The sequence below is a fragment of the Pristis pectinata genome, chromosome 8 (genome assembly GCF_009764475.1).
Source record: "Pristis pectinata isolate sPriPec2 chromosome 8, sPriPec2.1.pri, whole genome shotgun sequence".
NCBI classification, from domain to species: Eukaryota; Metazoa; Chordata; class Chondrichthyes; order Rhinopristiformes; family Pristidae; genus Pristis; species Pristis pectinata.
The window spans coordinates 91,117,898-91,239,848 of record NC_067412.1 but is presented as its reverse complement, the minus strand read 5'-3'; the positions used below and the strand labels follow the sequence as shown (position 1 = coordinate 91,239,848).

The window sequence follows — 121,951 nt, the reverse complement described above, 5'->3', positions numbered from 1 at the left end:
AACCTGTTAATCCCAATGCACACTGTGCAGTCCTTAAAATAAATTATAATTCCACCTCAGAATCCTGCATTTACACAGTAGAGGCCACAAACACATGATGTTCCATTCCCGGTCTGTGCCAAGTTAGTTGACCTCATTCAAGATTGCAATAAGGCACTAAAACTGAATGCAATATCCAAAGTCAAGGAGGGAACTTGGACCAAGGGAATAAAATTGCTGGAAATTGAGCTGATGCATACATTAGGTGAGAATAGTACCAAGTAAGCTGCAATATTCATTGCATTTAAAGAGAATACTCACACTCACCAACTGGGCTCCAATTATGAGCAATTTCTACAAGGTATTGAGGGCACCAATAATGGAAATGAAACAAACAAATCCAATTCCATTGGGCTGTAGTGGATGGGGAGGGGAGAAAGAACATTATTGAATACCAAATGGGGAAAAGGCTGTTAAATGACAGTTATAAAAATACAATTAAATGAGTTCAAATATTGGTCTGCAGAACTATCAAATCAGGAAAATAAAATTTCCTGTTCCAAATGCTTGCAAACAACTTTATCTTAGTCCAACAGCACAGCAATTAAGGACCAAGATGGACAAAAAAGCTTGGGTCTCTACAATTTCTTCCATTCAGTGGTGAGGTGCTCATGAGAACCAAAAGACAAACATATACATCACCAGACCCCATCAGAACACATAAAAGCATTTAAAAAATATACACTAACTTTCAAGATCAATATACACTAACTCTCAAATTTAATGGATTTCACCCACTCATTTTAATTAAGATGAACCACATCGAAACAGTTGTTAGTTCACTAGTAATTTCAACAGTGGCAGTTTATTACCATATTTTGTAAATAACAGACAGTTATTTTTATACATGGAGAAAGGTGATGCAGAAATACTGAGAGTTCATTTTGGATGCCTTGTTTTGAACATCTACCTCACTGATGACAATTTCAAAACTGTAAATAATAGATGTAAATAAATTTCTATTGCAATTGAGAAATCATTTACAATAACTGAATTCAGATTACTGAGCAAAAAGTCTTGCTTCTGAAGAAAACTGCGCATAAATAAAAATGAAAAATGGGGCAGAGTTCTGCATCAATTTGAAGAACCCGGCACTACCAATTCAAATCGTCCAACCTGTCCTTCCTGTGCAAGCTGATTCATAATATCATCTACACGTACTTTTCTGCTTACAACCAAATAGCGATCCTTTCCTTTCCCATAGGATTTACTCTTGAGACCATATTTGGCAGCCATTTGATGGATTTGCATCCGCTCTTCATTAGTCAGCTCTTTGGAAAAGGTCAGCTCCTCCTGTTTGTCCGAACGGGCATAATTTTTGATAAGATCCTCTATATCTCGTTTGTTTAATTTAGAACCACTCTTACTCATTTCTAAACCCAAGCCCTCCCTCTTAAACTGTTCTTTTACAGTGATTGGCTCTGCAATACCCTCACCCTCTTTTCCTAAACCACCCCCCTTCCAACCCATTTTTCGTAAAAGCTGATTGCCAATGTTGTCTTCTGTGATCTTTTGTTTAAGAGCTTCTTCTGCGGAACGTCCAAGAATTGCATTACGCGAGATGGCTGTACCAGAGTTTCCTGGCTTGCTTGATTTTACAATTGGCTGCGTTTGCCTCAATATGTTCAAAGCCTTCTCTGCCGCTGTATGCTTCACCAGCTTTTTGGTTCCGTAGGCCTCAGCGATAAAATGGTCTTCTATAAAAACACGGCACTGCCAAACCTGACTGGGTGTCAGTTGAAACTTGTAATCCACGGTCATTCTATTGAACTGAGCTGAATTGTTCAGGATGCACACGGCATTTTTTGCCGTCTCCAAAATGACAAATTCCATCCAGTTCTTCTTTTTGAGATCCTTTGAATGTCGAGTACTCTGTTTATTTGTTTCATTTCCTTTATTGGCTGTATCTTTGCTTGGTATTTTCTCATCTGGCTTTTTGAGAGCAGGAGGAATGTCATTTCGAGGTGTGTTCTTCTCACACAGTATTAGGTCATCGATGCAATTACTTTTACACTTGCGCTTCACCACCTCAACCACCACATCCTTCAGGAACAACTTTAAGGCTTGTTCAGAGGCCCTATCTCGAGCTCCAATTTTGCTGCCAGCATACCCAGTAGATAAGTAAACACCCTGACACCTCAATTCACAAGCATAGCCATCTGTCAAGACTTTCTTGTTTTTTGGTACATCAGCTGGAGGTATCTCCTTCAGCGAGACATAGAAATACTGAGGGTTTGTCTTACAGGTTTGAATACAGCTGCTTAGCACATCGCTGTGGTTCAACTGGTTACTGAAGCCTCCGATTGAACTAAGTTTCCTCGACACAGATATCTGGAGCATATTAAAAAAATTCTGTCGGCTCTTTACCGCAGATGGAGAAAACCCACCAGATGAAGACTTGCTTGACAAAGGTTGCAGAGGTTCAGGAAGTACTGATTTGCTAGCATTTTTCTTGGAAGATTTTCGACTCTTTGACCGTTTGGTCTGTGTGAAACCCAGGCCCTTGTAGCCCTGTTTGTTGCCAACTGGTGTCTTAGAAAAGTCCGGCCCTCTCATAGTTGGATAAAGATCTGACGAAGGAATGGAATGATAAGCCTCATATTTTGCTGAATAGTTCTGTTGTATTTTAGACATGTAAGTGCTTAAACAGGTTATCCCGTTAACGCAGTTTCCGGTTTTGGTTTCACTTTTGTTTTCATTTGCATCTGTGAAGATGCTCTTATACAAAGAGTCATAATCAAAAGTTGAGGAATTCTCAGAGGAGGCAGGAGGCAGTGGCCCATTTGAACTTTTGCTAGATTTATTTGACTTTTCATCTGTGGAAGAAGATTCTGTTTTCACAGAGTTCTCCTCAGTTTTAATCAGAGAGTTTAACGGGAGAACATCTTCATCTAAATCTGCCCACCTTCGAGGCTTGTCTGATTGATTTGGCTTTTTCTTTGTCTCATCTTCATCCTTACTGCTGCTACTAACAAATGCAACCGGCTCAAATCGAAATCTGGGACGGAATGAAGGAGGTTTCCGCTTTGCTGTTGGATTTTCACCTAAGGGAGTAGACACAGACAAAGTGAGTTAGGTAATATTTTCAAATATTGCTTATGTTGCACTTTGACGTATTGACTTCACTTTTAAATAATCAAGTCTGAAAACTTCATTCATGCATCCAAAAGATTTATTCTTTTGTTGGTTTGCTTATTTTTCACTTAATGATAGGTCAAATCCCCATAATTTAAAATGTGGTTGCTGCATCAGCTGTGGCACCTGCTAAGATTTCTTTCCAAACTCATTTCTCTATAGGCATATTGCAAGAGCCTGCTTCAAAACCACTTTTAAAACTAAATTACTGGTAGATTTTATATGTTAACTTGAACTACGATGCATCAAGATACTTCCACAAGCCACAGCATTTCTTGTTTAACTATGATAAGAGTATACCTTTGCAATTCTGCATGACATTTCAAGTTTTTTTCCCCTCACCAAGACCACAGTGCTAAAACTAAACACCAATAAATTTGTTGCATACAACATACTTCATTCAGTCAACTACTATTGCAATGATCTAGTCATATGTAGTTTTAGATTTGAGCTCCTACAGCACACAATAAGCCCTTCCAATATTCTTAAACTTGAATCTAAAGAAGTCTGAATTGCTATATACAGTAGATGTGGACCCAAAACCACTTCAATATTGAGTGATTCTACATCAATCAAAGCCTGCTCAATACATTAATCAAATATGAGTTAGTTCATTATTACACAACAGATACTGAACTGTTGATGTCATTATTTTGTGTTTGCTCATTGAGAACATCTAATTATAGTTAACTGTACCATCTTAGAACATTGAAAGCTATAGAAAATGATAGATTATTTAAACTTGAAAATTATGTTACAAAGTGTGTGCACCAAGAGAAAAACAAACAATATTGTGAAGTAAATTTCTTCTCATTTCCTGAACTGTAACAATGAGAATCAAAAAAGAAATAACTGTTAAAGACTAATCCTGTTAAATATATATAATTAGATACACAGAATACAAGTCACAGAAAGAGGTCATTGATCCATTTCCCATCCTAACTTCAACAGATCCTTTTATTCTTTCCTCCCACACATTTGATGGAACAATTACATTCAAGAGTTTACATTTTGGAATGTGATCTTCCCATAGATTTATTAGACTTTCAGTTCAGTTCTCAAAGGAACTGAGCCCAGGAAACACAACTGCCCATAATTTGGCACAAATTCATTCAAAACTACAATGGTTATTGTGATTTGGAAAATATACCACACAGGCTTAATGGAATTGCATTTCTGTGGTGGAGGTTGTTCTTGCAGATCAGATGCCAATTCATTTTGCGGCTCTGTTCTTCATGGAACCTGGGAGAATTTACGATGTTAAATAACCCCCAGATTGAACTAGCATCCAACAGATACAAAAAATGTAAAAATTTAGAACAGAAATCGGGTGAAACATTATTTAAATAATGAAGCAAAGGCTGCAAGATTATGGAATGCACTTTCAGAGTGGTTTAAATAAAGGCTGTGTCAACATTGTTGAATAGTTTAGAAGGATGATCAAAGTAAAATAGAGATATACTGGAAAAGGACAAGCACATAGTATTAGCCTACACTGCTCACAATGAGGATATAAACAGCCTGACTGTGTGGACTATCGGTTCCATATTGTAATACAACATAGCTGTACACACACAAAAAATTGACAAGAGTTCTTTACTTACCATTGTCAGAATTAGATCTTTTGTTGGTTGTACTCCCTGGAACCATCTCAGATGATCCTAAGTCACCAATGTCAATACCTTCTGCCATTTGAAAGACTCTTTCCAAAAGGTCTGGGCTATATCTATTAGTAAACATATATATAAACAATACTTGTTGAACATTGCATTCGTGACAATTATACATTGTAAAACTACTAAAATAATTAATAATAAACTGAAAATTATGCACAAGATAATGGTTAACTGCATTCCTTCATGAAAACAAATTTTATTTTACAAAATACCAATGAACTGATCAAGTGGGAAGAAAAGTGGGAAGAAAAGTGGAAAAGTGCAATGGTAATGCATTTAGTGAAGAGAAACGGGCATGGAAGTGCACAATAAATGGTAGGACAATCAAGAGCATAGAGGGACTGAGAGTGGATGTCCATCAATCCGTGAAAGCAGTAAGACAAATAAGATCAGGAGCTTAAAAAAGCACTTGCAATAATTTAACTCAGAAGATTGACTGGGTTGGAATCGTCTTCTTGTTCTAGAAGATGTTGAGGGGAGATTTAACTGGTACCATATGGTCATTTTGAAAATGTTTAGACATAAATGACACGAAATGCAGCACTATGCACATTCAGTTCTTCATTTCATTTACCACTAAGTCCATAATTTGCAAAATACATAAGACTGGAAATTTAAGTTGTAACACAGTTACACCTGTAATTTAATAGAAATAATAAGGAAAGATACTGCATTTAAGCAAAGCCTTTACATCTTCATGATATACCAAAGCTCTGAACAACCAATGGATTATTTTTGAATTTTACTCACACAGCCAATTTTTGAACAACAAAGTCTCACAAACTGCAAACTAACAAAAGAGTAGATAATCTGTTTCAGGTTGAGTAGAAAACTATTGTCATCTAAGAGAGCAGGGGAATTCAGTTTTCATATGCAAGATATGAAATCCATAAGAAAGCTCCAACAAGTTTTGGTATGTGTTGGTCTTGATTAGCTAAAGTCAATAGTACCCTTCAACCGAAGATATTCTTTAATAATTTTTAATCGTCAATGACTTCATTAATAAGATAAATTGAACAATTTACTTTAAAAATACAAATAGACTTGCAACCATATTTTTTTCTCATCTACAGGAGACCCCAATCCTAAATAGTTTCTATTTTACAGGCAATGTATGATGCTAATCAACAGGTCTTGTGAATTTTAATTTCCAAATGTGCAGAGCAAGATTTGATTGTTATGTACACCTATGATTCTAAAATAAAAGATTAAAACAAATTCACATCCCACTGATCTATCTTAATGCTGTTCCAAATCCAAACCACCTCATTAAAATACCACTCAATTGGCAAGAGACCCACACAAACTCGGAGAGAATTTCAAGGCAACCAACTCTGACTTCTAGTTCACCACTACAGTCCCTGTTCTATATCTGCAGGAACAGTACATGGATTAAACCAGATCCTACCACTCTGGGCACCAATGCTGCTCCATATCTAAAAAAAACATTCAGAAAATGTATGAAAGCTTGAAAATCAAAAAACATGGATTAGCCATTATGTCTTAGCTCCATATCAAGCTACATGATTCATAATTAGGGCTTCACTTTTTCAGTTGTAACTGTTAATAATCAAAAAACATGATCCCAATAAACTATTCAGAAAAATAAGCACATTTTTAACACCCAGAAAGTATTGCTACCGATATATTTTATAACATCAACCATGTATTTTATTTTATGGAAGTGTCTAACGATAAATCACATTTATGAATGCCCAGTAGAACTGCTAACCACTGACGTGACAAATTTACTTGGGAGGGGAACAGTGAAGACAATGTTGCTTATGATTGTGCATGTATTTTCATTCTCAATTTGATTGCAATTTGCCATAGACACTAAAAAAAATACATCTGGCTGAAGATGTTTCATATAACAGAAGATACATTTTGCAATGATAAATACCCCTAAACACCACAATAAAAAAAAATGAATTATTCAAGCCCCATTCATAATTGAACATAAAGCCTGTCCAATTCTCTTCAAAAATCAATCTATTACTCAGGCAGCATATTCCATATATGGACAAGCATAAAACTATCACCTCCTAATTTGCACTAAACATTACTTTGGTCCATAACTATATAGAAAATGAAATTCTTAATGGTTAAAGTGTGTTATCAATCACGTGCAAGGGTTTTCTGGACCAAGACTAACATCATTCAAAAGTAGTGCTATATAAAAAAAAACCCTGGGACTTACTGTGGTGACTGCGTTGCATTCAAAAGGCTTCGTCAAGAATCTTTCCGCAATAAGGACAGAAACAGATAGAAAATACACTGAACCTTTTTAGAAGGGGACTTCAAATACATCTAGTTCACAATTTAATTACAGGCACAGATGACATTTCTAAAAGCTGCTGTATGTCCAAAGGAAAGGAAAACAATAATTGCTTTGAAGAATAATGTCAAGACTTGCACTTTGGTGTTGCTCCCTTTAAGCCGGTGAATAAGTCGAGGCACAAGCCTGCCTGCTCTTTCGGAAACTGAAACTATGTTTTTTTTAAACAAGAAGAGGAAAGCCTGGCAAGTTGAAAATTACAGAGGAACCTCGCCAATGCTAATGATTCTTCAGGCTGCCTACAAATAGGGCCTTGAGTACTTAAAAGCGAGAAGTCTGAATTTCAACTCTGAGGAATTTTTGGATCAAATTACCTTCTGTGTTCATGAAAAATTAAAAGGTACCAGAAAAAACACTCAAAAGGTGGGCTCCTTTCTTAAAGCTCTGGAGTCCAACAATCCTATCTGACAGTGCTCCAGGATTTTGACCTCAAAGGAGGAATGGTGAGATGCATCCTAATCAAACCAGTACAGACCTCCCCTGGATTACAAGCGCCCGACTTAGGGACATCCGTACATACAAATGAGCACCCATAAAAAATATTAAATTCAAACGAGAACCAGTCTTGGAAAAAAAAACTTGTTTACATGTAACCTCCCCGCAGTAATCAGTCACCATCGTCTCACAGGCTGCCAGTTTCACCGCAAGAGGCCACTTAGAAGAGTGACTTTGGAAACTGACAAGCAATCACTTCTACTGATACTTGTGCAATCGTACTCTTATTAAATAATGTAACATCCACTGATTCTTCAAACCCATCAAAACTAGCCATTAGGTGTGGGACATCTTGATTCTGTACCATTGTAACTAGACAGGGGAAGACAATAAATAAATGTTCATGTTAATTGGCCCTGATAAACATCATTCATTACAATACATTGGAGGTATGGTTACTGTATCGAGCAATTTTGTGTATTTTCTGACTTATGGACAAAAATCGACTCATGGACAAAAACAAAACACATATGTGACATGAGGTCACCTTTGAGCTGCTGGTATTTCCATACACTATTCCCCTAGGTGGTGAAGGTGCCAGGTTTAAGTGTCAAAAAGCAAGGTACATTGCTGCAATGTATCTTGTATCAGCTGTGGATATTTAAGCTGAAGGATCAGGAGTCAGAACAAGCACAATGCTAAATATTGATAAGCAGTCTCTCTCAAGAATCATCAGCTGCTGGAAGGAGAATCACTTGACTTGACATTCACTCAAAAGCCAGTTTACTGCCTACCTTACTTAGCCAACAAAACACCAAGCATATCATGGTTTGACTATTTGAGGTGGAGAGTGAGATTCTGTGAAAAGAAGATAGTACTCATCCATGACGTGATCAGAACAGTGACAAAGCATGCACAAACTGTAACCAGTAATTCTGTTCACCACAGTGTTGAATGGTTGCTGTTACCTACTGAGGCCTCAAAAACTATAGCCTTTCATAAACTATCAACAATTTCTGAAGGATTAATCTAGGCAGAGTTTTGGGACTGTGATAGTTTCAAAATGTTAAAACTTAGATGTCAAAAGCTGAGTTCAATAGGTGTGAAGCATTTCAGGACATTGTTAGTAGTCAAAACTAATAATTTCCATTTTTCATGAGAAGAGTGAATGCACGTGATCTCCAAAATTCCACAATGTGCAAGGCAAGTTCTTAAATGACCCCACAGCAACAGACCAAATTACAAAGGTGGGAAACCCAGCCTACAGACCACTGAGATACTAAAATCCCATGCAATTAAGATTGAGTGAAAAAGACACTCTGCCATCAATCAACCTGGCTTGACTGATTAACAGTACCAGAACAATAGATCAAACCCTGGACACTGGAATAACAGGTGGTACTGGGGATTACGTTCCTAGAAAACAAGCCATATCGCAATTTTCCATAACATAAATCTGTGTCATATGTACATGCGTCAAGAAATGTGTTGAAAAAAATTGTGTTGATTTATTTACTTTTTGTTTTACACAAATTCCAAGAGAGAAAATTTTATTCTGTACCTCAAATTTTTGGGTAGTGATCTGTGAATTCTGCAAGGGCAAATTTCCATAACCCGAACAGCCATTACGCAGGGGTCGCCTGTATTCTTATTTGACTAGGAATAATCAACCCAACTAGTGACACTATGAGTACAAAATTGCAGCAAACTGATGCCATGGTAGGCTTTATAGTTTTAGTTAGAGAAGTTCAGCTGCACTTCTGCACAAATTTGACAACACCCAACCTGTGTTTTGCTGAATCAGTGAGTGGTGTACTTGCAACGCATCAGTCAACAGAAAGTACCTCCATAAATTTCTTTGTGGCTTGGTAGAGAACCTCAAACAGAGAAAGAATTTGTGGATCAAACAGTAAATTACAAAAAAAAGTTCTCACGATTAATTCTTATTCCGATTATGAAGCACCTCCATTGCTTGTGATCTTGAAGTACTATTCCTAATCAGAATTCATTATTCCTCTAACTTTATGGTATCTAATCTATAACTGTAGTGTCTATTCCCACAGACACTCCTGCAGAGCTTTCTCAACAAACCCCATCCTCTACTGCCACCTCAGACACATTTTCACAGTAGTCTGAATTTATAAAATGCTTTTTGCATAGAACATCATCACACTAAATTGAAATACAACTACACTATCAAGACACAGGACTAAGAGCTTGCTAAAGCTTTCTCCTAGAGGAGAAAACAGAATTATGAAGAGGATTGGGAAAGGAATTCCAGAGCTTAAAGCTATGGTACCTGAAGACATGACTGCCAAAGGTGGAACAACTGAATCTAGAAGCCAGAATGGGAGGATTGCAGGTAAATTACTGTAGGATTGAAGGAGAATAAAGACATAGGGGAGAGCAATGCCACATAAGGACTCAAAAGCAAGCAGGAGAATTTAAAATAAAAAGTATTGCTTATCTCAAAGCCAGGTGAATGGAGACTGGTGCAAGTTAGGGCACAGCTAGCAAAGCTTGAAATGACCTCAGTGAAAGAGGTCTCAGCCACAAATCTACCGAACAGCCCAGCGAAGGTTAAAAAAAGGCATAGCTGAGGGGTTTAGAAACACTCTACTTGAGGCAAGGATGTTATAGGGCTGTGTAATGATAAATGGAAGCATCATTGTGATCGTGCTAAACTTGATATCAATATAACACAGTCTGCAATAAAAACAGAAAATGCTGGAAACACTCAGCAAGTCAGACAGCATCTGTTGAAACAGTAAAAGAGTTAATGCTTTGATCAAAGACTCTTTTTGTCAGATCCAGAGTCTGGGTTCTGTTTCAGATGGTTGAGAGAGAGGGGGATAGTTCGTTGTAACCAAGGATCAAAACTTAGCTCCGCTGTTCCCAGTATCCGGTTGGAGGAAAATGTTTTCCTCCTGTGGTGGATCTTTGACAATTGTTGCCAAGGTGGAAGTCATTGTGGAAACTGAAGCTGTATTTTTTATAATGTTATCAAGAAGCAGTGGATAAGAAAATGGGAGAGACCAAGGACAGATGCTTAGGAGACATCAGGGGTAACTGTACATGAAGAGAAACCATTGCAAGTGATCCTTTGGTAACAAATGGATGGATGAGGATGGTTTGGTCAACCTTATCAAAATCTGCAGATTAAGAAAGACAAGGAATAAATTACCTCTGTCACAATCACATAGAAATTCAAATGAAGGGTGCAAGGGAAGAAAGGCACGAATTAAAGGTGTCAATGCTTTCAGGAATTTGGAAAAGTAAAGGAGATTGGAACTACGACAGTTTTTAAGGGTGCACGAGAAAAATTCTTTGCAAAGGAGCAGGGTATTGGTAGCAGATTCGAAGGAGGTGATTTGGAAACAACCTTTAAGGAGAGAAAATCTTAATTAACAGCAACAAGCATGGGAGCCATAAAGAAACTTGGATGATCAGTAGTGGGAATGGAGTAAAGGGAGCAGGTGTTGAGTCCAAAAGACAAGATGAGCTATGAGTCAGAGGGGGAAAATGAGAGGGGGAACAAGCACATTACTGTTCTCCCATTAGAGGGGGAAAATGAGTAAAACTACAAAAATTATTAGTCAGGGCTATCCTCAGAAATTCAGTCCAAGAAAAGCAGCCGAGGTAGTTGATCTGAAGCCTCAATCTTAGGGATGTCAGTTCATGAGCTCCTTACAACTTTTAAGTGAAAGGAACAGGATCTGGGGCTTAAGAAGCAAACTTGCAGTAGAAAAAAAGCTTTATTCACTATATATTAGGTATTCCAACAGCATCCTTAAGAAGCTTTGTCCAGAAATCAGCACCTAACCCTCCACAGAAGCAACACCAGTAATTCAATCGTCGAACTAGACTTACATTTCATTAAGCTGTGGCAAATCCGTTAACCTCTGGGAGCAAAATTACTGTACTACAGCACGTGTAAATCTCATCCTGCCCGCTGAGTATCTGGTGTCACTTCACCTTCGGGAGAACGTTTACTCCCCGATCGATCAATAATTATAAAGAGGGAACCACTCTTGTTGAAGGTACCGCCACAGAAAACCAAACTGTGGAGGACTTTGAAGAAGTATTGCAGTCCCTGGCGTGGAGAGGTTCCCAAAGGATAGGGCGAAGGCGCTGCCTGTCACTTGGAGGAAACGCTGCCCATCCAAAGCCCGGCAAACGTGCTGGGGATCCTTGCAGGAGCCCGAGGCTTGCTGCCCCGCGGCAGGTACACGGCGAGGGGTGGGTGGGTTATGTAACAAAAGCCGAGGCCCGGGGCCTAACACTCACCGACAACCCAGGAAGACGTGGTTGGTCCACACCATGGAGAGTGCGAGCAGCTGCTCGATCCTGCTGCCCGGGTAGTCCCGCATGTGGCGGACGATGAACTGGCGGCGGATGTGCCAGTGCCGGTCGCTCTCCGAGGGCCCGCGGTACTGCTCGGCCGCCTCGGCCAGCTGCCTCTTCGGCCTGGCCATCGAGTCCACGCCGGCCGCCATCTTAGAGCCGAGGCCCAGAAGAAGCCCGGGGGGTTCCGGTGGGGGGGGGGGGCAGAGGGAGAGAAGGGGGGGGAAGGGGGGGTCCGCGGGCCTCCTCGCACTCACCGACCGCCGCCGCCAGCCAGAGCCGCCGAGCGCCGCTTGCCAGGCGCCTCCTCCGCCGCCGCCGATCGCCGATGCCTTCCGCCCGGCGCCGCTCCGCTCCGACTGCCGGCAGCCCGGCCTGCAGCGCCCCCGCCGTTGGCTGTCCGCTGGTGCCGCTCCGACTGCCGGCCTGCAGCGCCCCCGCCGTTGGCTGTCCGCAGGCGCCGCTGAGCGGCTCCCAGCCCTCACCCACCCAACACGATGTCTCTGCCCCCGCTGTCACAAACACTCCGTCACCTGCCGCCCCGACCCAACGCTGAGGTTTTAAAACAAAACACCCAGCGCCCATGTAAAACAAAATATGCAAGGCTTGCACTCACCGATTTCAGGTGAATTCCACTTCTAAGAGAAACGTGTAATGATATATAACAAAACATCAGAAGGGTGTGTAACATGAACCCATGAACACATTATTCCTTTTTTTTGCATAATTATCTTTGTAAGATTGCCACAAAACAACAAATTCCACGTCATATGTCAGTGATAATAATTCTGATCCTGAAGGGTCCTAGTCAGCATTTACCCCACACAATCTCCCTCCTATTTATAGTAACAGTTATTTATAGTAACAGTTTTCTGGTACCCAGCGGTGAGACCTTCCATCCGACTGAAAATACCTCGACCACTGGGCCCTTACCGCAGTTGTAGGTATCAATTCTGGTAAAGTATTCCTATTCCCATTTCGACAGGCGGGCTCCTGCCCTGCATTAGCCAACATGCCACAGCGCTAACAGCAGACTATCTAGGCTCTGTCACAGTGCTCTTTGTGGGAATTTGCTGTGTGCCAATTGCCTACTGTGTTTTCTACCTTGTAACACTTCAGAAGTTATTTCATTGGCGGCAAAGCCCTTTTGGACATACGGAAAAGATACAACCTCAGGACGACTCTTTGTAGCCAATCAAAATCCTTTTGAATTGTTCTAATATAGGAAATCCCTGAAGTACTTTGATGTTCCTAGTGAAATTTAGAAAATATACAGATGCAAATTCACTACTGTTTTGTAATCAATTGTGATGTTGCTATATCAACTCTGACTCAACCGCCAGAGGAGGAAGCTCCCACAAACAGCGATGTAATAATGGGCAGATAGTTCTTTGCGCAATCGGCATGTTGTTGGCTGAGGGATAAATTTGGACCAAGAGGCAATCCTCAGCTCCTCTGGAGAAACAAGCAGTCTGCTGGAGGAACTCAGCGGATCCAGCATCATCTGTGAAGAGAAAGGAATTGTCGACGTTTCAGGTCGAAACACTGCATCAGGAGACGGTTGACAATTCCTTTCCTCTCACAGACGCTGCTCGACCCGCTGAGTTCCTCCAGCAGATTGTTTGTTGCTCCAGATTCCAGCTTCTGCAGTCTCTTGTGCTTCCCGCTGTTCTTTGATTAGATGGATGATTTGGACAGAGGGAATAAAGCTTTTAAACTTCCTAATAGCCCAAAAGTAGGTCATCTATTAAACAGGACTCAGGAGGATTATAACATAGTATAGCATTAGGCAATTGGCAACCATATCTCTTGCTTCCTTTATATTCCTCAAAGACCCTGTCTGGTTTCAGTTTTCTAAACCTTACATATGCTTCCTTTACCTTTTTGACTAAATTTGCAACATCTCTGGTCATCCAAGGTTCCTGAACCTTGCCATCCTCATCTTTCTTCCTCACAGAAACACATTGATCCCAAATTCTGACCAGTTCATCTTTAAATGAATCCTATATGTCAGATGTGGGCTTACCCCATGACAGCTGCTCCCAATCTACTCTCTCCAGCTCCTGCCTAATACTATTGTAATTAGCCTTCTCCCAATCTAACACTTACCTCCAAGGTCCAATCTTATCCTTATCCATAACTAACTGAAGACTTATAGAGTTATGATCACCATTCCCAAAATGGTCTCCCATTGAAACAGCAATCACCTGGCCAGGCTCATTTTCCAATACAGATCCTCCCCGGGTTTTGAACACCCGACTTATGGTCAGTTTGTACACGTGACTGAGCATTTGGAAGACCGGTAGGATGGATAGGGATGGATTTGCCGGCTGCTGCGGGACTGTGGGCATCTTCTGCTGGGTGGGAACGGAATGTGGCGTTTCTGCATGCCTTCACCCCCCCCCCCCAACCCCCCCGAGCCACATTAATTGGGGGCTGGTTGGAGGAGCGCAGGGCAGACTCACTCACTGGGTCAGTGAGGCCGGCTGGCGGCAGCTCTTCCCGTACCTGCTCACTGTCCTGTCACCACTGTTTCTGTGATCCTCTCCTACACACTTGTTGTTATTTGTTACTGACTTACAAATAGTTTGGGTTATGAACAGTCGTCAGGAATGGAAGCCTGTCATAACCTGCGGACTGTCTGTTCAAGGCCTAGTATGGATGGATTACTGTGTCAAGAAACCTTCTTGGATGCACCTAACAAATTCTGACCCATCTAGGCCTCTGACATTGAGGGAGTCCCAGTCAATATTGGGGAAATTATAGTCACCCACTACAACTGTTCTGTTGCTTTTCAATCTTTCCATAATCTATCTGTTCCTCCATCTCCCACTGAGTATTGGAAGGCCTGTGGTATAACCCCATCACAGTCGTTACACCTTTCTTATTCCTGAGCTCTACCCATATTGCCTCACTGGATGAATCCTCCAGGATGTTCTCTCTAAGTGCCGCTGTGACATCTTCCCCAATCAGCGGTGCAACTCCCCCACCTCTTCAACATCTTTCTCTGTTGCAGAATGTTCCAAATCTGAACCTTGGGACGTTAAACTGCCAGTCCTGCTCTTCTCTCAACTGAGTCCTGTGATGGCTACAACATCATAGTTCCAAGCACTAATCCAGGCCCTAAGTCAATCTATTTTACCTGTAATACTCCTTGCACTGAAATAAATACACTTCAACCCATCAGCCCCACCATTTCCATTAACCTGGCCCTGACTATCCTTCCTTTCAGCCTTACTTGACCTAACCTCTGTCTTCCCCTCAATCCCTCCACTTGCTAACCTACTGCCCTGGCTCCCAATCTCCGGCCATGCTAGTTTAAACCCTCCCCAGTCACACTGGCAAATCTCCCTCTGAGGATATTGTTGCCCAGTTTAGGCGCAACCCTTCCTTCTTGCACAGGTCCCACCTGCCCTGGAAGAGAGCCCAATGTTCCATATCCCTCCCCTCTGCACCAGCTCCTTAGCCGTGCATTTAATTGTACTACCTTCCTATTCCTTGCCTCACTAGCACATGGCAGATGGAATCACAGCAAAACAATGTATCAGAAATACAAGTAATCGAGTCCTTGAGTGAAAGTCGGCAGTTTCATGCTGTGAGCAGGCTGATAAAGCCATTGTGACAATAGAATTAGAATTGCCTGGAATTTGGATCAGTACCTAAGTGGTTCTCTTTTCTTGGACAATATAAAAATTGTCTTTTCTTTGTTTCCATTGAAAGCTTGCTACAATTACTGTAATGAGTTCTTGTTCCCCCCATCCTGCAGGTTTGACCATCCACCAACATTTTGTCGTTCTGAGGATTCGGCCTTCAATTGGTTGCTGGATGAATGTTGCCCAGGACACGTCCCTTGACCTTCTGAGACAGAGACAGGAAGGCTATCACTGAGGCAAGGCTTCCGTGAAAAGAAATAACAATGTTTGTGTGAAAATGGAAAACAAATGCTGGAAGATAATCTCATTGAATTTACCCTTTAATGATCCTCCCCAGGTTACGGACACCTGACTTATGGACACCCTGTACACATGAACCAGTTTTTGAGAGACGGGCAGGGATGGATGGTGATAGATTGTCGGCTGCTGTCTGGCTACAGGCATCTCCTGCTGGGCGGGAACAGAGCATTTCCACATGCCTTCTCTCCCCACCCTCCCCACACCACCCCATCCCCTCCCCACTCAAACCACAACAATCAGGGGCTGGGTTGAGTCAGAGCTGGTTGCACTGAGCAGACCCACTCACTGAGTCAGTGAGGCCGGCTGGCGGCCGCTCTTCCTGCGCCTACTCCCTCCCCCGTCCCCACTGTTCCTGTGACCCTCTCCCACACACTGTCGTTGTTTGTTTCTGACTTACAAACTGTTTGGGTTATGAACAGTTCTCAGGAATAGAACCCTGTCTGTCGTTACCTGTGGACTGCCAGAAGAGAGGATCCTAAAACATTTCTTGTCCCAATTTCACCACATTTTAGTTTAGAATCACTGAAAATCACCTATTCTCTGAGAATCAATTTCTGTGCACATTTCTCACAGTGGTAAGGTGGGAATTGGCAGTTTTATGGTGGAGCCTTCCTTGTGATTGACACAATGGGCATTCTGACTGGAACTACCTTAGAGTTTCAACAGAAAATCTGGATGGGTTGCAATAGAACTCCTTTGTATAATGCTCGGGATTTCAGAAGATCTGCGTTTTTTTTTCCTCCTATCAACAAATATTACCATTTTTTATGAAGAATGGGAAATGTATGTAACAGGGGTGCATGGAGATTCTTGCCTCTTCTTTCACCAGCTTGCTGGTAAATTGGTTTACTGTCATCACATGTGAAAAACTTGTATACTGTTCATACAGATCAATTCATTACACTGGGCATTGAGGTAGTACAAGGTAAAACAATAACAGGATGCAGAATAAAGTGTTACAGTTACAGAGAAAGTGTAGTGCAGGTAGACAGTAAGGTCATCCAAATTTAGTATCCTGTTCCAGCTTTCTCCTCATATCCCTGATTCCTCTAGCCCCAATAACAATATCTAACTCATTCTTGATATGTTTAAAAATGATTTGTCTTCAACTGCTGTGGTAGAGAATTTCGCAGGTTACCGCCTCCCTGGGAAAAGAAATTTATCCTTAAATCATTCATAGATGGCTTACCTCTTATCCTTAGACTGTGACCCCTGGTCCTAGATTTCCCTGCCACTGGGAACAGCCTTCCTGCTCAATTTTATACCACACAATTCAGAGAAAATTAAACTCACCAACCGCAATCCTGCGTGCTATTCTTTCAGTGAAAGAAGCATTAGGAAATGGAACTAAAATGTGGCTGTTTCTCTCACATAAATATTACTCTCTCTTTTCCTGAGAATTTCTAATTAAGAATAAAGGAGGAGAGTGCTGTGATAATGGATATTACAGAGGCCAGCTGCACTTTGCTTCAGTACTTTAATGTCTACAATAAATTATATATAAATCTGCTGAAAATATCATTAACTTTAAATTTGGCCCAGTGATTATGCAGCTTGAATTTCTTTGCCTATCACAGCTTCCTGACATAATTGATATCACATTCCACAATATTTTTTAAGTCCTTTAAAAGTACAATTTCATGCCTTATTACTTACTTCCACCCCAGACCCAAATGAGATGTCACTTTCAATCTGGCGATTTCATTTTGCGTCAATCATTTCGACAACTGATATATAGCTGATGTCCAGGGCGCTCCTGATCACAAAGATCGTGCAAACAACTCAATGGAGAGTGCTGTTTATCATAATGTGTGGCATTAATTTACTGTCTTCTTCAATTAAAGTCACAAAACATAATTTTAAAACACTCTGCTACAACAAAATAGCAACAAAACTACTAGTTCAGGGACAATGATGGGAATTCCAATTTTTGGGGATTTTCCATCTTTTATGATTTGTATTTTATAAAATTAGTGTATTGTGAATGGGAGACAACTCTGGAAACCATATTGTTTGCAATGCAGCAAACTCCTTAATGGAGACACAAGAGACTGCAGATGCTGGAATCTGGAGCAAAAAACAAACTGCTGGAGGAACTCAGCAGGTCAGGCAGCATCTGTGGAGGGAAATGGACGTTCAACGTTTCAGGTCAAGACCCTTCATCTGGACTCCCCAATGATTTAGTTTATATTTAACTGAAGGTAAATATGTAACACTGTGGTCAATGTGTTGTTAACAATATCATTGAGCATTTCTGTGGCAAAATATTTTTATAAGGCTAATTTGTTATCCAGTGTTACTCTTGCAGAGATGGTCAATGCCTAGCTCTTGTGTTTTTACAGTATTTCAAGCAGTATTATGTTAGACCATGTATCCTGTGATTGGCTGGTGTGGCAGTGCATAGCATCACCTTTTGAACGTTTCAGGAACAGTTTCTTCCCCTCCACCATCAGATTTCTGAACAGTCCATGAACCCATAAACACTACCTCACTATTCCCCTTTTGCACTATTTATTTATTTTTGTAACTTATAGTAATTTTTATGTCTTTCTGTCTTGCGCTGTACTGCTGCCGTAAAACAACAAATTTCACGACATATGTCAGTGATAATAAACCGGATTCTGATTCGTGCACTCCAGGTATTATAAGCCAAATACATGAACCGAGGATCTGAGTCATTATCCACAACAGACTGAAATGAATAATATTCACTCTCTAATGCTCTGAAGGTTCAAAGTGATCTCCGTTTAAAACAAAAACATAGAATTTAGTGATGAAAGCAATGCTGCAGATGAAAATGATTTAAATGTAAAGCAGCTCCCAATAATATTCAGTATAATGCATCTCCATCCATTTGGCATCAGCTGCCTCCAGATTACTCAGAGCAGCAGTCTGTGACCATGTAGGTGTTAGGTGTGGCGCAGTTTGTAGCAAATTTGTCCCTGAGCCAGAACATTCACTCTAGAGACTTGAGCACATAAACAAAGGCATTCCACACCGTGGGAGCTGCTGTTTTATTGGATTATTAAACTGCTGTTTTACTGGATTAATAAATTGTTTTATTAAACTGCTTTCTTGTATTGATGTAAAGATCCCATGCACTATTTTGAAGAACTAGTTGTCTCAGTCCTGGTCAATATTAATCTCACAACCAACATGATAGATCCTTTGTTCTACAACATATTGCTATTTGTGGGAGCTTGCTATGTACAAATTGGTTGCTGCATTTGCTACATAACAGCAGCTACTGCACTTGTCAGTCAAGAACTTTTGGTGTAGCACTATGGGACACCCTGAAAGGGATGGGGAAGACCAGAATGAAATGCAAATCTTTTCACTTCACTTGTGTTTCAGTTACATGTACTCCCTTAGAAGCAAGCTGGGCTTTAGAAGGTTGGAGACCCCCCCAGTCACAGTTCTTTCAGCAGATGATACTCAAAATGGTAGTGTAAACCAAGCCGAACTTTAATTCTGATGAGACACAAGAGACTGCAGATGCTGGAATCTGGAGCAACAAACAATCTGCTGGAGGAACTCAGCGGGTCAGGCAGCATCTATGGTTGGAAATGAACAGTCGACATTTCGGGTCGAGATCCTTCATCTGGACTGGCCCCCCGGTCTTGACACGAAACGTCGACTCTCCATTTCCAACCATAGATGCTGCCTGTCTCGCTGAGTTCCTCCAACTTTAAATCTCTTTGGTTTTCTCAGTTTATTCTCTTCAGTATTTCTCTAACCTGATTTTCCAAGTTGCAGGGGCAGCATGTTATTAAATTGATGGATTACTATGGGGTACAACAAGGCACACATTTTCACTTCTGCCTGCAGAAACTGATGGAATATTAACTATTGATTTGAAGCTGATTGACAGATTTTATTTTTCCTTTTATTTATTTATTTATTTTGCTGATCTGAACATCACTGGCAATGCCAGCATTTATTATCCATCCCTAATTGCCCTTAAGAAGGTGTTGGTGAGCATCTTAGATTCATGGAGTTATACAGCACTGAAACAGGACAACTCGGCCAAGATGCCTATCTAAGCTAATCCCATTTGATCATTATCCTTCTAAACCATTTCTATCCATGCCCCAGTCCTGGTCACTGAGCCAAAAGAGCTGGTCATTGACCTCAGGAAGGGGGGCAGTGCACATGCTCCTGTCTACATCAACGGTGCTGAGGTCGAGAGGCTCGAGAACTTCAAGTCCCCAGGAGTGAAAATCACCAATAGCCTGTCCTGGTCCAAAATGCCACTGTCAAGAAAGGGCACCAGTGCCTCTACTTCCTCAGGAGGCTAAAAAAATTTGGTATGCCCCTTTTGACACTCACCAATTTTTATTGATGCACCATAGAAAGCATCCTATCTAGATGCATCACAGCTTGGTATGGCAACTGCTCTGCCTGCGATCGCTAGAAACTGCAGAGAATCGTGGACACAGCTCAGCACATCACGGAAACCAGTCTCCCCTCCATGGACTCTGTCTATACTTCTCACTGCCTTGGTAAAACAGCCAATATAATCAAAGACCCCACCCACCCAGACATTCTCTCTTCTCCCCCCTCCCATCGGGCAGAAGATACAAAAGCCTGAAAGCACGTACCACCAGGCTCAAGGACAGCTTCTATCCTGCTGTTATAAGACTATTGAGCAGTTCTCTAGTATGATAAGATGGACTCTTGACCTCACGATCTACTCGTTATGACCTTGCACCTTATTGTCTACCTGCACTGTAGCTGTGACACTTTATTCTGCACTCTGTTATTGTTTTACCTTGTACTACCTCGATGCACTATGTAATGAATTGATCTGTATGAACAGTATGCAAGACATGTTTTTCACTGTACTTCGGTACAGGTGACACTAATAAACCAATTCCAATTGCTTTTTTAAATGTTGTAATTGTACCTGCGTCTACCACCTCCTCTGGCAGCTCGTTCCAGATACCCACCACCCTCTGTGTAAAAAGCAAGCCCCTCTTCTTCAACTTCTGCAGAGTGAGAAGAAAAAGAGAAACTGATGGGAATTTGGGGCTGAGTCACCGATAAACCATAATCTCCTTAAATGGTAGAACAAGCTCAAAGAATGACTGACAAAGAAAGAAAGCATATTCCAACATCCCCAACTCCCAACTTTAGGACATGCAGAGCTGGTGGGTGAGGCTTCCCACATGCAACGCAAGGCAGGCACGGTAGTGTAGCGGCTAGAGTAACGCTATTACAGTGCCTGTGACCCGGGTTCAATTCTGGCCACTGCCTGTAAGGAGTTTGTAAGCTTTCCCCGTGTCTGCGTGGGTTTCCTCCGGGTGCTCCAGTTTCCTCCCACATTCCAAAGATGTACGCGTTAGGAAGTTATGGGCATGCTATGTTGGTGCCGGAAGTGTGGAGACACTTGCAGGCTGTCCCCAGAACACTCTACACAAAAAGATGCATTTCACTGTGTGTTTCGATGTACATGTGGCTAATAAAGATATCTTATCTTGGTTTGAAAAATTATTGTCCTTGTTTATATTTATTTAGCACCTACGGACGTAGAAAATTATTTGACCAGATTTCTTGTTCACTAGCAAATAAATGCCTCAGCAATCCATTTAGCAAGAACTTTTGCACCAGATCTAGTGGTAATGGGAAATCCATTTCAACACACCATAAGGTATCTGGGACCTGTGTGACCAACTAGGATGAGGGATTTTTAATGGGAAACTCAGGAAGTACAAATTAGAAATATTAATTTAATTGAAAATCATGGGCAGGAAGCAAATTAAAGAGGGGGAGGATTAAAGAGGGGAAGACCATGAAAATTTTTTTTAAAAAGACAAAATTCCAATAATAATTAATTTCAGAAGAGATAAACTTCCACGTTTAAGAGTTAATTTTCAGTGCCAGATAGGACATTCACTGTAATTAAGACTTACCTGGACATACAAAACGAACTTACTTCACAATGAACAAGCATTGTATTGTGGCTAGCTTAGTTGGTACCTGGTGGGTAAGAACAGCAACTTCATTCCCATCAATATATTTAACAGGGTGATCACTTCATTCAACAACATATCACTCGAGAAATCTGCAGCTTCTGGTGTTATTCGGTAACTTTGCAAGGCCATTCCTGACTGAAGCTCACTGCCAACAAATGCTATTAGGAAAATATTGTGGGCCATCTATTGCACTCACTAATAGAGAAATTCCACACCAGGTGTAATTTTTATGTCTTTATGTCTAGCACTGTACTGCTGCCACAAAACAACAAATTTCACGACATATGTCAGTGATAATAAACCGGATTCTGATTGTGAGTTTGTTCACCTTCAGTGAGATCACAGCTGATGTGTGACTTAACTTCATTTACTTGCATTCCTCCCCATTTCCCATTTTTACCCTTAATAGGTAGCAATTGAATAACATCAACGTCATTAGCAGAAGAATTCCAAATTTTCCTCACTATGTGGATAGATACTTCCTAACTTCAACCCTGGAGATCTAACTTTTAGGCTTTTATCCCCAGAATCATGGACTCTCCTGTCTACCCACCATTCCACTTAATATCCTGAAAACCAATCATCACATCCCTTTCAATTCCAGGGACAACCTGTAACCTCACCTCTCTCGAGGGTAGTGAGTGGCAATGAGATCCTCAGGGATCTGAACTAGGACCTCAGCTTTTCACCACACAAACCCATGACCTGGAGGAAGAAATATATTCACATTTTCATAAGACCGAGAAAGAGGCCATTCAGCCCATTGACTCCCATCCCCCACCTGTTTCCCTGTAATCTTATTCCCCCTCAAATGTCCCTTAACTTCCATCCCCCCCCCAAATTTTCCTACCACCTCCCTAAATTCGAGGTGATCTACAGTAGCTGACTAATCTGCCAACCAGAACTCCTTTGGGAAGTGGGTGTGGGAAGAAACCTGGAGCACCCAAGGAAAACCCATGCAGTCACAGGGAGAAGGTGCAAACTCCATCAGACAGCACCTGAAGTCTGGATCAAACCCAGGTTGTGGTTGTGAGACAGCAGGCACTACCTGTTGCTTCATTGTGTTACATATCTATGTTTATATCCAACAGTAAATTGGAAGGCAGAGTATGTTATGTACGGAAATACAAATTGTAATCCAGTCATTTCCTGATTAATTTGTATTTCCTTTTTATCCATTCACAGAATAAAGACTTTGTCCTCAGGCTTATTATCTGTTATAAATCTTTAACTCCGCTTGTCAAAGTGGTGGTGAGTCATCCACTTGAATTGTAGCTGTGTGTCCTATGGCTGCACTTTAGGTAAATAATGAAGCCCAATGGTCTGCCTGACTCTACTCTCACTGAACTTCTTTGTAGTTAACGGCTTACTAAGCAATTTCAGATATCAATTTACAGGAATCACATAAAACTTGGTAAGGATGGCAAATTTCCTTCCCTAATGGACATAAGTGGACTATCTGAGGTTTTATAACACTTGGATTACTTTGCATTTGTGAAGCGCGTTTAGTGCAGGTAAATGCCCCAAGGCACTTAGAGTCACAGAGTAATACAGCACAGAAACAGGCCCTTCAGCCCATCTCAACCAAGATGCCCATCTAAGCCTATCCCATTTGCCCACATTTGGTCCACATCCTTCTAAACCTTTCCTATCCATGTACTTGCCCAAGTACCTTTTAAATGTTGTTATTGTACCTGCCTCTACCACTTCCTCTGGCTGTTCGTTCCATATACTCATCGTTGTCTGTGTGAAGAAGCTGCCCCTCAGGTCCCTTTTAAATCTTTCCCCTCTCACCTTAAACCTATGCCCTCTAGTTTTTGATTCCCATTCCCTGGGAAAAACTGTGTGTGCATTAACCCTATCTATGCCCCTTATGATGTTATACACCTCTATAAGGTCACCACTCAGTCTCCTATGCTCCAAGGAATAAAGTCTTAGCCTGCCCAATCTCTCCCTATAACTCAGGCCCTCAAGTCCTGGCAACATTCTTGTAACTCTTCTCTGCAGTCTTTCCAGCTTAATATCTTTCCTATAACAGGGAGACCAAAACTGTGCACAATACTCCAGGCACGGCCTCACCAACATCTTGTACAACTGCAACATAATGTCCCAACTCCTTTACTCAATGCCCTGATTGATGAAGGTCAGCGTGCCAAATGCCTTCTTCACCATCTTGTCTACCCGTGATGACACTTCACTAATGTTTACACGAACAAAAACTCACATAGACCGAGCAGACAACAAAGGTCATCATTACTGATACTGGCATCTTATTGTAGATTTCTTTATTTTTAAAAACAGAATCATAATTCACAGACAGAAAAAGTAAAATAAACTTCAAACTTTTCAAAATCTCCAAGAATACTTACATTCTGAATGTACCAGCCTCCACAGGTCATAACTGTGGACCTTTACAGACCACAGAAGTTGTTCCTTCATAATCTGATTATTGTTGAAGATTTTGAAAAGTTTGAAGTTTATTTTACTTTTTCTGTCAGAATTTTATTATTCTTTAAAATAGAATTAAATTTGTAATGAAATACTACTGTCGGTAATGGTGACCACCAAGATATCAATTGCTGTAAGTTTTCAAAGGATTCACTGATGACCTTTGGGGAAGAAAATGTGTCCTCTCTTTCAATTAATTCTGCCATTGATAATATGTTAATAAAGTAAGTCAGGTTCCACATCTCTGACGATAACCCAACTGCACTACTCCACCCTCTTTCTTGAACCCTTCACCGCTTTTATGTTGAAAATGAAGTATTGGGAAGTGTCATGGAGTCTTAGAGAGACAGAGTGTGGAAGCAGGCCATCTAGTCCTTGGAGTCCATGCCAACCATCGAGCCTAGTGACATGGTGTCATCACAACTACCTTTCCCTCAATGTCAGCAAAACAAAAGAGCTGGTCACTGACTTCAGGAAGGGGAAGGGTGCATATACTCCTGTTTATATCAATGGCACTGAGGTCAAGAAGGTTGAGAGCTTCAAGTTCCCAGGAGTAACATCACCAGTCCTGGTCCAACCATTTAGATACCATGGCTAAGAAAGCTTACCAGCGCCTCTACTTCCTCAGGAGACTAAAGAAATTCAGCATGTCCATTTCGAGCCTCACCAATTTTTATAGATGCACCACAGAAAGCATCCTGTCCAGATGAATCACAACTGCTCTGCCAGAGACCGCAAGAAACTGCAGAATTGTGGACACAGCTCAGCACATCACGGAAACCAGCCTCCCCTCCATGGACTCTGTTTACACTTCTCGCTGCCTTAGTAAGGCAGCCAACATAATGAAAGACCCCACCCACCCCAGACATTCTCTCTTTTCCCCCTCCCATCGGGCAGAAGATACAAAAGCCTGAAAGCACGTACCACCAGGCTCAAGGAGAGTTTCTATCCTGGTGTTGTAAGACTATTGAATGGTTCCCCAGCACACTATAATCTTCCCGTTGCCAGTCACTTCAACTCCCCCTCCCACACTATCACTGATATGTCAGTCCTCGGCCTCCTCCACTGCCAGGAGAGGTCCAAGCGCAAACTGGAGGAACTGCACCTCATTTTCCATCTTGGAACCTTGCAGCCTAATGGCATGAATGTTGAATTCTCCCACTTTAGGTAAACCCCCCCCCCCCACTTCCTCACAACCCCCCCCCACCACGCTTCTTCTCTTCTTCCCTTTCCTACTCCCTTTTTTCCCTCTCTTTCTTACCTTTGACCCATCCCCCAGTGGATCTGCTCTCCCCTCCCCTGCACCCGCCGATCACTATCTCTTACCCGCATTTACCTCTCAACTCCCGGTGCCCACCCCTCCTCCCCTCTTTTGTCCACCCATCACTGCTCTACTTTTCCCTCCTACATAGTGGGCTTCCCCTTTTCCTATCTTCAGTCCTGAGGAAGGGTCCTGACCTGGAACGTTGACCGCCTGCTTTTCTCCACGGATGCTGCCTGGCCTGCTGAGTTCCTCCAGCATCTTCGTGTTTTTCATCTAGATTCCAGCATTTGCAGTCCTTTGTTTCTGTAAAGTTTTTCCCCTGTACCTCGGTACATGTGACAATAATAAACCAATTTATCAATTTACCAAAACACCTTCTCCCCACATTCCCATCAACTCTCCCCAGATTCTACCACTCATCTAGACACCAGGGACAATTAATCTACCAACCTGGACATCTTTGGGATGTACCTGAGAAGATACCAGTACAACCCCCAATACAAACTCCATCCCTGGTTATCAATTCCACTCCCTTCCCACCACTGCAATTCTCCATAGCCTGTATCAGACTGTTCACAACCTTAATGGGCTATCTGATCCTGAGCTGAGCTTCTGATTTCATGTTGTCTTGCTGCCACAAATACTGGCTATCCTCACTTCTGTAACATCATCACCTCTGCCTCTTCCTCCAGCAACTTTTGCTGAAGCCCTCATCCAGGCTGCAATTCAATAACTATCATCTTCTTTTGCTCAACCTCCCATTCCCCCTCTCTAAAACTTGGACACATTCAAAACTCTGCTGCCCATATCCCAACTAGACATAGTATTACTCACTTATTACCTATGAACTCAGTGACTTACACCTGCTTGTACAAGAGGCTGGTGAGGCTGCACTTGGAATATTGTGTTCAGTTTTGCTCACCCTGCTGTAGGAAAGATGCCATTAAGCTGGAAAGAGTGCAGAGGAGATTTACAAGGATGTTGCTGGGACTTGAGGGACTAAATTATGGAGAGAGGTTGAGCAGGTTGGGACTTTAATCATTCGAGTGTAGGAGAATGAGGAATGACCTTATAGAGGTGTATAAAATCATGAGGGGCATAGATAGGGTGAATGCGCACAGCCTGTTTCCCAGGGTTGGGAAATCAAGACATGGACCAATTGGGCCGAAGGGCCTGTTTTCATGCAGCATGACTCTATGTCTCGATGATCTGTTCTCATTCCACCTCAGTTTTAAGTCTGCTTCCATATAGTTCCCTCCTCCATGGCACTACCTATCTCAACACCTACCCTCATCTTAAAAGGACTCATATTTCTGCTTTCATCCAATTCTAACTGCTTATATTATTTTTACTTCTTTTGACCCACAAAGGGATGGCCTTGCCTTCAGTTGCCAGGTCCTAAGGCCCTAAGGCCCTAAAATTCCCTCCCTAAACCTCCCTACTTCAAAGTGCTCCTTTTGACCAATTTTCTCATTGGTCAAACTTTAAATTAGCTATCCTAAAATCTCCATTTTTGGAATTTTCAAGTTTTTATCTGAGTAAACCAATGAAGCAGCTTTGGGCATTTACCTACACTAAAGAAGCTACATAAATGCAAAGATGTCCCACGCACTGCAGTCACACCTTCAGTGTCACCAGTATCCTAATGGTGGCAGTCTCGACCAGAGAATCCCACAACAGTCTCAATATCCCCCACCTTCAGGAATGCAGCAGTACTGCATGTTTATTACTCTGGTTGTATGCACCTAGTTAAAAGAAATTATATAATAATTATGCACTAGGAGGCTGTTTGAACAACCTGTTAAAATATATACGGGAAAGGCAGCGCATTGTTACAGTGTTAAAACTCAATCCTGGACGCCAATTGAGATTTAGTGTAATTTTCATGTAAATTGCTGCGTGTTCGTGTAAATTGCGTAGTAACAGGGTGATATGTTATCTACGAAACACTAAGCATTTAGCTTTTGTGGGCCATTTAATTTCAGTCTGTGGACAATCCCAAATCCCATATAAAGAAGATCAATGTTTTAATCAGTCATCAACGGAAAATTAGCTCGCCGTGAATGATTCCGTTGTTATTTTCTCCAGCTCACACTGCCTCCCCGCATGGCTAACTCTTCACGCCCCTGACGCCCGAGTGTCCATCGTGCTGAGCGCTAAATGCCAGAACTCTGCTCCTTGAGCACATATTCCGGGCTAACGCTTCAGTGGGAGGCATTGCCATGAGAAATTTGTGCTGTTTATTCTCAGAGGGGGATGTGGAAGAACCGAGGGCGGTTCTTGAAGAGTCTTCTGTGTCTTGCCCCTCTTTTACCTCTCGTTTAATTCCAAAAACAGACCACGTGTCTTTTTGCTTTTATGACCCTGCTGTGCACAGAGCGTCCACTACTCACTTTACAACAGCCTGAGTGTCTCTATATTATTTTGCTGGCTGTCAAAAGATCTGGGATGTCCTTGAGCAATGAAAGGCAATATATCATTGCTACTTCAGGGTGATGGATATATGGAACGAGCTGCCAGAGGAACTGGTTGAGCAGGTACAATAACAACAACGAAAAGACATGTGGACGGGTACACGGACAGGAAAGGTTTAAGAGGGATGTGGGCACATGGGACTAGCTTAGATGGGCATCTTGGTCAGCATGGATGAGTTGGGCCGAAGGGCCTGTTTCCGTGCTCTATGACTCTATGACTTGATGACTCTACTTAGGAGAGAGGAATTTGTGGAAACTCGGTAGCAGTGAGATGGTGTAAGACAGAGAAAATAAAAATGGAATCATTCAGGGCAATCTAATTTTCTGACCTTTGCTCAAGAGTTGATTGAAGCATTGATGTTTCAGGGTGGTGGTGCATATATGGAATTTGGACGGGTACATGGATGGGAAGGGTTTAGAGGGATATGGGACAAACACGGGCAAATGGGACTAGCTCAGTGAGGCAACTTGGGTCAGCATAGATGAGTTGGGCCAAAGGGCTTGTTTTCTGTGCTGTACAATTCTGTGACTATGTTAACCTTAAATGGGATTGGGTGTTGTCCACAGACTGCAGCTGAATGGCCCATAGAGGCAAAATGCTTGGTGCTCAGTAGACACACCATTTGGTGAGTTACTAGGTATCTTAGATTGGCACACAGCAATCCACATGAACACTGCACCAATGCCCACTCTCCCTTGCCCCCACGTACTGCAGCACCAGCAGGCAGCGGCCACACAACAAGCTGCAAGAACTCAGCAAGCTCACAAACCCAAGATCTCTCCCAGCAAGGTGGCCAAGAGCAGCAGTGTTGTGGGGACATCAGTGTTGGCTAGGTAGCATTGGTGCTGGACTATGCTGTGGATTTGTATTCCAACAAAAGCCAGAATTTTAGCATAAGTGGCTGTTTCAATGGTGAAGCAAGAAAACATAGAACACAGAACAGTACAGCACAGGAACAGGCCCTTTGGTCCACAATGTCTGTGCTAACCATGATGCCAATCTAAACTAATCCCACCTGCATACACAGGGTCTCTATCCCTCCATTCCCTACCTGTCCAAATGCCTCTTAGACGTTGCTATCGTATCTGCTTCCACCACTTGTCCTGGCAAAACGTTCCAGGCACCCATCACCCTTTGTAAAAAAAAAATCTGCCTGGCAAACCTCCTTTAAACTCTCCCCCCTCACCTTAAACCTATGCCTTCTAGTGTTTGACATTTCTACCCCGGGGAAAAGACTCTGTCTACACTACCTATGCCTCTGGTGATGTTATACACTTCTGTCAGTTCGCCCCTCCGCCTCCTACACTCCAGAGAAAACAATCCACGTTTGTCCAACCCCTCCTGAAAGTATGGAACGATTACACTGAAGTGATGGAGCCCTTTAACGTCCAATCGTCATAATTTAATCACCAGCAATTGATGGCTTGGAGCCAAGCTTGTAACAAATGACAATTACAATCTTATAAAAGAAACGGAATTTGGAACCTCTCCAAATGCAATAACCATTGTGAAGATGGTTTTAGAGGTTAAGCAGATAAATTTGTGCATTACTGAAAAAATTACGTCAGCCGCAGGATATTCCATCAATCTCATTTGTAAAAAAAAAACTGCCTTTAGAAGTAAAATCGGCAATTACCTGCAAATAAAAATCAGGACAAACAATCAAAATCGGAGAGATATCCAATCCAACACGTTCAGCGCCGTGAAACATTTTACAAACACAGCCTTTGCTATTTACTCCTTGCAAATGAAAAAAATTATTTCCACGCATCAGCAAATTAAATGATTTTTTTTGTTAGGAATGTCCTGCATTTTGTATTATTCCCCGCAAGCCTAATACAGACCAACATGACTGTGGTGTGGGAATGATTCTGTACATCCAGGCTTTGATGTTCAGTCACTTACCTCCTCTCCATGACAACAGGCAGCCGTCCTCATTAGCCATTTACTGACGTTTTCCTTTATTTATGGGTTTCTGGTGAGAGGTCACATGTACCCGAAGTATTACCTACCTCTGGGGCAACAGTCAGTCTGCCGGAGGAACTCAGCGGGTCGAGCAGCAGTTGTGGAGGGGGAAGCAACCGTCGACGACCCTACATCAGGACCAGTCTCTTCCCGTCTGCTGTTCACCTGCTTCCACCTCGTCCGAGTGCTGTACCGTGCGGTGTCTGCGTTCCCCCTGCTTTGCATATATCCCGGTGCTGCGCATTTACTGCATTTTGATGCGTTTCAGATTTTCACGACGTGGTTGGAGGAAGCTTGGACGTGACGACGGTGCTGGGGAGGGACGGGGTGAAGGGGCCGCATCTTGCTGGAAATACCACGGTCATCTGGAGTGTTTCATCTTGCAACCGTCGGCACGTTCAGAACAGGGTAAGTCCCCAGAGAGCCGGCACATTCCTACCAGGACCTCAGCTTGCCGGAATGCCCCAGTACCCGGCTGGGGAATCTGTTCCCGGGTAGACCGGGTCATGGAACAGGCCCTTCGGCCCACAGGGTTGTGCTGACATAGCTAATCCCTCCATTTTCCTCTCATTCATGTGCCCATCCGAGGCCCTCTCAAAAGCCCCCAATGAATTTGCTGCCACCACCCTATCAGGGAACGCATTCCAGGCATCCACCATTCTCTCAGTGAAAACGTACCCCTCACATCTGTTCTGAACCTACCCCCTCTCACCTTAAATGCATGCCCTTTTGTATTGGATCGCTCAATTATGGAGACAAGATACTGGTTGTCCCCCCTATCTATGCCCCTCATAATTTTATACACTTCCAACAGATCACCCCTCGGCCTCCACCGCTCCAGAGAAAAGAGCCCAAGTTTGTCCAGCTTCTCCTGATAGTACATGCCCTCTAATCCAGGCAGCATCCTAGTAAACCTCCTCTGCACCCTCTCTAAAGCCTCGACATCCTTCCTGTAGTGAGGTGATCAGAATTGCATGCAATACTCTAAATGCAGCCTAACCAGAGTTCTCTAGAGATGTATCATAACTTCTTGACTCAAGTCCTAGAGTCATGGTGTTAGACAGCAGGGACACAGGCCCTTCAGACCAACACATCTATGCCTGCTAGTCCCACCCTTTCCTGTCCATGTACCTGTCCACATACCCACCTCTACCACTTACACTGGCACCTCATTCCACATATCCACCACACTCTGTGTGGAAAAACCTGACCCTCAGGCTCCATTTAAATCTTTCCCTTCTCCCCTATCCTGGAGAAAAGACTGTGAGCTATCACCTTATCTGTGGCCCTTATGATTTTATAAACCTCTATAAGGTCACCCCTCAGCCTCCTACATGCCAGGGGAAAAAAAAAGTCCCAGCTTATCCGGCCTCTCCTTACAACCCAATACCTGTACCAGGTTAGGAGCAGCACTGCAAGGCTGTTGGTCGAAATGGACCTTTTACTACTCCAAAGGAAAAGGCAAAAATAGGGTTAGATACTTTCTTTAAAAAAAACACCCCACCAAAGGGTCTTTGACCTAAAATGTTAATAGTTTCTCTTCCCACAGATGCTGCCTGACCTGCTGTGTATTTCCAGTGTGTGTTATAGGCGATTTTTTTTTAAGCTGTTCATTTTTAATTGTCTTTTAGTGCTTTGAATGGCAGGACCCTCCTCTCTCTCAGCACATTACCCCTCGAAGAGTTCTGTTACCATACAAAGACTCAACGATGGCTCCAGGAAGCTCTCGGCCAGCAAGTTCTGCTTTACGAGCAGGTGCAGGAAAATTGTGCAGCTCGGTGACAAGTTGCATGGAGCCAAATCTAGACCAACAATTTGGAACAGCGACCCTTCAGCAGAATTCACCTTGTCACGCTAATAGCTTACATCTGAATTAGTGTTAGCTGTGGAGAAGCATTATTAAAGGCAAACTCCATACCCAGTGTTTTGGTTTCACTTTTCTAAGTCTGAGTAGTGGGTTAATTAAGAGAACCAGAAAAGTGAGCAACTAACATTAAAAATAAAAACTTAAGAAAAATAATTAGCAGTTTAATCATTAAAAAAAAACAGATTTGGAGAAGTAAATGTTTCTAAAATAATGGCTTATTGTTTGCAACTCTGTACCCAGTGAAACACCCCATACTACATCTACCTCAGAGGTCATTTGGAAATAGCTCCAACTGTTTGAGCTCAAAGCTCGGTGTCTGATCGAGGTGCAGCTGAAGTCACTAAGTACAAGTGTGCTCAAGGGATCCTGGATGATAATACCTTGGAGTATTATCTGGAGTGTTGTAACATGGGGTAGAAGATGGGTAACAGTAGGAGGAGGTAAAATACAGCAGTCATAAGGCAAGTTTGTGGGATAGACAGGTATTCCTGTCAGTGTGCAGTACATCACCTACCTACTGGTGGGACACATCAGTGTAGAACAAATGAGAAGGTATTGAGAAAGTATATTGACATTACTGGAGTTAGTCCAAGATATCCAAGGAAATACATTTCTGGGCTACTCACAAATCAGTGAGAACAGAAATGAAATGGGGAAAAAAGGCCAAAGACATTGCGCAGGACGAAAGGCACCAGATTTACAAGCCACTGGGAGGAGATAGAAACAGAAGCTGCTGGGAACACAGAGGTTAGGCAGCATTTATGGAGAGAGGGAAGGGTTCACAGTTCAGGTTGAGGATAATTCTTCAGAACTGGGAAAGTAAAAGACAGTTGGAGAGGGATGGGCAAAGGACAGAGAACTCACAGGGGTGCCCAGGTGAACCCAATGTACCTCTACATTTAAACTCTTGATTGGGATGTTATTAAAGGGGCAGAGAGGGGGAAGGAACTTCTTCCATAAATTCCAAGATGCTCTTCCCACAGAGGAAGGAAACATCGTTGAATCTGGCTCTGAGGAATGAAGTGAACCCGAGGCCAGTGCAACAAAGTTGTCTGATCACGATTCCCTGACGTACCGATCACCCATGAGAAGAGGGCAACATCCAACATCAGTCGGATGAGTGGACACAACTAGTATCAATAGAATCAAGGGTGCACGGGTAAAACTGATAGAACAAGTGTGGCCGTGAACAGAGATGGTTGGGGTCCATTCCAGGCAGGGAAAAGAGCAGGAAAACAGCTCCCTGGATGATTAGATGAGGGTAGGATGAAGAGGCAGGCTCATATCATCAGGATGGCCTCATTCAGACATAACACAGGGTCCATGACAACCATCGAGCACCCATCTTTTTAAAAAAAAAATCAACACTTTAGCTAGGATAATCTTTTCCTAACCAATTTTACTCTCCCCATCTGTAGTAGGAAAGCACATGGCTGTCACATGACAGTTACAACACTGACCCCTTTGGTCAGAGGACAGCATTGCTTATTTAGTTGAAATAAGAGGTGCTGCTTCAGTCTGTCTTTGGCCTCACTGTGGCAGTGGAGAAGGTGGAGGACAGACAGGTTGGGTGGGAACTGGAAATGACATGCAACCAGCAGCTCAGGATGGCCATTGTGGACAGGTCCTCTTGTAAAATAGTTGCCTGGTCTCACCAATGTAGAGGAAGCCACATTGAATGCCTCTGATCTACCCTTTCCTGTCCCAAACCTGGATATCCAACTGCCCATCATCACACTCCCCCCCCCCCCCCCCGCACCAAATCTGGTTCCACCTATTATCTATTGCCTGCCAGCCTGTCTCACTCCTCCCTCCCGCTCAGTCCTGATGCAGGGTCTTGACCCGAAATGTCGACCTTCCCTTTGCCCCTGCCTGACCCGCTGAGTTCCTCCAGCAGTTTAGTTTTAACTGTACCACCCCAAATATGTTGAGAATCAACTGAATGTAGCATGGTGCAAAGAGCCAAAGAGAATTTGAGAAACAAGAAGAAGAAAAGGAACCCATTAGGTTAGGGACAAAATGTGATTGTGCAGAGGTAGGGGCATGCTTGAAATTCAAAATACTCCTGTATTGGTCTTTACAGTGGAAGAGGACATTTTTAAAATCTCAGTGGAAGGAGCAATAAAGGAGGTGGCTCTACAGGACATGGCTATACTAGCAGATGTTACAGCTTGAATGGAATGGAGTGCATCCTCAGGTGCTGAGGGATTGGAAGTTACAAAAGGGCTGCCCATAACCTTCCTAAATGAGGATACTCCAGGGTACGGAGGAATGGAAAGGTTTTATCCTGTTCGAGGGTGCAAGATCAAACCCAACAACACTAGGCTGTGCAGTTTAACCTTGGTTCAAGGGAAGGGTTTGAAAAATCCAAAGAATAATATTAAAGGTACTTAAAGGTCAGCCATCACACATTTGCTGAAAGCAAATCACATTTGACCAGCCCAAGTGTTCCTCCTCGCCCCCCCCCTCCCCCCGACAGTTCAGTTGTGGCTTTCGTAAAAGGAATGAATAAAATGAGGATAATGACAGAATAAAAGGAATGTGGGACCAAGTGGACTGCACTACAAAAAAAAAGCTAGCCTTGACTGGATAGGCCAAATGGTCTCCTGTGTATTATTTCCAACATTGCTTTCGGAACAAGGTTATGTTCTCCATAATTGAAGCAATGGTCAATTGTGTAGCAAGCTGTGTCCTTTATCACCTCTGGTTTAGACATTGCTTCAAGAGGGTGACAATAGTTAAAATGATTGGGACATGAGAACTGAGTGATTGAAGCTAATCAACTGACATCTCCACACCTGACTGACCAACTCCTGACCAGATTGAAATAAAACCAGAAAATGTTGGAGACTGTGCAGCATCTACAAAAGGGGTTGTAGTTCCTGGTTGCCTTTGGAAGGTCAGGGACCTAGAGACGAGTAGTGCATATCTGTAGCTCAGCCTTGGCACATTGAGATCCAAAGAAGTGCCCACAAAAGGTCAGGCTGCTGATGCAGACGCTACAGCAACTGTAATTCCAACATCAGCTGGCCCCAGTTTAAAAAGTGATTGGTACAGGAATAGAATTAATTACCTGACAGTTCTGCAGAACTTATTTCAATGGGTTGCATTTTGCTTGACCACAATTTTTCTACTCAACAAAAGTGACTTTACTTTAAAAGGGCCCCAGTGGCTGTGATGTACTTTGAGTCATCAAGGTTATGAAAAGTGAAATGGCATCTTGTATCCCAATCACAACCAAAAGTGTTTTCCTGATGTTGCTATAATCGAAAGCCACTTTTTTCTCCTCTTTTCCCCCCTACTCACACACTCCCCTAATTTGAACAAACATTAGTTTGGTTCAGCTTGTGAAACCTTGTGTGCTGTTGCTCCTAGTGCCGTGAGTGAGTGCCTATGTACCAAGCTACCATGCAAGTTACAAGTCAGACACACACTTCATCCAAGGATATTTAAGAGTGTTGAGAATTTGCAATCAGGAATTCATAGCAAGAAATACAAAAGGAATTTTTCTGACCTAGACTTTTATTGAAAAGTTACAGCAATGGGTAGCAAAGTCAAAAGCAAAATCATTTTCTAATGGGTCAAACAGAAAGACCTCTAAACAAAAGTAGAGAATACACCACTCCAGTCCACTGAAGTGAGACAAGCAGAAAAATAAACAGCACAAAGCAAGATGAAGTTCAAAGGTGCAGCACTTTCATGTGATGAGCAAGACAGACAAGGATTAAAAGACAAATGATTTCAGGAATGTTAACAAGGCAATGTTCAACACCGCTGCCTTCTCATCACTACCTTTAACTTTAGTGCAACCACAATTAGTGCCCAAAGCAATACCTAGCATCTTTATCAAAAGACATACTACAATGTATATTTAACATGCCAAAAATAATCCAAAGTATTCCAGTAAAATCTGTTCAACATCCTTACCTAGTTTTACTATTTTATGGGAATGTTAGAGGAATCTCAGGTTAAACCTGTGTTACAAATTCAAGGACCCCGTCATTCTAATGCTAGGAGTTCCTAAAAGGTGACTGAGACGCACACACACACTCCTGTAAACATAGAACATTGTCTAATCTTAGCTCCTCCTTCACATACACTGCAAAAGACCCCTACTTCCTTTTACCCATTCCTCAGCATTAAATTTGCTAGTCTTAAAATCAAAACAATGCATTCAGTTGGAACTGGGTGTGCTCTCCCACTTCCCTTGTGAAACCCATTCATCTACTCAACAGATAAAATTGGGTTGATTACTAGCACACATTCCCACCAACATCCCAACCAACTCACCACAAACCAGGAACTGAAAATGGAGCCTTCTGGGACAATATTGCTCTGTATGCCACACTTATTTACAGCACTGTTAGCATGGACTTTTCCCCTCCCTTGCATCTGTTTAGTACAAAATTTTAAGACTGTTCCAATTTATGATAGTTATACTTTTCTGCATTTTCACAAGACCACTGTGCATTTCCCATCCCTTTTACCCACGCTTCAGACAGCATCTACAAGCTACTGACCATACCCAATTGATTTAAATTTACCCTGAACAGTAGCACATCCTCACCCTCCCAAAAGTGGAAGATGTCTCAGAATAAAACTTTAAAAATAGTCCCTCACCAGATCCAACGTAAAACTCAGCTCCACAGTATTTCCAAGTAATTATATTCCTGGGTGGTAAATGGTATATGTATGGAGCACATTGGGGAATGGGGGCCCATTTAACACAGAAGCTTCAAAATATTGCAAAATTGCAGTCTTAATCCATGATCAAGCAAAATTCATAAACAGAACATTTCACAGCCATTAGCCCTACTGGTAAGACAGACTGCAGACACAAAGTGGGCTTGTGGGACAAGTCCAAACAACATCCCACACAAGCTGACCATTGCCCTTTTTAAAAGTACAGAGTTAGTTTCACAGTTAAAGAACGGTACAAGAGCCCCCTGACTCTTCTACAGATCGCAGCCTCCTCCTCCAGAGAGCAGCCCGTGCAGATATTAAAAGAAGCTACAGAGAGAAAAACACAAATGAGATAGATCATCAACACAGCAAGATATTTCAGATGTGTACAGAAAAAGGATACTGAACAGAAACCAAAAGGAGAAATAAAAAGGCAGGGGTGGGAAGACTGAGGGACTTTGGAAGATGAAAACATGCAGAGTGTCTGATTGCCACCAAGATACCCCAACAAGGGACTGCCGCTTGAGGGTTACACTTTCAAATAAATAAAAGACACCGTGACTGAGGAGCAACAGCTTTTAATTGCTTAACATATCGTAAACATCTAGAACAATCTGTGGAGTCGCGAACAAGAATAAGAACAAAAAACCCTAAGTGAAAATTACAAAAATCTGTGCAAATTTGGCACAAATTGTCAAACAAAATGTAAAAAATGTTATTCTGTAGACTCTAAATAGCAGGGTTCTATCTGACTAGGACAGCTGGAGAGAGATAATCCAAATGTCTTGCAGTTAAAATACTTCAGCAAGTCTTGTGCTCAAAACATTCAACCTCTCCACATTTGCAAAATAAATAGTGCAAATTATTCCTTTTCAAAAACACTCAAATACGATGCACTAAATGCTTGTCACACGGGCCTTGCAAAAAAAAGTATGCACTTTTTAAGGTGTACAATGCTACTGATCATTTACATTATTTTTTGCTTAATGAAGCCTCTTAGTTTGAGCTACACAATACAAGCTTTCATGCTCATGAAAAGACAAGCACTTCTGGCTTCGGATTTCGAACGCCTGGACCACAGGCAGTGTGCTGCTATCTGAAGCTGCCTCGTCTAATATTGATCACAGCTTAATAGATTAAAGCAAAATGAAAACATGTTCCATAATCACTCAGGACCTCTAATTATTCAGTGCAGAGCCAAGGATTACTGTAAGGAAAGAGTGCACAAAATATAGACAAATGAATTGCCAGCCTGAGAAATTCATACAATTCAATTCACATTTATTTGCATTTAAAGCCTATTTTGGCTCAAACTTACTTAGCACAACATTAGTATGTCTTCACAACAGAAGGGCAAAAGTGGTATAAAAGTCATTTTATAAAACAAGCACACACACAGACACACAAAAATGCCTACAAACTAACCCCTCTAGTCTATATTTAAAAAAATCTCTCAATATTTAAAATAGAATTGAACAAAACAAACTCAACACATCAGTGCTATGCACTGCCTCAGAAACAGCCAGGAACAGATACAAAACAGTTTCAGTGTAAGTTTAAAATACGTTATCAAATTGGAAACAAAAATAAAAATCTGGTTTGAAAAACAGGGAAAATTAACAAAAATATTCCTCTGTCCTGTTAGTAATAAACTGGAAATTCCTGTAGGCTTTGATTTATTGCACCGTTTCAATTGATCTAGTTTCCTTCTAGGATTTTAACCAAATCCTTTATTTTGCTCAGCACTGTACTTTATATCTCCCCACCCCAATATTAATATGCCTTCTGTAACATGCTGAAAATGTAACAAGTACCATGGATGTCAATTTAAAAGGAAAAAAATGCAAAGATTTGTTAAGTCCCATCATTACATGGTTCAGTAGCCTGAAACAAGAGCAGCAAGTAAGTAGCACAGGGGTGATGCATAATGATGACAATTCATGCAAATGCTTCCTGAGTTTTCTAATACACCTGAAACCCACAGGGTTATGTTGGGATTACTGAGTTGTAACAGTCTCTGATGCTCACTGGCGGCTTGCGTGGTACCATGCAAGTACTGAAGTGGTAAACTGGGAGTCCTTTTTGTCAGTTCCATACTATTTATTGCTGGATTCCTCCATTCAACATAGCCACAGTATCAAGCTTGAACATGTATGTTCACATGGAGGGAAGGGATGGGTTGAGAGGCGGTGGGGTCAGAGAGGGACAAGCACGGCAATGTAACTGGGAACAAAAGGGAGTTCATTCTCGACTTGCTGAGGAAAGGATTCTACAGGAAGCCTGAACTGAAAATGAAAGAAAAGTAGGATTAATTTTTCATGAGTTACTTTAAACTAGGTGAAATGTTTAGCCAAGTACTGTTCACAATGTAAATAATGAATGAGCACAATTCCAGGTTAAATATGAGAATGGTCCATATAACTTAAAACACACAAAAAGCAAACATTCCAATATACACAGCAGTGGAATAGCCCTTAGGTACACAGTTACTTTGTCTGATCAACTGGCCTGGATCCAGCAACAATAAATCAAACCTGGCACTTTGGGGATGCATTGGGTCTTCACCTTACCAGAGTCAGCAAGTTAAAGGACCAAATCAACTGCGTGGTCTTTAACACAAGCTAGAGCATCGTTTCAGCACAGTGCTGACTGAGGGTGTGCTGCCTGACTACAGGCAACCTCGTCCAAACAAAGATCTACCTACACTCTCAGGTGGATGGAAATAAAATACAAGGTTGGGCAACAAGTACCCTGTAGCTTTCCATTACACAGCAGGAACTTTATCCCTACATATCTGCTGGTGGGATCTTGTACAATGCTGCTGCCACTTCATCAATAACGTCTGGACTTCTAAAGTTGCTCACTGACTCCAAAGCATTTGAAGTGTCCCAAAAGGGATGTGAATGGTACTGTATAATCACCCACCTCTTTTTTGCACAAGGGTTATGGGGAAAAAAGGCAGGTGGGTGGAGCTGAGCCCACAGCCAAATCAGCCATGATCTTATTGAATGGCAGAGCAGGCTTGATGGGCCAAATGGCCTACTCCTGCTCCCATGTTCTTATGTTCTCTCTTTCTTTGTAGAGTCTTGCCCCAAGGAATTCATTTCTGGGCTGCAGGATGTAGAAGGATTTGAGGGGGTGTACATTAGTACTTGGGCTTGAGGGCCCAATTATGCAAGCTAGAGTAACAAACACATCTTTCCTTCTGTGCTGCTGCTGAAGGGGGAACATTAATCAATGTTTAACACATGAAGAGGAATGAATAAGCTGGACATGGAGGAAGTATTTCCTCTGAAAGGGGAAAAAAAATCAAAAGGGGACTTGATCTTAAAATTAGACTGTTCAGAAGGCAAAAATAGGCCATGACTTTTCAGAGGGGGAGAGAACTATGGGATCCTCCCACTTTCCTCCTCACTCAAAAGACACAAATGGCAAATGCTCGGGGAACGGAGCCCTCTGAGCAGAGGTAGTATTCTTGTTGGGAAACTGATCAAGGCAGATGGAGCAAAAGCAGGAAAATGGACACTGGGCATTGGAAGCGAGGACCAGACCATGAATACTTGAATTGGGAGAACCTGGCTCAAAAATAAATCAGAGAAAGTTTAAAACTTTAAAAGTTTTTATACAGCACAGTAACAGGCCTTTCTGGCCCAACGAGCCCACGCCGCCCAATTACACCCATGTTAACCTAACCAGTTGTTCAGATTTATTTTGATTTGTGTTCCAAAGCTGACCATGAAGCTGCCATTACCAAGAAACCAGATGCGCTGAAGAGCGCCCCAACATGAAGTTGCAGGATTGTTGGAATCAGCAATGCAAACATACCTGCATGGACACAAAGTCCATCCAAGCAGAAGGACAAGCACTTGGGGTGTTTAGCTCTTTCTACTGTCCTGCCAGATGACGCCTGGTATTTGGAAGTAAAGATGGCAATTCTCGAATGATTTGTAATTCTGCCAAATTCTCAGTACCTATCCTGACCTTGAAGTTAAAGATGCCACTTGCCTTTTCCTCCTGAATAGACCCTTGTCCCTTTCACATTAACCACTGAGAGTTAACATTATTAACGTGTCAGCCACACATCTGATGACCTGGAAGTTGGACTCGAGTAACTCAGCACTGATTTTCTGCACCACTATCAGAACTGCTACGCTTCAACTGAAGTGTTAAAGCAAGGACCCACCTGCCTTTTGCTGGATCCAAAGAGATTCTAAGAACAATTCTTCCTGGCATTAGCCCTCAATTCATACCACCAAGGGATTATTCAGTTGCCATTTGCAGGATCTCGCAAACGCCTGCTAAACTTCCCACTACGACAGGTATCCCACTTCAAAACTACTTCATTCTCCAATCAATGAGGCACCAGAGCCTGTGAAAGGTGCTGCAGAAATCCAAGTAATTTATTCCAGCAGACAACATTCAAATTAGAAAGCATCTGGGACCAAGTAGCCCATCAGAATATCAGCCCATTCCTCAAAGTCCTCACTCTCTCCACCAGCAAAGCTGCAACATGTACCATCTACACGATGCACTGCAGGTTCTTGCCGAGGCTTCTCCAGGAGCACCTCCCAAACCCATAACCTCTTCCCTCCAGGGTAAGAGAAGGGCACACGAGAAGGGCACCAGGTGAAAAATAAACCCTCACAGTTACCCAATTTGGAAATACAAAGCTGATCTTGCATCAAAGCCCAGGAGTATCCCATCCAATGGCAATGCAGGTGGACCATCAAAACACAATCCCTGGCTTCAGGAAGTAGCTCACCAATATTTATCAAGGGCAACTGTGCATGGACAATAATAAAATGCTAGCCTTGTAGGTGAAATCCACATCCCATAGTTTTTCGGGGGGGGGGGGGGGGTGGCGGCAGCATTGGGAATGGGGAGGAGAAAGTGTTAAACTTTTCTAAAAGGGTAGAAGATTTAGAACTACCCAATACACCACCAAGTACCTCGGCTACACCATCTAACAAGGCTTCAACACTCAACTTTGCTTTAAAACAATAAAGACGAACCTAGATATATTGCAAAAAGGTCAACAAGTGCTATAGAAATCTAGCAATAAAACTTACACAAACCATCACTACTAAATGTATCAGAGGACACAACTGAGATAATTGATTCCACTGCTGTGATGGAGGTTAGCAATCAATCAAGCTTACCAGAAGTTATGGGTCTCATGCAGCATGCAGTGAACAGCGTTAACTGTAAAATAGTATACATGCAAAAAGCTAATGTAGATGAACAGTGGTAAAAGTGTAAACAGAACACCTGCTTGTTTTCACAAAAACCTTCCCTGCTCCAAAATAAAAACCCTTATCTTTTATGGTGAGAGTGCACAGACTTCCTTAAGTCCTCATCACTACTTACCAATCACACACATCAGAAGGACAATAATTACTGGTAACTGAGGGTTCAATTCAATTACCCAACCTTGCGCATCATTAAAATGCTTTCGCACTTATACTGCTTCCCTACACATTTGCAAGTATTCCACAACAGGCTCTTGTAAGGAACGTGTGTGCATTTAAACTGAGAATGGGGCAATACCTTGGCCATTCCCTCCTGGAGCTTTGAAAGTGATGGCTATAAGTAACAGTGTGCGCACATACAGAGAACAGTATTGCTTTTGAATCTGAAATGGTGTGTGGCCAACTGTCTAAACTGCTGTACAACAGTGAATCCAGTTTCTGTTCGTTGATTTGAAAGACCAAGTCAGAGTATTTAGAAGTGGAAAGACTTCACAATCCAGTAAGTCAGCCACAGCAGTAAACAGGGAACACAGGATGCTGAGGCATCACAATTAGGTGAATGTTCCTACCTGTGGCACTGTGAATGTAGTTCCCCTTTAAAAGATCCAAACTGGATTCCATTAATCAAATATTCAGCCCATTCTCCCTACTGCCTCTAAACAGTCCCTCTACCAGATGAGACACAAGAGAACCCCTCAGCAACCTGTCAGTGGACCCCAAGTTGCACTGTCCTGATTTAAGATTGCAAGTAGTCAGTGCCAACTTTGGGCAGACAATACTCACTTTGGTGAAATGCTCCAATGAAACACCTTGCTGTGTACACAGACAGATGTTTGGCTGTGCATTTCACGTGCTTATATGGGAAGTTACATCCAAAGCCAGGTAGGGACCCTTTATGGATAACAGTACACTCCAAAACCATCCCAATACATGGCATAATTTGTGTGGGGTGCAGAATTGCAAGGAAGCTTCCCTGCTCTGGAATGACTGGGCAGGCATGGTAGTGTAGCGGTTAGTGTAATGCTATTACAGCACCAGCAACCCAGGTTCAATTCCCACCACTGTAAGGAGTTTGTACGTTCTCCCCGTGTCTGCATGGGCTTCCTCCTGGTGCTCCAGTTTCCTCCCACATTCCAAAGACGTATGGGTTAGGAAGTTGTGGGCGTGCTATTTTGGCGCCAGAAGCATGGCGACATTTGCGGCTGCCCCAGAACACACTGCACTAAAGATGCATTTCGCTGTGTTTTGATGTACATGTGACTAATAAAGATAGCTCGTCATCTCATCTCCCAAACACAAATTTAAAATAGGTGACGATCAGACTCTAGGGATTAATAATAGGGGAATAAAGGAAGGCAAAATAAAATTTTAGAAACACACTTACTTTTTCCGCTCTTTCTCCCGCTTGAGAGTCTGCTGGCTTCCTGACTGCTGGGCTTGTGATTGAAGCAATTCAGCTGCAGTCTTTCTCTGTTTAAAGGCATTAATCTCATCATCTAGACTCTTCTTCTTGTCCTCTAACTTTTTCTTTTCATCCTGGTGAAGTTTCTTTAAACGATCAAACTTATCGTGCAACTAGGAGAGGGGAGAGAGATGTCAGAACAGCGAATACCCTTTGAAAGCAACCAACTGGCTGCAAAACATAGGAGGACATCCTCAACTAGCAGTAAAGCGAAGTCAGTACGGTGGTGTAGCAGTTAGCGTGATGCTATTACAGGGCCAGTGACCCGGGTTCAATTCCGGCCACTGTCTGTAAGGAGTTTGTACATCCTCCGTGACTGCATGGGATTCCTCCAGGTGCTCCGGTTTCCTCCCACATTCCAAAGACGTACAGGTTAGGAAGTTGTGGGCACGCTATGTTGGCACTGGAAGCATGGTGACACTTGCAGTCTCCAGAACACTATGCAAAAGATGCACTTCACTGTATGTTTCAATGTACATGTGACTAATAAAGATATCTTAGAAACAGAACTTCTCATTCTCCTGTGTTGCCTCATTGCAGTTGCTTGGTTTTAATGAAGAGGCAAAATTTACCTCTTTCTCTGCTTCTTTCAGTTCAGACTCCTTCTCTTTCACCCTTGTAACAAACATTTGTCTCATCTCCTCCTCCTTCTTCTGCAGCTCTCCGAGAAACTCATTCCTCTTTGCTTCATACGTTTCCTGCAAACTGCAAGAGGGAGCTGTTACTTGCCAGATAGCAAAGTTTCCAGTAAACAATGAAAAATTTCTTTGGGACTACTGCAAGCAAAAGCACATGGAGAGAAATAAATTAAAACAGATCAAACACATTTGTTCAGCTTCCACATGCAGCTTAACAGTCTGAATTTTCCATCACATTTTGCCAAATCAGAATAAACCAATAATGAGCGCTTCGAGTGATGAATTTGATGTTAGAACACGTTTCCAACAAGAAAATTACTTTCCTCCACATTATCCAGGACTCTTTCCAAGCCCTGTAGCTACAATCTACACAACCTTTCAATCTCTAATAAATTCCTGTTCTAGTGGCAAGTCTGACATGCAACATTTGCTGTTTTCCTCAACTTGGTCATTGCCTGACCCATCGAAATTTCCAGTAAAATTTTGCTCATTTTAGATTAAATGCCTGCAGAATTTTGCTTTTGCACAAGAAACGAAATGCATTGCCTTAAAATTTCCTGCATGTTGCATTTCACCTCCAGTTTCCCCCTGGCAGAAATGCAATAGTTCTCAAACTTAAGGGAAAATCTTAAGCAAATCCATTCAATAAGACATAACATGGGGCAGTGACAATGCTGATAAACAGCAGCTCTGCACACCCCCTTTAAGGTGATCAAGTTGGCCAAGTTTATGGGTGCAAAGTTCTGTAGCATTCCAGAGTTATCAAGACATATTTCTAGGATATTGTGTATATTGCAGGGAAAGTAGTGCAGCGGTTAGTGTAATGCTATTACAGCGCCGGAGACCTGGGTTCAATTCTGGCCGCTGTCTGTAAGGAGTTTGTACATTCTCCCAGTGTCTGCATGGGTTTCTTCTGGGTGCTCCGGTCTCCTCTCACATTCCAAAGACATACGGGTTAGGAAGTCGTGGGGGTGCAATGTTGGCCCCAGAAGCGTGGCAACACTTGCGGGCTGCCCCCAGAATACTCAATGCAAAAGATGCATTTCACTGTGTTTCGATGTACATGTGACCAATAAGAGATATCATAAGGATTGGCCAAATATACTGTCCTGCTGGTGTGAACTGCATGAGGGCAACTCGTGAGCACTCTACCTGAAGGGCTTGTTATCAGGGTCCGTGTCCTTAAATCCCATCTCCTCCAGCTTGCAGCGCCGATACAGCTCATAGTGACGGGCATGTGTCTGCTCCCGAAGGTCCTCCATGTTGACTCGGATTAACATCTCCCGTAGTTTTACGAAGTCACAGTGATTTTCATTCTCCACTGTATGGAGATGTTTCAGGTTGTTTATAAAGAAGGAAACAGTAAACTTTTAAAAACATTACCCACATCTGCCAATGGAACATTACAATGTTGCCTGTGTTAGCTCCCTATAGTAATGCCCCATTTTCAGTGAAAGCTATGATTCCTATGCATTAGTGCTCAGATGACCCTCTGCGTTGCTGCCCAATTGTATCCACATATTAGGGGTGGGGGGGGGGACAGCCAATGGCTGAAAGGTAGAACAAGAGGAACAAGTAAGAAAACCAAAGTTAAATCAGCTACAGAAGTACTGATTGTTGCAGGATATTAAAAGGTTGGAATTTGCTCGGATGACAGATAGACCAATGGCAGGGCAAGTCTGATGCAGACTTTGCCCTACTTCTTGCCATAAACACACCTAAAGTAGAGATGCTTCCTGGTGCTGTTCCACCAGCATGCACCGAATCCCACGGGAAAACCGGACACAACTCCGATTCATTTATTTGGAACACTTTATGCGAAATCGGGATTCAGAGATCAGCCCACCACTTCCCAGCGGAAGCCCCCATCGCCACAGTTCCTCAGTAGTGTACTGCAACACAGACATCCCTTTGCCATATCCCACCCGCAATTTCAGAGCTAGTGCACTCCAGGACCTTATTTTCTCTGCGAGGGCCACAAGCAAGCAAACTATAGAAGAGAGTCCAGCCCTGCATTTGCCAGACCTCTCCCTCAGCTGCTTTAGAAGTCGGCCATGGGGCTAGACCACTAAGCTGTCCGTCTCTATAACACTCTCCAATCCAAACCAGCTAACTCAAAGGCACCGAGTAATTACCAATTAAAGTCATCAAATGACAATCATCAAGCCACTGAGAACAAAAGCCATGGTGATCATCCATGGCCCTCACAGCAGCTCACCACTTGCAAAAACAACCTGCAGAGCAGCTGCATGAATCACTCAGCAGCTGCACAAACAACGTAGTAAAGGCAACTTGGCTGGAGTTAGACACTAAAACAAGAGTCCTGTATTGTTTTCCCAGTTACACTGCAGGCAAGCCTTGTGTTATGGCCATTTGGGTAAAAGATATATGCCATTACAGAATTCACAAATCACTACCAAAGATTTAAAATACAGAATAAAATTTACTCTTATGGAATTGTATGAAAATAGTAAACAAATTTTTCCAACTTGTGTTTGACTTAAGTGGAGGTGACAGCATCATGTTACAGAAAATAGTGAGGCAGACCGTTTTCTAAGAATGCAACTCCCAGTAATGTGGGGGTCGCCTGTACTATATAAAGTATACCTGGAGATCACAAGGTTCAGTGTGGCAATGGTGCAGGAAAACAGATCTGTCAGAGTTTAGTTTTGAGTCACAGTGTTGGTTGCAACAAATTGCACCAAATGTTTGGAGAAAGTCAGATGCATTGCTGCACACCAGCAAACAGGAGAAAACCAACCAGTGGTCCAATAGCACTGCACCCAGTGAAGCCCGCTTACCCTGCACAGTGCCCCAGGGATACTGTCGTGCCTTCATCATCTTGTTCCCAATCTTAATTTCCTCTGTACTTCCAACGACAGCAAAAGGCAAGTGTGCCTGAAATACATCAATGCAAATTAATAAATGCACGGCACTGAGAATAATTCACAACAAAACCTGGTCTGAACCCTGATCAGTGGTCAGGAGCTCACTGACCCTTCAAAGATGCCTTGTTCTTTTCAGACAATTAGTCCCACCATTGTACTGCAACTCTTTTGGTCTATCGCCAAGTTACTCTTCAATCTGCTTCCACCAGCTTTTCAGATGATGTTTTGCTGAAAAAGAAATCCTCACTTCCCCTCTATTTCCCTTGCATCTATTTCCTTTGTTACAAATACTTACAGGGAGAATTAGTTTCTCCAAATCCACCATCAAAAGATAGCATCGTAACCCACCCCACAGCTGACTCCCCAAGGCTCCCAGAAACTTTAATCCCAGACTTCCCACCTGGGAAAACTTGTGTTACACCCTCCAATATTAAAAAAAGTAAACCGTTTCTTGTATAAGGATCACAAAATCACTGATCCCCAAGTTGGGCTGTAATTTATTACAAAAAGATTTTTCTAACAAGGCACACACTAATGGCTGGTGTACACTAGCTTGTATCTCCCTTGCCAGGTCTCAAATGGAAATCACCTTTACAATCTGCCCATATTCCTCTTGAAGCAATCTTATTATTATTCAGCAAGGTTATTTATTGTCCTTCCTCATTCCCCTTAAGGTGGGTGGGAAGCCTCCCCCTCGAACCACAGCTGTCTGTGCAGTGAAGGTACTCTCACAGTGCTGATGAGTACCTGGTATTTCCAATGGCTATTACTCCCGGAGAACAGGAATTGATTTGGCAAACAATAATTTCCAGTTCAGTGTCAAGTTGACAGAACATAAGGCAGTACAGCACAGGAACAAGCCCTTTGGCCAAACACGATACCAAATTAAACTATATCTCTTCTGCCTGGACATGACCCATATCCCTCCATTCCTCACGTATTCAGGTGTCTAAAATCCTCTTAAAGGCCACATTTATATCTGTTTCCACCACTACCCCGGAAGCCCATTCCTGGCACCCACCACTAACAAAAAAGTTGCCCCACACGTTTCCTTTAAACTTTCTCCCTCTCACATTACATGCATGTCCTCTAGTATTTAACATTTCTACCCTGGGAAAAGGATTCCAACCCTATCTATGCCTCTCATAATTTTATAAACTTCTATCAGGACTCCCCTCAGCCTCTGGCGCTCCAGAGAAAACAACCCAAGTTTGTCCAACCTCTCCTTATGGCTCATACCCTCTAATCCAGGCAGCATTCTGGTAAACCTCTTCTGTACCCTTTCCACAGTCTCCACACCCTTCTTGTAATGGGGCGACCAGAACTGCACACTGTACTCCAAGTGTGGCCTAAGGTTTACATAGCTGCAACATGACTTCCTTAATCTTCTACTCAATGGCTGACCAATGATGGCAAGCATGCCATTCACCTTCTATACCACCCAATCTACTTGCATTGCAACTTTCAGGGAGCTATGGACTTGGACCCCAAGATCCCTCTGTACGTCAATGCTGTTAAGGATCCCATCATTAACTATATACTTTCCCCTTACACTCGACCTCCCAAAGTGCAACACCTCACACTTGCCCCATTTAAATGCCATCTGCCACTCCTCTACCCATATCTGTAACTGAACCAAAAGAAAAGGTAAACTTACATTCATCGTTCCATTGATCTCTGCCACAGTCTCATCGTCTGTGGGGAACTGATAGATCTGAACCCCATTGCTGACCAATTCACTCATTATCTTGATCTTGAATTTCTGGAGCTCAGTTTTGGAGATTGAATCTGCTTTGGCAATGATCGGAATGATATTGACCTGAAGGATAAGAAAAGGAATTTGGCAATGGATTTATGCAGGAAAACGGCTCCAGGGAGCTTCTTTGTCGGACTTAAATCCATACATGAACAAAATCTCAAGGTACAAGTTTCTACAGGAGCACGAAACAATGGTAGGTTACAGAAGGTTAGAGGGGAGGGAGGAGAGGTGAAGCCCAATGCAAGCTCGAAGACAGCATTCGTCTTCTTACAAGGCATGTTATAACCCTCAAGACTGGGTTCAACAATTACAGGTGACCAGCCTTTTTAATTTATACAAATAGCCAGACTTTTCACAAACTTGTAAATCCATCTCCTTTTTTTCCCCCCCCTCTCTACATTATGCTGCTGAGTCTCCAAAATATCCTCCATTTCAGATCTCTAGCACTGGTGTTTGGATCTCAGTTCCAGAACTGTTCTTCCACTTTTATTGAGGCACCATAGAAAGCATCCTATCCGGATGCATCACAGCTTGGTATGGCAACTGCTCTGCCCAGGACCACAAGAAACTGCAGAGAGTTGTGGAAACAGCCCAGTGCGTCACAGAAACCAGCCTCACCTCCTTGGACTGTCTTTACCTCTCGCTGCCTTGGTGAAGCAGCCAGCATAATCAAAGACCCCACCCACCCAGGTCATTCTCTCCTCTTCCATCAGGTAGAAGATACAGGAACCTGAGGGCACCTACCACCAGGCTTAAGGACAGCTTCTATCCCACTGTGATAAGACTATTGAATGGTTCCCTTAGATAATGAGGTGGACTCATGACCTCACAATCTACCTTGTTGTGACCTTGCACCTTGTTGTCTACCTGCAATGCACTTCCCTGTAGCTGTGACACTTTACTTTGTACTGTTATTGTTTTTACCTGTACTAACTCAATGTACTCTGTACTAACCCAATGTAACTGCACTGTGTAATGAATTGACCTGTACAAACGGTATACAAGACAAGTTTTTCACTGGACCTCAGTACAAGTGACAATAATAAACCAATACACCCTCTCTCATTTTTCATTGTGGTTAACAAGCCTTCATCATCCTCTTTAGCAGGAACTAATACACGTCGTTCAGGTTTCTTCTCTATTACAGACATTCTCTGTTCTCTCTACTCCGCCCTCTTCTCTAAATATTCTTCCTTTCCCTCATTGTAGGGGAAGGTAAACAACCTGAAACATTGAAACACAAGACGCACATTGGAGGAGCAACACCTCATTCCGCCTTGGTAGTGTCCACTTGACAGCCTCAACATCGAATTCTCTGACTTCCGTAACCCTTCCCCTCTTCTCCCCCCTACCCCGCCTTTGTCCTGCCTCATTCCTGTGGCCCCCTCCCCCCGCCCATCTATTCCCCACCCCCTTCCCTTTAGTCCATGGTTCACTGCCCTCTCCTATCAACTCCCCCTCCTTCAGCCCTTTGCTTCTTCTATCATCCCCCTCCTCTATCTTCCCCATCCCACCCGAACTCACCCATCACCTGCGTGTACTCCTCCCCCGATCACCTCATTCTGGCTTCTGCCCTCTTCCTTCCCAGTACCGATGAAGGGTCTCGACCCAAAACGTCGACTGTTTATTTCCCTCCATAGATGCTGCCTGACCTGCTGAGTTCCTCCAGCACTGTGTGGGTTGCTCCAGATTCCAGCATCTGCAGAATGTCTCTGTGAACCTGAAACATTACTTCTGTTTCTCTCTCCACTGACCTGCTGAATATTTCCAGCATTTTGTGTTTTTATGTTGGGGATGTGGTCAGATTTGTATACAAGTTTCTGAGAGGCTGACAGGCCACACATTTGAGGAATGGTTTCATCTGGCTGTGGAGTCAAGAGGTAGGGATGAATTTTCAGGATGGGAATTTGGCTATTTAGGACCTTTTAGAAGAGAATTTAAAAAACTCAGAAGCCTGTAAATGTTTGGGATTCTCCATTCCAGAGGGCATAGCCCATCCAAAGCTGCGACTGATAGACTGTAGGACTTGAGGGGATTGGAAAAGTGGTGACCAAGCAAGAAAGTGGAATTGAGTATAGGATCTGCCATGATCCAAACAGCAGAGCAAGGTTGAGGGAGCAGTTGGACTATTCCAGGTTCCCATTTCTTTGAACAGACTGGGAGCTGAATGCTCCAGGTTCAAGGTACGCAGGAGAGACAAGAGAAGGAACAGGACAGCAAGTCTGCACAATTCCACACGAAGAGGAAAGCAACTACCTGGAGAAACCGCCAACACCGGCAGAGATCAAGGTTGTATCCACCAGCAAGACCTGGGCTTCACTGCCGAGGGGGTGACCTAATAGATGCTTGTAAAATTACAGGTAGTTTAGATATTGAGTGGTGATTTCCACTTGTGGGAAAGTCCAAAACTAGGGGCTGGAAGTGCAAGATATTCATCGATAAGTTACAAATTCAAGAGAGAAACTTTTATTCAATAGCAAGAACAAGACTTTCTCCCAACAGAATGAACCGAGGCAAATAGATGCCCAGGGGAGAAAGGAGGAAAGGAGGATACACCAAGACAGTGATGAAACAGCACCCTCCTGTGGGGCATGAATCAGTGGGACTGCCTCCATGTGTGCCATACACATTTATAAACAGTTAGACCTTGGAGCTAAAGAGGCAGCACATTAATAGCTCAGTTAATAATTACTGGCAGACAGATTAAAGTACACAAGAGGATTAGTGATGTTGCACCACCCTTAAAGTCGTGGGAAAATTCACTATTTGGTACAGTCGCAAAAGGCATCAAGAAGCAGATAGAGATCAGGCAGGGTTCAGGAATGCAACTCTTGGTGACATCTTACAGCCTCGCCCAGGCTAATGTGTCACGGTTGGGCTGGACTTGATTTTGGATTGGCCAACTTTTGATTTAATACCACAGCAGACCTCTCATTCCCAACATCCAATCCATCTGCTTCCAGTAGGTCATGGCTTCCTTTCCTCCACAGACACTGTCAGACCTGCTGAATGTTTTCAGCATTTTTTGGTTTTGTTTGACATTTGCTCTTGATGGCATCTCTCCTGCTTCTAAGCTGACCCCAGACTCCTTTGGTTTAGATGGCAAAGAGGCTATTCTGCTGCTCCCCACTCTTGGAATTTCTACAGATGTACAGTGGAGAGCATTCTGACTGGCTGCATCACTGCCTGGTATTGAGGCTCCAATACACAGGATCGCAAGAAGCTGCAAGAGGGTTATAGACTCAGCCAGCTCCATCATGGGCACAACCCTCCCCACCATCGAGGACATCTTAAAGAGGCAGCATCCATCACTAAGGACCCTTACCATCCGGGACATGTTCGCTTCTTATTACTACCATTGGGGAGGTACAGGAGCCTGAAGACCCACACTCAAATGTTTCAGGAACAGCTTCTTCCCTTCCATCAGATTTCTGAACGGTCCATGAACACTACCTCATTTGCACTATATTTATTTTTGTAACTTATAGTAATTTTTGTCTGTACTGCTGCCACAAAACAACAAATTTCACGTCATTCGTCATTGATAATAAACCTGATTCTGATTAAAATAGGGTAACATCTCAATTCCCCCTCTTCCAAATAAATTGTTAATAGCCACAAGGCTAAAGACATCACCTGGTATCATACAGAGATAAATCAGTTATCAACAAATTCTCAGGTCCACATCTTTAGTTGGAAATTTCAATAGAAGGATTGCAAACATTTAACCCAGTCAATCGATATTGCCTGATTTAGCACAGAAAAGCCCAGAACCCTGCGTAATCACGAAGAACCTCAAGGCAGCTAGCTACTGTGCAAAATCATAGATATATGCACAACACTAGCCAGTGCACTTCTAAAAATCAACACGAGGATGGGTGCTGAAGAAATCAAAATGCAAAGACAGGACGATTTGTAATGCTGCACTTGTGGAGAGCACAGTGCAGAGGGGAGGACTCCACAAGTGCACAACTTCCCACAGTTCCAGCAGGATGCCACATTCACTGAACACAAGATACCATCGCTAGTGGTGCTGGGGAAATCGGCATCCATCCCTAACAAAGGCAATAATAAAAAAATTCTCTTCACAACAGCTTTAATACAGAATAATGAGGTTGAAAGCTTAAGCAGGCAGCACATAAGCTTCAGCTAGATTTGTGGTCTGGAATCTAAACACTTTGATTAACTGGCTTATAATCTTCAACAACAGAATTCTTGGACAGAACCTGCTGAAAAACAAAATAACCCTGAAGGAAAATGTGAAAAATTAGGAGATAAAGCCGATTGTTATTGTTTGAATTTCTTTATCAAGTGTAGATTAGTGAACCACACCACACAAAGGAAGCACTGGATGGGATCTGATATATTTGTGCATCTTACAAATATTATCAGTCATGAGACCAAAATCCACTTTTCTCCACAACTGAGTTTTCTTTCCTCTTTTGTGACTGCGCTGAACAGTGAACTTTCTAAAGCTCTCAGGGGTGGTGACAACATCACATTGTATCTACCCATCACCAATCCACAGGGACATGAGCACAGGAACTGATGTGCATCAGCTCCAGTGACACAATCACACACAGCAGGTGAACCAGTTTAAATGAGAGTCAAGGGCCCGGATTGAAACACACTCTCTTTCACAATCCCAGGGCATCCCGAAGAGCTTCAGAGGCAATAATGCAAGTTTGAAGTGTAGCTGGTTAACATACATGCAGCATGTCCCAAAAATCATGCTGTGTTTTGGTGGTAATGGATGAGTATTAACAATAGAGGCTGGGGAGAACTTGTGTTTCTCCTCAAAACACCATCAAATCTCTACCTGATAGGGTTGATAACATTTTAGTTTAAAATCCAAATGATAGTTAATCAATACCAATTTATCAGCAAAGCATGTGTTTAAGTCCTGGGTTGGGCGTTGAATACTCAACCTTCTGTCTGAGAAGACAAGTATGGACAGGACAGGTGGAGCCACGAGTTCAACAGGTCCAACATCAGCAGTCTGCTGTGGCCACCAGTTCAAAGATTACTGAGATTGTGCAGTATTAAAAATGGCTTTCTTCAGAACCTTGGGTGCAACTTCACTGAAGTTTAAATTATGAAAGAGACTGATTAAAAATGATTCAGGTAAATTGTTGAAATACCAAGGGTGGGTGGGGGTCACTAGTTGGCAGGCACAGTAGTGTAGCAGTTAGCGTAACGCTATTACAGCACCAGCAACCCGGGTTCAATTCCAGCCACTGTCTGTAAGGAGTTTGTACGTTCTCCCCGTGTCTGCATGGTTTCCTCCGGGTGCTCCAGTTTCCTCCCACATTCCAAAGATGTACGGGTTAGGAAGTTGTGGGAATGCTATGTTGGCGCCAGATGCTTGGCGACACTTGTGGGCTGCCCCCAGAACACTACACAAAAAGATACATTTCACTGTGTTTTGACATACATGCGACTAATAAAGAAAATCTTATCTAGTTAAAGTAATCAGGAAGCTTGGGGGGGGGGGGGGTTGGTGAGGGGGAGTTAAAGATCATGCTCCCACCTCAAGTAACATTTGAAGTACAAGTTTTTTGGGAAGCCTGCTGAAGCTGATGTGAGGAATGGGAACAAGGAACAAATCAGATTAACCACAAAAAAAAACTGACCAATAAGTGAACAACTTGGATTTGAAGAGACATTAGGACAGGTGCCAAGGAGCTTGGTCAGAGGTAGGTTCTGAGAGGGGTTTAGGAAGGGATTTCCAGAGCTTAAAGACTTGCCAATAATAAACACAGCTGTCATTGGGCCGAGTACATTTAAAGTTGTGCAAGAGACCAGAATTGAAGCAAATGTCCTAAAAGTTTGTAGAGCAGGAGGCGATAACAGAAACCATGCCAAATGGGACTGACTCATGGAAAGGGGGTACAAGTTTTATCTTTAGCAGTGCCTGAACACTTGCAGTCTTACATTTACAATACATCTTACTACAAGCACAAAGGCTGCTCCTAAGATACACCTCACCTTGCTGTCCAGTTTCTTCATGGTCACCAAATCAAGAGACTTCAGGGAATGGCCAGTGGGGGCGATGAAGTACAAGCAGACGTGGACGCGGCTGTCATGGTAACTGTGCAGCGTACGTTTTATCTTCAGCTCCTCCTGAAGGTAGGCCTCAAACTGAGCATCAATAAACTCAACGATAGACTTGTAGCTGCAGGTACAGAGAGCACAACTTTAAAAGAAAAACTCCTGGCAAACAGGGAAATTATAAAGAAACTTCAGACCAAACATGGAAAAGAGAACTGAACCAACAGTTCAAATTGAATCAAAGGCAATGGTCTGCCAAGGCGGCAAAAATTTTACCCATCCCACTGCCAGGCTGGAGACGAGATGCAACATAGCAGAAGCTGGCAATGGATGGCACAGCCAAAGTGTGGGGCCTAATATAATCAGGGTGGTCCCAAGTCTCCTCTACTGTCAGTTGTGGCTAAATAACAGATGGTATTGTGGGAGGAAGAAATTAAAAGAACATTTTGAGCCACCTCAATATTCAATCTCAAAGCCCATCTCTTCAGCTTTCTGATCAGTACCCCAGCCACAATGTATATACTCATGACTGTGTGGCCAGATTCTGCTAACTCCATCTACAAGTTTGCAGATGATACCACCATAGTAGGCTGCATCTCAAACAGCGATGAGTCGGAGTACAGGAAGGAGGTAGAGAGCTTAGTGACATGGTGTTATGACAACAACCTTTCCCTTAATGTCAACAAAACAAAAGAGCTGGTCATTGACTTCAGGAAAGGGGGCAGTGTACATGCACCTGTCTACATCAACGGTGCTGAGGTCGAGAGGGTTGAGAGCTTCAAGTTCCTGGGAGTGATCACCACCAACAGACTGTCCTGGACAAATCATGTAGATGCTACAGCCAAGAAAGCTCACCAGAGCCTCTACTTCCTCAGGAAGCTGAAGAAATTCTGTATGTCCCCTTTGAAACTCACCAATTTTTAATCGATGCATCCAGATAGGATGCTTTCTACGATGCATCACAGCTTGGTACGGCAACTGCTCTGCCCAGGACCGCAAGCTGCAGAGAGTTGTGGACACAGCCCTGCGCATCACGGAAACCAGCCTCCCCTCCTTGGACTCTATACCTCTCACTGCCTTGGTGAAGCAGCCAGCATAATCAAAGACCCCACCCACCCGGGTCATTCTCTCTCCTCTTCCATTGGCTAGAAGATACAGGAGCTTGAGGGCACAAGCCACCAGGCTCAAGGACAGCTTCTATCCCACAGTGATAAGACTATTGAACAGTTCCCTTATACGATGAGATGGACTCTGACCTCACAATCTACCTTATGACCTTGCACCTTATTATCTACCTGCACCGCACTCTCTGTAGCTGTGACACTTTACTCAGTACTGTTATTTTTTTTTAACCTGTACTACCTCAATGGACTCTGTACTAACTCAATATAACTGCACTGTGTAATGAATTGATCGGTACAATCGGTATGCAAGACAAGTTTTTCCACTGTACCTCAGTACAAGTGACAATAATAAACCAATACCAATTTCTCTTACATTCTGCAACTCAAGCCCAGTAATCCTTCAGTTTTCTTTTAAAAAGGTGTCTTATCTACTAGAGGTGCTACCTGCAAATCTCTTTTGGCCCTCAGAATTATTGCCACGGTCCATTTTCAATATAATTTGGAATTTTGGTACCACTCTCCCTGGATCTGCAGGGATCACTCATTAGCTTTTGTACATTGCATTGAAGTGTACCACTGTTAATCCAGTTCTCCACAAAACTGAAAGTGTGGTACCAGCCAAAGTACACAGAGAAATCCTGAAGAGGCCTTGAGCTAAACTGGTTATCACCAGATTCAATGCAGCAGAACAAATAACATTACAAAATTACGTTTCTGACCTTTCTTCCTTGTTAATCTGGTCCCCAAATCCCACGCTGTTCACAATGGACAGCTTCAGGCGCACATTACTTTCCTGTAGTTCGTAGCTGTTGGATTTTATGTGGACTCCAGGCTGATTGTGTGGAGCTGGATCACTTTCGAACTTGGTGTTGAACAGGGTGTCCATTAAGGTGGACTTTCCAAGACCAGTTTCACCTAAATGCAAGGGTCAAAAGCACTGTTGGACAGAGCAGAACACTCAATAACCAGCCTACCAGATGAACAGTTGGATTAGCATCGTTACACAAGTTGAGCAATGCCATGGCATTTGCCTGTAGTTATCCCATTACACCAAGCAATGGCTTTTTAGAGAACTTTACAATCATGCAATTAAGATAATCCTCAAACAAGAGCTGCACAATTTTATTATTTGCTCCTCCCTACTTCCCCTTTGAAAGAGGAAGTGGATGTGGAGGATAACATTCTCTGGGCTCTTAAAGAGTGAACTCATCCTCATCCAAGAGGATTGAACAAAATGCCTACAAACCTCACTTTACAAATCCTATGCATTACCAAGGGGCACCTGTTGAACATTAAGGTCTAAACATGGATGTAAAATACTCAAAAGTGAAATGAGGTTTACTGGGACTGAGCTAGAATGAAGCAACACTCATGGAGTGCTGTACTGAAGAATTTAAGTTTGGTCTCTCTGAAAGGAATCCTTAAATGTTACAGGGTAAATGTACATACCTGTCCAGAACCTTATGGCACTCTTTTTTGGACACTTATTGGGAGGGTGGTGGGGACAAGGGTGGAGAAGGAACAAATAGGACTAAAATTTCAAAAATAAACTTTACTCAAAATATATAGAAGAAAAACTGCAAAATCCTTTTACATTCTTAGTGTCACTCGGTCAATGCATTCAATAGTATTGACACTTCTTTGTTTAAAAAAAAGCACAGCACCATTGCCACCCCTGGGGTGATACACCCTTTCAATGTCTGAGGGGCTTCCCCACCCAGCTCAGCCCCTCCACGTCCAATAGCCTAAAGGGAACTCAGCCTCAAAGATTATTGAACAAAATGCCTACAAACATAACCTTACAATTGCTGTGCATTACCAAGGGGCATCTGTTGATCATTAAAGTCCCAATAAGGATGTAAAATACTCAAAAGTAACAACCTTGTCACACAGCCCAATGGATTCCACTTGAGATGAGGTTTACTGGGACACTGAGACAGAATGGAGGGGCGTACTCAGGAATTTAAGCCCTTCCCCAGAAGGACTGTGTTGGCTACACCAAGCTTCAGTGCATCCCTCAGTACGTACTCCCGACAGCCTAGAATGTGCCAGCAGCAGCATTCCCTTACGGACCAGAAGACCAACAAGTTTCGGCAGAACAAAAACCACACTGCTTGGCACCTGCCGCACCCCCCCCCCACCCCCCCATTCCCCTCCAACATGAGTGGAACGACAAAATACATTGCTTCCAAGTCAAACTTCTCACATCGAAATGCACGTCTCAGACAGGTGCCCCAGGGACACAGCTTCTCAAATGAAATGGCAAAGCAAGGTATTCCTAGCCGTCTGTGGGAAAACTCCTTAAGGACTTACTGCTGTAAACATCTGACTATGAGAAACTGCACCCAGAACAATTTATAAATAATTATGTGGTTCTGAAAGAGGGATTCACTAAATAAACACAGCTTGTTGCGTGGTATGGAATCATCAGCAGAATCTCTGTTTTTAATGTAAGATGTGGTTAAGGATCCCCTACGGAATAGTGACCACAAAGTATATCCTGAAACTGTTCAAGGGCAAACATCTGGTGTCTACAATCAATGTCCTTAACTTAAAGAAGGGCAAATACATATCCTATCTGACAGTAGGATAGGAGTGAACTGGGAAAATAGGCTCGGGTCCATGAATGAGCAACAGAAGATATTTAAACAGCGAGTTCAAAACCAGGACTGGAGGGCTTCAGTTACAAGGAGAGATTGGATAGGATAGGGCTTTTCTCCCTAGAGTGTAGGAGACTGAGGGGCGACTTCATACAAAGTCATGAGGGAGAATAGATAGGGTGAATAGTCAGTCTTTTTCCAAGGGTAGATGAGTAAAACTAGAGAGCACAGGTTTAAAGTGAGGGTATAAATTTAAAATAAGAGACCTGAGGGGCAAGTCTCTTCTCTTGCTCTCTCTCTCTTCCGCCCCCGCAACCCACACACACAGTGGGTGGTGGGTGTATGGAACGACCTGCCAGAGGAAGTGGTACAGTGGATCTAATGACAACGTTTGAGACACATTTGGACAGGTACATGGACAGGAAAGACTTAGAGGGATATGGACCAAATGCAGGCAACTGGCACTAACTCAGGTAGGCAACTTGGTCAGCACGCACAAGTTGGGCTGACAAGGGTCGTCTCCATTCTGTATAACTAACCCTCAGCAAACATTTATCCAATCAGAAAGAGGGATTCCAGGAAAAAGATGAACCATCCACAAACAACAAAAGGTCAAGGAAAATATGAAAATCAAAGACTACAACATACATGGCAAGACCAAAGGACTGGGAACTTCACAAGAACCAATGAGAGACTAAAAATTAATTAGGAGAGAGAAAGTTGATGAGAAAACTAGAAAGTAATAACAAAACAAATAACAAACTTCTATGGACGTATAGAGGGTAGCTCAGGTAAATGTGGGATCCCTAGAGAGCAAGACTAAGGAATTAATAAATGGGAAATGGCAGACATGTTAAGTCGGTTCTTTGCATCAGTCTTCATAGCACAGAACATTCCAAACACAAAGATTTTCCGATGGCTAGTTTCAAACAATATGAAAACAAAACTTGTGACATTCACTGTCACAAGGGACAGGTTATTGGGGAAAAAATAATGGAACTAAAGATAGACAAGTCACCAGGACCTAATGGTCTGCACCAAAGGGTTTTAAAAGAAACTGCAGAGATAGTGGATGCATGGAAGTTCTGGAAGGGTACCAGCAGATTGGAAAACCACAAATGTTCAAGGGAGAAGGACAAAAAGCAGGTAACTACAGGTCTGTTAACTTGTGTTGTTAGCAAGATGCTAGAATCAATAACTGGGGAAGGAATAGATAGTCTTTTAGAGAAGTAATCAAACCAAGTCAACATTATGTAAAACGGCAAATCATATTTGATAAACTTGGAGTTCAAGAATGTGACAAGCAGAGTCAAGAGAGGAGTCTGTAGCATATTTGGATTTTCAGAAGGCATCTGACATAGTGCCACTTTAAGAGGCTACTGCAAGGAAGTGGGGGCAAGGATGGTTATCACATATAAGTCAGAATTAACCTCTTTTCAGGTTGGAAGAATGACACTAGTAGTGTGCCCCCAAGAATCAGTCTTTGGCCCTCAATGATTAACTATTTATTTTAATATGGAGGGGACAGAGTGCACAATATCAGAGTTTGCCGATGACACAACACTGGATGGCAGGGTGCTCGCGCTGTCCCGAGCACATTAGGACTGCTGCAGGATATAGATGGGTTGAGTAAGTGGGTGAAAATTTAGCAAATAGAGTTTAATTTAGGGAAGTGCAAGGACATCCATTTCAATAAGAGGAATCAAAAGACATCTTCCAAATGAAGATAGTAAATGAGTGAAGTTCAAAGGGATTGAGGTGTTCTTCTGCAGAAATCAAAGGCAACACACAGGTGCAGGAAGTGGTCATCAAATGGCATACTGGCCTTTATTGCAAGAGGGTCCCAGTTTGGAGATAGGGCAGTGGTGTTATAGTTGTACAGGGTGCCAATGAGTCCACACTAGAAGTAATATATGCAGTTTATACCAGCATTTGAAGTAGTCCAAAGAGATTCACTAGGCTAATTTCTGGGATGAGAGAGTGGTCCTATCCTAAGCAGCTAAAAAGAAAATTAGAAGCTGGAGTTGAGAAGAATGAAAGGTAACCTTACTGAAACATACCAGATCCTGAACAGGCGACAGAGTGGATGTCAAGATGTTTCTGCTGGTGGGAGAATTTTGAACAAGTGAATAAAGATATGGGATTAAGGAGCAGTCATTTAAAAGAGGCACATCAGAACTACTTCTGGCAGAGGGCAGTGAAGAGGTGGTGGATAAATTTGTGAAATATTGGGGAACTGGCACAGATGAGATGAGGCAGTTCAGCTACAGTTATATTCAATGGCAGAGTGGGCTCCAGGGGCTGAATGGCCTACTCCAAATGTTCTAACTTAATCCCAAAGCCAATACAGGAAGATACAGGAGCCTGAGGGAACATACCACCAGGCTTAAGGATAGCATCTACCCCACTGTGATAAGACTATTGAACGGTTCCCTTATACAACGAGATGGACTGACCTCTCGATCTACCTTGTTGTGACCTTGCACCTTATTGCACTACACTTTCTCTGTAGCTGTGACACTTTACTCTGTACTGTTATTGTTTTTACCTTATTACCTCAATGCTCTCTGTACTAACTCAATGTAACCGCACTGTGTAATGAATTGACCTGTATGATCAGTATGCAAGACAAGTTTTTCCACTGTACCTTGGTACAAGTAACAATAATAAACCAATACCTAACCTGCCAATGCAACTAAATATCTGGCCACCAATCTTAATGGCACAAGTTAGTGTCAAACCAGAAATAAAAAACAGAAAATGCTGAAAACACTCCGGTTAGGCAGTATCTGTGGAAAGAAAAAGTCTGTTTCAGGCCGATGGCCCTTCAGAATCAGGTCTTTGTGTCATTACGTTGGATCATTCCCCATATATTGGAAACACAAGTGCAGGGCACTGCATCATTTCCACACCGAATCTTGTATTTCCTTATGACACAAAAGCCAAAGCCCATCAGGGGTTTGAGAGCTCTCAGAGCAATCCCATCAGTCCCATTCCCTCAGCTATTTCCCTGCAACCTATTCTCTCACACATCCATTAATATTCACCCCCAATGAGTTTCTCATCACCCCCAGTAGTGGCAATTTTCAGTGACTTTGGGATGTGCTAGGAAACCTACTCAGTCACACAGAAAACAGTCTCCACATGGATAACACTGGAGGTCAACCAAGTACAGATCAAATAGATTCATTTAAAACCCAAGTTCAGACATCATAGCACAAAAAAATAATTTGTGGTTCTTCATTGGCTAGAATAATTTATTCCTCCTGGCATACAGACCAAAGTCTTCAGATGAAACACCAATACTGTCCTGCAAAATTCAAACCCAATTTGAATTTCTATGTGTCCCAAATATTCTACTAACTACAGAAATGGCTGAGACAGTTCCCAGAAACTCAGGCTATTTCACAAGGCAATTAATATGAATGAATATGGTTTGTGCCCTTTTGACCTCAACCTTTGAATCCTACTATCTTCCCATTATAGATTTTAGCCATTTCTTGACTAGGTCCAATGCCCTGGTCTCAAACATTTCCTGACAGCTGCCGGTGACTCTGTAAAGCTGATGCCTCCAATAGATGTTTGCCAAAATGTGAACACCTGTTATACCTCAGGGTATGATGTCCCTCTTCAATACATACACACACACACACACAACTGAACCAGTAACAGTCAGTCAACATGCTGTAGATTACAACAGGATATTGATAGAATGCAGAGCTGGACTGAGAAGTGGCAGATGGAGTTCAAACCTAGAAAAGTGTGAAGTGATACACCTCAGGAGATCGAATTTGAAGGCAGAATACAAGGCTAATTGCAAGACTCTTAGCAGTGTGAAGGAACAGTAGGATCTCAGGGTCCACGTCCATAGATCCTTCAAGGTTGCAGCACAAGTCGATAGGGTTGATAAGGCAGCATATGGTGTGTTAGCCTTCATTAGTTGGGGTATCGAGTTCAAGGGCCATGAGGTAATGTTGCAGCTCTATAGAACTCTGGTCAGACCACACTTGGAGTATTGTGTTCAGTTGAGGTCACCTCATTATGGGAAGGATGTGGAAGCTTTAGAGGGTGCAGAGGAGATTTACCAGGACGCTGCCTGGATTGGACAGCATGTCTTATGAGGATAGGTTGAGTGAGCTAGGGCTTTCTCTTTGGAGAGAAGGATGAGAGATGACTTGATAGAGGTGTACAAGATAAGAGGCATAAATCGAGTGGACAGTCAGAGACTTTTTCCCCCAGAGTGACAATGGCTAACACGAGAGGACATAATTTACAGATGATTGGAGGAAAATACAAGGGGGATGTCAGGGGTAAGTTTTTTTTTAAAAAGAAAAACAGAGCGGTGGGTGCATGGAATGCACTGCCAGCAAAAGGTTGTGGGGGCAGATACATTAGGGACATTTAAGAGACTCTTAGATAGACACAAATGATAGAGAAATGGAGGACAATGTGGGAAGGGTTAGATAGATCTTAGAGCAGGATAAAATGTCAGCACAACATTGTGGGCAGAAGAGCCTGTACTGTGCTGTAATGTTCTATGGTGAGAGCCAGACAGAAGCTAATTTACCCATTGTAATCTTCAATGAAAAATACTTCTACACTATGAAGTGGCAATCTCCAGCAGACAGAAGATAGCACAAATATTTGAGATGGAACAATTTCATTAGTTGCAAGATACAGGCGGCAACATCTTTGCAGTTAATCTTTGAAGTGGCTGAATTTGAGTTGCTCATCACAAACCCTCCTCCTACATTCACAACTGCTGCTGATGGTTTCTCTCGCCCCCAAATCAGTTGTTTGTTGGACAGAAAGTAGTCTCACTGCTTCTAATCTCCCTCCCATCACAAGTGATTCATTTACTGCACCCCCAATATTCACCTGCCCCAAACTTTCGTGCGTCAACGTAAATCTCCCAGTCAACCCCCTCTCCCCCAACACCACTTCCTCCCTCCTACAAACTTTCCATGTATGTCCATTAACAACCCACTAACCTCCACAAGTAAAATTCCCTTCCATCTCGCAGATTCGCTTTCTACGTACAGGTGACCACAGCATTACAGTGGTTCAGGTAATGGAAATTCACCACCGAAAGATTTGAGACACAGAATCTGTGGGGAACAATTCTTTCCCAACTCACATTTCTTGACATGTGGAGATGATGCCACTTTTGGAAATATTTTTTTTTAAGGAATGCAACATCATGACATGGCAGTCACCTGTATTGACAATGAATATTTCCTTCACTGGAACCTAAGTTTCCCCCTTTCTCAAAAGGTTTTAACAGAATCTTTTAACCACCATGCCATTTCCCAACACTACTTCCTGCCAACTTGCCCAAGGCCATGACTCAATTGAGAGCACCCCGGCCTCCCTGGCAGAAGGTTGCGGGTTCCAGTCCTGTTCCATGGGCTTGAACGTGAACCTTACACCAAACCTCCAGTGCAGCCCCACAGAGACTTGCACTGCTGGAGGTGTTGTCCACTGGATGAAACACTAACCCCAAGCCTCTACCCAGATGGGTGTAAAAGATCCCACAATACTTTCAAAGAGCAGCAGGGGAGTTATACCTGCACCTTGGTTAACATTTACTACATAACCAACATCACTTAAAAGAGATCATCCGATTACTTTTGCACCACTATTTGTGCACGTTTGCTGTTGTGAATTGGCTGTTATGTTAATTACAACATTCACTACACCACTGAAGAACATAACTGACCATAAAGCACCCCAGGATGTTCCAAAAGTGTTGTGAAAGGAGCCATGGAAATGCAAATCCTTCTTTTCAATGATCAGTTATTCAACAGTCCCATCCTCACCTGCCTTCCACCCCCCACCCTCTGCTTTCAGATCTGTAATCTACAACACAGCCATGCACACTGGCCCCTCCCCACTTTTCAAAACATCCGTGTAGTGATTTATTTAATTGCTCTCAATCCCTGGGCTTTCCAACGACAGTGCCCTCTTATCCCTGAAGAAAGGTTTGGGGGGAAAAAAAAGAGGAAAAAATATTGCAGGGATACAAGAGGCAGAAAGCAAGTCCTTCGAAGAGCAGGCACAGACTCAATGAGCTGACAGGCTGCCCCACTGTGGTAAACCATTAAATAACCCCATAAGAGCTTTGGAAGTAACGCAAGCAAGCGCAAATTCTAGACATTCATCTGACCACTACATCAGTGATACAGGGCTGTAACTTTTTCCTCCCAAATGTTTCATTGTTTTTTCTGAACTCATTAATAGTAAGTAAATCATTAAGTCTTCACAGGTGCTGGTGTGGAATTGTGGACTTTTCTGGTTTGCAATGTTCTGGTTATACACGCGGGATAAGCTCGGTTCCTGCACTTGCCAGCTCTCCCTTCAGAAAGTGATGAGTCTTGTGGCAAATTGAAGTCAATTGCAGCATGCCAAATTGTGAGCAGAGCAAAGGAGAGGTCCTGGGACCCAACTGATCAAATGACAATGACGAAGATCCCATGCCTGGCCAAGCCCCCAAATCCCAAGGCAAGAAACCCAGTGGAAAACAAGAGAGTATTACATGTATTAGTCCATTATAGTTTCCATTCCAGAAACATTGATTAAAAAAAATAAAATCCCACACAAGATTTTATTCCAATACACAACAGTAACTGCTGGTTCATTTATATTCACCCCAGTCCCTGCTTTTCCCACCTCTCTCCTTCCATGCTGGTTGGAACATGTTTATTTCAGTAGGACAGCTTCTGCACAAAACGTGCGAGAAATTTTTTCACAGAAAGCAGTGTCTTCGAAATAAAGTTTAGGAGCCCAAATTCTGCAGAACGTATACATTAGAGAACAAACTTCTGCAGTTAGGCTGCCCGAGTTATGTTACAGATGAATCCACTGTTTCCAAGGCCAAAGAAAAATAAAATCGCACTCTGTACCCAGCAAAAAGGTTCACTCCAAACCAGCAACTTACACTTGAAACCAAGTAAAAGCAAAGAAAATTCTAGAGAGAAGACACAGCTGAACTCAGAATACAGGCAAGATTACCCAAAACACGATGTCAGTTAAGAGAGACAGGGTGGTGTTTAAGGCCAGCTTTAACACAGCTGTTATGCATCAGGCCTGAACAACAAAAAAGTTAATTTTTTTTTAATGTATTTAAACAGCTGCCAAGCATTTCTGCCAGTCTGCAGAAGTTTAAGCCATGTTCTTTAATTGTATCATATATTAAGGAAGATTTGTATAACATTTTTCACATTTCAAATGTGACATTACAGAGCATTTTACAATCAAATGCTCACAGCACAAGTCATTTCGGTAAGAAACAATTCGCCCACAGGAAACCCTCCACAAAAAGCAAGTGGCTGAAGAAAATGTCAAGCCAGACTAAATACTGGCCAAAATCCTAAAGAGAACTCCATTTTTCTACTTTAAAACAGTTCCTTGGGATCATTCACATTTAGCCAAGAGGCTCAGTTTAATGTTTCTTCCAAAACACAACACCTCTGGCAACGTGGTGTTCTGTCTAGAGTGCCAGCCTACAATTTTGTACTCAAGACTCCTGAATGGGACTTGAACTCTGAACCTTCTGAATCAGAGGCTCGATTGCTGCCAACCAAGCCACAGCTGACACACAGCATTCTGCTGACTTGTGGGTTAAGAGTCTCTGGGACAAACAGGTAACAGCCTGAGGACTTGGCATCAAGGCATCTTCCTTTTATTTTCCCAGACTTCTATTCACAGCGGAGAGCATTCAAACATGCTGGACCAAATCCACGGTTCTCGTTTGTATTTTTTTTAAATTCAAGATTCTGTTCCTTCTGGGAAAAACTGATTTCCTTTTTTTTTGATATATATAAACAGATGCCCAACAAAGGCTCTTCAGAGCAAGAGGATGGGCAAAATGGTAGAGACGGCCAATGACTACGTGGATCGAATAGCAAAGGGGACAGTGGAGAAGGCTGTGTTATTGGGTGCCAGCTACACACACACAAGCCAGACTTTGTGTGTTCAACACCATGTTGCGAACAGGGCACAGAGCTGCACTTGTGTTCAAAGCCTGAAAACTTTCATAGACTGCACTCAGCACAGAATGAAACGGAGAAGTTAGCTGATGAAACCTGGTTGGGGCGGGGGACAAAAAAACGAGGTGGACAGAAAAAAACTGGGTCAATTGCTAGAAATCAGAGCCAAAAACAGTTACAGGCATTTGAGTCATGATCATGATAGCTGAGGTTTCAGCTGATGAATTTTTATTTAAAAAAAGTTAAAAACAGGGAAGAATGAATTGCATTCTTTAATTCAATCATTCAGAATCAGTTCTGCTCAACAGGGGTAGTCGCTCATCACTACCCACACAGAACCCGCTACAAACATCTCAGTTCTTGGAAACTGTTTAATGGCAAAAGGACAAGGAATGAGTACAGCAGAAACTGTGCGCTGACAGCCTGATCTACAATCCTGGTCCATTCAGCTAGAAGAGCAGAGATACAGCAGCCATTTCAAACCCACCAGGTAATACATCCTCTGGGGGACTTGTTCAACCAAGAGGGATTGCCAATGAATAGACTTGCAGTCCTTGCCAGCAATGTCTCCACACCAGTGAATACAATTTGGTCAGAGTGCTGCATTTTTGGCAGCCAGCTAGCTCTCAAAATATAAATAATAAATATGTACATGTTGCCCCGAGCTAAATAAATCCATTAGTCTCAAGAGTGAATCACTGCCCATAGCAGACATCAGAAGCAAGCACTCTCAGCTTCCAATCAACACAACTAGAGCAATAACTCACAAGCAGGTTTCATCGAGGTTGAACACAAGGACACCCATTGATCATAGGGTACAAGGAACGTTTATGAAAACATTCTAACACAACCCTTAACAGCTTCAAAATTAACCCTCAACCTTACAGAGGTAAAAGCTAGTGGAGCTGTTACCTCCCAGGGCCAGAGAGACTGGTTTGTTCCTGATCTCTGGTGCTGTCTGTGTGGAATTTGCATGTTCTCCCTGTGACTGTGTGGGTTTCCTCCCACATTCCAAAGACATGCAGGTTGGTAGGTTGATTGGCCACTGTATATTGCCCCTGGTGTGCAGGTGAGGTAGCACCTGGGGAGAGCTGATGAGAAGGTGGCAAGAATAAAAGTGGGATTAATGCAGGATTGGTGCGAGCAGGTAAGTATGGAGCCAGTGGGCTGAAGGACCCATGTGCTGTATCTCTATGACTTATCACTCGACAGTAATAGATACTGTCCCTTGTAGGAACTTAATATTATGCAGGCTTTTAATTTGTTAGATTGTGGATCACAGTTTCTTAGATAAAATTGTTCATGACACGATTGTTCTTCAGCAACGAACCGAAACACTGACCCTCCAGCACTCTGCTGTGCCACCATAACATTGGGAGTGGATCGTTACACAAGTTTGCTTGCAAAAGCACAAGGCATTAAATGGTTCCCCGGTTCACAGACTATCCCACTCTCACCAGTGCTCACCATCCCTTATCACACAGGTTACAGACAAAAAATGGGCAGCTGGAGGAAGTGTCGGTGGGGAAACTGTTTCAATTATTCAAGTTTCAAGGTTTAGTTTTTGAAGATACATTTTACTGCAACTAAACATTGATCCAGAGAAACAAAGGACTGCAGATGCTGGAATCCAGATTAAAAAAAACACAAGATGCTGGGAGGAACTCAGCAGGCCAGGCAGCATTCGTGGAGAAAAGCAGGCGGTCAACGTTTCGGGTCAGGACCCTTCTTCAGGAGAAGGGGAGGCCCAATATAGAGGGGGGAAAGCAGAGCAGTGATAGGTGGACAAAAGAGGGGAGGTGGGGTGGGAACAGGTTGGTGATAGGCAGGTGCGGGGGAGGAGAGGAGAGGAGAGCAGATCTGCTGGAGATGGTTCAAAGATTAAAAGCTATGGAGACTAGTCACCCCATTTTTGGGGGGGGGGGTGCAGAGAAGAAAAAGGGAAGAGATAGGCAAGAAGAGATAGGAAAGGAAAAAGAAGAGGCAGGCATGGTGGGGGGGGGGGGTGGGGGTGGGTTTGGTTTACATAAAAGGGGGAGAATTCGATGTTCATGCCGTTAGGCTGTAAGGTCCCAAGATGGAAAACAAGGCAGTGTTCCTCCAGCTACAGTCTAATGACATGAATATCAAATTCTCCCACTAAGTAAACCAAACATTCCCCCCCCATGCCTCTTTTCTTCCCTAGCCTTTCTCCTCGCCTATTTCTGGCCCCCCCCCACCCCCACCCCAGGGGCACCTGCCTCCATACCTTTGAGTCATCCCCTGGTGGATCTGCTCTCCCCTCACACCTGCCTATCACTATCTCTTACCTCCATCTATCTATCACCACCTTGTACCCACCCCGCCTCCCCTCTTTTGTCCACCCATCTCTGCTTCCCCCCACCCCCCCTTCTATATTGGGCTTCTCCTTTTCTTCAGGACCGAAGACAGGAAGAGTCCTGACCCAAAATGTTCTCCACAGATGCTGCCTGGCCTGTGGAGTTCCTCCAGCATCTTGTTTTTTCCGTAAACATTGATCCACCCATGCACACTAGCTAATGTAATGACTTCTAAGTGTTCAAAATATCAGTTAGACTATGTAATGATTCATCATTTGGAGACAGACTTTGCAATGATCCACCACTTGAATTCCAAAGATGTGTGAAATCAGCACCAGGTAGTCCAGGTGACACTTGGTATTATTCTGGGCTCTGCCCCATTTTGCCTAATATTCCATTGCAAACTCCCTCATGCTACTAATTACCTATTGCTTGCAACACCTAAATCATCTTTACACCTTTAAAATGGACTTTTTAAGAATGAAAATTGAGAAATTGGTGGAAAAAATTCAGGTTCCAAAATCCCAAATGTGGGTAGAGAGGACTCAATTTTGAGCATCATTGAACTCAATCAAAATGATTAACAAAAAAAAAATGATCAAGTTTGAGGGTCAATCCAAGCCATAAATTACAATACTTTACACAATGCAAGAACAGAATCAAGTATAAAATGGATAAGATGGTGAAACAAGTTAATATTGAACATGTTTATTAAGTTGCCAACAACATAACTATCATTATGTTGGAGTAATAAAAAATGGAAGTTATGCACAAGGGAACTATTGAAATATTGGGTTTCAGTCAAGCAAGATTTGTGACATGCAAGGACCCAAATTTTGATCAGTCTAATCAGCAGAATCTCCTTTCTCTGGGAAGAGGATAAAACACGGAGCTTTACAGAATGAAGGATATTGCCTCGTCAGTTGTTCCCAATGATCCAGGTCCACTTTAAACAAAATCCAAAAGGGTGTTTTTTTTTCCCTTAAAGCAGAAAATCATTACGTCTTTAAAAATAAGAGTGAAAGGACACATTAAAACAAAGTTTTATACCATCCTTAGAGGATGAAACCTGGCTCCAATTCAGCTTCCAGTATGCAGTCCCCACTGCTGGGTTGGGTGCAGATGAAACAGTTGGAACCCTGCCTGTATTCTGTTCTCATTGGGTTCTGTGGTCCTGTGTTAAAGTCAATAGCACCTGTGTTTTCAGGTATTTCTTATCAAGAGGCCTAAACCAGTCGAAGGCATGGAGGCTGATGCTGAACGACAAGGACTGGGAAGGACTGCAGGCAATTAACAAAAGTTGGAAGGGTCCCCTTCAATAACCTTTGAATATAGAGGAGCAGAGCTGATGACATAAGAATTTTTTTTTAAATTGAAGAACTCAGTCCAGTTTTTTTTTTGAAGTTTTTGGTTTGCTTTTGTTTAATATTATACTTATTTTTGATTTGGGGGTTTCTCTTCATATAATTAGATTTCTTTTCAATTTTTTTCCCCATCATGTACACTTAACAAGACTGCAGGAGGTCTAGATTACATACTTTACTCCTTGCGAGTATAAATATTAACTTACTATTGTTATCCCGATCTCTTTGTGTCATATGATCATTAATGTTATGTACATCAAATTGAAATTCAATAAAAAGATTGAAGAAAGAAAGAAAAGTTGGAAGGGGGGAACATTTCAGCTGTTTAGAGGTTGGGGAAGTTCAGGGGTTAAGTGAAAGGCAATACAGGTCAGCAAGTCAAAAGACGAATGTGATAGAGGTCTCAGAGGATAGGATTGAACGGGGATCGAAGTAGCCGTTGGGCAGTCAAGGATGTCATTAGGAGAGAGATTGGAGGAGATGCAAGGAGAGACTTGGCAAAATCCACAGCATCACCATGGTGGCTCATCCAGTCAGTAAAAGAAATAGAACGGCACAAATATATGAACACAGCCAGGGACGCAAATAAATTAATTCTCTGGAAAAGTTTATAAAGATGTTCACGAACAAAAGCCAGCTAATCGTTTTTTTTAAAACGTGTACAGAGGCCCCAGATGCGTTAGCAGTAGAATCACAATTTACCATCAATGCCAAACAAAAAGGCTATTCAGATGTTCTCCTGAATGATGAGTTAACCATTTGGGTTGATTTCACGTCACACTGAACTACTTCGAGTTCTCTGGATTAAAATTTCAACCTGTTACCAAAGCGGCGGAAAACCCCATGTTTGGAATAAGTTCCGACTTGCTGCTTCCCAGAGTCTTGCCTCATTTCCACCCCCCCCCCCCCCCCTTATAATTAAACACAACAGAAGTGGAACTAGATACTGACTCAGAAGCTTCCTCATTTGAGCAACTCACTGCAGCATTCACAGGAGTCACATCTTTCAGTGACATAATTAGAAGTTTCACAAAGCAGAACCATGTGAACAAGCCAAATGTACATCCCCACAACACTAAAACAACAATTCCAGAAGCCCCACTACAGACTGTCCAGTTCTAAATTTGGATTATCCAAAATATTTTGAATTCAAAAGACCTGCATTTATGGGAAACCTTTTACACTCTTGGGACTTCCCAAAGTACCCAATAGACAATGAAGTTGCAGTATCTGATAATGTCCCTCTCTCAGCCAGCTACCCACTTCTGGCACTGCCCCAGTGAATGTACAACCTCTAGATTTCACCGCAAACAAGCTGTTCACTGCTTGGCACTCAGTTCTTTACACATTCAGGGTATCTATGTCTAGAATACTATTAGCTTGTTTTTGTTCTCGAATGCCTTATGAACTTCCAGGGAATTTGTATATTTGTATCCCAACACATTTTGTACCATTCATAGAACACTACAGCACAGCACAGGCCCTTCGACCCACAATGTTGTGCCGACATTTTATCTTGCTCCAAGGTCTATCTAACCCTTCCCTCCCACATAACCCCCTATTTTTCTATCATTCATGTGTTTATCCAAGAGTATCTTAAATGTCCCTAATGTATCTGCCCCCACAACCTCTGCCGGCAGTGCATTCCACACACCCACCACTCTGTAAAAAAAAACTTACCTCTGACATCCCCCTTATACCTTCCCCCAATCACCTTATCTTGTACACCTCTATCAGTTCTTTCCACAGCTCATTTTCCCATTACACCTTTAAAACACCATGCCATAATAAACCAATACCATCTCTCTCCACTCTAAAACATATCTGTCACCTATTTGGGCATTCTGCAAACCTTTATTATGTACTCCCACAGTCCGAAAATATAGCTCATCAGACATTTACTTATCTGGCTACTTCCGATAGCAAACTCCTAATGCACATCCCTGGTTCAAACTAATCGCTTCCAACTCACTAGATCATGTATTATCCATCAATTCCAACCCTCTGCTTCCTGTCCCCCACCACCATGCTTTATTCATTCTCCTGTTTAATTTAATTACATCTGAGTAAGACAGCTCAGCCACAAGGAAAAATTCAGAAGTCAGCTGGGGAAATACAGATACAGCTTGCTTTCAACAAATTTCACAGCAGCTGCTTCATTTGCCAATTTCTGCTCCATTCCACACATCTTTAAATGGTCATTAATAATTCCATAGATTGATGAATTAGCCCAGTTACCCTATTTCTTTCCCTTCATGCAGAGCCGTGATAGTCACTACTCTTCAGACCAATACAAGTTGCACATCATTATAACGTGTGATTTGAGCCCCGCTCTCTCCGTCCAACATGAAGTGATCCACTTTTCTATTAGCTAGCTCTGCTATTTTCTAAAACGCCTTCTCTGGGACACCTACATTTTCACTTCTGCATCACTTGCAATTACCATCAAAACGTACCTTCACTACATTCCAGCCACAACCCACATCCCCGAGCCCACTGGTCTACACTTATTGTTTCCCCTTTTAATGAAATTATTTTATCTTTTGCATTATGCAAGATTAAGCATTTTCTTTTAACCCATCTTTCACTTCCTCACTGGAAGACACAGGATTTCTTTAATATTAGTAGGCCTTATTTACTATTCACCTTTGTTTCCTTTTAGCTCTGACCCTTCATTTTCTCAAAGCTCTTGTTTAATGCAGACTATTTTGCCTCTGTTTGGGGCTCTTGCATTTGATTATTCCCATCTTGTTTGGCTTACTTTTTGGGTCAATTCCACAGCTCATAAAGCCCACCCCCAAGTCTATTACCCTTTTCTATTTTCACCATGAATCCATCCTAGTTACTACATCCCAATTTGTTGGCCACACTCACATCAATTACATTTGTCCCACATTCATTTCCCCACTACCCCAAATTTAAGCATGCAAGGTATCTAGCCATGTTGGACTAGAAACAAAAGAGGCTGTCTGAGCCATTATATTCAAAAAAACTAGCATCAGTGCATCAAAACTTCAGCTGTGATTTCATTTTTGTTTTGACTGTCTAGGTTTAACATTCAGGTATTGGAGTATTTCTTAAGTGGCACAAGAATGAGAACGAAAAAGGTTCAAGTGATCAGCTGCATGGATCTTTACAAATTTCCCTCCCCATCCACAAAAAAGTCCACGAAACGTTGACTTATCTTAGCACTGGAATACACAAGGTAAAAAGGTGATGCTTTTGTAGAGAGCTTTTGTTAGTCTAGAGTAAAGGGCACTGAACCTCAGGAGAGAACGAGCCTGAAGCAGATACAGTGAAGATTCGGACAACACCTGAGCTTTGAAGCATTTAATTGGAGGATAAGCTGAATAAACTTGAGTGCAGTGAGCAGTGATCCAATTGAGACAAATTAAAATGGTAAAAAAAGTGGGGGTTTGATAGGGTAGACACTAGGGGCCACACTTTTAAAATTACTGCAAGACCACTAAGAGTTGAAGTCAGGAAGAAACATTCTGCCTTGTTACAAGGGCGTGGAATTCCCTTCAACTTCACCATTCCCCATTATCATTTCCCAGTCTGTTGCTCCCAACAGGATGGATACCAAAGTTCATCTTCAAACAATTCCTCATTTTTGAGCAGGTCAAATCTAAACAGCCTTTCACGCAGAGCTTTGCCAAAGGCATTTTGGAAAGCCAGGCTTACTACATCAGAGGCTTCTTCAACCGTGCCATTTCCTCAACCAAAGCAGCTATGGAGGGTGGGGTCTGCAGAGGGTGGGCATGACTGGATTATCCTTCTAGGATCTGAAAATTCCCACTTGCAGCACCTGTACAAAGCATTAATTGTACCTGCATGCAACTTGAAGTGAAGCAGCAAAGGCCACACAACACATTCAACTCTACCTTCAACAAATGCCATTTTATTCACTGTGCACCAACACTAATATTTAAGTATTCTCTTTGGATATTCATTAGGTCTATTCCACTGCTCCCTTCACACAGCAACTCCTGTCTATCTGACAAACTTAGAAGCACATTACAAAACTCCTCCATCAAACGAATGTGTTTCAGTGGCGCATTTATAAAGCATCCTTCACAAAACATCAATGAAAGATGCTTTATAAATGCTTTTCCCTCACTTTCATTGCATCCTACCAAACAATGGGCTCTTTCAACTGCCATTCCCACCCTGCAAGCATTCACATTGCCTTTTATCCCGCCTGGATCAAATCAGGAGATCTTCAGATGTTCAAATGGCAGACACTGTCATGGCTTGGAGTTCCACACTAAGAACCGCTGGACTCCCATCCAACAGGGAATGAAAACTAATGGCCAAGACAGCAGCAAATCAAAAATCAAAGTATTCAGGAAACAGAAATGAACTTGGTCAGTTCAGTTCTGAAACAAGTGGATTTTCAAAACACCCTCCCCATTAGCCTTGAAAGTGAGAAAAAAATGTTTATCTTTCACTTGATGTGGTGACCTGGGGGGGGGGGGGGGAGAAATTTTTTTGGCTCATGTAGGTCTAAATAAATTCAAGATTTTTGTTTGCACATTTTAAAAATATTTACAGTTTTGCAGAATACATTAAAGACCATTGGCACGTATCCACAATGCTATCCTTTGAAGCAATAAACTGTAACATTCAGTTCTTGACAACAGAATTCTGCATTGCCGGAGGGTGGAAACATCCTCAAAAGAACAAAAAAACGGCGGTAAGATTAGCACCCAAGGCAACACTCAAAGTAATACAATTTCTTAAGCGTAGTCAAAGCTCAGAGCCCTTTGCCTTGAATCCTCATTATTAGACAAAGGCACACTACAACCAAGAGGCATTACATAAAGTAATCCATGAAAGGCTTTCAGTCAAGCTAGGCATATCATTCAATGCCTCACTAAAGGGAAAAATCAAACATTGCCTTATAATGTACAACACTGAGGCATTCCAAAACATTCTTCACCAATTAAGCACCTTCTGAAATGTAGCAGGTATTATAACATAGGAAAATAAAGTAGCCATTTTACAAACTGTAAATGGAATGAATGACCTATCCTCTGACTTCTGGGGTGCTGGATTGAAAGCAAATCAAATGAAATACTAGAACTCATTCTTTAAACCTTCCACATCCACTATAGAGGACAGACAAGAACTCAGTTCAGAGTCTCAGCAAAAGGCCATTCTGATCAGTACTAAACTCCATTTCACACAAACCTATGCACCAAACCCAGTACTGGGGCTTTAAGACAAGGCCTCCTGACCAAAAGCATCATTCAGTAATTCACTCATTCCCTGCAGTATAAAACAAACCACAAAAAAAATGCTGCAAATAATCAGGTTAGGCTGCACCCATCCCACCCCAGGAACCTTCCAATGCCCCCGCCACAGGTGCAACACCTGCCCCAACACCACCTCCATCACAGGAAGCAAACAGTCCTTTCAGGTGAGAGATTTACCTGCACCTCCCTTAATATCATCTACTGCATTTGGTGCTCCAGGTATGGCCTCTTCTACACTGGTGAGACCAAACGCAGATTAGGTGACCATTTCGCAGAACACCTGCACTCTGTCCATAACTGCCATCTACATCTCCCTATTGCCAATCACTTCAACTCCCCCTCCATCACAGATACGAGTCCTCGGCCTCCTCCACTGCCAGGAGAATTCCGAGTGCAAACTGGAGGAACGCCACCTCATTTTTCGTCTTGGAACCTTGCAGCCTAAATGGCATGAACGTTGAATTCTCCCACTTTAGGTGATCCCCACATACCCCCATGCCCCTTTTCTTCCCTTTCCTAGCCCCCCCTCTTTTTTCTCCCCCCTTTTCCTCCTTACCTTTGACCCATCCCCTGGCGGATCTGCTCTCCCCTCCTCCCCTGCCAATCACTATCTCTTACCTGCATTACCTATCACCACCTTGTGCCCACGCCGCCTCCCCTCTTTTGTCCACCTATCACTGCTCTGCTTTTCCTTCCAATATATTGGGCTTCCCCTTTTCCTATCTTCAGTCCTGAAGAAGGGTCCTGACCCGAAACATTGACCGCCTGTTTTTCTCCACGGATGCTGCCTGGCCTGCTGAGTTCCTCCAGCGTCATATTTTTCATTCTTTAATATTTCAGGTTGAAGACTTCATGAAAATTCAGAAGGAGAGAAAAAAACTTAAATTGCAGGGATGGAGGGAGGGGGTCTCTAATAGGATAAGCTGCAAACGAGGTTATCTAGTCAATGAGGTGAGAACAAAGACACAAGAATGCAGGAGCAACGAAATGCAGAGCAGGGAGACGTACTCGGCAGGTCAGGCTGCACAGGTCCTCCACTCCAAGGAAAGAGGAAAAACAAGCAAGCTGAGACAATATCATGGATGGACGACTGACAGAGGAATCAAGGCTCCTGAAGTTGTAGAAGGTTGCAATGTGCCCAGAGGTACTGTTCCTCAAGTTTATACTGGGCCTCATTTTAACAATGGAGAACCTGTCAGAATGGGAGTGGGATGGAGAATTAAAGTGGCAGGCAATGGCTGGCACACGGCCGTCCCAGTGGACTGAACACAAGTGATTGCCCAATCTGCATTTGGTTTCTCCAATGTAGAGGGGACCACACTGTCAACACTGAATACAGTGCACTAGATTAGAAGAGGAAGTGCAATGCAAGTTCCATGCAGTAATTATGCCTACAGCTACATGACTGGATCTTGCTGAAGCCAGCCAAGTACTTGAACAATAAAATTGCACTTTGTCCCCTCCATTTCATATTCTACACGTAGAACTAAACCACACACCAAGGAGCACAACCTTTTCACTTAAAATGGAATCATGGCACACATCCATCGAACTGAACCGTCTAGTTACTGGAGAGAAAACAGCCGTCAGCCTAATTTAACCTACTTACAGCTTCACTGAAGAATAAATACAGATATCCAAAGTATAATTATTTGCAGAATATCTAGAATTTTAAAAACCCATGTAAACCCAAGGGGAAGTGTATTACAATTTAAACCACCTACAAAAGCAAGGGATTAATTAAGGTGGCAGAGAAATTAAAAACACAGGCTGCAGCTTAGATTTCAATCAACGAAAGAGATTCCCATCATGATGGGCGCCAAAGGCAAATTTAATTTAGACTTTCATCCAATGCAAATGGACCAAGGCACACAACTTAACGTTCTCAGTTGGACACACTCCACGAACAACACAATGAGAACACAGAACAGGAGAAGCCCATGCAGCCTGTACTGCCATTCAGTTAGGTTATGGCCGATTTTGTGACCTCTCTACTACTCAGCAGTAGAGAACATGTCCTTTATTATACCCAACCTACAAGCGTAGGTGCCTAGTATTAATGTACCAGGCAGGGAATGGCCTTCACCTTGACAGCACAGAGTAAGACAGGACACTAAGAGTTGGTCAGCTAGTAGGAAACACTCATGTTGGAACCCTGCCAGTTGATTACTCACCCACACACAAGATGTTGAAGCAGAAACCCTGACATACCGACTTGTTGACTAACTGGTCGGGCATACTGTCAAAGCCAACGTGACCGGACAGCGAAAGGTTCCGGGCACCTTCGGTCTGCAAAACAGGAGAAACAAATTAGCAGGGAGACAGGTCCCATGAGTTGTACCAACCCAAAATGCTCTCTTTTATTTCCATACTCAGAAGGTTATTCTTAATCCTTTACCAATATAGTACTTCAAAAAATAAAAGTGAAGGCCCATCATAAGGACCAGGTAGCGACAACAGTTTATTAACTGCACAACAAATTAACACTTGACTGGGGGTTACTGACTCCAACTGGACACAACAGAAGTGAACCAGCCAATCAGAATGCCCAGTTAACATCACATCATAGTCCCCAGTACATGTCAATATATTGTGACATCTCTGCCAATATGCTGCAAGGAGTGATTTTTTTTTTAAAAAACCACACACAATTTGGTAAGTTTTAAAGGTGATTTGCATCATATATCAGCATAACCCTCCAAGACTTGCCATATTTAGCCATTACATAACCAGCATAAACATCAATAATGAATTCCTTCAAAAAGGCACATCATCTGAATACAAATTGAGAAAACACAAATCACCACTATCCAGAATTCGTGATATTCAGTAGCTAGTATCAACTCTGATGGTAAAATCTGATTAATAACATTCTTCCAGTGAGCAGGATACCTTTAATGAAATGGCCTATTGAATGACAGATTTTTCCCCCCAGTCTGTTGACCAGGTCCCTTTGGAATACATGAAAGAACTTACAGTTTGAAGTTGTTGAGGTTTGAAGCAAGCACGCACTGTTGTTATGGTTACAGCAGTTACTCAGCTGCTAGGTCAGTTTGGATTCTGAACAGTTGCAACAAAGACTTAGAACAGGATCAATTCATTACATCATAACCGAGTTAGAATGGGCTTCAAGTTTGATACCTTTGGAGATTAAGCCTGATAAATTCAAGACACAATGACATGCAGTGTACAGCACAAAAAAAAATGCTGATAACAGTCACTTCAGATTATGGCGTACTGTGGCATTCCAACATCCATCAGCATTCTCTGACTGAATGAATCCATTTCCCAGATGCGACAAAGCACCTTCGGTCACTCCTGGCAGACGATGTCAGTTTGATCTTCACTACACACTTTAACTCCTTTAGGTCTCATTTTCAGCCCACAAGCATCAAACATGTTTTTAATCCTTGCTTGAGGAGTCACTCTTTAATGAAGAATGTTCTTTGAAACAAAACATAGCCAAGGTCAACCCTCAAGATAGCTCTTCTTTTGCTTGCTTTCCCTCCAGTCATCCATTCATGCTAGAAATCCGATCACTAACTCCCCACAACCAAAACCACTGAAGACAAACTGAATACTTCCTTTTATACACTCCCTGGACAGCAACTGAAGTGCAAAAGAATTAGAATATCCAATATAGAGCATCACTATTGCTGCATATCTATCCAATCCTAGCTACCATTTCCCATCAATGGAATTCAATCCATTAGTCTATCAGGTTCCCTAGATATTTAGTGCAGCTGGAGTGCGATCCCACATCAGTGGTTTAATGGTTATTTATAGTGCAGAGCACCATACTACCAGTTATTGCCAGGGATCTGAGCCAAACCATAACCATCATAATCAATTGCACTATCTTCCATCAACTAAAGTAAAATGGGAATTGTAAAATACTAAAAACAAAACTTTTGCCATGTCACACCATGCCAACATAAGTGCATTTGGTTATGAACTTTAGTGAAGATCAACTGCCTGTCCTGGTCAAATCATGTAGATGCCACAGCCAAGAAAGCTCACCAGCGCTTCTAATTCCTTAACGGGAGAAAGAAATTCAGTATGTCCTCTGACACTCACCAACTTTTATCGATGCACCATAGAAAGCATCCTATTTGGATGCATCACAGCTTGGTATGGCAACTGCTCTGCCAGGGACTGAAGAAAGTGAAGAGAATTGTGGACACAGCCCGCGCATCACGAAAAGCAGCCTCCGTCTTTACCTCTCGCTGTCCTTGGTGAAGCAGCCAGCATAATCAAAGACCCACCCCCCCGGGTCATTCTTTCTTCTTCCATCAGGCAGAAGATACAGGAGCCTGAAGGCACATACCACCAGGCTCAAGGACAGCTTCTATCCCACTGTGATAAGACTATTGAATGGTTCCATTACGAGATGGACTCTGACCTCACAATCTACCTTGCTGAGATCTTGCACCTTGTCTACCTGCACTGCACTTCCTCTGTAGCTGTGACACTTTACTCTGTACTGTTATTGTTTTACCTGTACTACCGCAATGCACTCTGTACTAACTCAATGTACTGCACTGTGTAATGAATTGACCTATATGATTGGTAGGCAAGACAAGTTTTTCACTGTACCTCGGTACAAGTGACAATAATAAACCAATACCAATGGATGATTAAAGAGAATTATCAACTGTCTGCTGCAGAGCCAGTTATTGGTGTCACCAAGCCAAAGACTATAACTGTGTTATTTGACGTGTGCACACTACTTAAAAAACACATCTAATTCAGAAAACTAAAGATCAGTCTTACATTTATATCTGGTAACATTATGAAAATGACCGTCAAAATAATGAGAATAATTAAGACAGAAAAATGCCCTCTGGTTTATCTAACCTCTGCCACACAACTGCGATGTTTTATACATCGTAATACATACACTCCCTTTTGTAATTAACAATGGAGTTTTTTTAAAAAGTGCCATTAGTGACCAGGGAAAAATAAAAAGAGTAACCCCTGATACATTTCTAACAAAACCTTGAAGATAACCTTAAAGTCATGAAGCCAGAGGAAGGAGATATACAGGGTGACATGGAGTTGGAATTAATTTTGGGGCCTTGATTATTCCCACTCTGCTTGGTTTTCAGGAATCCAATGCAAAGCAGTGAAATTTGCAGAAGGGTTTTAGGAGCTGGAGAAGGAATCAAACCCAGATATGGGCAATGCAATGGGATTCAGAGAGAACTGAAAAGGTACCACACACAAGAACAAATGAATATAGATAACAGAAACGGTAAACCAAAAAACATCCTTGCAGTGGCAATGAATTTTGTACTTAACATGTCTGATCTGTTCAGCAGCCACTAACAACAAAAACACCTAATTATATGGCTTCATTGATCAAAGAGAACTTGGAGATTAAGCGCAAACATAATGTGTCCTGGTCAGACCAGTTCTTCAGCAACACATCTCATAGGCATACACTGAGGTCTAGCTCTGCTGGAGGGACAGGGATCCTGCATGTTAAAGGAACATGTCCAAGCAGAAACTTGGAAAAAACTGGACTTTGAGCCCTGAAGAATGGCAATAGATTTGGAACCTGTAACAGTGCTTTTGGATGAAAATATTCAGTGAGATATAATAATAAAGGAAGTTCTGGACAGAAACCAGGAAATCATCATGCAACTTTTAAAATATAAAAGATAAAGGTGGCCGAACACCAGAGGCAGATCAACCTTCACCAAGTACAACTGAGCAAACCGACGGAAAGGAAAAGTTGCTTTTCCATTCTGAATGAAGGTGCCAATGCAAACCCAGCTATTTCTCTCCTCTAGATCAAAATACCTAATGATCAGACTCAAGCTCCTCTCGGGTACAATAAAGCACTGTCCTATTAAAGCCATTCTGCATGCAGTTTGGAGATGAAGCAATTAATGTTTCCAATGTGTAGGAAAGGATATCCAAGAGCTTCTTTATGCTTCAATTTCTGACATTCAATGAACCAGGAAAAGAGAGTGGATCTGAAATGACGCATCAATCAGGATTAAATGTCGAATCCAAGAGGATAAATTCAATATACAGTTCCGTATCTCCACTATATTGTCAACTAAGTCAAGCTGACAGCAAGAAAAAAATGTCTGGAGGACTGCACTGTTTCTTGTATTGGGACGTCAACAGACACCCAAGTTCTACAGATCGAAATGAATCAGACATCAACTTGGCAAGGACCTCGAGAAGTACAACTTCCCTTCTGATCAGGGAGACAACCCCAGAGGTTATTTCACCTTATTTGACTCAGACAGGCACATTTGAAATCTAAGATTAGAATGAATACTTGTGGCAGCACTTAATAAGCTGACGACCAATTATAAATATTGGCCATAGCTTAGGCTAGTAATGGAAACATTGCCCTTACTGTGAAATTTCTGCCCAGCTACAAGTTTCATGTACAAAGTACCTTTGCAAATGTTGAATGGCAAGGCCATACACATGGGGTTTGTAGAGCAGCAGCAGTCTGGAGGAAACAGTTAAAGACTGTGGTTTCCTGTTTCCTCCTTTCACTCCCCTGCAGCTTGCTTTGAACAATTTGCTCCCAACTTTGAAAACTAGTTGAAGAAAAAACTGAACTGCCACAGAGAGAGACCAGAGACAGTACATGAACCACTGTGTGAAAAGCTGGCAAATCAAAATTTGATTTGGATCAACTGGGAAAGTGGCAGAGAAATGGAAGATGGAATTTAGCTCAGACAAGTGCAAAGTGATGCATTTTGGGAAGTTAAATCAGGGCAGGACTTGCACAGTACATGGCAGGGCCTTGGGGAGTGCTGTTGAACAGAGAGACCTAGAAGTACATAGTCCCCTTAAAGTGGCGACACAGGTAGACAATGTGGTGAAGGCATATGGCATGCTTATCTTCAATCCGTCGTGGATTGAGTACAAGACTTGGGATATCACGTTACGATGCACAAAACATTGGCTAGACCACACTTGCAGTATTGGGAGCAGTTCTGCTCACTACACTGTAGAAAAGATGTGATTACAATAGAGGTGGTGCAGAAAAGATTCACAAGGATGTTGCCAGGACTGAAGGAGAGATTGGACAGGCTGGGACTGTTTTCCCTGGAGCAAAGGAAGCTGAGGGGTGACTTTATAGAGGTTTATAAAATCATGAGGGGAATAGATAGGGTCACAGTTTTTCTCTCTCAGGACTGGACAGCTTAAACCTGTGCTCTCTAGCGTTAAGGGGAAAGATTTAAAAGGGGATCTGAGGGGCAAGCATTTCTACACAGAGGGTGGTGGGTACATGGAACAAGCTGCCAGACGAAGTGTTTAAGGTATTCAGACAGGAAAGGTTGAGGGATATGGGACAAACACAGGCAAATGGAACTAGTGTCAATAGGCATCTTGGTCAGCATGGATGAGTTGGGCCAAAGGGCCTGATTCCATGCTGCGTAACTCTATGACAGTGTATTTATTCATGGGTTTCCACTAGTGCTAGAACTTTCCATTCGAATTGCCCCTGATAGATACAAGTCAAGCATATTGGTGGATCTGGAATTACATACAAGTCAGCCCAAAGATGGCATATTTCTTTTCCTGACAGATATCAGCAATGCCAATGAGTAGTTGAACAACAATCTCACTGCTTCAGAGTTACCATTACAAATATTAGACTTCTCAGACTTGCTTGAATTTAAATTCCCCTACTACCATGGTGAGTTTCAAAATCACATCTCTGGAACAAGCCTATTGGATACGAGTCTAGTAATTTAACCATGATGGCATCTTACCATTCCACAGTACTGACCACAGTTTAGTGAGCGCTCTAACTGCTGCAGTATTTAATCTAGCTTGCCTTCAAGGCTATTGCACAGATTTCTCTGTTGGAAACTGAGTCTCAATAAGCACATTGAGACAAACCTCATTAGAGGCTAATTGCCTGGGGAGATTCCGTAAGTCAGTATCCACTTGTAAATTCAGTCTTCCTACTCAGTGTAAGAGGTTAGTATAGCAGACTAGAAATTAGCAAAAAAGATTGTTGGGTTGCAGTTTGCTATTTTATTAAAGGCAAGTTTTATTAAAGTACAAGTGCATCACGAGCCAAATAGTCCTGGAACTGCTAATCATGCCCTTTCCTTCAAGGGACTGCTCCATCACACCCCCCTCCCCTACCGAGGAGTGACCTAAACAAACCGAGTCCAATCACTTGAACTGCTGTTCAATTAAGGGACACCGAAAATTGCTTGTAAAATGTTCAACCTTTGAACTGTGAAGTCTGGAAGGGTGCTGAACATATTTGTATTTTTTCAAGCTATGACAACACTGTTACACATTCAGACAAATCGACTTTATTAAAATATTCCTTATGTTTGATGTTAGAAAATGGATCATTTTCAATTCATGCACTGTCAGCTACAAGCACCATTAGATCAGGGTGAGCGAATTTATTTCCTGGAAAGAAAATTGGCTCTTTGACTGGCTCCTAACACTATATCCCCATGAACCTCAAAGCTAAATGAAAACCTTTAGCCAAAGGCTAAAACAAACCATTGAGACATGGCGGGAAAAAACTTGCATCAAAGATATACATCAATGTATACCAGGTGCAAAACAATACACGATAAACTGCTCTTCAAAATAAAATTCTCACTCTTCACAAGGACTACAAGCACTTCCTCTGCCTCTCAGCACATAAATGGGCATATTTTGAGGAGGCAGTAGAGAGGGACTGTGCTGATATTGCACTAGAACAGGGAGTGAGCATTAAGCACTGCAAACAGTAAACTGTTGATTGAAACAATACATGTTTGCAATTGTTTTTAATTAAATGTGGGAAGAGGTCTGAAAACAGGATACATGGCTGCAGTTGAACTGAACTTTAATGAGCAAGGTCCACACTGGAGTTTAAAACAAAACAATGGCTTAATCATGTTCCTTATTTGAAGCAAAACTCTTGCGCTAATATTCAATTTGACATTTCCAAAACATCACCTGGTCCATAAATTCTTGACATGCTTGGACATGGTTAATGTGTAATTCATATCATTAAATGGATGAAAAATGAAGCAATTACATTTACCTCCTTAGCAGGGCGACCATTTAATTACACTAATTAACAGCCATTAACATTTTTTTAAAGTAGTGTTACTCCCTGCCTTGCCCTTCTCTGGAGGTGTTGGCACAGCCTTCAACAACAGGGAAAGTTAACACAGCAGCTGTCAGCTGGCAATTTAAGTTCATGGGCCAAAGAAAATATGAACAGGAGTAGACTACTCCAGCCCACAAGCCTACACCATTCTTCGATATGATCATGGCTGATCAACTCCAGGCCTTCTCTTCTGTACCGGCTCCCTATAACCCTCAATTTCCAGATGTTAAAAATTACTTCTTCTTTAATGATGTAGCAAATAAAACCAATCTTGTTCACACCCAATATCCACGTGTACAGCAAGGAGGTATGCTTTGTTTTATTCCATTATCCTGCGAGTAGGGGCTCAGTTGGGCCACAGCTTGTATCAGCATTTCCAATACTCTTCACCCATACAACCTTTGGCATTAGGACATTTACCCAATTAGAAACTAAATTAAGGGGCAGTGAATGTCTTGTCATATTGAAGATCTACAGAAGTGGACAAATCACAATACTGTGCAAGATTTAAACAATAAAAACATTCACCATCAGTAATTTAATAGACAATTAACACAGTAAGAGAGTTCCTTCCAAGTGAACCATCAACATTAGCTGATGCCATTAAAACCCTGTTCCTCCTATCATAATGTAAAGTCAAACAGCAATGCATAAAAGGATAATTGGTTATAATGGAAAAATTGGCAGTGCAAACAGAAAAGATCAATGTAACATTAAAGCTCACGAACCAAGGTTAAATATCTAGGAACTTGTTAGAAGACTACAACACATCCTTGGGAGTTGAAACAGGCTCGGGGACTTAGCATCAGTGACCCAGTCTGCTCTTCCTGTTGCACTATGTGAAAAGAACTCGGCAATTTTAACTGAGTATGAACTCACATTACAAAGTGATTTGCATCTCAGCAACACTATCACTGGTTAACAACCTTCTTCAGAATGACCAGAAATATTTAAAAGCAGTCTGATGCAAGAATATTCCTACTGGCTTAAGTAATTTTTTTTTGAGACATGGGCACTGGGACAGAAGAGATTTTTGTTGGCATTTCATGCTGTTGTGTGCTGTAGCTTGACACTAGCAATGACTGACAATCATCTCCACTATCACTGATGCTCACTGCCTGGATGACTGCAACTGTAAAGCATTCAAAGCTCAACACTATCCCCCAGAGTCCAAGTCATTCACTAGGTCAATGCCTCTGAACTCAATACCACCTCTCTCTAATCATTAATGTTTAGAGGAATCACTTTAACAACTCATCAAGCCTACTTCAACAGTACTTAACTTCCAATCATTCAAGGAGAACAGCAATAATGTTGCAAAATCTCCATTTCACACACCATTAAGACTTGGGCACAGTAACCAATCTTTCGTTATTTGGTTGTTTTTTTTCATTCATGGGCGTCCAGCATTCACCACTCATCCCAATAAACCCCAATGAGTAGGTTGTAAGACTACTTCAGGTCAGTTAAGAGTAACAATGCTACATGTCTGAAGTCACATACAGAGCATCCAGGTGAGAAAGGCAGATCTCTTAAAAAAAGTCATTGGCAAACAAGATGCATATCCTGTATGCAAGGGGTCTGTAAACGACAATATGGTAGATTTCAGACATTGAATTCCTCAGCTGCTATACTGGGATTCAGACTCATCCCTAGATCAGTGGTCCAGCCTGTGACCATATACAATGGTGCTATACTCAGTACCCTGGGATTCAAAGGAGCACCAGCACATAAATTGCTGCAGTTTCTCAAAGCCAACCATTAACTTCCCTAAAGCAACAAATGCAACTCTTTCAGAATAAGGTCGCCAAACTCCAACCTGCTGCACCATTCAATACAATGGCCAATCCAATCTGTGTCTTAATGCTGTATAGAGTATTACACACATTCTTAGAATGGATTAAAAAAAATCACAACCTCTTATCTTGATGAGGATTTAATTGCCAGAATGTCATCAGCTCAAGAACCGTGTTCATTACATTCCTCACACTATTTCTTGTACCTCACTGATAGCCTTCTGTTAATATGCTAGAAGTTCAGAAGACAAATTTTCAACAGCACAGAACACAAGAGTAGTTCACAGGGCCTTCCTGTCTCAAAGCACTGAGACACGTTCACCACAACACCAAATGCCAGACATGCAAAACGATAAACCCATTAACAGGAAGACCTGAACAGCAAAATTGATGACAAAGATTCAAATACTTGTGTCACTCTAGTCATCTGAATTAGAAAGCTAATCAATTCACAAACTGCTCCATTTTAAAGTCATCAGCACTTCTCCAATCTAATGAAGTGGGAAGGAATCCAATATCCCCTTTAATATTCTGTGAAGCACTCCAAATATCACCTCACTTCCATTACAACCTCATAGGCTGTCAGAGAGTATTTTTCCAATGCTTACAAAAAACAACGCCAGGCCACGAATAAACACCTCAACTATCCATGCCTTAAACTGCAAACGCATTTTGCCTCTACATTCTTTCAGTCGCTGAAGGCCTTTATTGGCTATTTTTTCACGAAAGCTCTGCCACACATTTTATCTAGCATGTAACACACTCCACTGTTATCCTGAATCTCATGAAGTACCTATCGCAGCTGGGTCAAAGCCAAACATGTCGATGCAGTAATGAGTGTATGGGGGAAGAATGCTTTCCCCTTTAACACCTTAGGTGAATTGATTCAATTGCAGAAACCGTGAACCAAACACCGCTCCCCGGCAGGAAACAAGTCTCCGCATGACCAGCTGTTATTTCAATTCAAAGCTCTGCCAAATACAACGGGCGGGCGCAGGTGGCCCGCCTATAACGGTCCCCTACAACAAGGTGCTGGACAGGGTCGGAGGATGAAACTGAACCCGGCTCGGTAACGGGCTCCACTCCGCGTCCGAAATTCCGTCAATTGAGGCGAATTTCGGAAGCGCTGCTCGCCGGGGCACCAATTTCTGCCTCTCCCCCTCCACTCTCATCATCCCCATCTCTCCTCGCCCTCATTTGCTCCAGTCACTGAAAACTGCCATTCCCTGCCAGAAGCCGACGCCCAGCGCCTTGCACCCACCCCACATCTTGCTGGGTGAACAATAGCCCAGCTGACCACCACTACCAGCGGTGAACAGCCCGGGGGCGAGGCAGCTCTTCATTCATCACCAAGCGGCCAACTGCTCCGGGGACGCCCGGCAACCCACCCGCTGGGTGCAAACCACCGCATGCATTGGCCAGCGGGGTAAACGAAGGCGGAGAAGCGGTGTTTTGCAGGCAACACTCACCGACTGCCGAGCCACCTCCGCCGCCGCCATGGTCGCTCCTTCACCGACTCCCTTGCGAACGCTGCCGCTGGATACATTGTGGGCGCTACCACCGCGCGGCCGCGGGGGTGTCTGCAGCTCCAATCCTCCCAACCCCTTCTCTCAAAGCTGCCCTTCTCTCCGGTCAGTCTTTCCTAACCTTCCCACCGTTAACAAATCTCATTACCCCCAACTACTTGCTTCATCTAACTAACCTCTGCAGTCCTTCGTGCAATAACATCTTCTCCATGTGTGGGAGGCGACCCCTCTGTTTTCATTTTACTCGGGTCCAACTCAAGCGGAAACCCAAAGTATCTTATTCTCTGCCCCGAATATTGCACACATTTAATCAGACCGGTTCATAAATCATTTCTTCATAAATAACCGACTCTTGCAACTTTATTTTGTTGCATTATTTCATTGCAGTAAATCGTTTATTTCCCCATACAGTAAACTTTTTTTTAAAAACGATACAAGTTATAAATTAAACTCAAAGTGAAAATATTTGCACGAAAATGGTCGATTGGATCTTAATTATTGTTGTTGCTTTCACGATTTTGGAAAATGCAGTGTGGCTATAATAGCCTGTTGTCACTCTTCAGCAGGTGCGGAAATCTGGGCATTTTATTACCATATTGGGTGCGTTATTACATCTAAGTTTTTCTTTTCCCCTCCCACTTAATTTGTGGTTGATATTTGCAGGCGCCAATAAAGCAGCGACCTCCCACAGTCATTTCGAAGGTATAACCTTTAGGTGTCTGCATTGACGCAAATCACATTATTGAATGTTGTACCTCCTACTGTAAACAGTGAATAGTCCCACACTGTACGCAATGAGTCACGTTTCCACTGTATACAGTAACCCAAGTATTTGATCTTACTGTTTTCTTTGTATTTGCAAGTGTGAATTGTCTTAATTTCCACGTGGTGGCATCACAATAAACGTAGGGGTGAAACCTAACCACATCGCCCGAACATTAATATAGACGACATATATTTTTCCTTAGCTGGTGATAAGTCCACGGCATTCCGATTGTTTTAAATGCAATTCTCCCCGAATACAAGCATCAACATATGTAGTAATACCATTCCAAAGGCAATTGGCAGTAACTGGTCATTTTATTTTGTGTCTAATCAGAAGACATTGAGAAATCATTCAATTACCGGAGGCAATTGGATGCAGGTGAATTTTCCAGCGCAGGTCACAGACAGTAAGTTGGAACCAGAGCTTTCTGCTCTTGTAGTTCAGGGTATTCATACATTCCCTGCTGACAACGTTGGGTGAGAGTGACAATGATGTATTGCAAGGGAATGTGTTAACTGGCTTGTACAATGAGTGGAGCTAATGACACATCCTGACTGTATTTACTATGAACAAACTACAGTCTTGGGGAAAAATGAAGACCAACTGTAACTAAATTATCATAAGAACATAATAAACAGAAGCAGGAATAGGCCATTCAGCCTCTCACACAGCCAATCAGTGCATAGCTGATCTTTTACCTCAGGACATTTTCCTGCATTAAACCCATAACCCTTAATCAAAAATCCATTGACTCCTATATTAAATATACTCATCAATTGATCATCAACCTACCCACCTGGATACACAAGAAAATAAGAGCAAGCATTGGTCTCTTGCCTCTTCAAGCCTGCCGTGCCATCCAACAAGATCATGGCTGATCCACCCTGGTCTTCAACTCCTCTTTTGTGCCAGTCATTCCCTGATCTTTCAAAAATCTATTTACCTTCATGGAGTCATACGGCACGGAAACAGACCCTTCGGCCCAACTCATCCATGCTAAGCAAGACGCCCACCTAAACTAGTCCCATTTGCCCACGTTTGGCCCCTATCCCTCTAAACCGTTCCTATCCACATACCTGCCTCAACCACTTCCTCTGGCAGCTCCATCCTCTGCAGATAGAAGTTACCCCTCAGATCCCTTTTAAATCTTTCCCCTCTCACCTTAAACCTATGCCTCCTCATGAGTTTTTACACCTCTGTAATGTCACCCCTCAGTCTCCTACGCTTGTAGGAATAAATCCGAGCCTGCCCAACCTCTCCCTCAAGTCCTGGCAACAATCTCATGAACATAGAACATTACAGTACAGTACAGTACAGGCCCTTCTGCCCACAATGTTGTGCTGATATATTGTGTCTTGCTCTAATATCTATTTAACCCTTCCCTCCCACATAGCACTCCATTTCTCTATCATTCATGTGGCTATCTAAGAGTCTCTTAAATGTCCCTAATGTATCTGCCCCCACAATCTCTGACTGTCCATTCGATCTATGCCTCTTATCATCTTGTACACCTCTATCAAGTCACCTCTCATCCTCCTTCTCTCCAAAGAGAAAAGCTCTAGCTCACTCAACCTATCCTTATAAGATATGCTCTCCAATCCAGGCGGCATCCTAGTAAATGTCCTCTGCACCCTCTCTAAAGCTTCCACATCCTATAATGAGGCGACCAGAACTGAACACAATACTCTAAGTGTGGTCTAACCAGAGTTCTATAGAGCTACAACATTACCTCGTGGCTCTTGAACTCAATACCCCGACTAATGAAGGCCAACACACCATGCTCCTTCTTAACAACCCTATCAACCTGCACAGCAACCTTGAGGGAACTATGGACGTAGACGCCAAGATCCCTCTGTTCCTCCACACTGCTAAGAGTCCTGCCATTAACCTTGTATTCTGCCTTCAAATTCGAGCTTCCAAAGTGTATCCCTTCACACTTATCCAGGTTGAACTCCATCTGCCACTTCTCAGCCCAGGTCTGCATTCTATTGATATCCTGTTGTAATCTACAGCAACCTTCTACACTATCCACAATACCACCAACCTTTGTATCATCAGCAAACTTACTAACCCACCTTTCCACATCCTTATCCAAGTCATTTATAAAAATCACAAAGAGCAGGGGTCCCAGAACAGATCCATGCGGAACACCACTGGTCACCGGTCTCCAGGCAGAATCTGCTCCATCTACCACCACCCTCTGTCTTCTATGGGTGAGCCAATTCTGAATCCACACAGCCAAGTTTCCCTGGATCCCATGCCTCCTGACTTTCTGAATGAGGCCTTCCATGAGGAACCTTATCAATCACCCCACAAAAATCCGTGTACACCACATCCACTGCTCTACCTTCATCAATGTGCTTTGTCACATCCTCAAAGAATTCAATCAGGCTCGTGAGGCACGACCTGCCCCTCACAAAGCCATGCTGACTGTCCCTAATCAGCCCATGCTTCTCCAAATACCCATAAATCCTGTCTCTAAGAATCTTCAACAGTAATTTGCCCACCACTGAAGTAAGACTCACTGGTCTATAATTTGCAGGGTTATCCCTACTTCCTGTCTTAAACAAAGAAACAACATTTGTCACCCTCCAATCATCTGGCACTACTCCTGTGGCCAGTGAGGATGCAAAGATCATCGCCAAAGGTGCAGCAATCTCTTTCCGTAATAACCTTGGATATATCCCATCCGGCCCCAGTGACTTATCTATCCTGACCTTCTTCGCACTCTTTCCAGCTAAATAGCATCTTTTCCTATAACAGGGTAACGACTTTAAGTACCTCTGATAACCAAGTCTCCACAACCCACCCTCTGTGAAAAGAATATTCTATGCACCTCAGTTTGAAATGACTGGCCCCTTAATCTTGTAACTGTATCTCCTCATTTGAGACTCTCCCACTAGTGAAAACATCTTAACATCTTTCCTGTAATGGCCCCTTAGTATCATACATGCTTCCATAAGTGTTTCAATAAGGTAGAGGATTGCAAAGATTCATTACCCTCTGGCTGAAGAAATTTCTGCTCATCAAAGTTTTGAATGGCCAATGATAATTTTGAGGCTGTAACTCCTGATTCTGAACATTCCTCCATCACTGATATGAATTGTGAAAAATTTTACACCCCTTCCACATCGTCCCCAGGTTACAAATGCCTGACCTACAGACACCCTGTACATACGAACGAGCATTTGAGCGATTGGTGGGATGAATGGGGATGGATTTGTCCGCTGCTGCGGGGCTGTAGGCATCTTCTGCCAGGTGGAAAAGGGGCGTTTCCACGTGCCTTCTCTCCACCCCACCCCACCCCCCGAGCTACAACAATCGGGGTCTGGGTCGAGTCAAGCAGAGCTGGGAGAACTGAGTGGGCTCGCTCTCTCACTCACTGTGTCAGTGAGGCTGGCTGGCGGCCACTCTTCCCGCGCCTGCTCACTCCCCCATCACAGCTGTTTCTGTGGTCCTCTCCCAATCACTATTGTTGTTCCTATCTGACTTACAAACAGTTCAGGTTACGAACAGTTCTCAGGAACAGAACCCTGTCATAGCCCAGGGACTGCCTGTATTCCTAATCTCTGGTTTTTGCCTTGTTAATAAATCCTCATCCCATGGCGGTACATTATCCCCAATTCATGCAATCTAATTTTTAATAACCTCTCATGTAGCACCTTATTGAAGGCCTTCTGAAAGTCCAAATAAACCACATTTACTGGTACATTGTTATCTATTCTACAACCTTAGAAAACTCCAAGATCTGTCCAAAATGATTTCACTTTCATAAATCAATGTTAACACTACCAAATTATTTTTCAAGTGAAATATTCCTGCTTCCTTAGTAGTAGATCCCCGCTTTTTCCCTCCCAGTGATGTCACACCAAATGGTCTGCAGTTCATCATATGGACTCCACAACACCATGAATGTAAAGACACAGGTACTGTTTTGTATTTCTTGTATATATTTTTATGAATAAATTTTATTTTTGATATTTTAAAAAAATGCTATAAAGTGGGCTGCCCCCAGAACACTCTATGCAAAAGATGGATTTCACTGTGTGTTTCGATGTACATGTGACTAATAAAGGTATCTTATCTTTATGGCTCTGTGCATCAGGCCATGCATACCAACAATAACAACTTATATTTATGTAGAACCTTTAACACAGAAAAATGTTAAACTTCTGTGCACAAAACAGAAAAGCAGAGTAATTAGGCTGGGAAATATTGCTGTTCTAAGGGATCTATGTGTCATTGTACACATCACTGAAATTAACATGCAAGTGAAGCAAGCAATTGGGAAGGCCGATGGCACATTGGCCTTTATTACGAAATGATTGGAGCACAAGAGTAAAGATGTCTCACTGCAGGGCCTTGGTGCAACTGCATCTAGAGTACAATCTACAGATTTCAAGAAATCTGCTTATTAAGCGGTAATAAAGGCAATTGTAATGGTATGAGGACAGAGTTCAAAGTCAAAGTTGAGTTTATTGTCACATGCACAAGTAGATGTGTGCACAGGTGCAGTGAAAAACTTACTTGCGGCAGCATCACAGGCACAGCATCAGATAAGCAGCATTCACAAGAAAAACATAAATTAAACAAATTATGCAAAATTTTTACAAGAAAGAACACAATTAGAAAAATAAACAAAGTCTATTTTAGTGCAAAGTGTTCAAAGCGGTCATAGTGTTGCTAAACTATAGTGATTAGGGTTTTTCCAGTTGGTCAAGAACTGAATAGTTGAAGGGAAGTAGTTGCTCTTGAACCTGGTGCTGTAGGACCAGGCTTCTGTACCTCCTACCTGATGGTAGCTGCAAAAAGATGGCATGGCCCGGATGGTGGGGTCTTTGATGATAGATTTTGCCTTCTTGAGGCAGGGCCTCCTGTAGATACTCCCAATGGTGGGGAGGGATGTGCTAAAGTCTGCTGGGAAAATATATTAAAGGGTAGGACAATAGATCAGACTTGGCAGACATTAAAGGAGATCTTTCACAAAGGTCAGCAAAGGCACATTCCAGTGAGAAGGAAAGGCTCCTACAAGAAGTATGCACCTTTGGTGGATAACTGAGGAAATTAAGGGTGGTACCGAATTGAAAGAACATGTTGTGAAGGTTAGTGGTAGGCTAGAAGACTGGGAATTATTGGAAATCAGCAAAGGACAACTAAAAAAAATAAAGAGGGAGAGGTTAGAATATAAAAGTAAACTAGCAAATAATATAAAAAGAGATAATAAAAGATTGTACACATATATATAAAGGAAGAAAGAAGCTAAAGTAAATGTTGGTCTCTTATGAGAAAGCAGAATTAATATTGTGAAACGCAGAAATGGCAGAGACTCTAAAAAAATTTTTTGGATTGATCTTCACAATAGAAGGCAGTAAAAACATCCCAAAAATTTAGTTAGGGAGCCATAGGGAGGGAGGAACTTAAAACAAACTCTATCACTAAGGGTACTAATGCAGCTAAAGGCCAACAAGTTTCCTGGACCTGATGTTGCTGCAGAGATAGCAGATGCACTGGGTTTAATCTATCAAGATTCCCTAGATTCCGGAGAGGTCCCAGAGGATTAGAAAACTATAAATGTAACAGCATCATTCAAGGAGGCAGGAGGCAGGAAACTAAAACCAGTTACCCTAACATGTGTAATTAGGGAAAATGCTAGAATCTATCATTAAGAAAGTAAAAAGCAGGATATTTGGAAAATAGTAAGGTCACTGTACACAATAAGAGTGCTTTGGGTTTGGGTGTAATATACTGGCGTGGATAGGGGAGTGCCTAACCAGCAGAAGACAGGGAGTTGGGAGAAATGGGTCATTTTCGGATTGGCAATCAGTAACTACTGAAATTGGTGGTGTTGCGGAGAGTGAGGAAGGTTGTCAAAGGATACAGCAGGATATAGGTCAGTTATAGTTATGGGTGGAGAAATGGCAGATGGAGTTTAATCCACACAAGTGTGAAGTGTTGCACTTTGGGAGGTCAAATGTAAGAGGAACATATACAGTTAATAGCCGTTGATAGTACAACGTTGATGTACAGAGGGACCTTGAGGTGCAAGTCCATAGCTCCCTGAAAGTGGCAACACATGTAGATAGAGTGGTAAAGAAGGTGTATGGCAAACTTGCGTTCACTGGTCGGGGCATTGAGTATAAGAGTCAGGAAGTCATGTTGCAGCTGTTTAAAACTTTGGTTAGGCTGCACTTGGAGTTTGTGTGCAGTTCTGGTCGGCCCATTACAGGGGCTTTGGAAAGGGTGCAGAAGAGGTTTACTAGGATGTTGCCTGGATTAGAGGGTATGAGCTATCAGGAGATGTTGGACAAACTTGCATTGTTTTCTCTGGAGCTTTGGAGGCTGAGGGGAGGCCTGATAGAATTATGAGAGGCATAGATAGGGTATACAGTCAGAATCTTTTTCCCAGGGTAGAAATATCAAATACTAGAGGACGTGCATTTAAGGTGAGGGGGGAACGTTTAAAGGAGATGTGCAGGGCAAGTTTTTTTTTACACAGAGGGTGGTGGGTGCATGGAATGTGCTGCCAGGGGTGGTGGTGGATGCAGATATGATAGTGGCGTTTAAGAGGCTTTTAGATAGGCATAGGAACATGTAGGGAATGGAGGAATAGGGATCATGTGCAGACAGAAAGGATTCGTTTAATTTTACATCACACTCGTAGGTCAAAGGGCCTGTTCCTGTATTGTACTGTTCTATTTTCTATGTACTTTGGTGCCACAGAGATCAGTGCTGGGTCCTCAACTACTTACAATCTACATGAATAATTTGAATGAAAAAATCGAATGTAATATAGCCAGATTTACTGATGACACAAACATAGGTGGGTTAGCAAGTTGGGAGGAGGACACAGAAAGTTTAAAGAGGGATATGGATAGGTTACGTAGTGGTGCTGTTGACAGTGAAGATGGTTATCAGGATTTACAGAGGGATCTTGATCAGCTGGATAAATGAGCCGAGGAGTTTAACTCGGCTAAGTGCGAGGTGTTGCATTTTGAGAAGACAAATCAGGGTAGGGCATTCACAGTCAACAGTAGGACCCTGGGGAGAGTTGTAGAACAGAGGGACCTTGGAGTACAAGTACATGGTTCCCTGAAAGTGGCATCGAAGTAGACAGGGTTGTGAAGAAGCCATTTGGCACGCAGGCCTTCATCAGTCAGGGCATTGAGTATAGAAATTGGTATGTTACTTTGCAGTTATACAAGACGTTGGTGAGGCTGCATTTGGAATATTGTGTTCAGTTTTGGTCGCCCTGCTACAGGAAAGATGTCATTAAGCTGGAAAGAGTGCAGGAAAGATTTACAAAGATGTTGCCAGGACTCGAGGGACTGAGTTATGGAGAGAGGTTGAGCAGGTTGGGATTTTATTCATTGGGTTGTAGGAGAATGAGGGATGATCCTATAGAGGTGTATAAAATCATGAGGGGCATAGATAGGGTGAATGCTCACAGTCTTTTTACCAGGGTTGGGGAATCAAGAACTAGAGGGCATAGGTTTAAGATGAGAGGGGAGAGATTTAATAGGAACCTGAAGGGCAACGTTTTCACCCAGAGGGTGGTCAGTATATGGAATGGAGGCAGATACATTAACAACATTTAAAAGGTACATGGATAGGAAAGGTTTAGAGGGACTTGGGCCAAACGTGGGCAAATGGGACTAGCTTAGATGGGAATCTCAGTCAGCATGGACCAGTTGGGCCAAAGGGCCAGTTTCCATGCTGTATGACTCTATGACTCTAAATGAATGGGCAAAAAGTTGGCAGATGGAGCATAATGTGGGAAATGTGAGATTATTTAATGAAATGGAGTACAGCTATAAAATATTATGATACAAGGAATCAGGATGTTCTTGTACATGAAATACAAAGGATTGGTATAGGGATATAGTAAGCAATCAGGGAAACTAATGGAACATTGGCCTTTATTGCAAGCAGTGTGAGTGTAAAAGTTGGGAGGTCTTTATGCAACATAACAATTGTAAGGGAATTGTTAGACATGGGACATCCTTCAGGAACTATATGAATAGCAGGCATTAGTACAAACAAGAACCAGCCTTAAAAATAAGCTGGTCAAATGTAAACTACAAGTGGTAATCAGTTTTGAAATTAAAAGACAGCTAAGTAAACAAACTGTGCTGTCTACACTGCACAGGCTACTGGCCTGCAGCAGAAGGCTGCTCAAGAGATATGGTCTGTAAAGTGACATGACCATGAGTCATTCTTGTATGCATTACCCAATAGTGAGACAATGGGGCTACGTTGATTGGCCTACTTCAAACAAGGCATCAGACATCTTTAGCTAAGTTGTGCCGTTGTGACAGAGATCAAGGAAGGTTCCAGACCAGACTGATTATTTTATCACTTAGCATATCAAACATGGTCAGAGGCATATTTACTCTGTCATTCAGTAATTGGGATATTGGTGAACCTGAAAGTCAATCCTCATAACACTAATTTTGAATGTCTGGGGTTTCTGTCCTCAGAAACTTTTAGACCATCCATATTAATTACTTTGTCCCAACAAAGGTGTTTGAATATTCAGATATTTCTTGAATGTAATATGTAATTCAATGGAACTATTGTCTCCCTTCAAAATATTGAAGTAACCTATGCACTAACTATTGAAATTGTATTCAGTCATCTGTTGTTATCTTTGTTTTTAAGGGTATAAAAAACTCAATGCATTTTGAGTTCAGCGAGATTCTGCGAAATTCTCCCAGGAGAGAGTCTTCCACCAGGACTCCTCCTGAAAGTCTGCTTGTGTTGAATAAAAACCTTTCACATCTACTGCTCCAGATTCTGTGTGGCTCGTTCACAACCATAGCAACAAGGTGCTGGTGAAACTGCGTCAGGAGTAAGTCAAGTCGAGTTTATTGACATATGCAGAAGTACGTGTGTGCACAGGTGCAATGAAAAACTTACTTGCAGCAGCATCACAGGCACATAGCATCAGATAAGCAGCATTTACAAGAAAAAACCTAAATTAAACATTAATGAAACATGATTTTTACAAGAAAGAACACAATTAGAACAAAGAATGTCCATTTTAGTGCAAAGTGATCAAACTTTGATCTGCACTGCATATAGTTTTGCTCTCTATGTTTAAGGAAGGATATACTTGCTTTGGAAGCAGTGCAGAGATGGTTCCTTAGGTTGATTCCTAGGATTAAAGAGTCGAAGAAATGATGAAAGTTTGAGCAGGTTGGGCCTACCCCAGTTGGAGTTCACATGAGAGGTGATCTTATTCTGAGGGGGATTAACAGGCTGAATACTGAGAGAGAGTGATTCCCCTAGTGTGAATATCCAGAACTTGGGACATAGTTTCAGAATAAGAGGTCATCCATTTAAGATGGAGGTGATGAGTAATTTCTTCTCTCAAAGGGTTGTGACTCTTTGGGATTCTCTACTCAGTATGTGGTGGAGGTGGAGTTATTGAATGTTTTCAAGGTGCAGCTTAACAGACATTTCAATGACAAGGGAGTCAAAGGGTATGGAGAGAGTGGTGCTGAGGCCAAAATTGGATCAGACATCATCTCATTGAATGGCTGAACAGGACCAAGGGGACAATTAGCCTACTCCTGCTTCTGTTTCTCATGTTCTTATAGATGGAGTGCAATGAAAGTTCACCAGACTGATTCTTGAGAGGGTGTGTTTGCATATGAGGGGCATTTGTGTAAACTCTAGAGCTTAGATGACTGAGAGGTGATATCATCGAAACTTACATAATTCTTAAAGGGCAGATGCAGGCAGGAATCTTCACTTGGTGAGGAGTCCAGAACCAGGGGCTATCACATCCAAAGAAAGGGTAGGCCATTTTGGACTGAGATAAGGAACAATTTCTTCACTCAAAGGGTTGTGAATCTTTGGAATTTTCTACCCTGGAGGGCAATGGAGGCTCATTTACTGAAGCCCATTCAAAGCAGAGACCAATAGTCTTCTGGATATTAAGGGAGTCAAGGGAATATGGAGATAATGCAGGAAAATGGACCCAATGTAGATCAGCCATGGCCTTAATGAATGACAGGGCAGACTCAATGGATTACTCCTACTCCAAATTATTTGTTCTTGAAACATTCCAAATACTGTACATGAATGGTACCAAACAAAATTGGACAGCAAGCTAGAGAATGAAATATTATGACAGACGACCAAAAGCTTGGTCAATAAACTTTAGGAGATAGAGAGGTAAACAGAGAGACAGGTTTAAGGTGGGAACTCTAGTGCTCCAGCTAGATACAGACATGGCTGCCATTGTGTAGCAATTAATATCTGGAAGACCGTTAAGCGCAGAATTGGAAGAGGGAACAAAGTTAGGGAGGGATGATGCCATAAAGACAAGAGAAGTGAGGGGTAGGTAGAGTGGAGCCAATGTAATAAGGACTGTTGGGATGTCACCACTGTTGTCAGAACTGTTGAAGTACTTTAAGCTTTGGGAGAAAGTAGAATAGCTCTATCAGGGGAATTCAAAGCTTGTCAATGTGGAAAAGATGGAACTGTTCGTTGTGCTGTACAACCAGAGCAGCTTGAAGCAGATGATACAAGATTCTCGCTTTAGGGTGGCAGCTAGTATAGCTGCTGCCTCACAGCTCCAGCAACCAGTCCTGGCCTCAGGTACGGTCTGTGTGGAGATTGCATGTTTGCCCTGTGATCATGCAGGTTTCCTCCGGGCACTCTGGTCTCCCCCCCATCCCAAAGACGTGCAGGTTGGTAGGTTACTTTGCCACTGTAAATTGCCCCTAGTGTGTAGATGAGTGGCAGAATCTTTGGGTGTGGGGAGAGGGGATGTGGGGAGAAAAAAGTGGGTTAGGGCAGGACTAGTGTAAATGGGTGCTTGATGGCAGCACTGATTTAGTGAGTCGAAGGGCCTGTTTGTCCTGTATTTCTCCGTGACTCAATGAGTTGGTTTTTGAGTTCCTCATATTTGCACTGTTATTCCATGTGACATAGCTGATCTCTGCAAAACTCCTCATACTCACCCTTGCCCTATATTGCATAATACCTTTCATTAACTAAAACCTACCAATCCCAGATATAAAATTAAAAACTGATCTAACACCATTACTGCTCGTGAAAGAAGAGCTCCAATCTTCTATAGTCAATTAAATCACCTGTGGCTTGTTGATAGCATGTTTGACTCTGGAGCAGTGATTCCAGGTTTGAAGTCTCACACCAGAAACAAGTACAAAAACCTAGGCTGTCAATTCAATGCAGGACCAATGGAATTACTGAACTGTTAGAGGTGCCATCTTCTGAATGAGACATTCAGCCGAGACCCTGGCTGCTCTCTCAAGTGAATGGAAATCTCAGGACACTTTGAAGTAGGGATTGGGAATCACTTCCAAATGTCCTCGCTTCCCTGCCCTGTCAACATCACAAAAAAAGATTGCTCATTGTCACAGTACTGTTTGCGAGAACCTGCTGTGTGCCAAGCTAGCTGCTGTGTGCCCTGTGTTACAACAATGACTGCATATCAACAGTACTTCATTGGGTGTTCATCACTTAACAAGCTTTGGAAGAGAATGTGAAAGGTGCTACAAAAATGTATGAATGTTATTTTCTTTTTGTATAGCAGTATCAAGATGTCTTCCTATAGTTATACAGCACAGAAACAGGCCCTTTGGCCCAACTTGTCCATGCCAACCAAGATGTCAATGTGTCAATGTACTGTCTAAATGTCTTTTAAACATCGTAATTGTATCCACCTCTACAGGTTCCTCTGGCAGCTTGTTCCATATACCCACCACCCTCTGTGTGAAAATCTGCCCCGCAGGTCCCTTTTAAATCTTTCCCCTCTCATTTTAAATCTATGTACTCTAGTTTTAGATTCTCCTGGGAAAAAGACTGCAACCATTCACTTTATCTATGCCCCTCATGATGTTATATATTATATATTTTTTAAAAGTCCCAGCCTATCCAGCCTCTCCTTAGAACTTATGCCATTGGTAACAATCTCGTGAATCTTTTCTGCACCCTTTCTATAGCTGGGGAGCTGAAATAAGCACAATACAAAAAAGTGTGGTCTCACCAACGACTTGTAGAGTTGCAACATGACATCCCAACAACTGCACTCAGTGCCCTGGCTGAGGAAGGCAAGCGTGCCAAACGCCTTCTTCACTACCCTGTCTACCAGTGTCGCCACCTTCAGGAAACTATGTACCTGTACCCCTCGGTCTTTCTGTTCTGCAACATTCTCCAGGGCCCTATCTTTTACTGTGTAAGTCCTGCCCTGGCTTAATTTAAGATAACATCCATAGATTTCTTATCTTCTCAGCCACTCCTTCAGAATGTAGAGTCAGGTCCGTCTGAAATGACCTGCCCTTTATAAATCCATGCCACGTCTCTCTGATTAATTGAAAACTTTAAAATATTGTCAGGTTTTAATTATAGATGTAATTGATAATAATGTTTTAATCATTTTAATTTCCTGATGATAGATGTTATGCAAACTGGTTTCACTTCTTATTTCTTAAACAGCTTAATGAAATGTCTGAGATCAGTCTTTTCAACGAAGCTCTATGCCCAATGACATAACTTCCCATTCATAGGAGAGCCAATCTGGAAGGGGAATTCACTCCCTTCTTTGGCAGTATTCCAGGTCCACCTGAATTATAATTGAGAAAGTGGGATTCTCGTTGCAAATGAGGGCACATAGTTACAAGGTTTGGGGCCAGTCACTTAAAACTGAGGAATTTCTTCTCACAAAGACCATAAGACATAGGAGCAGAATTAGGCCACTCAGCCCATCAAGTCTGCTCTGCCCTTCGATCTTGGCCGATTTATTTTTCCGTCTCAACCCAATTCTCCTGCCTTCTCCTTGTAATCTTGGATGCCCTTGCTGATTAAGAACCTATCAACCTCCGGTTTAAATATACCCAATGACTTGGCCTCCACAGCCGTCTGTGGCAATGAATTCCACAGATTCACCACCCTCTGGCTAAAGAAATTCCTCCTCATCTCTGTTCTCAAGGGACGTCCTTCTATTCTGAGGCTGTGCCCTCTGGTCCTAGACTCTCCCACTACTGGAAATATCCTCTCTACGTCCACTCTGTCCAGGCCTTTCAATATTCGGTAGGTTTCAATGAGATCCCCCCTCATCCTTCTAAACTCCAGTGAGTACAGGCCCAGAGCCATCAAATGCTCCTCATACTTTAACCCTTTCATACCCAGGGTCATTCTCATGAACCTCCTCTGTACCATCTCCAATGTCAGCACATCCTTCCTTAGATATGGCACCCAAAATTGCTCACAAAACTCCAAATGTGGTCTGACCAACGCCTTATGAAGCCTCAGCATTACATCCTTGCTTTTCTATTCTAGTCCTCTCGAAATGAATGCTAACATTGCATCTGCCTTCCTTACTACTGACTCAACCTGCAAGTTAACCTTTAGGGAATCCTGCACTAGGACCCCCAAGTCCCTTTGCACCTCTGACTTTTGAATTTGCTCCCCGATTACAAAGGTTGTGAATCTCTGGAATTTTCTACCCTGGAGGGTTGTAGAGGATAGATCAATGGAGATATTTAAAGAGGAGGTAGATACATTTTTAAAAGATCAGGGAATTGAGGGCTATGGGGAAGAGCACAGAGGAGGAGTTGAGACCTGGGGTAGATGAGCTATGATTATATTCAATGGTGGGGCAGGTTTGAGGGACCAGATGACTTACTCCTGTTGCTGATTCCTTGTTTTCTTGTGTTTCAATCCCAAACATTCCAAGTACTTATAGCTGGAGAATAGGTGGATTTAGGGAGGTGGGGGGGGGGGGGGGGGTGGTTCTTATATATTTTTGTATTGCGTATAACAATGACTAGTCTTTGGAATGTGCCTGTGTGTGCATCAATGGGAATATTGTGCTAGGTTTAGTTCAACCATTGAAAATCTAAAAACTGCAGATGCCAGAATTGTGAAATAATAACCATAAATGCTGGAAACACTCAGTAGGTCAGGCAGCATCTGTGCAAGAGAAAAAGAGGGTTAACATTTCAGGTCAGGTGCTGCCTGACCTACTGAGTACTTCCACCGTTTCTGCTTTGTTTCCCACTCAACTATAACATCTCCCTTAGTGAAGTAACCTGGTTACATCCCGTGCTGACTCCTTTAACACAGACAAAACCTCACAAGGAACAGTAGCAGAGGGCGGTAAGACATTCTGAGGCTTACATCATCAACTGAAATGAAAAGAATGTGCATTAACTTGTTCCCAGTGCTCCAATCTTACTTTTTAAATCGTCGCACTTAACTTTAAAATCTTCGGTGCATTCCATGCATTTTGAGGACCCCACATAACAATGGAGATCAGGCACGGGTAGCACAAGACTACGGGAAAATAATAGCCTGCTCATTCAAATCAGTCTTTTAGCACAGTTCATGATTAATTTACTCAGAGCAATTCCTTCCCTCTCCCAACAACTGGTCGATTAAATCGCAGATATGATTTTATCTTAAAATACAAGATAGATAATTGTTGATGCTGACAAGATTTATTTTAGAGCTATTTCCTGGTTGGGGCATCTGAGTGAACTTTCAATTCTGCTTTTACAAAACTCTCGTGACCGAGTCCCTCTTTAAAGAGCGAGAGGCTATTTTAAAGATATGTTAATGCCATAAGTGGGGAGTTTGGCAGCAGCTGTGGAGGGAAATTATTTTTTAATTTCAAAAATAAACTTTACTCACAATAAAAATATAAATACAACAGAATATGAAAAGCTCTTTACATTCTTGGTGTCATTTGGTCGATGCTTTCAGTAGTGTTAACGTTTCATTTTTACATAGCACCATTGCCACACACGTTAAGGGAAGTGGACAGTTGACAACTCCAGCGGAAGCTCTTCATCTGGAATGAAAGATGGAGCGGAGGTAGCCAGTATAAAGAAAGTGAGGGGGGAGGGGTGGAGTTTGAAGTTGGGAACAAGGTTCAACTAATATAACACTCGCCGAAGCGGGAACAGTGGGCGTTCCTGTTTGGAACAGGCCCTTCAACCCATGATGTCTGTGCCAAACACGATGCCAAATTAAACCAAGTCTGCACATAATCCGCATCCATCCATTCCCTGCATACTCAACTACCCGTTCCAGGCACGGGTATTATTACAGGGACACCTTACCCAGGGTATAAATGCCATGCAGTACACCGCCGCTCTCCGTGTAAAGAAACGCATCTCCCTCAAACCTCCCCCCCTCCCCTCACCTCAAACCCAAGTCCTGCAGTGTTTGAGAAACAGAAAGAAGCGAGAGAGTTGCCTACGCTCCTTCGCGGCTCCGGCTGGAGGAAATTCCGCGGGGGCGTGGTGAGGGACGGGGGGGCCGGGCCGAACCAGGCGCGTTTATCACCCGGTTCCCACTGTCTCCGGACTCTCTCTCGGAGCGGGACAGCACGGGGCATGTTTGAGAAGATCGCCGAGACGAGGCGCGCTCGGTTGCCGGCGGAGGAGAAGGAGGGAGGAGATCGGACGGCGGTCGGGGACGGCGGTCGGTGCCCGAGCTACGGGCAGGTGCTGGAGGACGTGAACCGCCTGTCCCACCTGCTGGGTCGCTTCCTGCAGGCGGCAGACGGGCTGGTGAGCGCCACCGGGGCTCGGGCGCTGCGCCGGACGGGCTCCTCGTCCTCCGCCCTTCGCCGCCCGGGACCCCGCCGGAGTGTGCGGCTCGACTCGGGGGCAGGAACCGGAGCCGGGGCGCAGGGCGGCAGACGGTCGGAGGCTGAGACGGAGGAGGAGGAGGAGGAGGTGGGCGAGGGTTCGGCGGAGCACCAGTGGATGGTGGCGGCGGCCGGTGGCGACCTAGGGCGACTGGCGGCTCTGCTGGACAGGGAGCCCGATCTCCTCAACAGGAGGGACCCGGTGAGCGGGCTGACGGCGGGCCACTGGCTGGCCAAGCGGGGCGACCACGGCGCGCTGCTGGAGCTGGTGCGCCTGGCCGAGAGCCGCGGCTTGCGGCTGGACCTCAACAGCCGGGCGGGGGGCGGCGGTCACACCCCCTTGCACCTGGCGGCCATGCAGGGTCACCAGATGGTCATCAAGCTGCTGGTCGGCGCCTACAACGCCGACGTGGACGCCCGGGACTACGGCGGCAGGAAAGCCTGGCACTACCTGGGCAGCGGGGTGCCCAGTCAACTCCGGGAGCTGGTAGGTGGGCAAAGAGAAGAGCCCCTGCCCGGGACATCAACCCAGCCCCCGCAGGAGGAGGAGAACCAGGCGGCAGACAAGCCCCAGCTCCCCAGGATGGCCTCGCTGCCGAGGTTCTTCCAACCCAGCTACTGGCGTAGGTGGAAAACGCAGCGCAGCAGAGACTGAGAACCCGGCATTTCCATAGCACCAGCCACGTCCCCTTGGCCGGGACGCCCCAGCGCACTTTGCACCCGTGGTGATTCGTTGCAATGGAGGGGTGGCGGCCGCACAGCAAAAGCTGCCACAAGCAACAAGTGATCCAACGAACATTAATGTCCAGCGCTGAAACTTGTGATCGGCGTGAATGTTTTCCTAAAATGTGTTCAGAAGCACAATTATTTGTTCTCGGGATCTTGATGAGTTTTATTAAAACTTTTATAAAATAATGCTTCCCATTTTTAAATGGTGAATGTATTCAGAGAAGCGTTTTACTTTAAGAATCCTTGCACAATGAGATGTCGCATCTATCCATACTCCAATAAGCAACTCTGTGTTTTGGGAGTAATACAGGAATACCTTTTTGTTTCTTTTTTTACGTAAAATTGATAAAGAAGGAAAATAATTGATCTGGTATCTTGTGATGTTAGTAACTGTGTAATGATGGCAGAAACAGATGTTACTGAATTGATCAGATCTAGTATTTAACCTTGACTATATTTATTTTCAGTATGTTTTCAAAAAATTCTATTTAAATTTCACTTCATTGGGGAACTTTTGTACCATAATCTCTATTTTGTACCAGAAATGAGTATTTTACAAAATTTTTCAAGATGGCTTATTACTATGTAACTTTTAAAAAAAAAATCACTTGGGTCATTTACATTGATTCTGTGATTAAATATTAATTGTAAAGATCACAATTAATAATAGAAAATAAAAGTAACTGGTAAAATCCGATTTTTTTTGTGAAATCTTTTGTTTAAGGCAAGTTGCAAAGTGTTGGTGGTGACATTATTTACCACACTTGAACTAGTACTTACAATATTATATTTTTAAAATACTATACATTGTGGGGAAATTGTAGTTTTGCCTGCATATTTGATAAACACTATACTTAGAAACAAATTTAAAAGTGTATCACAACAAAAGGTTTACCCTTTCTGTTGCATACTCCACGGCCCTCTACTCTGAATTTCGACCAGTAATTTCTGACTATATTCATGTGCTCCACTCTCTTTATAATGTAGTGTCAGATGAGTGCATTGGTGTCTAGTAGCTTGAGGATGGGGAAGGCAGGTGATTTAATAAATAACTAGTTTAACCTTTTCAGTTTGATAAAGGATATGTTAAAAAAATATTGACCACTTTTTGCTCCATTTTTATATTGAAAGGTCTGCCTTGTATTGCATTTTCTGTTTTTATTTCTAGATTGACTCAGTAGCTCTATTTTGTTCTTCATGGGTAGCTCAGAGTAGGAAAGATTATTTGTCCTGTGCTTCAATCTTTTGACAAAAATCCCAACCAGGGTGCAAAATACTTGATGGCTGACTGTGTATCATATGCTACAAATAGGAAAATGTATTTAAATTACATTTGTTGTATTAGAGTATTCAATGGGCTAACTTTACAACTGAATAGATCAGTTGCCAATCATGCTGAATGTTTTGCTATACAAATACTTTATTCAAATGAAGGATGTGGGCATTGTTGACAAACCCAGTATTCACTGTAAACCCCTAGTCGCTCTTGAGAATGTAGTGGTGAGCCACACACATTCTTGAAGCTTTGCAGTGCTGTTGGTTGGAGATCCAGTTTTTTTTCAGACTCAGTGAGGGAGGAACGGAAATGTGTTTGCAATTCAGGATCTTGTGACTTGGAAAATATGTAGGTAGTGATGTCCTTATCCTTCTAGTGATTGAGATTGTGGGAACTGCAATTGAAAAGTGCAATAAATACAAGAATATTAACATGACCTGTATACTTACAGCTACTGCTCAGAGGTACCAGTCACACAGAAATTCTATCTCAAACTCACTTTCCTTTGGCTAGGTTACTTAGGTGAGCTGTGTGCGCCTTCATGCAGTACTTTTGGCCAATAGTTTAAAACATTAAGAATTCTAGCCTCTACAAAATAGTTGTTCTATAAAAACTTAAACTGGAGTTAAATAAGCATAAGCTTTGTTACTGCACTAGATTGAGACACACTGATGAATCAAACTAGATAAGTATGATCACCAATCAACACTCTATACCAGTGATTCTAATTTTTATTCAGAAATACAGCAGTGGACAACGGAAAGTGTTTTGCATTAGTGCCAGATTTGGAATGTCAATACAACTTTAAGCAATATCTGTAGCTTGAATTTGTACCTAATTTGGATCATTCTGCCGTCACAATAGAATTCTGCATTTGTTTGCAAATACCAGTTGAAATTTATGGATTGAACTGACAGGACTATTTATTCTCTGCTAATATTTAAGATATTTTGGACTTTCTTACCTAAAGTTTGTCTTGTGACTAAATATCATTGGTTTGCAATGGATATGTAAGTTTCAGATATGCATTTAAGCAAATGCATTATGTAATTAGTTTATTTAATAGGAATTGTTACCAATCTGACCAAAGAAATGTCCTGATCTGTCAAATATTTATCCACCTCCACTTTAAATACTTCTAATGATCCAGTTTCCACCACCCGCTGGGACACAGCATTTCAGAGATTCACCACTCTTGAGAAGAAGGTGATATAGATGGGCTAAGTAAGTGGGCAAGGATCTGGCAAATAAAGTATAATGTGGGAAAATGTGAAATTATCCATTTTGGTAGGAAAAAAAGCATATTCTCTAACTGGTGAGAAATTGTAGAGCTCTGAGATGCAAAGGGATCTGGGTGGCTATATACATGATTCCCAAATATGGGTAAGTTGACAGAATGCTATTATTTTTTGCGAGGGAGATGAATACAAAAGTAATGAGTTTGTGTTTCAGTTATATGAGACCATGTCTGGAGTAAGGAAGTATGTTAATTTGTTGGAAGCATTTTGAAGAAGGGTTGCTAGCTTAATTTATGGAATGGGTGAGTTGTCTTACAAACAAAGGTTGATCAGTCCTGTCTTGTATCCACTGGAGTTTAGAAGTTGAGAGGGGATTAGATTCAAACATATAAGATCATGAAGGAGCTTGACAGAGTGGTATATCTAGAACTGGGGGGGGGGGGGGAGGGAATCAGTGTTTATTTAAAAATACGGGGCTTGCCCTTTTAATACAGATGAGACATAACTTTTCACTCAAGCTGTCATCAACCCTTAAAGCCCTTTCCCTCAGAGAGCTGGAAACAGTTTTTGAATATTTTTAGTGCAGAGATAGGTGTGTTCATAATTAATGGGTGTGAAAGGTTACTGTGGGTAAATGGGAATGCAGAGTTGAGGTTATAATCAGATTAGGCATGATCTTATTAAATGAAAAAGCAGGCTTATTCCTACTCCTAATTTGTTTGTACGAAATGAACAAGTCCTTCTCAGATTGGTAGACTGTGGAGTACTGCAGGAACAATTCCCCTTCTACATTGACAATTTACTTCAGGGGACCAAAATTATAACAGTCTTACGTTTTCTCTTGCCACAATATTAAGTGGGAATGTGAGAAGTGAAGAGGATGTGAAACAAGTTCAAGAGAATACAGAGAAGTTAAATAAGTGGGCAACAACATGACAGGTGGAGTATAATACGGAAAAATGTGAGGTTAGGCAGAAAAAATACATACGCTGTATATATTTACGTATGTGGTGAGAGATTGGGAATTATTGATGTTCGGAGAGGTCCAGATGTCCTTGTACATTAAACAGTGAAAGCTAACATGCAGGTCTAGCAGGGAGTCAGGAAGGTAAATGGTATGTTGGCCTTTATTGCAAGAGGATTTGTTTGCAGGAGTGAAGATGTTTTACTACCATCATATTGGGCCTTGCTGCACCTGAGCTATTGTGTACAGTTTTGGTTTCCTTACCTATAGAAGCATATATGTGCCATAGAGCGAGTGCAGCAAAGATTCATCAGATTTGTTCCTAGGATGGCAAGTCTGTCATGATGAGACACTTTGGCCTCTATTCTCCAGAAGAATGAAATACACAAAATACTTAAGAGATCTTGATGGGGTGGATGTGGGGAAGATATTTCCCCTGGCTGAGGAGTCTACCACTACGGATCACAGTCTCAAAATAATGGGGTCGTCCATTTAGGACTAAGACAAGGAGAACTTTCTTCTTTAGAATTCTCTGAGAGAACCACTGATTATATTCAAAACAAAAATCAATAGATTTCCATTTATTGGAGGAATCGGGGAATGTGTGTACAATGCAGAAAAATGAAGATGATCAGGCATGATCTTGAGTAACAGCAGAGGACTGAATGACTTACTTCTGCTCCTATTTCTTATTTTCACAGAAATTGAATTCCAACTAGAATACTGAGACCTAACCAAAAGCAATTTTAGTGAGTGTGAATATAGAAAAAGAGTAACATTTCTTTCTGAATCGGCTTGAGTCGACCTTCTCATCCATATCTACATTTTGGTAAATGCCTTGAATGAGTGCTGTTTGGTTGCTGATTTTAGAATAACACGGTAGGAAGTTACTGGGTTCTTTGTACCTTTTGCCAACTCCTGTAAAGAGCTCTCCAGTTAATTACTTTCGCTGTAACTCCACAAACAACACCCAAGTGCATACCTAATAGTCATTTTCAGGTTGGCACAAAGTGACCAGGTGCCACAAGGATTAGTGCTGGGGCCTCAACCAAAATATTTGTGGCAACATATTACAGCTAAATTCATTGATGTTAAAAAGATGGATGGAAAGTAAGTTGTGAAGAAGAAAGAATTTGCAAAGGAATATAATAAAATGCATGGGCCTGAACTGAGCAGATGAAGTATAATATGAGGTTATCCACTTTGGTACAAAGAATAGAAAATGTTTTAACTGGAGAGTGTCTGCAGAATGCTCCTAAAACACATGGCTAGCATGCATTGCAAGCAGTAACTTGAAAGACAAATGATACATTGATCTTTATTGTAAAGGGGATGGGGTATAAAAGTAAGAAACTCTCTCTACACACTATACAGAACTTAGGTGAGATCACACCTAGGGCATTGCATATAATCAAAAGTCATGGGGAACAGATAAGAAAGAGCAGTTGAGGCCAAGACCAAATAAGCCTTGATCGTTGTGATTTAGCAGACTCAATGGGCCACCCAGTTTAACTCTGCACCTGCTTCTATTTCTTCTATGATGTTTACTTAAGAGGAAAGCACTTCCCATAAGAATTCTCTTTATGAAGAGATAGCACCTCCTTTCACCTTTAGTTATTTCCTCAAATGTTTTAATGCCCTCTGCTGACTGAGTTGTATCTCACATTTCCTCACCATTTTGAATATTAGCCCTTTGCTTTATCAACTCTTGCCTAAGGAAGAAAACCACATTTTCTCCCATCTCTCCACAAGACCAAGCTCTCTCATCCCTAATATCATCCCAGTAAATCTGAGGCTTAATCAGTGATTTGTTATGGTTAGGGAACAGTAAACAATTTTTTGATTGAGTTGATAATAAGTACAATATTTTTGTCATCAGACAATACCTGCCAAATACAGGAGCAAGAGAGGGCAAGAGAGAGAAACTACATGGACACTACTGATCACCAGCAAGAAATATGTGTCATTAAGATAACTTTGGAAAGATATCCAATATCTTTTCCTTTGTGGGCTATTGACCAATCCACTAGGTTGCATTACATTCTAAGGTCTGTGGATGCACCACTCCACAATCTGCAAGGAATACCATTCTCTCCAAATACAGTTAGTTTCAAATGGACAACCTTAAATCCTTCAGCTGCATGCACAGGTTTACAGCTGATGTTAATGTTTTTATTTAAAATCATTTCTTCCCTTTGTCTCTTTATGTAGGAGGGAACTAAACATTGCTTGCATTTTGAGAAGTATGGTTTTGATTTCCATAACCACAACATCTGCAATACTGCCAAACATGGTAGCATGTACAGTATGTCATTCAAAAAAAGATCCAGTCACAGGAGCTTGAGGTCACTTGCAGTTTGAAAGAGGAGAGTAATTAATAGTCAACCACACTGGTTGGTCTGGTGTCACAGATAGACCAGACAAGGATGTGGATTTCCTTTTTGGAAGGACATTAGATAGTGTTTTAAACAACATTTAGTTGTTTCTTGCTCAATATAACTGACACAAATTTTGTTTTTAAATTCCATACTTATTTAATTACTTGACTTCAAAGCTGCCAAGAGGGGATTCAACTTTAAGTTCCCTGGGTCAATGGTCAAGACTTCTGAATCCTAATCCCATAACAATCACTATGTTACCAGACCTCCCTGCCCAGTGAGATTCATGTATTATATTCATATATATTTTTCATGGTGTCTATTACTGGGAAGTAAGAGACACGATTACATTGACGATGCAAAATGAAGAGGTTAGTGACAATGTTCCATTCAAGTGTTGCCTCTATCATCAACCTGGAGACCAGAAAGACTTCTGATATTACACATGTAGTCTTCACAGTATCAAATCTATATACAGGCCCTCCCCGGGTTATGAATGCCTGACCTATGGAGACCCTTACATATGAACAAGCTCCCATATCATTAACTTCAAAAGTACGATATACATACGTACATTTGTTCCTACGAACAGCAGAACTAGTTTCCTCTCTTTCCCTTCACTTTTAGCAATTGTTCTTTCTTATCAGTCTTACATGATTTTCATTGCAATACTGTGGAGGTACAGTTACCATATTGAGTGATTTTTGTATATTTTCTGACTTACAAATAGACAAAACGGGTTCTGTTTTTACATATGTCCATTAGTCAATGTCCAAATTGACTAATGGACATTTGTAAAAACAGAACCCGTTCATTAGTGGGGGTTTGCCTGTATTTTTTGCTCGTTCAGGAAGAGTGAGTTTTGGAGTCAAGTTAGTAGTTCTGAAGTGTATTACTTTAGATAGGAGAAAACCTACTTCCAAAAAACAAAAATCATCAAACTGTCAATCACATGCATTTTGAGTAAAATTACTTTTACTAATAATAGTAAACATTAATATTTGACTCTTTTCCTTTGGTTGCTTACACTTGTTATTTACACTTAGAATTAACTGCTGATAGTATTAGCATATTACATAATAGTTTGTGTACTAGAGGCAGGAACTACTCCCTACAATGAGGCATCTCTGACCTTAACCAAACCAGCTCTGAGCTGAACCTATTCCTGTTTTAAAGTCAATGAAGCCAAAACCAACAGTGATAGCAGTATGAAAGCAACTATGATGTCTTCTGATTTAGCTTGATCAAGTGAGCTAATTTTACCCCTTCCAAATTGAAATCCAGTGCAGCAAATCTGTTTGTAAATTTTGTTCAGTACCTGCATCTCAATTTCACATTGACCATTGGGCAAAAATTCTAGAGCAGGCACATAGCCTGGGCACTAAGATAAGATTTCTTCATCAGTCACATGTGCATCGAAACACACAGCGAAATGCATCTTTTTTTGCGTAGAATGTTCTGCAGGCAGCCAGCAAATGTCGCCACGCTTCCGGCGCCAACATAGCATGCCCACAACTTCCTAACCCATACATCTTTGGAATGCGGGAGGAAACCAGAGCACCCGGAGGAAAGCCACGCAGACATGGGGAGAACGTACAAACTACTTACAGACAGCGGCGGAATTGAACCCGGGTCGCTGGTGCTATAATAGCGTTACAAAGATCTGAGGTCATGTTTTTTCACTTGAGAGCTGATCTCACCAGAAATCTTGATACCATTTATGAATGGGTCAGTAACATTCGAAACACTTAAGTATCAGGTAATGACACCAATAAGTGAGCCAAACCACACCTACCCTTGATATTCAGTGGCAATATCATTGCTGAATCCTCCACCATCAACATCACTGGACCAGCCACATGGGATATGGCAGCATAGTGGTTCAGTTACTGGAGAGTAGGCATAGTTCTCGTCTATTGATATTTGAATCCTTTTTTCAACTGGAGAATTTAAATTCAAATAATTAAATAAATCCCTTGGATTAAAGTAAGTCTCAGTAATGGTACAAACTAAACTATTGGATCGTCATAAAATCCTATTTGATTCACTGAGGCCTTTCAGTGAAAAGAATCGTCCATCCTTCTCTGGTCTAGCTCCAACTCACCAATGTGGTCCAGTCTTAACTGCCTCCTCAGTTCAGGGGCAATTGGGGATGGACGGTTAATGTCAGCAATGTCCACATACCATGAATGAACATAAAACTAAATACAAGTCAAAAGCTGAGTACCCTGCAGCTGGTGATTGCCCAGAGCCTTTCCAACATCTACAGAGCAGAGGTCAGGGCTGTGAAGGAATATTGTCTGCTTGCCTGTATGAATGCAGTTTCAACAGCACCGTTCAGGAGGGAGCAGCCAGCTTGACTGTCACTCTCATAGAATCACAGAAGGTCTTTCAGCCCACCATGTCTATGCTGAGCAAGTACCCATCTATACAGATCCCATTTATCAGCACTCTCCCCAGCAAGAGTGCATTGTAGCTGCAGTGTGTACTATCTAACAAAATGCACTGCAGTTATTCATCTAGGCTATTCCAGCAGCACCTCCCAAACCAATTCATCATCCTGCCTTGGAAAAATATATTACTGCTCCCACATTATTGTCCAACCAAATTCCTGGAACTCCCTAATCAACAATGCTGTTGGAGCATCTGTACTAGAATACAATAATTCAAGGAGATGATTCCCTACCAATCTAAGAGAAATTAGCAATGGGCAGCAAATGTGTTACTGACAAGATGAACCCCACTGTGCACCATGACAAACAGTGGTATGGATAGACGGAGGTGCGAGTTATTAGATCTTCCATGCGCTTTCAATGTAACTGTTCAAGACAGGACAAGAAGCCTTCGTTTTGAAAATTAATGCCATTTTTAAGGTAGCTTTGTGGTCCAGTAGTTGTAATAATCATTTCAAAAGTCAAACATAACTTTTGCTGTTGATTGACCATTTTGCAATAATCTGCTTTGCTGGCATATAGTTATCACTAGATTTCATTTATCAAAATAATAATTCAGTATTAGCAAAAGACCATATTGCCAGTTTGAGGAGTACTATAAAATACCACCAATGTCCTGATACCAAATGAATATTTGGGCTTGGGTATGGATGCATGTACAGGGAGGACAAACATTGTCCTACATCCTTGAGAAAGGGACTTTGTTTTGGTGAAGATGGAAGAGTGGAGCTGTATTTTGTTATTCCCAGGTGCAGTCAATGAAGAGGAAACATTGCCCATTTTGTTCCTATTTCTGCAACTGCCTGGAGGGACCAGTAATGCAGATCACGAAACTACTGGATTATCACAAGACATACTTTTACCTCTGTATCAGATGCAAGTTGTGTTTGGAAAATAAACCTATATCCATTAGTGACTCCAATTCACTTCTGGAAACAAACACATTATGCCTTGTGTAGACAGCTGGTTACAATATGTACAGCTTAACTGAATGACTGATGAACCTGGGGAAACTCCATCCAACATCTGGTAGGATCAAATGACCTAGCACATACTATTCACCTGAAGCTGCCCTATGAAGCATTCAGTTATCCAGCCAAGATCAGCAAGTGTGAAAGGCATCCCAAGTGCAATTACAGAGATTTTGTACTCCATTCTAACATGTGCAAGAGTGCCATTGCGGTTTCTGTGCTGGGAACTGGAGTTAAAGAGTCATTGAAGATGTGGGTGAATTGGATTCTTCCTACCTCAGTCTGGGATGTGCCTATAATATGTATATGATATGGACAAAAATATACAGTAGGTGGTCTGATTAGTAAGTTTGCAGATGACACAAAAATTGGTGGAGGTGCAGATACTGATGAAGACTTTCAAAGGATACAGCAGGTTATAAATCAGTATGAAATTTTGGTCAAGAAACAGCAGATGGAGTTTAATCCAGACTAGTGTGAGGTGGTGCATTTTGGGAGGTCAAATGACAGGACCCAAAGGGATCTTGGGATGCAACCCCATAGTTCCCTGGAAGTGGCAACACAATTGAATAGGGTGGGAAAGAAGGCATATGGCACGCTGGTCTTCATTGGTTGGTACATAGAGTATAAAAGTTAGCAAGTTATGTAGCACCTGTATAAAACTTTGGTCAGGCCACATTTGGAGTATTGTGTGCATTTCTGGTCAGTGCATTACAGGAAGGATGTGGAGGCTTTGGAGAGGGTGCAAAAGAGGTTCAGTAGGATGTTGCTTGGAGAGTATTAGCTACAAGGAGAGGTTGGACAAATTTGGATTGTTTTCCCTGGAGCATAGGAGGCTGAAGGGTGATGTGATAGAAGTATATCACATTATGAGAGGCATAGAAAGTGTAGATGATCAGTCTTTTCCCCAGGGTAGAAATGTCAAACACTACTAAGAAGAGAGGCAGAAAGTTTAAAGGAAATTTGCTAGCCAAGTTTTTTATTAAATGTATAAATACACAGAGTGGCAGGTGCCTGGAATGTACTGCTAGGGGAAGTAGCAGAATAAATAATGGCAACATTTAAGCATTTGTACAGGCACATTAAAAAGGCAGGGAATAGAGGGATATGGACCATATGCGGACAGGTGGGACTAGATTAGAATGGCATTATGGGCTGAAGGGCCTGTTTGTGTACTGTGTTGTTTTATGTTCTTTTTGCAGAGGATAGTTAAGTGTGCTTGCCATCTTTTTCAAAAAAAAAGATACAGTCCATTGGTTTATTTAAAAAAAAATCTTTCTGGGCTCTTGCAAGAGGAGTTTTGCAAGTTACTATAGAGAATAAAAAGACTGTGTACTATGTGTTGGGTATTACATGGATCACCAGGTACCAGGGTTATTGCACTGGCAAGTCATCAGCACCAACACATTTGGCTTCAAAGGGTTTTGATAGAGCAAGTATGGAGAAACTATTTTCCTCAGCAAATGGTTGATAACGTAGATATCACAGATTTAAAACAAAAGGTTAAGTTCCTCAAGAGAAAATTTATTTGCACTCAGGACTGAAATAGTGTAGAAACAGATTTTGCAGGAATTTTAAGGCATGTACTTGGAGGAGGACTAATTTTGGAGGCCATAGGAATAAAGTCTGCAAATGTAAAGAGCTCTTTTGGAGATCTGGTATAGGAATAAAAGTACAAATGCTGCCTCTTTTGCAAGATTCTACAAGTCTGGAATGTTACACAGATTTCAAAAGAGTGCCATTAAACTGCTGACATTTGGTTAATTTAAGACCGTAGACACATCTTGTCATGGGTATTTATTGATCGCAAGTGTTCAACACTATTGAAAAATATAAACAATGCACAAGAAACAAAAAGAAATCATACATTACCTTGAGAATTAACATAGTAAAAGTTTCAATTTTCTATTGATGGAATTATTACAACCACTCTGTTCTTGGAATGTACAAACAGCTTTGCAACATTTGATCTTAAAAAAAACTCAAAAAAAAAGTCTGTCGATACAGGTTTAGCATTTCTTTGATTTCACCAACTCCTCCGATCCTGAAGAACAATGTCCACGGGATATTAATCTTGAAATGATGGAACTAGCGATGTTGCAGATCAGGGATCAAGAAACAGGCTCCAAATTTGCTTTCTTACTTTACCACACATGATCCAAAACTATTTGCACACTTAGTAAATCACCAACATTCTTAAAAGATTAGTCACTGAACAGGTTTTTGTTCTCTGCCAGCCATACTGCTCCCACACAATAAAAATAACAGCTCAGCATCAACTGTTTTTCCAACTCAAGGATCTGATTGCCATTCTAGGAACTGTTTAAAAAGCACACACACACCCAACATTTCGTCTCTCAGACTCCTGGTTACCAAGCTACTGGCACCCTCTATTGGTTGACTAGGTAACAACATTGTAGGGGACTTCCCAAGGCACAGAGAGTAGATTATCAATTCATACTCGTCCCTTAATGAATCATCATTCCTAACTATGCTCATGTTCTTGATGAAATACAATTTGGATCAAGAGCACTGGATTGGCATAGCAATAGGAAAGAACAGTTAGATTTTAAGCAAAAATCACTGGAAACAGTAGATTAGATCTAGAACTGAAGCAATACCTGATCTCAATAGTCAATTCAATACAAACTGCAACTGATTTCCCCCCCCCACCGTCTGTTCTAGGCTTAGACAGGTACAAACCTAAAAAAAAATCCAGCACCTATGACAAGTATGAAAGAACAATTTTTTTTCCACTCCCTTGGGCCTTTTCGTGGATCTTTCCACTGTGGAATCTACAAGGCCACTAAGAATTTGGTCTCTCATGCTCTAACCTGCAATGCTGAACTAAATTTATATTAACTTACAGCCCAGGTAAGTTATTAGCATTTTCCGGTGTAATTCTGCTATAGCTAACAGAATACATCCTTTTTACTCGCCTCTTGCCTACCCTGACGTAAATAATGGGATATCATTGGTATCATTAGCTCATATCAAAGCTGTTGGCTAGTACATTTCAGAGTTACTAGCATCTGTCTAGTAAGCGCAACATCTAATTTACATCCCAGTTAATCTCCAACTGCAACAATCTTGCACATCAGTACCCTGTCACAACTGTGATGACAAAAGAAACCTCCTTTCTTAATATTGGGAAATTACCAGTTTCAAACATTTTAATCTGACAAGCAAAATGCACCATTCTCATTCTCCAAGCTCATCTCCAATAAGGGCACTTTTGGATTTCCCCACACGGTTGGCATACTGTGATTGCTCAATCACTGAGCGAGCAGCAGCTTTTTCATTCCTCACTCTCCTTTTCAGCAATGTTTCCAGAAGCCTCGGGCTCCTTTTTCTCCTCGCTTTCTTCTACTGACTTTATATTGCTTTCGCTAGACTTTGAAAACGCCACTAACCGGCTGCGGCTCCGTGCCCCTGGCTGGTACAGCTGCATTGTAGGGCGGTCCTGGAAAGAAACAAAGAACATGAAAACACAATAAAAGTAGAAACATTAACTGTTTCTCTCTTCACAGATGCTGTTTGACCTGCTGAGCTTTTAAAAACACAGCTTTTATCCCCAATATTGTTGATTTTTCTAAGAAGTCCTTGCACTTATTTTATAAATTGTTTGCTATGTACATCACCTTGCAAAACAATACAAAAAGTCAAACCATTTTGTTCATTGACATGGATACAAATGATTTAGATACATTTCCTGCAAAAATGATGGTACAGTATTAACAACGGGGAGAGGCAGCATGTAGGTTCAGACATGGTAGTTGGATTGCAGGCACGGTAGTGCAACCGCTAGCGTGACACTATTAAAGCACCAGTGACCTGGGTTCAATTTGGCCGCTGTAAGGAGTTTGTACGGTCTCCCCGTGTTTGCATGGGTTTCCTCTGGGTGCTCCAGTTTCCTCCCACATTCCAAAGACATACAGGTTAGGAAGTTGTGGGCATGCTATGTTGGCGCCGGAAGCGTGGCGACACTTGCGGGCTGCCCCCAGAACACTATGCAAAAAAAATGTATTTCACTGTGTTTCGATGTACATGTGACTAATAAAGATCTTATATTATAGTGTTATTACAAGTTAGCAGGAAGTTGACTGATTTGTTGGTTTAGGCTAGTCAGTTAAATTATAGCAATTTAATAATATTTGAATGGTTAGAGGTTAAATTCATAGATTAAATATAATCCATTATATAAAAACTTAGTTAAATATTGGAAAATGTTCAGAGAGCTTAGTGGCAAGAGAAAGTTGATAAATCTTACTCAGTATTGTGAATAATAGAGGTATGGCCTGTTGAAAACATTCTGAATGGTTGCATCACAACCTGGTATGGAAATTCCAATCCACAGTATCACAAGAGGCTACCGAGAGTGTGGACTCAGCGAGTTCCATCATGGGTACACTCTCCCCACCATTGAGAACATCTACAAGATGTCTCAGGAAGGTGACATCCATCATCAGGGACTCCCACCTTCTGGGCCATACCCTCTTCTTGATAGTGCCATCAGGCAGGCGGTACAGGAGCCTGAAGACCCCACACCTCAAGGTTCAACAACAGCTTCTTCCCCACCGCCATCAGGTTCTGAACTGACCTGAAAAACCCTCAATCTACCTCAGACTACATTTCTTTTCTCTCCCAACTTGCACTTAGTGTCATTATGTTTATTTTATCGTGCATTATAATATGTTAATTTATGCTTGTCATGTTTGTAATGCACTGTGCTGCTGCAAAAACCTAATTTTCATGGCATTTCTACCCTGTGTTGTGGGAACTCCAGCGTGCCTTTCATGGACAATCGTAAGCAGGGGAAGTGTTATTAGCTGGAGGAGCTGGAACTGCAACCGCAACCAGCCTCACTGCAGTGCATCTGTGAGAGCAACATGAACGGCACGTGTCAGGAGGTTGTTGTCCTGCAGCTGAAGAGCAACAAGGCAGAGGGGGGGAAATGACAGCTGGTCAGACAAGGAGGAACAAGCAGGCAGTGCACAAGTTCCCAGTGCATTTTTACATCCAAATTGGCAAGGGTGACAGTTTCTCTGGGACGTGCAGCCAAAGCCCAGTCCAGATCAAAATGGTGGCTCAGCTTGCAGACAGTGAAGTCAATTGGGGTCAGACAGGCCTATCTACAGTCACAGATGTGCCAAATTGGCATGTTGCCTTTCTGGTGCTGGGGTGTGAAATGTGTCATTCAGTAGTTGCAGAACATTCTGAATGGAGATAGGAATCAACCAGAGGTATTAATGACTTAATCAGAAAGAGGACCTACAAGCAAATTATCGTTTACCGGTAAAGAGACCTTTCTAAAGTTGTGCTTCTTGAAGTACAGATCACCGTGAGTACCACATGCTTGTTAGTGAAATAACAGGAGGATAGTACAGATTCAGTTTAGAATTAAATACAAAGGTATGGCTAAAAAGTGTACGGATATGCCAAAACTGATCACATGGTTGTTAGTGAGGAAGAAAGCTGTACACTGCAGGAAGCCAGCAATGGACCGAACAGGTAAACAAATAGAATTCAGTCCTAGGAAATGTATTTTAACATATTTGTGTAGGGCAAACAAGGCAAGGAAATACACAAGTGGTAGGATACCAAGAAGCAGAAGGATCTAGGGATGCAAACCAGGTAGATAAGGTGGCATATGGAATATTTACCAAATGAAAAACACTATGATGCTGGAGGAACTCAGCAGGCCAGGCAGCATCCGTGGAGAAAAGCAGGCGATCAACGTTTCGGGTCAGGACCCTTCTTCAGGGCTGAAGATAGGAAAAGGGGAAGCCCCAGTATATAAGAAGGAAAAGCAGGGCAGTGATAGGTGGACAAAAGAGGGGAGGTGGGGTGGGCACAGGGTGGTGATAGGTAGATGCAGGTCAGAGATATGGATAGTCAGGTGCGGGGGGGGGGGGGGGGAAGAGGGGGGCGGGGGTGGAAATCAGATCCACTGAGGGGATAGGCCAAAGGTAAGGAGGAAAAAAAGGATAGGAAAAAAAGAGATAGGCTAGGTAAGGGAAGAAAAGTAGAGGCATGGTTGGGTGTGGGGGGGGGGGGGGGAAGGGGTGTGGGGAGGATTACTTAAAGTGGGAGAATTTAATGTTCATGCCATTAGGTTTCTCTAGGAATATTTATCATTATTGGTTTAGATATAGGATACAAAAGCAGGAAGGTCTTGCTGGAACTGTATAAAAATACAAGTTGGCTATAGCTAAAGTAATACAAACAAGGACTTACAAGAATGATGCTATGTCACTGCAGGAGGCTCAGAAGATATTTGTGAGGATGTTACAAGGAATGCTGAAGTTCAGCTTTCCCTACGCTGGGGTTAATTTATTTAGAACAGAAAGCCCAATGAAAGATTTAGTCAAGGACTACAAAACTATGAAACTTCACAGGATAAATGGCAAGAACATATTTCCCTTAGGAGGCTACAGATCCAAGATAGTAGGGAAAAGGGTTAGAGGAAACAAACTTCAGAGTGATTGGGTTTGGATGTACTGCTACACAAGGTAGAAACACTCGTTTCATTTAAAAAGCACCTGGATGAGCATTCAGGTACCTTAACCTAAAGAGCTGGAAAGTGGATTTAATCTCAATAGCTTTTTTTCAGCCAATAATGGCACAAGGCAAACAGCTTCCTTCTGTACTGGAAATTCACACTAGATCAAGAACTTCCAACCTTTTGGCTTTAGAGTACCAGAAAATGTCATGTTTTACTACTGTTTCACTGTTGGTATGTGAAATAATCCTGTACCTTATTCCTGATTCGTTCTTTTTTAATTGTACTTTCCTCCTTCTTATCCTCTTTTCCCTTCTCTGATTTGTCATAACTTGATGTGATCTCTAAGCCTTCCTTTTTCCTAGTTTTTTCATTTGACTGATCCTTCTCCTTCTTTATCTCTTCGTCTTTTTTTCTGAAAGGCTTGTCAGCCTCAGACCGCTCCCTCGGCTTCCGCCGTTCTTCCTCTTGGCGTTTCTGGCGCTCTTTCTCCTTCAGCCTTCTCTCCCGTTCCCTTTCCTCTTTTTCCCGGTACTCTCTTCCGCCATCATCTTCAAACCTGTTGTGTCCAAACAAAGTAAAACTCTCATAAGTCTCCAAAACAAAAAGTTCCGATCAAGGAAACATTTGTAATGCAATATGGTGGAGGCTGCTAAGGCTGCACTTGTTGCCTATTAGTTACTGCCCTGGAAAGTTGGTGCACAGACTTAAAGCTTTCAAAACAGACTTCCTTGCCAGGAATACTGGCGTATCTGAAAGTCTACTATTCATTATGCATTGCTAAATGATCCAGAACCAAAAGGCCTTTCCACAAAGCTGTAGAAGACACAAAGGCCATACCAGGCACAAACAGATGTCTTTTTAGTGAATGATATCAATGAACCAGGTAGGTTTGACAAATCTGATAACTTGGTTACTGACCCTAGTTTAATATTCCAATATAATTAATTAAAATTTCTAATCTGCTGCGGTGGGACTGGTTCCAAGTATCAGGATTACTAGTCCAGTATCAGAACCACTATGCTATTGTAGTCTTCAAAGCCTATTGGAAGAAAAAGACCAAATGGTGTTTGGCAAAGGTTGACAAAAGCAGCCTTTACAAGTTTATACAGGGAAGATCACAGTATTTGTGGTTCAAGGTAATACAAGCTCAGAAAGTACAATCCAGTCTAGTTGCTCCTTGTTTGCAGACTAAATTTGGTGGAGGCAGATACATTGGACAGGTTCAAGAGCTTGTTGGATAGGTATATGGAGGAGTGTGGGATGGGGGGGATATGCGGGAGGAAGGGGTTAGGTAGTGTGAGGGTGGTTTGATGGAC

General features: G+C 42.4%; 4 protein-coding genes and 1 long non-coding RNA gene across 11 annotated transcripts in view; 2 read left to right on the top strand and 3 right to left on the bottom strand.

The window, feature by feature from the left end:
* Positions 1-810: 810 nt before the first annotated feature.
* nkrf (NFKB repressing factor) lies at positions 811-30,232 on the bottom strand. Of its 3 annotated transcripts, none has more exons than XM_052022380.1 (3): positions 30,095-30,232; positions 4,779-4,900; positions 811-3,083 (listed from the first exon to the last, which is right to left on the bottom strand). In XM_052022380.1, the coding sequence occupies exons 2-3, from the start codon at positions 4,864-4,866 to the stop codon at positions 1,114-1,116; spliced, it is 2,058 nt and encodes a 685-aa protein (XP_051878340.1). In that variant the 5' UTR covers positions 4,867-4,900; positions 30,095-30,232; the 3' UTR covers positions 811-1,113. The 3 variants fall into 3 exon arrangements, with proteins under 3 accessions (XP_051878340.1, XP_051878341.1, XP_051878339.1); XM_052022381.1 differs by lacking the exon at positions 30,095-30,232 and adding an exon at positions 12,225-12,340; XM_052022379.1 differs by lacking the exon at positions 30,095-30,232 and adding an exon at positions 11,911-12,338.
* A 90-nt stretch (positions 30,233-30,322) lies between these two features.
* Positions 30,323-31,964, top strand: LOC127573852 (uncharacterized). Its single transcript, XR_007956817.1, has 2 exons — positions 30,323-30,455; positions 31,679-31,964. It is a non-coding gene; the product is annotated as an uncharacterized LOC127573852 (long non-coding RNA).
* Positions 31,965-35,418: 3,454 nt separating this feature from the next.
* Positions 35,419-87,979, bottom strand: LOC127573396 (septin-6). 5 transcript variants are annotated; one of them, XM_052021583.1, is made up of 11 exons: positions 87,671-87,745; positions 77,471-77,585; positions 56,488-56,683; positions 54,582-54,768; positions 48,492-48,653; positions 46,748-46,844; positions 45,099-45,267; positions 43,881-44,013; positions 43,231-43,421; positions 41,757-41,799; positions 37,811-38,882 (listed from the first exon to the last, which is right to left on the bottom strand). In XM_052021583.1, the coding sequence occupies exons 1-10, from the start codon at positions 87,698-87,700 to the stop codon at positions 41,796-41,798; spliced, it is 1,284 nt and encodes a 427-aa protein (XP_051877543.1). In that variant the 5' UTR covers positions 87,701-87,745; the 3' UTR covers positions 37,811-38,882; positions 41,757-41,795. The 5 variants fall into 5 exon arrangements, with proteins under 5 accessions (XP_051877542.1, XP_051877541.1, XP_051877544.1 ...); XM_052021582.1 differs by lacking the exons at positions 37,811-38,882; positions 41,757-41,799 and adding an exon at positions 35,419-36,924; XM_052021581.1 differs by lacking the exon at positions 41,757-41,799 and having other exon boundaries at positions 36,951-38,882; positions 87,671-87,979.
* A 15,730-nt stretch (positions 87,980-103,709) lies between these two features.
* Positions 103,710-105,419, top strand: sowahd (sosondowah ankyrin repeat domain family d). Its single transcript, XM_052021897.1, has one exon. It carries the CDS (start codon positions 103,865-103,867, stop codon positions 104,774-104,776), a length of 912 nt encoding a protein of 303 aa, XP_051877857.1. The 5' UTR covers positions 103,710-103,864; the 3' UTR covers positions 104,777-105,419.
* Positions 105,420-115,912: 10,493 nt separating this feature from the next.
* upf3b (UPF3B regulator of nonsense mediated mRNA decay) overlaps positions 115,913-121,951 on the bottom strand; it is a 17,352-nt gene continuing 11,313 nt past the window's right edge. The window contains exons 9-10 of the mRNA XM_052022047.1: positions 120,888-121,191; positions 115,913-117,593 (exon numbers count right to left, since the gene is read on the bottom strand). Of these exons, the coding sequence (XP_051878007.1) occupies positions 117,429-117,593; positions 120,888-121,191 (469 nt within the window). The 3' untranslated portion in view covers positions 115,913-117,428. The remainder of the gene's footprint in view (positions 117,594-120,887; positions 121,192-121,951) is intronic.

Excerpts from the sequence above, each read along its gene's own strand:
- nkrf (XM_052022379.1), bottom strand. The coding sequence starts at position 12,119 with ATGGCGGCCGGCGTGGACTCGATGGCCAGGCCGAAGAGGCAGCTGGCC. Across the intron at positions 4,901-11,910 it reads CACGTCTTCCTGGGTTGTCG|ATATAGCCCAGACCTTTTGG; the intron begins GTGAGTGTTAGG and ends GTTTACTAATAG. Across the intron at positions 3,084-4,778 it reads AAGATCTAATTCTGACAATG|GTGAAAATCCAACAGCAAAG; the intron begins GTAAGTAAAGAA and ends CTACTCCCTTAG.
- LOC127573396 (XM_052021580.1), bottom strand. The coding sequence starts at position 87,700 with ATGGCGGCGGCGGAGGTGGCTCGGCAGTCG. Across the intron at positions 56,684-77,470 it reads CTTCAACATCTTGTGTGTGG|GTGAAACTGGTCTTGGAAAG; the intron begins GTGAGTAATCAA and ends CCTTGCATTTAG. Across the intron at positions 44,014-45,098 it reads CCTGATAACAAGCCCTTCAG|TTTGCAGGAAACGTATGAAG; the intron begins GTAGAGTGCTCA and ends TCCCTCTTGCAG.
- sowahd (XM_052021897.1), top strand. The coding sequence starts at position 103,865 with ATGTTTGAGAAGATCGCCGAGACGAGGCGCGCTCGGTTGCCGGCGGAG.